Genomic DNA, 111848 nt, shown 5'->3' on the forward strand with positions numbered 1-111848 from the left:
GGAATAAGATGCTCGAGAGAAAAATAGAGACTTCCGCATTTGGCCCAAAAGATTTGTTCTATTCCATATTGTAGAATACTAAACGTGGCGTTGACCAATCGGTCAAAAGAACACTTTGCAACAGTTATAGATCATACCGTGAGGCACCACGTCAGCATGCAGATATGTTATGTGGCACCACGTCAGCATTATAACCCTATAAATTGGGAGCGTAGATTTAGCACGAGCCAGCTTGAATGGGTTTTTTCAATCAAATGTATATGAGTCATATAGGTCATCAGATACGTATGTACATAATATGTTGGCACATATCTAATGATGAGTCTTAATCTAAATCAAGATAGAATCTCAATCAAGAATCTACTTCATTAGAGCTTACAGTGCAAGGAAGTGACCAGTCCAACCACTTTTTCGTGCATGGTAGGAAACCTTGGTTATCATGGATTAATGTCGATTTCACCATAACCACTCCACGACTTCTGATGGTGACAAATTTAGACAATTTGACAATTAATTAATGGATTATTTGCACTTGCAATCACTTAAGTTGATCTAATCTGAGTCAATCTACTAGACCTGGCTCAAGCCACTTGAACTTATACCAACTGCTGCAAAAAACGACAGCCCAAATATTAAAAAGAAGATACCCTTGCCCTGAAAGATTTGTAACATCTATGATTGGAGTTTACTTTGTTGACTTGGTTATGTCTCAAATAAATATTGAATCCATCAATTTCTCTGATTAGGAGTCTACCTGAATCAGTAAAACAAATGTTTTAGAGCTGACTCATTTCATAGTCATTTCAATTTTCAAATCGTTAAACCTTATAGTGATCTCTCTCTTCTCTCTCTCTCTCTCTTTCTCTCAGGCCAAAGAAGCATAGTTCTAGCAAAGTACTACAGAGGTAAACCTTTTGTCCTTCTTTTTCATGAAAATATTTGATACTTCACATTAAACAGCAATGTCTATCTATTTTCATCAGAGATGAGAACACTTGAAATGAATAGGGGTGGTAGAGAACTTCTTCTTTCTTGATTTCATGATTGAATGCAATTTTTCAGAAATGGGCAAATGTGATATTGAATAACTATTGAGGATTGTTTCTTACTTTTGTTCTTGTTGTTGAGATTTACTTAGAATTCTTGCTGTACTGTAACCACTCTGCTACTACTAACAGTTCGCTGGAATTTTGGTCTTTCTTTTTAACCTTATGATTGATCAATTACATGAGCCATTTTGGTGTTTCTTTGGATATAAGTTGATGGAGCAAACTGTTGCAGGTTAAACTATGGAGTGGTCAAGGAATTTTAGACCATATCCTTATGATCCTTCAAAGATAAGAAGTGAAGGCTTTGGCTCACCAAGCCAGATGTTTTCGCAAGGTCTTCCATCAAGTTTCACCAGCAGCAATCCAAGAGCTCCATTGTTCTTTGTTACAAGTGGTGTTAGGCAAATACTGAACTACTCCTTTCAGACTGGTGAGGAGTTTGCTCTTGAGTTTATGAAAGATAAAGCTGAATCCAGAAAGCCTTCTGCTCCGAATGGTAATCAAAGGGGAATGCGAGTTATGTCTCATCTCGGACTGACAAGCCAATCAGATATGCCAACGCTTACATATGAAGAAGAAGTCGAAAACAAGGAAACGCAGAAGATGAAGTTTCTTTGCAGTTTCGGTGGCAGATTTTTACCGCGACCGAGTGATGGAAAAACGAGATATGTTGGAGGTGAAACTCACATTCTTCAAGTGAGCAATATTATGTCATGGCAAGAACTTGTGGTCAAGTCAAAGAAGTTATACAATCAAGTTAACACAATTAAATACCGACTGCCTGATGAGGATCTTAATGTTCTAATATCAGTATCCTGTGATGAAGACTTGCGTCACATGTTTGAAGAATGCAGTGTTCTACAAGATTGTGAACAGAAGCCCCGGATGTTCCTATTTTCCGTAGAAGATGACAGAGACGTGCATTTCAGTCTAAAAAGCACAGATGCTGATTTGGAGAGACAATACTTGATTGCAGTCAACGGCATGGAGCGATCAGGTGAAGGTTCCAGTCACCATGGCTTCCCAAGTGCATCTGGCAGTGAATTTGATTCATTAATTTTCGAAATTGACTGCGTCAAGGTGAGCAAGGATGCTACCAGTTCAGCTTCAGCATATGACGGGCAGTCTACTGGTGGTCTAATCATTCCTTCAAAGAATTCCTCTAAAGACATACATGAGAATATATCTGCTAGTGGCACTCATTTGAACAATCAAGACCATTTAGCACTCGACGACAATGGCGACAAGTACTCATATTCCACCACCCATCATCAAGATCATCTCTACAACAAAGTCAGGAAATTTCAGCTTCCTGCATCAGTGCCATCTGAATTCCAGTATACTACTAAGCGAGAACCAGGTAGAAATACTGCGTCGAAGCCACTCCACGAGCCATCATTTGGTCCTAAATATGTGGCTGAAGGGATGCAAGGTGTCACAAGAACTCAGGATCAAGAAGTATCAAGAGGGGAGGTCAAATCAATAGATAATGTTGCGTTCCGTCAGGAGAGTGAACCTGACAAAACTCGATATTCTGATCGCAAGATGTTCATGCCAACAATGCAGTTTAAACCTTCAGTCTCCAACTACCTGCAAGCTGAAGTCACTAATGCCACTTATGCCCCCCCACATTTTGTAACTTCTTTAAATTACTCTATGAAACATCAAGAGCTTGAACAGGTTTCGTCACCAATTGATGTTAACACTGCTAAGAATTCTCAATCCAATGAGCACTCCAAATTTGAGGTTAATTTATGTGGTCCTCCACGGGTCTTTCATACCGAATCGCTCATTCACTTATCAAAGTCTGATGGTTCAATTGGTTCACAACAACTTGTACCCAACAATGATCACCTTTCAGCTCAGCAATCAATTGGTGAACCTGTTGATCCTTTGCCTCATGTTGAGAAATCTGATCCAGAGCATTCGATATTGGTTTTTCCTGACGACAGAAGTAATACTAAAAGCATGAAGTGGATCTGGGATGATCCTGAATGGAGCAAACTTTTAGGCAGTTCTGCATCTACTTGCGACACAGACATGAGAGTTCAAGCTACTGGTGATGAGATAACCACCAAGTCCATTCATTCAAGTGAACCAATGGAAGATCCTCCAACTCATACTTGTGCTGAGAGCTACAAGGGAGGTGTGTCCCAAGAAGTATCTTCTGCATTTACTATGGCAAGCAATGATACTCTTAGTGATACCAATAATAAACTTGTTCCAGATGTCCCTCAACTTTCCTCAAAGGCTCGAAGGTCTAATGAATTGTCAACCGTAAAAATGCTGCACAAAGATGATACATGTGTTAGCTTGAACTCAAAGAACCATGACCGCCGATCAGTTAACGACACGATGGTTACGAATGATGATCATAATGATAACTCTTCTCTAAGCAATAGAGTTGAGGAAGGTGTCTCTACTCCATGTCCTTCTACATCTTCGAGAAACAAAGTAGCTGATCCATTAGTTGGTTATGCTGAACAAACGCGAGAAGAATATTCTAGCACACTGAAGCAAGACGCAGACATGACGCAACAAAGCCATAATCTATCGAAAGCTATGTGGCCTCATTGGCTGGAATTGGATGATGTCAGTATTGGTATGTCGACTGTAAACCAACCACAAGTAGTTACAAAGGATGCTATGGCACATACTTTGGGGATTGAGGTAGATTTCTTCTTCTTGAGCTTTGTGTTTATATCCATAGTTGGAGCTTTACATATTCTGATATGTTTTACCTATAGGATAAAGAACCTGACAGTGGTGATGAAATGAGTCCAGAAGCGATTGATGCTCTCGAAAGAGAACTTGATCTAAGTGACCTACAAGTATGTTTCTAGGATCATATATGCTGTATTTGCATGAATCAGAGCACTTTGCATTGATGAACATGCATATCAGCTTACATAGTAAATTGCCTGGTATCACGTTCTAGTATACAATGTACTTAAAATGCTTCAAGATCGGGAGCATGGAAGAGTAGATAATAATTATGTACATCTAGAATGGATCAAATTTTCTAGGCATTTGACTAATTGGTGATGGCATCCTACAACTCTAACCAACATCGAGTACATTGAACTTTAGAACGTCACATTTCTTGAACTGTGTATTATTTGAGAATTAGCAGATTATAAAGAACGAGGATCTTGAAGATCTGCGAGAGCTAGGTTCTGGTGCATTTGGAACTGTCTATCATGGGAAATGGAGGGGCACAGATGTGGCTATTAAGCGGATAAAGGACATTTGCTTTTCATATCAATCATCTCAGACAGATAAGTTGGTAAGATTCTCATGGTCTCAAATCATTTTTTTCTCCTATAAGAAGTTAGAGAAAAAGCAGACAAACTAATATACTCTATGACAAATTGCTCCTGCTCCAGACTTCAGAATTTTTGCGCGAAGCAGACATTCTTTCAAGGCTTCACCACCCAAATGTCGTCGCCTTGTATGGAGTCGTGAAAGATGGGCCTGGCGGAAAATTGGCAACTGTGACAGAATTTATGGTCAGTGGGTCTCTTAAGAAAGTTCTACTACGCAAAGACAGGTACATCCTCCTTCATAACTCCTTCAATTCTCTGTCCTTCAATCAGCATTTAATACTTCTATTGTTTATTACAGATATCTTGATCGCCGTAAGCGGTTAATGCTTGCAATGGATGCAGCTATTGGAATGGAATACTTGCACTCTAAGGATGTCATTCATTTCGATCTGAAATGTGATAATTTGCTTGTGAACTTGAAGGATCAGTCACGTCCAATTTGTAAGGTAAGTTGCATCTTCATATAAGTCTTCAATCTGTAATCAATTCGATGCTTTTATGACGATGCTCTGTGATACTAAGTAAAATCATGATAAATATAGTCCTAATGAATGTTAATCCAGGTAGCTGATTTTGGCCTGTCGAGAATGAAATTAACCACCATGGTTTCTGGTGGTATGAGGGGAACACTTCCATGGATGGCTCCAGAACTGTTGACTATCAATAGAAGCAAGGTGTCTGAAAAGGTATTATCAGAACTCTTCTAACCATGAACTAGATTCCTACATGCTATAGTAATGAATTCTTCGCAACCGTTAGCATGAAGCATTCTCTATTGACTGTTTCATTTTCTACAAACAATAAGTTTCATATTTTTATTGGTGTGCAATTTGTATGAACAAATAAAACCTTATAGAGGGTTTTGCTAAATTTAGGTGCTCTTCTTTCACAATTACCTACAGGTTGACGTATATTCTTTTGGCATTGTCATGTGGGAAATTCTCACTGGTGATGAGCCATATGATGATATGCACACTGGGGCAGTCCTAGGTAAGCTCAAGAAATTGTAATCGTTTATCTTAAAACGTTTGGCGAATTCATACTTAAGAAATATAAACATTAGCTTCTCTTTCCACTCTCAGATATCTATGACTCTATAAACAACTGATTGAAATGTGTATTGAGAAAGTTGTAATACAGAAAAGAATTTGCCATGCTTAAAATTCATATCAGAATAGCTCCTCTTTCTCCTAGGTGAGTATTCATATGCTCATCAAAGTACTTATCTTACACATATTATCTTCTTATACCCCTGCATGAACAGACAACCAATCATATAATCGAATTTGATATCATCTTGGTAGTTGCTAATGAATCTGAACATCATGAACAGGAGGTATTCTGAGTAACACACTGAGGCCACTTGTGCCCACTTCCTGTGATGTGGAATGGAGGAAATTAATGGAGAATTGCTGGTCAGACGATCCGGAGCAACGACCTTCGTTCACGGAGATCGTGATCCATCTGCGATCTATGTTGGAAGTTTGTCAAGCCAGATCTGTCAATTAATGCAAACTACACATCCTTGTATCAACTGCACTATTTCAACTCTGATACCTGTTTGATTGAACTGTTTCATGGCTTAATTTCCTTCTTGATTGGTGTTGTTGTCCTTGTATTAGGCTTGGCCTCCTGTTCATATATATATATATATATTTAAATTTCCAGACAAGTTTGCAGAAAGAAATGACACTCTTATTGAATTGCTGCAATTATTTTCTTCTTGTACTTGTACTTGGGAGTTGGCTCAAAATAGTTGTTAGTTTGTATGGTAGTTGATATTTTTCACGGTTGCATTTAATACTGTCACAGGATAACTATTTTTTCGTTTTTCTTGAGTGATAAAAATAGATCATGTAAGAACAAAGCCAAATTATTATTATTATTATTATTATTATTATTATTATTATTATTATTATTATTTTCTTTTCTTGATGAGAGAATATGATCTTTGATTGGGTAAAACTATAGATTTCCCAAGTAATAGTTTATAGTTTGACACGTGTTACCCAAACTTCTGCACGTGCGCCTTAGGATTCCAGCATCCTACGAACATCTTTTTCTTTTCTTTTTTCCTCTCAAAAACAAACAAACAAATAAATAAATAAATAAATAAATAAAAGAGATCCAAATCTCAAATCAAGACAACAGATCAGAACCATCCGAGAAAATAAAAAGAGCTAATGAGAAAGGAAATATTAAAGAATGATGATCTATTGCAAACTGGGAGTAGTACCAATCATGAGTCGAATCGAGGCACCAAAGAAAAAGGAAAAGGGGCGGAGAAATTATCCGAAACCCAACCTCCAATTCCTTGGAAAAAAACAAACTTATTTCGATTTTAATAAGAATTCTCTCTCGCCACCTATCAAAATCCCACCTTTCCTTTTGCTCCTCTCTTATTTCTCCTTAATTCTATTCGTCGTAGTACAGAACCGTAGTTGAATAGTATATCGTTGTATTGAAACGAGTAATTGTCACGGATCTTCGAATCTTCGCATCAGTCCCCACCCTTCTAATCCTGCTCTTTATCTGGATTTTCCCATTAAATTTTATTATATTTTCTGGGTGATGGATTCTTTAATAACTCTCTTCCTTTGTTCCTTTAGGATTCGGATTTGTTTGCCGGTTTCGGCAACCGATAGATTTCTGCGCTGTTCTTTGACTCCGCGTGCGCAAGTTAGTCTTTTGGGTTGGTTTGGGTGGTGGGTTTATAACTCTTGATAGAGATAAATTTATGGTTTTGATTTGTTTTTATGTGTGTGATTGTAAGGAGAAGTCGTCCTGCTAGGGTTTGTTTCCCCTTTTGTGATTACTTTACTCTTTGTCTCTCCTCTCCGCCTTCTTCTTTGTTTCCTGCTCTTCTTCTTCTCGATAGACGTTTTTCTGGGTCAAATCCGATAGATTTCTCTATTGGGTCGGTGAGTTTTCGTCGATTTATCAAGTGGGTAGTCTTTATTTTCGACTATAGGGGGAATTCTTGGGGCTGTTAATGGTGGAGATTTTGATTTGGTACAAGAAAAAAATGAGAAGGTGAAGTATACGATTTATCTCTTTTTTTGTTATGCAAGCATGATGCTCCAAACTCAAGGTTTTGCGAGGCAAAATTGTAGACTCCTCGCAGTATTGTGTGGGAAGTTTGTAGATAGAAGAAGGCAGGAACTGAAACAATGCCCTTCATATCCTTTCCCGGAGCTTGTTTCCTCCGGGCGCCTTGAGGTTCGTGTTTCAAAATCACAGGTACTTGAAATTGATTTCTGTAGTCGGTTGTCCAATAATGTTTGCGGTCATGATTGACTTTTTGTAGGTTCATGTGCTTGTTAATCCAACAATTGATAAGTTCAAGGATGCTCAGGCATCGGTAGAGCCAAATTTATTGTATGTTCAGGGAGAACAATTGGAGTGCGAAGAAGAAATTGGTTCCCTTGTTTGGGGATCGGTTGATGTCTCGGAGCCTGAAATGTTTTGCTCTCTTATTAGTCCTTCATTACCTACAATAGTAAGAACTTCTGCAATCTGTAGTAGTTATATTCTTTTTTGTAGCTTGTTAGACAGTTCTTAATTAACTTTTTGACCATTTGAATCTAATAGTTGTCAGCAGAGGGATGTACAGATTGTTAGATAATTTTTCTAAGATTCTCTTGAAGTTATTTTAACATCCTATTATCAGATAAGTGATTTTGTGTGTTGTGTGACTTGCAATCCTACAAATTGCATCTCGATGGAGAAAATGAAAATGTTCTGTTACATACATGGTTTTTCTTCTTCTTCTTCTTTATTAGACGTACAAAGTTAGGATGATGAAAATATACTCAGATAGTTATATTCAATATGCGTGATTTTATTTTATTGCAAGTTTGGAAAGATGCAATTTCAATATACCTTTTTCTTGTTGCTTCAACTGTGCTGGTCTGTTCTTCACCTTTGCTGACAGTAGAGTTGAAAATGCTTGCACACCACTCTTTTTTTTTTCTCTGTATTATTGCAATTTCATTGCACATCAAGGAATTGGCATATACTCCTTGTAGGTGTTCTTAGCATGAAATTTCACATAGATATTCTGGGAAATAATTTGACATTTGGCCCTCTATAATATGGTTGCAGGTTTATTTGGAGGTCCCGAACGGAGATAAAATTGCACAGGCTCTTCACTCAAAGGTGAACAAATAGTCTTATGCTTCTCCCTCTATTATGTGTTAGATTTTTCTCAATTTTGATATTAAGAGCTGGATCAGTTTGGACCCTTTCATAGGATTCTCTTGTGCAATTCTGTGATAGCATGTCATACCTCTAATGCACGACACTTTCCCTGTTCTTGTGAAATTTTGTAGTAACAAGTGTACTAGAATCTGCTGTAACTTTGCTCAAAAATTTTATTGGACATCATCAATGACTATTTTTTTGAGGACTGATTTTTTTTTTTTTTGGTTCACATTCAATGCATGATATTACCAGGCTACGTTGTCAAGATTTAAATAGGATTTTTAAGAATGCATCAGATCAGGTTCGATCATGGATAATGGTGATTCTTTGCAATATGTTTATAAGATGAAGTAATGACATCTATTTTAAGAAGAATTGATGAATATTGTTTCCCTTAGAAAATTGTCAAATATCTTACTTTTCCATAAATCAGTTTACTCTTGATCATAAATGTGAACATGCTGAAGTAATTTCCAAGCTCTGACATTTACAAACTGTAGAAGGGAAGTATCAACTTTATGAAATTCATTTCCACTTGCATATCTGTATGCATTTGGTAGTGCTGGGGTGGGTGGTGTACACCTCCATGTATTTGGTTTCAATGTAATCGTTTTATTTTCTCTTTGACAGTGGATATGTTATCTTTAGGAAATATCTTGTGGAGAGTGGCACCACATTATTAAATAATCAAAATCCTAATACAACTTATTCTTCCTAATCAGGGTGTCCCGTATGTCATATATTGGAAGAATGCATTTTCATCTTACTCAGCTTCTCAGTTTTGCCAAGCATTGAATTCTGTTGTACAGAGGTATCACGTTTTGCTTCTGCTACCATTTTGTTCTGAAATTTTCTACAATCTGATTTTTGGCTAATTGTTTTTGTAGTTCATGTAGCCATACATGGGATGCATTTCAACTAGCGCATGCATCTTTCCGGCTATTTTGTGTACGAAACAACCATGTGTTGCCAGTTAATAGCCAGAAAGCTAGTGGAAAAGTTGGGCCGCATCTGCTGGGGGATGCTCCTAAAATTAATATTGCTCTTCCAGAAAAGTCTTTAGAGGAACAAGAAAAAGATTCATCTGATGCCCTTCCTGCAATAAAAATATACAATGATGATGTGGATGTGAGATTTCTTGTTTGTGGGGTGCCCTGCACATTGGTATGCTGAAGTTTCTATTTTCCTGTACAACATTCAAGTTTATTTAGCTGCTTTCTTATATTCATATGATGACATGCAAAGCGTTATCCTCCTTTTCCAGGATGCCTGTCTGTTGGGCTCTTTGGAAGATGGCCTTGGCGCACTTCTAAACATTGAAGTAAGTGCCCTGAATCTTGTGTTAGTACGTATTCTGCTGGGCAAAAGATTCATTAGGTGTACCATTCTTTGTATTTTGGATTTGTTACATAGTTCCATCTCGCAGTTTTTCTTGGATGCTGTCCTTGTTTTCTTTCTTGTTTTGTCTGCGGCGAAAGTGGAGAGAACACACAATAACACACATATATACATAGATGCTCATTACAAACTGAATACACTGTTTGTTAGATGATGACAATTACAATGCATAATTGTAGTCTGATACAATCTGTAATAGTCATCTCTACTTTTACTGCAGGAGAAGCTCTAGATTATTATCTTTGTGCATCAATATGTTTACTAATTAATTCCTTAAGTTGAGACGTGTCAGTTTCTAAAGAATAGAGATAATTCACTATTTTATTGTCACACCAGATACACTTTTGTCTTCTTTTATTTTTCCATCTTTTATTCATTAAAAACTTGAAATTGTTTGTTGTTCTTTACATAGTTTCATATGTCTCTTTTTCTTGCTTCAGATTCGTGGGAGCAAACTTCAAAATCGAGTAAGGTATGCTTAACAAAATTTTGCTTCCACTGATTTCAACTTTTCACCTGTATATGCTCAATGGCTTATTTAAGTGTGGTACTTGCAGAAGAGTGTCATATATTCACGTGCTCAATTCAGTGAAATTCTTTTAAAAAATTTTATCTTTCGCTAATTATTGGTCTGTGTTTGAATTTTACTATCATTGCCGCATCAGTTGATCGATTGTAACTAATATTTGATAGTGCTGCACCTCCTCCTCTTCATGCTGGGGCATTATCTCATGGAGTGGTGACAATGCGGTGTGACCTCACTACTACTAGTTCTGCCCACATCTCACTCTTGGTGTCTGGCAGTGCACAGATTTGTTTTGATGATCAGGTAAAAGGTCAAATGTTATTATACTTGTTTACTTGTTAACCTTTTAAGTTTTAGCCCCCATTTGGTTCCTGGTTAGGGAATTCCTATTCTAGTTTAAGCAATTCTATAATAGATTGTAATCGAACATCAAATTATTAAATACTATTTAAATTATTCCACACATAAGCTCAATTATAATTTTACCCTATTTGACTAAATTTATTTCACATGGCATGTCAAAGATTCTTTCACCTCTCTCCTATCACTCATCTATTTCATTTCTTACTCAAGTATGTATTTCATAACTACACAAAATAAGAACACTCTAATTTAAATTTATATATTAAATCAAGGGGTTTTGAGTTTATTTTCATTTCTTATTTTTGCTTTTATCTCAATTTTATATCACATCAAAAGTAATTATTGCACCACTTTTGTAGTTTACAATTAAATACCATATTTTCTTATTCTAGATTAGAGATACAATTTTAAAAGTAAAAAAATTAAATAGCTACTCTAGATTTTTCCTAACTTGAAAAACAGGGCCATACTGAATATTACCTACTTTTCTGATTGCACAGCTTTTGGAGTGCCACATAAAAAATGAACTCATTGAGAACAGTCAGCTAGTTCATGCTTTCCCGGGCTGCAATGATAGCAAGTCAGATTTGTCCGAACCTCTTCGTTCTGTTTCTATAGCTTGTGGGGCATCTGCATTTGAAGTTTGGATGACAGTTCCTTCTTGGGCTGCTCAGGTTGATTTATTGCTTTCTTGAATTTTATATTTCTATTATTGTGCGTAAATTTAGTAGATATATCTATTGTTTTAAATGATGAACCTTAATGAGTTCTACATGTTACCATCACCAATAATTGAACATATTAGGAGATCCATTGGTGAGAAAGAAAAATATGGCTGCTCTTTTCATGTGTTTATGGTATCATTTAGCTGCTTACTATATTGTCTCACAGGGTGGCATAATTAGTGTTAGCTTCAACTTTCAATGATGATATGGTACAGGTCTTGAAACATCTTGCACGTGAAGTTACTTACCGTAGCTTGGTTACGCTAGGCATTGCAAGTATTGAAGGTATTTCTGTTGCTTCCTTCGAGAAAGAAGATGCGGAATGCCTTCTTTTCTTTTGTTCCAGGCAAGAGAAGGACTTGTGCTTGCAAGATGCTGTGCTTTCTCATCTGCCTTCTTGGTCTTCCTCTTTTGTGAGAAAAAGGTTGAGATCAATGTCACAAACAAAACTCCTAATGGGTAGTAATAATGTAAGTGAAAGCGAGGTGACTCTTCGAAAAGATGATCAAGCTTTTAAGAAGGAAGTGATGTTGGTGGAAGGGACTCGTATGCCTTCCAAACCAGTTACTCGGAGATTGAAGGTTGCTGCATTGAAGCCCATTCGTCACTCTCGGCAGCAGAAAATGCTGCCCTTTTCAGGAGTTCCTGAAACTTATGCATATGATGAATTTCATGCAAAGCCTGACATGCCAATTGTACCTTCCACGAAGCATAATACACCTCCCTTAAAGCCTAAAATCTTTCGCACTGCTCCAGCAATACAGAGAAAATCCATCTCAAGTTCTCCACAAACGAAGCAAATAATTTCCTTAAATACTCTGCCAATGAAGAAGCATGAGTGTGACAGATGCCCTATTCGAGTTTGCTCTGAAGTAAGTCTCTGTTTGTCCTTGTACTGTGCTAATGAGAATGCAAATTTGTTTAACTGTCTTCTTTTCTATGTCCACCAGGATGAATTCATGAAAGATGTCATGCAGTTTCTTACTCTTAGGGGTCATAGACGTCTTGTTCCACAAGGAGGATTAGCAGAATTTCCTGACGTTATACTCAATGCAATGCGCCTTGACCTGTTCAATTTGTATAAAGAGGTCTGCTTTTGCTGTCAATCACAAATAAAGAATAACTTGGATTTCTTGGTTTTGGCAATCTTCCTATTAAAGAGAATGTGAACTAATTAGTCAGATTCAATCTTCCGTGTAGGTGGTTTCAAGAGGAGGGTTTTATGTTGGGAACGGGATAAATTGGAAAGGCCAGGTTTTTCCAAAGATGCGCAACCATACTGCTTCAAACAGAATGACTGTGAGTATTTTGTAAAGATCCCTAGTTTATGTTGCTATTTCATCCATTAAGCAGTTTACTTAAGAGAGATGGAAATAGAAGTTTGCAACACGGTGATATGAAGACTATCATATCTCCTAGATAGAGCTGAAAAGTGAAAAAAGACTAATGTACTCAACCAACCAGTCAGGACTTGGAATTTGTTAGTATGATCATGGAAAGGAAAAGGAAACCGATTCTGGCATAGTGAACAACTGTTGTACTGAGCAGCTTGTCTCTTTATAAAGCCCTGCACCTCTAATCTGGCGTATCACCTGGATCATAGGATGCTAATTTAAACTTTCAATTTGTACGCTGGAGATGAACTGCACGCATGATTGAAGCTTCGTTTACCTTATTCTCTTTTACCAATCTCAGGGTGTCGGCAATACATTAAAACGGCATTATGAAACTTACCTCTTGGAGTATGAACTAGCACATGATGATGTGGATGGAGAGTGTTGCTTACTATGTCACAGGTTAGTACTTTGTGGTTCATGATTTCCTGTATATGTTCATGTTTGCTTATGTACACTCTCTTCATGGTGACCCTTGCATATTCTTACAGTAGCGCTCCTGGAGACTGGGTGAACTGTGGCTTATGTGGTGAATGGGCACACTTTGGTTGTGACAGACGGCAGGGTCTTGGCGCTTTTAAGGTTCAAATTTGCAGAAGCCCAAATTTGATTTACAATTCATTCCTTTGCTCTTCTTTGCCTCCTTCATATTATAGATTTAGAAAACTTTTAGATCTTTTAACTTCCATGCTTCGCACATCAACACTTTAGCCATTATTTTTTCGTGTTAAGAATTTGTAGTAGTCGAAATAATATTTTCGACAATTTAACAAACAGTTTCACATTACAACAGGACTATGCGAAGACTGACGGTTTGGAATATATATGCCCACAGTGCGGCCTAACGGATTCTAAGAAGAAATCAAGGAAGGCAGTGAATGGATTTTCCAACACATTGATACTTCCTCAGCATGCTTAGTTTCTTTCTTTTTTCCCCCCATTTCCCTGTAATCTCTTCTTTTGCCTAATTTCTTTCTTCTTTCAGAGAAAGCTCCAATTTGTTAGGGCTTATAATATAGACATCATTCGTTTCTATTAATGCTAGGCTGATCCCTTTTTTGTAACTCTTCATCAACAATGCAGAAGCAAAGTACAAGAAAATGTTTACTTACAACTCTTCTTTTTGGGGAAACAAAAAAAGGTTACTCTAATCTGCCCTATATGATTGCATAGGAGGATCCATATGGTGGTGCTATCTATATCCTTATTTTGGAGTTTGGTTAGAAAATAAAAATGAAGTGTAAGAAGAACTCAATCGTTTTTATCTTCTTTTTTTTCTTGTTCCATATGGAGTTAAAGATTTTATCCTTTTATACAACTTCACAAAACAGCTTAAATGCAGCACAGTAAATAATAAAAAGGTATCAAGTACTCATGGGTTTATTAATGCATTAAAGATTTAAAGTGCAAGTTGCAAGTGATAGGATTGCATAAGCAGTGATGTCAACAAATATTAAAAGAGAAACTTGATTCGATCTTGTGACATCATTGCATATGCAATCCTATCAATTAACATAATATAAAGTATATCTTTTTTCTTAACAAAGTTGCCCAAGTTAGTATTGAGTTATGACCAAGTGAGACATGTCTCACTTAACTTATTATCCCCATCCAAATCCTAAATTAAATCTAACCTGAATCTCTGCGAATTAGAGCAAATGAAATGGAGACGTATCATCATGGCAAGCATGATATATGAACTTATTCCAGTCTGTCTATTTTATGGCTAAAATTTTGTGAAATATTATGCATTTGAATAATTTGAAGTGGGTAGGGATGCATTTATTTTGTGAGATGATACTTATGAAGTAGTTACATGACTAGCAATTAGGCCCATTAATTAGCTAAGTCTCTAGAACTTAGTTTTTAATCTTCCATTGATACAAACAAAGTCAACCCCATAAGCCCCGTTAACATTGGACCACTTCCTAATCCAACTCTAACCTCTTCTTGTTAAGTATGTATTTGACCAAATAAATAATAATAAAACTAATCTAATATCAATGCTATTTGCCATCACCCACCACCACCTATAACAAAAACCCACTATCCAATTATTTTAACTTTAATTTTCAATTCTATATTCGATCATTATTAACAATTTGAGATTCCTCCAAAATATCTATTATTTGTATAAATATCCCTCACCCACCACCCTCAATTTCCCTTATAGAAAGAAGTCTCTCCTTTTCCTTGCCTCGTTCTTCGTATCTAAGAAGTAGAGAGAAGAAAGGAGGGACCTTTGGAAATCTCGGTGGAGTAGAGATGTGTGGAGGTGCAATTATCTCGGACTTTATACCGACGCCGGCGTCGAGGCGGGTGACGGCGGAGTGCTTGTGGCCAGGTCGCAAGAATAAGAAGAATAATAAGGGGAGGCGTAGTAGGATTGAGGAAGACTTCGAGGCCGACTTCAGAGAATTCAACGATGAATCCGGGGAGGAGGACGAGTCGGAGGAGGAAGAGCAGCTCGATGTCAAGCCCTTCGCTTCTGCCCCAAAAGTTCCCTTCTCTCGAGGTAAATTGAGGACTTTTATTAGTTAACATTTTCAGTTTTGTTTGTTTGGAGATGTTATTATTTCTTGGGCTCGTTATTGATTTGATGTATGATCAATTATGAGAAGTGGGTTCTTGATCTTTTTGAATTTCTTGTAGAGTATGAATTGTAACAGGTAGCAATCGAAGAAAAGATGATAACTTTTTTTCTCTTTGATGGCAATAGGTATTTCTTTGCAAACCATGATTTTTTTTTATTCTCTTTAATATGGGCATATTGGTACAGAAAAAATACACAATTTTTGTTATTTGCAATATATTAATTGAAGTTTATTGGCCTTTTTGAATTTCACATAGTCATAATTGTATTTGTGGATTTGGAATAGGACGTTTCTTCTATATACGTATCTTGTTTATGATTTAGGAGATAATTAATCCCCTCAGATAGTTCTAAAACTATTGTCAGATTGTTCAGGATAACGATGAGAGTAATGGTTGATACATTTATATTTGGTCTGTGGTCAGAAACATTAGCATGCCTTCTGAGAGAGAAGCAAATACATAAATTGCTGTGATCCTATGATATATCATTTGATTGTTATCCCTTATGTGCTGATTCTGATGATTGTCTTTCTCATGCCTTAACAATGTGACGGGAACATGATAATTTGTTATTAGGAGATAACCCATTCTCGAGGAACATTCACAAAGGGAAGGTTCTGTATTCTTCCTCAACCTACTTAGTTAATATGATATTCAGGTTGTTCTTCTTCTGTAAAACCGTGTTCTTAGGGTGACTGTGATTGAGATCTTTCAGATGAGTATCATTTCTTTGAAGTGGCAAATGGTCTACGATTGTCTATGTATGAGTTTTATTATTTTGGTGTGTCTTCTTTGCAAATATCCTCCAATCCTTTTTTTGATTATGGGGGAAATCATCATCCTAAGAAGAATCCTCTACTCAGTTATTCAATTGGTAGTCATTTTTGATAAGAGAAAGTTCTGAAATTACTTCTGATAAGTTAGTATGGTCCAGTACATGTAGTTTTCCCGGTCTATAAATATGGCTGCTGAAAGACGATAGGCTATAACGTGGAATATTTGCCAAAATATTGAATATTTTGAACTGTTACAAGCTTTTGTTTTTGTGTGTGTAATCATGTTTTCTCTTTCGATCTCTGTCTTGTAGAGGGCTCAACTACTTCAAGTTCTGTGGATTTCAATGGACATGCGGCTAAATTAGCCAGTAAGAAGAGGAAGAATCAGTACAGGGGAATTCGCCAGCGACCATGGGGCAAATGGGCAGCTGAAATCAGAGATCCTAGCAAAGGTGTCCGTGTCTGGCTTGGTACATTCAATACTGCTGAAGAGGCTGCTAGGGCTTATGATGTGGAAGCCCATCGTATCCGGGGTAAGAAAGCCAAGGTGAACTTTCCTGAAACAGGATCAAGTACCCAAAAGTGCCATCCAAGGCCAAGTGCTCCACACGCACCCAAGGCAAACATAGCAAAATCAAACTTCACCCAGTTCAGTCCTCTAAGTTACTCAGATGACAAGTTGTATTCCAATCCTGGGTTTGTCAAAGAACAGGAGCTCATATTGCCTGAAGTCCTAAACTGCCTTCCAACAGCAAAACCTTCTGCATCTTCAGAGGGAGATGGAGCACATAACTTCTCCGATCAGGGGAGTAACTCATATGGTTCAGATTTCACATGGGAACCTGAGGTCAAGACCCCAGAAATGATATCAGTTCTTGCTCCCTCCGTAACTAAGATCAATGAATTCAAGTTCATGGAACATGGCAACCCTCCGAAGAAACTGAAAAGTAATGCCGGGGAGGCAGTTGCAACAGAGAACATGGAAGAAAAACTTGCTGATGAGCTAGAGTTTGAACCGTATTTGAAATTCTTGCAGTTCCCATATGTTGATGGGAGCTTATATGAGTCTATTGACAGCCTTTTTAACAATGAAGTGGCACAGGAGGGAGTGAGCCTTGTGGATCTTTGGAGCTTCGATGACCTGCCCATGGAGGGCAGCGTCTACTGAGGGATTTTTGTCCTGGACATTTGCTTTCTGTAAATAAAGGAACAACGTATGTATTACCATTTTTTATTTCTTATGGGTCGTTCAAGTTTTATGCGTTTCTCTTATTCCTTCTTGGGAGAGCATTTTACATCTAGTTGTTTCTTCTCTCAGGAATTGGTATTGATGGAACATTTGGAGGGCCAGGGATGTTTAACTGATCCAGCTAATTTGATGGAGTTTGTCTATGAAAAGTATTTATAAGGCACAACAACTTAAGTTATATATTGTGCCATTGTTAGCTTAGCTGTTCCAATTATTCTTGTTGGATTTGAATCTCTCATGTATTGATGAACAATCATCAGAAACCGATCAGACGCTGGTTTTGCTATACTTCCATGGCCTTTTTGGTTATAAGAGATGCTTATCAACTTCAAATTCTTGTGCTTTTGTCATTTTCATTTCTCCTTGCCGTTCTTTTCGTCGACTGGAGTTTGAGTAATGGAGATTTCAGAGTTCAGATTGAAGCAGAGCTGCAACTGTTTGAACGGGGTCGGTTGTACCGGCACTATTTGCCTTTTCTGTTCGCTTGCTTTCGATGCAAATAAAATTCTTTGTTTTGGTTGCTTGTGGTTGATTCTCTTCTCGAGATGCTCTTAATGCACCATACTGCAACTTATTCTGTGGAATTCCGTATAAGTTGTTTTGTTTGATTGTTATCTGCTTTTATTGAAAGATACTGAGAAGTGAGAGGTCTTGGCAGTATATGAGCTTGCAAATTGCAGTCTTTGCATTCATTTGAGGCCATTGTTTTGTTCACGGTGAGGAAAATACAACATGGTGTGGACCACTCTTCTGTTCTGAATCAAAGAAGCAGATCTGAGTCCCCACATATTTGGCTTGTCACATGCATAGAGAAAAGATCTTTTGTTCTTGGTACACGCTTCATGTGTCAAATTATACTCTGTTTCCAGATGAAATGTCTTTTAAAAAAAAAAAAGTTCGCAGTTTTATCCAATTTCATGTGATTCAACGTTGGCTAAGTTTGAATTAATTGTTTAGTTCGTTTAGTATATTATATTGCCTTCAAAATGGTTTGTATGGGTCTAAGTCATCAAGAATGAAAGTCTCTGCTTTTGATCTACTTCCTTTGATCTTATCAACACGTATTTGAATGAGACATAGTCCTAACTTTTGACCAGATTTCTGCCACCTCAGCATGTGAATTGATCCATTAAAATACCTGAACTACTTTCCAGATCAGTTTAGGACTCCACTTCAAGACAAGAAGAAAAAAAGGCTACTGAAGAAAAGATTTTATATTATCAATTCACTAATTACTCTAAAATTTTAAGCCATAAACAACAGGGAGTTTTATTTTTTTATAATATTATGACACTTTCTCTTGTTTTGATGTATGAGATATTTTGAAGGACTTAAAAGAAGTACATTTAACTTATACGGATGACTCTCTCTTTATGATATACTTCTACATAACACCACCAGAAGTATAGTTTCAGTCAACCGGATAGAATAAATTAAAAGAACACAAAAAAAAAAAAAAAGAAGAGAAAACCTTCTTATGAGTGAAAAAGGATGAGCTAACTTGCAAAGGTCAACTGAGGATTTCCACAAGAAGACTAAACTGTAGTTAGTTATTGAGTTAATTTTATATGATCACCTCTTTCTTTCTTTCTTTCTTGCCATCCTTTCTCTTCTGCAGCAACATTTACTATTCTGAATTGTCTCTTGTTGGTTTGATAACTTTTGAATCAATAGTGTTATCAGAGTGCAGTATTTTCAGCTACTTCAGCAGTAATAAGCTTTATTGATGCATTCCAGATCATTCAGAAGAGACAACTATAATAATCACCTATGGTGTGTGTCCAAAGTAGGGGTACATGCAAATAAACAAGACAGTAAGTGGGCCTCCTACCTATATTTGCCGTTCCTTTCTTCTTCTTCTTCTTCAATATTCTCATATGTTTGTCCTTTTACTTGATTCTTCCTCTATGCCATGTCGGCCACCAAATTTCTTGGCCTGAGAACTTTAGTTTACAAAATTTCTATAAACCAATCATACTCAGTCCACTCTGGAAAGCATCCAAAGCATGACAAAGATGGAATCTTGATATACTTGGCATACAGAAATACAAATTCAGAAAAGAATTACCATTGTCTAACATGGCAGATCCTATTTAGTTTCTTGTAAATTGATGCTTTTTAAAATGGTCAGTATTGCTCACAAGAACAGTACGTCAGTACCTGATTCAAGCAAGCATACATCCTGTCCACTGGTTTCAGGTACTATTGCAGAAATATTGAGGTTAAAATTATCAATGGATAACTGAGTCATTTACACTGTTCTTTGGGAACGAAAATATGCTACTTTTATTGCAAATATGGCACTGACGTCCTTAGCATTCAAATGGAAAGCATCACACAAGAACCCTTAAATTTGCTACACCACTACCTTCATGACCCTAACAACCCAGAAAGCAAAAGCATTCTCCTTCAAACCTCTCATCTCAAAATCAAAATAAGCACAACCGCTTTCACTTCTAGTTAATAGATCACTTGCTGCCGTTAACCGCAGCCTCTCCTTCGACGGCCAAAGGAACAGATTTCGCCTGCACTCAGACATTGTGGTAAATCGTAAGTAAGAGGAGATCGCCTTGAGTTAGTGAAAGCATCAAACAGATCAAAATGTTGCCACTTACCAAATTGCGATACTTGAGGGCATAGAACATCTCAAGGTAGCGGCGTGTCTCGCGCCTATCCAGGTTAGAGACATACTTCCAGAATCCATAAACACCAGCAAGAGTCATCAACCTCTCAGAGTAGAGCTTCCAAGTGTACCTGAGTCAGTCCAGATCAAAACAATAAGCGAATGTATAAGTTACTAATGCTGATCCATAATATAGCCACCCAGAAGATAACTATGTACTCACTTCTCTTCAATGCGTTGAAGTCCTCCTTCTGAAATTTTGTTCCAGTGGGTCGGATCTTCCTTGCACTTCTCAAAGAAATCTACTAGAAGCGCAGAGGCCTTGTCACCTTGATAAGGATCAATGTGGAAGCCAGAAACTCCATGTACTATGATCTCAGCAGGACCACCGTAAGCAGTCGCGAACGTTGGAAGACCACATGTCATGGATTCAACCACGGTAAGCCCAAAGGCTTCATAGAAAGCAGGCTGAAGCAGAAGTAAAACACAGAAGAGATTGTAAGACTTCTACTTAGTGAGTAATTGGTGTCCCAAAAGTTCAGGGACAATATTTACCTGCACAAAAGCCCCTCTAGTATCACAAATGTAGCGATAGAGCTCTGCATTGCGGACACGGTTCATCTGTGCAGAGATCCATCGGATGTGGCCATTCAATTGATACTGTTCAATGAAACTGTACATCTTCTTAAACTCTGCTTGCTCCTCAAGATCCTTTGACTCCTTTCCATGGTCTCCACAGACCACCACAAGGTTAACAAGCTCCTTCAGACGGGGATTCTTACCATAAAACTCGACCAAACCAGTTAAGTTCTTCACTCTATCAAGCCTTGCCATGGAGAAAATGATGGGCTTGTTCCTGTCCTTCAACACAAACCTGCAAAGGCCCTCAGGTTAGATATCAGTAAACTACATTGCATTAGAGACAAGATAATGGTGAAAGAGTAGATTCTAACTTGTGCTCATTGTTCTCGATGTTACTGTAGAGCAGCTCCTCAATCTCGGGGTGGAGGGAGGTGAGTCTTTTATGCGACTCAGAGTATGGGAAATAGATAGACATATCAGCTCCAGGGGAGACGATGTTGAATTTTGGATCAAAGACATCAATTCCATGAACAACTCGGTAGAGTCCAGGAAGTGTGAATCCAGTATGAGACTCGTATTGTCCCACAGTATCCTTGCTGAAATGATTGAAATAAGAAAAATGTCAGATCCACAACTATGTCTGCTAGTTTTACAAGATGAGATTTTGTGCACTAAAATTTTCTTGGCATGGAGAATACCTTCCGGCAATCTCCTGGAAGGTACTAGTGATGATAAAGTCTGCATGGTTCATTGCAATTAAATCTGCCGTAAATTGGCATGAGAAGTGGTACTGCTTCTCAAACTTCTTCCAGTAGATGTCCGAGTTAGGATACTTTGTCTTCTCAAGTGCATGGGCAATGGTGCACTGCATTTGAAAAGATTAATGAGTATTAATAAAATACGAAGGTAGCAGTTGTAGAACAAGTGCTTTTTAACACTAGTAAAGGATGCAAACCTGAGTGACTCCCAATTTATGGGCAAGCAACGATGCCACAAGGTTTCCATCACTGTAGTTTCCAATGATCAGATCAGGAGTAGCCTGCAGCTCTCCAGCTAACTCATGTGCAACATCCTATCAAGAAATGAAGGAGAATTCATAAATCTCTGGATGTCAAAAGAGAAATCATGATAGAAAAAGAAAATTAGTTATTAGATGATAGATTTACCTCAGCATAAGTCTCTAGGTAAGGCCATACTTCAAAGCGTGAGATCCATTTGCGGACAATTCCTTGCTCCGTTCTGAATGGAACACGAAGGATGTGTGTGTGATCAGTTCCAAGGACCTTCTCAAGACGCTGACCGCAAGTTGTGCCAACTGCATCAGGAAGTAACCTAGTGACCTGTGTTAAATCCACAAGACAGTTTCAGATTAGCCTAATTACCAGAAACATTTCCTTCGCAATTTCTGTTTGTACAGAAAATGATTATCACAAGAAATTGAGCAGACATCACACTCACAATGAGAATTTTAGGGGTGATATCAAGACCTTGCTGCTTGATTCTAAGCAGCATCTCATGCTCCAAAGCGCGAACTTGATCCAAAATATAAACCACCTGCAAAGGAGTTTGTTTAAGCAGAAAGAAATGGAAACATGGTATCATGTAAGAAATAACCAACTCATTATGGAGCCATACCTGGCCGCCAGTGTCGGGATACCCCAACACATTAGCTTGGGCAAAGTAGCCGTGAGGAGAAAGGATGACAACATTAAACACCATAGGGATTGTACTAAGGAACTTCTCCAATGTAGACGGATCAGGTGCCTCAAGAAGATCCAGGAGAAGATGAATAGTCTCGTGTACACGCTGCGCCGTGTCACCCCAACCCTTCTCCAGACCAAGTTCTTGAAATCTAACATCATTCAAGCGAACAGAGTACAGTCAGGAATCCTAAAAAATTAATTGCAGAAAAAAGGAAAAGAAAAAGAATAGTGTGCATTAGACTACCTGTAAGTAAATTCTGAGTATGGAGTGTCTGATGGGATGCTCAACAGATATTCCTCTGCCTTCCTCAGTGCAGATTGGAGAGCACTAAGGCTGCGGATTCTATCGTTCAGCATCATAGTCTGCATGAATTGTAAACAAATTATAAACAAACTTCAATGACTACTTAAAAATAAAATCTAGATCATTCTACATGGGTCATGGATCCAATAGCTTACCATGCCCTTGTAGTTATGGGCGCGAAGAAAGTTGAGCAAGGGGTACAAGCTTTCTTTGTCCTGGAACAACTTTGACGAAAGATGACGATTAAGGAATTGCACTCCATTGCCGATGGATTTCGACATCGAAGGCTTAGGGAAAGAAGCATTGAAAGGCTCAAAATCCAATTCAAGGACAAAATTGTTTTCAAAGCTGAAAAGGAAAAAAAATCACAGTCAGAAAATAGATAAATGACAAAATTAGATGCAATAATGGCAAAGAAATTCGATTGCTGGATATCAAAAGACTTGCCTTCCATCAGCAAGCTGTTCCTTGAACTGCAAGTACTCAGGCACATTCAATTCCTCAACAGCAAGCTCACTAAAGTTCACCCTTACATACTCCCAAACTCCAGGCCTTGGGCGAATGGCTAGAGCGACCCAGGGCGGTATCACAATCGCTTCCTGCATCAAAAGACGGCAGTTTTATTCTGTAAACTAACTTAATATCATACTATAACAGCAACAATTTCTAATAGATACTGACTCACCTGTGCAGCTTTCATAACATCCTCAAATGCTCCATCCTTCAGCTTCTCCTTGTCGGCTTCCGGAATCACGGCGTTATACTCTGCCAGTATTTGATGGGGCAGCAGCATACCCTTTCCTTGGTTAACAAACCTGAAAGAGTTCATAGCAATCAGAAGGATTTCAACAACTTTTGGCACTACAAATGGATTTACGTTTGGATCTCAACATCATTTTAAGCACGCATGCACGCATTCAAGCATACCTTGAAAACAACGCCACCAATTCATTCGGATGAGCGGAGAGCGAATCGCCAATGCGCTCCCTGACGCTGTGGAGGCGGCTCAACACGCGCTGGTCGGTGACGGCGGCTTCCCCCATGTTACCCTTCTTCAAGCCTCAGGAAGACCTTAAGACTGCGAAATAAAAGCTAAAATAGTTCAGAGTATAGATCAAAGACAACAACTTTGAGAAGGAAAAATAAAAAGAAGGAACTTTTCCAACTTAGAATGGTCAAGAGCAGGAGCCTAGCAGAAGGAAAGCGGATGAGATCTTAAGACAAGAGCAAGGAATATATAATAATCAAATCAACAAAATTTGTTCTTCTTTTTCTTGCAGTAGTGCCAAGTGTTCACTAGAAGTTACGAGTGAGCTAAGAGCTCTCCCTCACACTTGCAACGTGTAATAACGCATCCGGAATCGATGAAACTTGCAGGAAGAAATTAAAAAAAAAAAAAAGCTGGAACTTTTGTCAGCATTCTTCGAGGCGTTTCATAACAAGAAACATAATTTTATGAGGTGGATCTTTACGCACCAACTAAGTTCAAATTCTTCCCAGTATATCGTCCTAAAACCGGAATTTAATTTCTTGCCGAGTACCGCCAAGATGCAGCTTTTTTTTCTTTTCTTTTCTTTTTCCTCACCCAGAGTTCTTTACCTTCTTTTTCATTCATTGAAAAAAAAAAAAGGAGCAACCTTTACCTTTGCAGAGCGACCCAAATGGAGATCCGAGCTCGAAATGCGAGCAGACCCCGAAAGAGAGGAAACAAAAGAAACGCAACGCAAGAGAAAGGAATCAAGAAAACGAAGTGAACGGAGTTGGGAATGGATTGGATGAAGGAGATGATCCCTCCCACCCCTTTTTATACCCAAAATTCTACCTTCGCCTTTTGGTGGGCCCACTCTCTCTCTCTCTCCCTCTCTCCCTCTCTCTCTCTCTGCGCCAAACCGCTTTCTTCCTGTGGGGTGGGGTTCCAGTTTTGCCGTCGGTGGAAGGAGGAAATATATATACATATATATATTTTTTAATTTACCATCTTTGGGTTTTTTAATATATATGTTTCCTCGTCACCTATGGATGATAAGGGAAAGTGTATGATTATCAAGTAATCTTGTCCTCAGATGGAAATTTGTCACAGATTTCTTGGCAAATTATAAACAAATCACCAGAAAAAAGAAAAGAAAAAGAAAAAAAGATCACGATTGTAGGAGATTACTGCGACCAGAAGATCCCCACTATATTATCTTATGTCCCTCATGACACTATCCATTTGCAATTTAGATATTTCTCTACTGAAATGTATTCAGAAAAAGAAAAGCTTAACTTTTATGAGCAGAGTCGGATGTACAGGCTATAAACATTGCAACATGTGATCCCAACACCATCATCGCACGTGCTGAATACATCTAAGATTTTGTAACAATCTTATCCAAAAATATTGTTCTATTTTCCGTTAAAATCTGCAAACATTTATTAATGACATACATTGTTAGTTTGCTACCTTAATAACTTAGTAATCTTTATCATAATGTCTCTGGATGGAGAGGCATAATGTGAATGTGGACTTGGAACCACTGAGATAAATGCATTTACCTACCAACTGTGGGAATTGTTACTGCAGGAGCTTTGTTCTTATCCAAAATCTACCTAACAATGTGGCCCACTTTATAGATTTCTTTCATCTTTTGATGGGAGAAGGGAAGAAAAAGAAAAAGAAGTTGGATCAATTGGTAAAGCATTTAGATCTACACTTGTGGAGGCCACCTCTAATTATTCTTAGGTTCGTACAAAGCTCACCAAACTCAAACGTCCTATGAATGACAAGGATTCACCAACCGAGATTGTAGCCTTTCTCCTTTACAACATTTTTGCAGACAAAGACGCACCAAGTTCATGCATTCTAATCCCTTTATTTATTTTTTTACTATTCTTTAACTTTGCGTAATTAATTAATTCAAATCTAGTTATAGAGTAAGTAAGCAAATTTTGAGGTTCCAGGATGGATTAGTTTGGAGCTCACAGTCAACTTGGAGAGACCTCAGGGCTATGGGCAGTCAGCATGCATGCCTTTTATCTATCTAGGGTTTCTTATCTCAGAAGGTCGAGTTAAAGGTGAAGGAGCACAAATGCTTGCTAGATCGAATTGGAAGCAAGCTATCGGGATGGAAGAAATGCATGTTGTCTATGCTTACATCCATACAGACGTACCGGCTTAGTAGCACTTGAGTTCCTGATTCATTGTTTGAGCGCTCGAAAGATCACGAATCAGTTCAATTTTAATATCTTGATTTTGAGTGGTAATGCATCAGACCCCCTAATACTAGATAGAGTATGTCTCTAGAGAAAGCAATGTGACAACAGATTGAACTACTGGCCATGGTAGGAAAATCTCTTGGGGCTGGGTGGTGGGGTCAGGTAATCTGGTTCCCTAATTTTTGTAGCCTTATATCTTTGGACTCTTATATAGCAAGTTAGGTAGATGTAATTCTAGCTTATCTAACTCTATTTTCTAAAAGGAAAAAAGTTATACAGTAATATACTATCGGATTATTATTCACAAAATCTATTAACATCTTAAGTGGAGGTGGAGCTTGAGTAGTTGTTTAAAGTTTATTATTTTTTATTTTTTAGAGGTGTTCGAAATAAAGATATTTTCTTGATATAAGTAGGGTTTCTGTAGGGATTTCCTGCACTCGGGGTTGTAGATAATCCGACCGTTCTTGAGGCTCCATTTCCGCGGGCCGGGTAATCGGCGATCGCGGATAACTGCAGCCGCGTTTTTGGACCGCCGGTTAGTAGATACGTATCCGGATTCCGGGATCTAGGATACTGCTGAGCTGGCGCGCACGAGGGCCTCATCCAATGAGTTCGTTTCCCGCGGGCCTAGCAGCAAATCCATTGGCGGATGCTGGTGGGCCCCACAGGTCCCTCCCAAAGCACGTGCTCACCTTAACACCCGAACAAACATTATGTTGGAGCTTGGCTGGATACTGTCTAAAATTCTAAAAAAATCCAAATATTAATTTATTTTCCAGCCTGGCTCACCTCTGGAGTACATCCCAAGCAATGGAATGATCGTCACAAATTAATAAATGAGCTCTTAATCGCAAATTATATCATCAAATATTCCACTACCAAAGAAATTATTATTTTTAGTTTTACTAAGGTTGTTGAGTTTTCTACCATTTTAATCTGTCACCAAAAACTGCTAAATTGAATTACAATTTCCAACCAGAAGTTGTTGTGTTTTTATTTTCTGATTTATATTAAAAATTATTCAGTAAATTACTAAGTTTTAGGGGCATAAATTTTTACATAAATCATTTAATAGGACAACAACTTTTAAATATAAATTACTTACAAGTGTCATGACCATCATGCATGGACCACTCATTCTGCTATTATGAGCATCATATATTAGAACTGGAATATACTCCAGAATTATATGCCTTTTACTTTTCATATATATATATATATAATAGTGAGAGTGAACTCAACTTGTATGTGCATGACAGTAATAGGTCAGGTTCATGAAGATAGTAACAAGTATCTATGGCGACACCACTGCAACAAGACAAATGCACATGGGAATTATATCAACATCTTCTTGAAGAAAATATAAAAGCAAACCTAGCTATCAATGCATGGAAAACAAATATTATGTGATGTTTGTTTCCTTTCTACGATTCAGCAGGATAAAAAATATATATATAAAGTATTAATTGTGAGTTAATTAGTATGAATTAACGGGAGTGTTAGGTTGATGGTTGCCATGTCATGTCAAGTCACTCGCTTATCATCTATTTCAACGGTAGATAGCTGATCTTAGTCACAACAATAAAGAGTTAGAGAACAACTAGCTAATAAAATATTGCACCAAATCCAAAAATATCTATCTGTCTTCTCTAATGAACTCGTCCTTACCTAAAAATATGAGTACAAAATATCAACTTAGCAAACTGCATGCAGACTGAATATATGTTCCCTACTTTTTCCCTTTATGCTTTAAATTTTTCTTAAAAACTTTAGCTTGATATCCAAGCAACAATATATATATATATACATATAATTAAGTAGAAGCATGATAATTAGGTTAACTGCTCTCCACCAACCAAGGAGGAGTTAGCTGAAGACTTTTATAAGAGGATCAAAGGGAGGGAGAGGTCCCAAAATCGTTTGATTAATTACTGGCCGTACGTACAAAGAGTTTGGACCCACCATGTTACTGGAACTACACGAAAAAAGCCTTGCAATAATATTCTGAGTCTGAGAGGAAGTCAGATGTCAGCAAAGGCAAAGCAATCACAGTATCCACTAACATATGTACATGTTCACCTGGACCCGCTCCAGTCTATTACTTAATCTTATCCACTTTTATCTAGATATATATATGTATATATATATAAGAGAGAGATACATGAGCTGTTCTTAGATCTGCAGTTCTGACTGTAAGAATTTCATACAGCAATCTGTGATAGGTTATATTAAAAATATAAAGATAAAAATCACTGTACTTTAATCACTTAAGCTTTTAAAAGCATCGATTTTTTTTTTAATCTTTGAAATTGACTGCGATCAATAAGAGAATTCCAAGCAGTAATTGTCGAAGATGGATGTCAATTGTCAAGTCATTAAAGAGAGGCATTAATTAAAAGGAAGAAAAGGTAAGCTTCAGAACTTACTAGTGATAATGATATAGATGAGCCTGTATTCTTAGCTTGTGGAAAAGTATCCTACTAGTTGATAGTTCTGAATAGTACTCTTCAGTTCCTTTTCATCTACTTGTGATCCTTAATCCTTCTTTTAATTGCTTTAACTTTTTAGAGCTCAATTAATTTTCCTAGGTAATTAAGGATTAACCAAAACCCCATCTATAGCTGGAATCTAGCTCCACAGATTTGAAAGAATTTTGACAGTGTCATACAGTAGTAGCAAGCTTCATGTAGCAGCCATACATGACATACATCTGCCAACTCTCTGCAAAATTTTGTTTAGATGGAACCCTGCATATCAGACAAACTATATGATGCGTCAACATCAAATAGGTCATCAGCAAGCAATGGCGTAATTATCAACCTGTAACATTAGCATTTACACCAACTTTGCAGACGGTGGCATGGGTTATGCCATGATTATTGTTTCCTCCTAGTGGGGCCTTCTTCTTGCTTCACATCTCAGTTCTAAAGAGTACGTCTTTAATATCTTGAAAGAACCTATGGAGTATTATACCATTTCAACCGTTAGAATAGAATAGAGAAATTAATGATAATATTCGTATTGACTTATAACGTACATCGAATACCATGCATAGACAACTTTGACACTAACAGGAGAAAACAAAATGGGTGGAAAGGATAGATATGATATTAACGATCACAAACGAGTTAGAATAAACTATTGTGATTGAATAACTATTGATTGCTTGCAGTGAGTGCATTTGGCCTTTCTATATTTATGATAGTTTTTTAGTTCCCACTGAGAAATATCTTCTGCCCTAAATTTACGACGGTCCATCATAATAACCAATAGTTTTGGCTTCTATTCAACAATTAGAGGTCCAATCTAACCTTTTCTTCTTCTTCTTCTTCTTTATTGTTTCTGTTTTTATTTTTTATTTTTTATTTTGGTTTAAAAAAAGATTCATCTCAACCTCATCTTTCACTTCACATATTGGCTGGCATTCATGTACTGCATCGGCACTTGTACCATTCATCAACTTTTTATTATGTGCATCTCTATTTTTAATTTATCCAAAGCTATGATGTGCATGACCATGGCTTATGACCACATAAATAAGCACGCATGCCTTCACGTTGCAGCCAATCAAATCGTCTGCTTGCATGCATGCATGGTAATGCCCCTCCTGTCACACCAACATCTAGGACTAGTATTATTATTCTTATTCACTTCAAAACAAAGAATACTAACACACCTCGGAAATTACAAAAAAAGAAAAGAAATTCTTGTTGATACGTTAAAAGAGACGAGGAGTAATGGTTTCTGATCACCAACCTTTCCTTGGTCTTACCAAATTAATATATTTAATTGCAATTTGGTGCATTATTATATACTAGTTTAGTAGAGAGGAGATCCATGGGCAATTCTGGTTGTTTTGAGGACTATGTTGGTAATATAATCTATATATCTTAAGTACACTTCGTTGCACGATCCTAGAAGGTAACTTGGAAAGTTGCATGGTTATAGGGTTGCAGGAAATTAATAAAGCTGATGGATTAGAATATAGCATGACTTTATCTGACCATATGAGCTGCATTGGATCTACATATTATCAATAGAAGCTTATGAATTAATTGTGAAGAAATATAGGTTGCAGTACAGAAGAACCTACTACTACTTTTGAGAATTATCTGATTATTTTCCTTTAAAATATCATCTGCAAGATTTCTTATATTTTCTAATTAGAACATACATACCACCTCCTTACATATAACGCTTTTACCCTTGCCTAGCTACTTTTTGCAAGGTTGAACTATTGTAATTAGTCTTTTCTAAAAAAAAAAAACTGAATAAAAAAAACTATTGTAATTGGTTATGTATATTTAGTAGGGGTGAAAACGGGTAGGATTAACTATCCGACTCGGATCGAATTCGGATAAAAAATTTCTATCCGATTTGGATATGGATAGAATTTTTGAAAAAAATTCGGATAAGGATTCGGATACTGGTCAGATATATTTTTCGGATTCGGATACGGATATCAGATATCCGTATTTCCGTATATTTTTTTAAATGATTTATAGTTTTTAGTTTGCTTATTTAAATATGAAATATTAATATTGTTACTAATAATACGTTATATATTATTTATAGAGATTAATTTCTCTAATTTTATATATTTAACATACAAAACAATTATTTATTATAAAACTCTTAATAATTTTGTGTTAATTATACCTAAATAAAATATTATAATTATTTTAAATTCAATCAATATCCATTTAAGATCCGATTATTTATCCAAAAATTATCCATATCCGTTTAGTTAGGATATGGTTTTAAATTTTGCTATCAGTCTAATATCCGTATCCGAATCTATATCCGCACTAAAAATATGGATCCGAATATGAGTTAAGCACTATTCGATCATTTTTCACCCCTAAGTATAATTGATCAGCTAACTATAACTTCATGAGGATGCAAATAAATAAAGAGAATACAACTAAGCAAAATGAAGGACCTAATAGCCATCAAAACCATCTTCGACATCTTATGATCGTAGGAGAGGGAGGAACGGCAAAATGAAGGACCCAATGGCCATCAAAACTATCTTTGACATCTTACCGCTAGAGGATAGGGAGGAAGGCTCACCGTCGGAGGAGAGGGAGGAAGTCTCACTAATATTTTTTAAAAAAATTTCTAATATCAAATAATTTGTTGATTTAACCTTAGCCCAAATTTAACCCAAGAGATTTCTATAAGCATTTCCTTTGTAGGAAGATCATGGGCCAAATATTAGGCCCATTAGGCCCAAAGAAGCCTTGGCCCTGCCATTAAAAAGGACTATTTGGTCATTTGAGCTAGTCGCGCTAGGGTTTTCAAAAACCTCATAAGAAGTAAAAAGACCCTCCTTTGTTATATCCTGCTTTCTTCCTCTGTCGTCGACCCTCTCCTCCCTAAAACCCTAACCCCGACCTAATAGTCCTCGTTCTACGTCCGTGTGCTAAGAAGCCATGGCGGCGACGCGGGTGCTCTCCCAGAAGGAGCAGGATATCCAGATGATGCTCGCGGCCGACGTCCATCTCGGCACCAAGAACTGCGACTTCCAGATGGAGCGTTACGTCTTCAAGCGGAGATCGGATGGTATAATGCCGAACCCCTAAACCTTAAATCCTGTTATTGATGGCGAATCTGTAGTCTTAGTTGTTATTACTTCCTTCCAACTTGAGATTGAATGAGTTCGCTAGCAATGTGATATAATTATTATTTTTGTTTGCCTTTTCAACCTACAGTAAAAGGAGCTTTTTTGTTTATTTCTGTGGGAGAGTTTACATGAATTATTGCTTTCCTTCCTTTCTGCTGGTCTTAGCTAAGGAAATATAAATGTATAGTTAGCATTACTTAAAGCTAAGTTGTTATGGAGGTTAATTCAACGTTTTGCTAATAAGTTGGACCGTGATGATCTATAGTTAAATTTAAACATTTATTGGAAGGTAGAATTGTCAGAAAAGAAAGGTATGAAAATGTCACTGGATTTTTCTTTGATAGGATGAGTTGAGTTGAGGGTGGATATTTGGATGTTTGAATATTGCAAACTGCAAATATAGGATGTTAGATTTATTTCAGGGAATGAAAACTCTTTCTGCATTGGCAGTACCTTTTCATTTTTTTACTAGTTTAGAAGTTACACTATTTAAATTACCAGGGTTTCTGTTAATTTGCTATTAATTTGGTTCTGCAGTACAAGTAGCTATAAAATGCTACTTGAGAGAAGCAATATTTTAGTTGCTTAGAAATTTACTGGATCCTTTGACTTACCATGAACTAGACTCCCTAAGTTATTTCTATTTACTACAGGTATTTATGTCATTAACCTCGGTAAAACTTGGGAGAAACTTATGCTGGCAGCTAGGGTAATTGTTGCCATTGAGAACCCTCAGGATATCATTGTCCAATCTGCAAGGCCATATGGTCAGAGAGCTGTCTTGAAGTTTGCACAGTACACCGGTGCTCATCCTATTGCAGGGAGGCACACACCTGGAACCTTCACTAATCAGCTCCAAACATCCTTTAGCGAGCCTCGTCTTCTTATCCTTACTGATCCTAGGACTGACCATCAGGTGAATCCAGTTCTACAATCTTTTACACATCACATTGGCCAACTCTGAATTATTAATTCTATTAAACTGTTGACAGCCTATCAAGGAATCTGCTCTGGGAAATATTCCAAGCATTGCCTTCTGTGATACTGATTCTCCTATGCGATATGTTGATATTGGAATTCCTGCAAATAACAAAGGAAGGCACAGCATTGGCTGCCTCTTCTGGCTACTGGCAAGGATGGTTCTTCAGATGCGGGGTACTATTCCTCGCGGGCACAAATGGGAAATAATGGTAAGATTTAATAAGATATGCCTTTTTATGAACCTTCTTGACTGGTAGGTCAATTTGCTTGTGATAGTAGACTTAAGCATGAGAAAAGGTTGAGATAGTTGAAGATTGCAAGTTACTTCCAACTTTTTAAGAAATTTGGATATGGTGTGGTTGTGGCAGGTCGATCTCTTCTTCTACAGAGATCCTGAGGAAGCAAAGGAACAGGAAGAGGAGGCTCCTGTGGCCCCTGATTATGGTGCTGTTGCTGAATACACGGGTATGGCAACTGATCAATGGGTTGATGTTGGGGCTACACCTTCTGCCATTCCTGCAGTGGCTGGTGCTGATTGGGCTGCCAGTCAAGGTGAATTTCTAAGTATTTATTTTCCTATCTTCCCTTCTTTTTCTTTCAGATGGGTTATTTAATTGTAATAGTAGATGGCCCACTGGGCTGAAAATTAACCCGTACAATCTATCTACCCTTTCAACAGTCTCTATAGTGCAATCACCTGTGGTATCTTCTGTTTCTTCTTTGACCTTTTTGCGTTAACTTTTTTATTTATGGATTATAACGATCTCTGGCCTCAATGGAAATATATTGATGCATTGAAAATTTTTGTTCTTTTGATGACAGCTCCAGTAGCCGGTGATGGATGGGATTTGGCTGCAGCCCCACCTATGGCTGCTCCTGAAGTTGCTCCAGCTGTTCCCTCTGGTTGGGAAGCTGCTGCACCTGCTGCCACAGGCTGGGAGTAGCAAGTCATGTAACACCTATTTGCTACGAATAGGATAGTGATAGATTATTTCTGAAGAGTTGTTTTTAGATGCTGTCAAGTAACCTTTGTTTACCACGAAGTTATGACCATCCAGCTATGAACTCTGCTGGTAACCATGCCATTTTTCCTGTCTGTTGAACCTGGATGCCAGTAAATTTTGGTGCATTTTGAAATAGAATTATGTTCCTATGCTTAATGTTTATATTTGCTAGCTTGCCCTTGATTTGCATTACTACAAAATATGTTGATTTACGGGACCAACATTTGGATAGGCATATCTACGTTACAGAGAATACAATTGTATCTTCTGAAATTTACAAATTACTACATGTCTGGATAGAAGAAAATATCTGCGCCACCTTCAGAATGGCCTACAAATATCAGATCAATTTATCGATCAGGAACACTAAACGGAGAAACAAACATCATTGAAAGGGGATGTAGCTCAAACGGTAGAGCGCTCGCTTTGCATGCGAGAGGTACGGGGTTCGATACCCCGCATCTCCATTTTTCATATAGTTTTCAACTTTATCAGCCAATCAATCATAGCAGACGAGGCATAAATAAAGATGTCGAATCTGAGTTCTGAAAAGTGTTCTGCATTCTTTTGGATTATACACCAAAGTTTCTATCACCAATTGTTACAATTTTCATTCTTGTGATTGCATTGTGAAAGTTGATAGCAATTTACACAGAAAAGATCTAAATATAGTACAAGTTCCTGAATGAACTCAATGGAATATAGGTAGTTACTCAGAAATACTGCAAGGTATACTCAACTTCAGAGTATCAGATAAAAGATCTAGTGGTAATTTGATTACATTCTTTATTTCGATAGGCAGGCAACATCAGCTAACTACATACCAAACCACAACAAACGAGAACTTTGGCTGCATATCTTGTGTTTCAACTGAGCATAATGCTATTGAAGAGAATAGGTTGGCATGGATGTGCCTTTATTCTAAGCTGCATTGATTACATTAGAGATCTCAGTCTGTCCCCTTCAGTCAGCGCATGTTTCCTGGTGATATCCTTTATGCTTGGACAACCAGAGAGAGCCATGGTTAGCTCCAGCTCATCTCGAAGCATTTCGATGATCCGTTTTGCGCCATATTCTCCCTTTGCTGCCAGGCCGTAGATAATAGGTCGACCAATCTGCAACATAAGAGAGTTAACCTAAAACCAGCTTAGAGCATCTTTAGCCTCCAAATATGGAGCCAAAAATGGAGCAAGAATCCTGTGCACTTCAATTCATTAGGCTACATATTTATTAAAATAATAATATAATATATATTATTATATTAGTTATTTTAAATTATTTAATAGGTTATCTTAATGTTATTACTTTAATAAAAAATATATGGTTTGAAAACTTTCATCGAGATCTTTAAAATAAGACTAATATTTAATAGTTTCAAAAATAATTTTAAATTACTAATTTTTTAATTAAATACATCGAAATTATATTACACGAAATAAACATCGAAATAAGCATTATATGTTATTAACTAAAAATATCAAAATTACATTACATAAAAATAAGAAGAAATTAACCAAACATAATAAAAATAAATAAATTTTTAATTTTGAGTAATTATATTTTAGGACACATAATTTATTAGATTCATTTTTATAAATAATAAAAATTTAAAATTTAAATTAACTTAAAAATAATTTAATATTAGACTCAGTTTAAAGCTCTTGATGAAACCTTTCCAATGGTATTATTTTTATTAAAAATTAATTAGTAAAACTAATTATATACTCAGTTTAACTAACTAAATTGTGTAATAAAAGATACAGATGAAATTAAAATTATTGAATGTAATAAATATTGGATAATTTTAGTATTTTTAAAAAGTTAAAAAGACAAATGGCGCCGGGCTCCATTTTTATGGTGGGGCTCTAAATTTAGAGATAGCTTTGGAGTCCGGTTGGAATTGCTCTTAGAGCAAACCATTTCATATTTTTAAGGATGAACAGGGCCAACTCTTTGGTGGTCAATATTATGTCAGAAATGAAGAGTGGATAATGGAAAGTATCACAGGCGTTACTCTCTTTTACTTGTTCTGTACAAAGATTCATTATGAAAACCTGCAAATGTACTTCTTAGAAGCATACCATGACAGCTTTGGCACCAAGAGCCAATGCCTTGAATACATCTGTTCCACGCCTGACTCCCCCATCCAGTAAAACAGGCACGGCTCCTGCTACAGCTTTAACCACCTGTTGCTCAACAATAATGAAAGATCTGGGAGTCATATGTTGTTTAATTTTAGCTGAGACAGAAAATATTTCGATCATCTTTGCTTTCAACTGGCCACCTTAATTATAGCACACATTTCATTCTGAATTTACGGAATATGAGATAGCAACCATTTGCAGAAGATTTATCAAAAAGTATTCCCTATTTCACAGGTAGAACTATAGAAGCATTACCTCTTCAAGAGCAGATATTGTTGCTGGTGCATAATCAAGCTGGCGTGCACCATGGTTGGATACAACTATGCCAGATACTCCAATTTCAACTGCCTTTATGGCTGTTCATGTTTGTCAAATAGGAAAACTTAATCAACCAAAATTAGTCGTGTTAACACTTAACAGAAGATGAAGAACCAAGGGTAGGATGAAATATTAGTTACCATCTTCTGCAGTGATGATACCCTTTACTAGAATTGGCAAACTTGTTATAGATCTGAGCCATTGTATGTCCTGGAAATGTCAGATGCTAGATAAAATCAAAATCATAAAGCACACTAATCAGTTTTAAGATAGTATAATATATAAACAGTTTCCTAGATGATTTCTAAGCATTTATGTATAATTAGAAAAATAACGAATACTACAAGAAGTACGAGTCATAAAAGCGATCAATAACTGGGACCCCTATAGTCTTAATTTTCTACATTTAGAATTTCCACAGAAACAGCCCCATGACTAAAATTTAAAAATAAACAGAGAGTTAAGATTTCAAGATATACAAAGCTTAATTCTCTTATTTCATCTGTACCTTCCAATTCAAAGAAGGATCTAATGTCACAGATGCAAATGCTTCAAGGTCAGAACCTCCTTTCTGCAATGAAGAAATTGATTCATAAATATTGAAGGAGTTATGAACAATATAAAAAGTACCAAACAAACTCTCTTTATGCAACAGTACAATTGCATGCATCTTCTGTTGTACAACCTTCTTTCTGTATAGATAGCAATGTCTTTCATGAGTTACTGGATGTAAAAAAAGCTACCAGGCCTTCTGTATAGGCCATGATCTGTTTCACAGAAAACCTTCTAATTACACAATTACTATCCATTCCCACTGCAAACAATGATACCAATATTGCCATTTCACAACCACTGATACAAATATTTTTTAATACTAGTACAAACTTGAGCATGTACTAGCAGCCATAGAAAAATCTAGAGCCACATAGTTTTGTTCCTTTTTCACTACCCGAAAGGGTTCACACATCCTGATATATTCCCAATAGACATAATTGGGATGCTTCATCCAAGATAGCTATTTTAAACTACAGATATTTTAACAACCAAAAGTAGCAATCTAATGCATTTCACTCACAGCATCAACATCCACTGATAATAAACCCTCAAGATTCAACATCTTTGGAATTGTCATCCTGCAGAATGGAACAACTCAGTCAACAGAAATGAAATATCATAGATGTGACCAATGAGTACAGAATTTCTTGCAACATAGATCGAATGGTAGTATTCTTGGAAAAGAGTAAAGAATAATCACTTTCAAACATATAAGCTTCATGACATGCACACTGTGTAAGTGATGAAAACCAGAATTTATATTCTAGCAATCAGTAGGTTTATGAAAAATCGAAATACATCCAATGATCAGCATAGAAGGAGTATATTTTAATCTTCAAATTGCTAGAAAAACATCCGATCTCACAGGTTACGTATAACCTTACAAACACACAAATTTAGAACTTCTTTGGAAAATTTAGGTGTTACTGGTGTAATATAAGGATGCAAAAAACAATATATTGTCACACTGAAGATTTACAAGGAAAAGGAGAGAACAATCACTTGTTTCTAATATCTGCCTCTCGTCGACCCAGCCTAGGGGTGTCAACTGTCAGCACGATAGCCTTGTATCCATTACTCTCAGCTCTTCGTACTAAAGTTGCTGAAACATCTCGTTGCTTATATACCTGTCGGTATGCATGAACAAACAATAAACTAATAAAGTAAAATAAATATTACACTAGACAAGAGAAGAAAGGCTTGTAAAGCTTATATAAACCATACATATAATTGAAAGAAGCGAATGGCATGACAACTGGAAGCAACCTCCTCTATGGTATAGTTCGATGAAAAGGACAACACCTGGAAAAACACAGGGCCTTCTAAAATTTATATAAAAGAAATTGGAGTAACATTCCGTTTCTAGATTTACCATTATTGTGTTACATGCTGCTGCAGCTCTTGCTGTTGCTAATTCTCCTGCAGACATTTAAATCTGACAATTAGATATGAGGGACATTCTTATAGCTAATTTGTCATATTAGAATGAGTTTGTAACCTTCTGGATGTGCTAATTTCTGCATTCCTGTAGGGGCAACCATTATAGGCGAGGCCATACGATACCCCAGTAAGGTTGTCGACATATCTATTTTGCTCACATCTACTAGAACTCTTGGCCGTAACCTGTGAATTTCTTGCTAATTAAATATCAAACTGGTAATATTCTCTTACAAGGAATGAAATGAAAGTGCTGAAACAAGAGGAATTACATAATCCTACTAAATGCTTTGATGTTCTCCCTCAAGGTATACTCATCCTCAGCTCCACCATTAAAATAATCATAGTACATCTTCGGAAGAGCTTGTCTAGCTAGTTCTTGAAACTCGCTAACATTAACTGGGCCATCCGCCATGTTTTCCTGCATGAATTAACCACCAGAATGGTATCGGGAGATATGTGCAGAATCCGTATTGATAAACAGCTTAGTATTGAATCGACTTGATGAACAGAGCATCAAATTCCTTATGGAATCATTCATGTTTAAGAGTGAAGCTCAAATCTTTCCCTTCCTCTTGCAGAGTTATTGAAACTCCTAATCCTAATTCCATCCTAGTAGAGGTAGAAGCATCAAATCAAACCAAAAATCTGTTAGGCCAAGATACAAATCTAAGTGATCCACAAACTTCTCCACGCCCTAGTCAGATTCTGCATTGATGTTATATCTGATTTAATAATTAAAATTTTTTTTTAAAAAAAAACAGGATACTATTTCTTCAATCACGCCATCAACTTCTCATTATTAAAATCCCCCCACAAAGGGATTGGCCTTCTGATAAAGCACAGCATAAATTGAGCAAATAAGCTGCAACCAAAAGGGCATCACAACCAAGTTATTTAACAACAGTAACCGCCCATTCTTCAGAGCAATTAATGTCCATCACCTCTCAATCACTTACAGGACGGCTAACAAAACTAACTAAAACATTACGGTACTACTCTGCAAGATGGTCCTACAAAGAACCCATCAAATTCTCATCTTTCAAAACAATAAAGAAGAAGAAGAAGAAGAAGAAGAAGAAGAAGCGGATCAGGATCATACCTTGGAATAAAGCAAAGATAAGATTAAAAATGTCGAAGGCTCGATTGACTGAGTGAGAGAAAAAGAGAGAGATATAAGGGAACCAACCAATGATCCGAAGCCAGCAAGTGTAACTTCGCATTTATTTATCATAGTTAGCGCATAAGAGATTCATATGCGGATACATCATCATGTCCGCGCATAAGGGCCCACATCATGACCGGCCCAATAGACGGCCCATTAAGTATATACGAATTGGGATATATACATGTATGTCCCCATCATGTATACATGTATGTCCCCATCATGACCCATGACTCCATAAGCAACGCACATAGAGTAGCAGTAGACAATTACTACTCTTATTAATTATAGATAGATAATTAAAGAGTGTCTCTGTCGTGCATTACTATGTGTGCAATACCAGTAGATTATTATTAATACTCTTTATTAGAGTGGGCAAGAGAGAGAGATATATATTATTGAAGTATCCAATACACCTACCCATAAGCAGGAAGACAAATAAAGCTGAAACTTGAGAGCTTGAAAACATCATAAGGCCTATGTCATTCTTTTCTCTATATATGACATTTACATTAGAATTTGACCTGAACTAAGATGACTTAGAACTTATAAAGCCTAGTCTACATTAAAATGTTAAATGGTCCCCACTCCCCAGGTCCAAGGGTCATGGTGAGCCTCTACTATGGCTGGCTGATGAGGGCTACCAAAATTATGACTGTTCACCATGTGGGTTAAAATGGACTCCACTGCTGCTGTTTGTTGACATGCTGAATAGCCTCACTCATCCTAGATATTTTTCTTTTAATCACATTCATCTTCTTCTCTTAAATACAAATATTATAAGATCTTATACTCAAAGTTGTTGATTAGCTAGTAAACTCATAAAGTAATCAGAAATATATGTGTACTTGGGAAGGGTTTTTTTCGGTATTTTGCATCGACTTCAGTGGAGTTTTTCTTTTTGTATCTTAATACAATTTCTTTTTGAAAAAAATATGTGGTCGGTGATGTATTATAACTTAGTTTTTATTTGATTGTATGTACTATAAAGTTGATATTTATATATACATTTGTATAGATATCATCTCGATTCATTTTTAAATTAAGTTTCAACAATTTGATTGAAGAAAAATATATATATAAGTTAACTGAGAGAAACTATGTACAAACTAGAATACAAATGTTTTTTATTTTTTTTATTTATTTTAATGGTTATTTAAATTCGGAGGTATTCATATAAATCGTATGTTTTGAATTGTATTAAAAAATATTAATTTTATAGGGGCATATAAGTAAATAAAATTGTTTTTGAAGGATATATATAATCTAATAATTTTGGTTTTTTATGCTGGTAATATAAATAAAATATTAATTAGTTTTGTCGAAAGTGGGTCCAGTCACAATGCAAATTTGTCAAAATGGGTGTCAACATAAAAACTCCTATCGACGGCTAAGCATACCTGACGGTTTCGAACAAGCATGTGCAACATTCGGTTTTGAACAAGCATGTGCAACATTTGATTCAGAACAATTACTTCACGGCACATATGGTTTAAAGCTTAGACTAGATAATTTATTATAGTAACGAAAAATTTGGCAGGGACTAAATTATCTATGTATCTAGAAAGAATTGACTTTTTATCTAGTCCTTATCAAATCTGGGGGCTCATGAACCATAAAATATATACATACGCTGCAATGAAAATGGGACGCGGTTATAGTGTGTGGTCGCCAGGAACACTATGTATAGCGTAGTCCGGTGAAGGGGGCGTTATTATCCTCGAACTAGTTATATTTTTCCATCATAAAAAATGTATCATTGTATGTATTAGACCAAGGGTCGAAAAATAAATTATTTGTGGAGTAGGGACCATTTTGGAAAGAAATATCAGCATCTTGCGAAAATGGACGAGTTCGGGGGGACCTAAGGTTGTTTCGAAAGCCGCCAATTCATAGCTACTGTGCATCGTGATTCACGAACCTTAATAATTTTGCAGGTCACTCCTATTTCCCATATATAATTCCATTCCAGCCCCTAAATAATTCGACGGTCCTTAAACTCTCGTTTCGTTGTCTCTCTAGGTTGTCGTATTAGTGTTATATTATCACCACTTTCTCTCTCCTTCTCGAGCGAGCACTTGGCAATGGCCATCGCCAGTTTCCTCTCAGATTCGTGAAACCTCAGAGCTTTAACCCCGAGATCGAAGACCGAGCTCCCATTCATTTCGTGGGTTTTGCTTTGCTCTCGACACTCACCTCGAATCCCTCGTCGCCTCTTCGAATTCCTTTTCTTGCGTCTTTCCCATCTAAATCGAATCCTTCCGACCCGTCTCGGGTTTTGGACTCCTCGTCGCCAATGGCGACCTCCTCCGTGGCGTCCCCGCTCGCCACGTGGCTCGTGGCGGCGTGCATGTCGGTCGCGTGCGACAGCGAGCGGCCGCGGAGTAAGCGAGCGAGTCAGTGGCCGGGGAGGAGGAGGGGGAGGAGGATGGGTGGGGGTGATCCGCCGAGGAGGTTGATCTCGGGAATCCAGGGGCTGATGAGCTCCTGCCTCGCCTTCGAGCCCTGCCGCGAGTTCTATAGCGCGAGGAACGAGTTCTATGGTGGCTTCTCGCTCTTTGGGGCGTGGAAGGAGGAGGGGAGTCGAAGGCAGCGAAGGGCTGGTATTAACTTCAAGAACATTTCTTTATTCTCCGTTAGGTTCTTGTTTCTATTGGTTAGATTATCTCAATTAATAATATGGGGATTAGGCAGGGTTTAGTAAAATTGGGTTTACATGGTGCTTGCTTTGTTTTCGATTTATGGATTAAATTAACTTGTTCTGAATATTGGATTACCGAGGGTTAATCGGGAATACTTTGGGTTTAAACGGGGTATCACATCGTTTGCATGTTTTGTTAGATTTCCCTACAGGTTGCGGAGGATGAAAACAACTGCAGGATATGCACGGGAATTATTCCCTATTTTATAATATTTTGTCTTGGAACTGGTGTATGAGTTAGTAATTTGAAGCTTTCACAGTTGATTTCTTCTTCTTGTCTGTAATGGAAGATTTTACTTTCATTAGCGTTTCAAATATATATATATTTTTTTTTGGTATCTTGGCTGGCTCGTTGTTTGGACTTGGGTTGTGAGGTGCCAAAGATTGGAATTTTGGGTCACTGCCTTCATGAAATTTGCATCGTCCATGTGTCATAACAGATAATAGAAATTTACATCTATCCTTGATCACTTTCAAGAAGCTAAAACCTAGTGAAAGGGCATCCTTGGAATGATGTGCTATGTTTCTTGATACTCTTAAATCAGCAAGAAAGAATAAGTTTACAAGTAATTGATCAAGGGCGGCCTGATTATTCTCACCTACAGTTCAAATTTCATCATTTGATTACCCTTGTACTGATGGTGATATGTTTGGGGTTGTATGTGAGAGTGGTAGAAATTGGTTATTTTATTGACGTGCTATTAATTGCAGGAAAAGTTATGGCCGTTGCATTGCAGCCTGAAAAGGAAATTGGAGAGAAGAAGAGAATTGACACTGAGAAGAGGAGGGTTGTGGTTACTGGCATGGGTGTTGTGTCTCCACTAGGTCATGACCCAGATGTCTTTTACAATAATCTCCTTAATGGTGTCAGTGGCATAAGTGAGATAGAGACATTTGACTGTTCCAGCTTCCCAACTGTAAGATTTCTGCTGAGGAAAAATAATAATAACTTTTTATGGATCATTTACAACAAGCATTATTTTCACCATTTGGATTTACCAGACCCCTTCTAAGCTCTAATACAAGACATGCCTATAGAGAATTGCAGGAGAAATCAAATCTTTTTCATCTGATGGGTGGGTTGCACCAAAACTATCCAAGCGGATGGACAAATTTATGCTATACTTACTTACGGCAGGAAAGAAAGCACTGGAAAATGGAGGAATTACAGAGGACTTCATGAGTCAGTTAGACAAAACAAGGTGTGGAGTTCTCATTGGTTCTGGAATGGGTGGTATGAAGGTAGAGTTTGTTAACTAACCATACATCTGAGTGCAATGTTCCAATGAAAGAACCACTACTCTGTGTATTCAATCAAAATTACGTCTTTCGGTGGCATATAGCTATACATTACCTAGCTCTTTACCTTTTGAGATCCTTTACATGTGCCCATGACCTTGCCTTTCCTAGATGGTGCTGTCTTCCTGTGAATTTCATGGTGTTTCTGCTGCTATTTGAGCAGGTGTTCAATGATGCGATTGAAGCATTGAGGGTCTCTTACAAGAAAATGAATCCCTTTTGTGTACCTTTTGCTACTACAAACATGGGCTCTGCAATTCTTGCAATTGATCTGGTGGGCCTTCTTGGAAAATATATATGCATTCTATTCTGCAAGTTTCTAAATCCTTAACTGTGTATTTCACCTATTCTGTGGGTATTAGGGTTGGATGGGTCCCAACTATTCTATCTCAACTGCATGTGCTACTAGCAACTTCTGTATTCTGAATGCAGCAAATCATATTAGAAGAGGTGAAGCAGTAAGTACACCACCTTATCCCCTGGTCGGTGTTTAGTGAAGACAGGAAAAAAAACAAATTTATTTCTCTTACTTAATCATGCAGGATGTTATGCTTTGTGGTGGTTCTGATGCAGCAATTATACCCATTGGTAATCATCCCACTGAAGCAAATCTTTTAATCATCATATGACTATTTATCACTCCTCAAATTTAGTTGCAGGTTATCTGAAGCATGTTATTGATTATCTCAACTTGCACATTTGCAGGATTGGGAGGTTTTGTGGCTTGCAGAGCACTTTCACAAAGAAACAATGATCCAACCAAAGCTTCACGACCCTGGGATGTTGTAAGTAGAATTCAACATAGAAACATACTGTAGCTCAGTTTTTATTAGCAGGACTGTGCTCTGCAAGTGTAATGATTTAAAATTTTAAATTGTGGTGAAGATAGTAAATAGTAATCTTACTAATATACTTGCCTATATGCAGCCCTGCCTACATATCAGTAAGCAGTGAATTTTTTTAGAAGATGTTAGTGAGTTCCTGATGCTGGGATCACTGTCCTGTTGTTTTGGGTGTTGGAGATCTATGAAGATTTTTTTTAATCCAAATTGAATCTTACTTACTTTGTTATCTCCCACTATATGATAGGACCGCGATGGATTTGTCATGGGAGAAGGAGCTGGTGTGCTTCTGTTAGAAGAACTAGAGCATGCTAAGGTTTTTCTATTTACACACATATACTTATTAATAGCTTTCCATGATCATACTGCGTCACTAGGTTTTTCTTTTTCTTTTTTTCAGTATGTTAGTTCAAGCTTTCAGAGCATCTATTTTTCTTATCACATTTACAGCAAAGAGGAGCGCAAATCTATGCCGAATTTCTAGGAGGAAGTTTCACCTGTGATGCATACCACATGACCGAGCCACATCCAGAAGGTAACAAATATAACTACTGTTCATGGCATACTTAACTCTGTTCTCTTTAAAATTTATGTTTCTTTCATGCCCTTGATAATGACAATGTGCTCACTCGATTATATTGATATCAGGGACAGGTGTTATCCTTTGCATTGAGAAGGCAATGGAAGAATCAGGAGTAGCCAGAGAAGATATTAACTATGTAAATGCGCATGCAACTTCTACACAATCTGGTGACCTGAAAGAATATCAGGCTCTGGTTCGTTGTTTTGGCAAGAACCCTGAGGTATGGAAGTGGATTTTTAAAATGCTATAAAGCTTTCCTATGATAAGCTAATAAACGAAATTCTGTAGCTTCGAGTGAACTCAACAAAATCCATGACGGGTCATCTACTAGGAGCTTCTGGTGCAGTGGAAGCTGTTGCTGCAGTACAGGTAGGAATCCCTACTTTATTCTGTCATTTCTTCCTTTTCTTCCTTGTATATCAGATTGCTAACTTTTTTCTTTAATATAAGACTAATTAATAGCTAACTATCTGCCAATGACTTCTGAAGTTCATCACTAATTTGCGGAATCACCCCCCATTTATTTGATTAAGGAACTAATCATATACTATAGTCATCTCATTATCTGGGAAGTGACTCTTATGGCATATGTTTGTCCAGTAATCTGATCTACAGACCATGAACAACTTAATTAGCAAGCTCAATAACATTTTGGAACAAGGATTAGATTTGGGGGTGTTGCCCTCAAGTATAAAAGGAGCATTCTAGCATTCTATATGACAATGACATGGCATTAAACTTGGATTGATATACTTGGCCATTCTAAGATGAAAGTTACATAGCTTAGATGGGGTAAGGAATGGTGGTGATAGCCAGAAGAGATTATTTGGCTGTTTATCTCCATCACATGCAATCTTCAATTTACTTGGATTACAATTTTAGAGGTTTAGAAGACTTATTTTATAAGCACAGTATGATGGAAAAGAGCCAAAAGAGGGGGGTTCTTATGCAACCACACATGTCAGTGTTATGATGGAAGATTTTTGAAATCCTGTTTGAGGTTTTTAATGCAAAAAAACAATTGTCAAGCTATTTTAAACTGAGATTGTGGTTATCTTCCAGACAATTTACATTTTCTCAATTAACCACTTTTAAGACAACAATATCACTTTAGATATGAGCAAAATTGTATTATTTATGTAATTCTAGATTCACTTTTTCACTTGAAGGCAGTGACATGATAATGCAGCTATAATGATTCTGATTGGTCTTTTAAAAGTCACAAAACTCGAATACTTTTCTGATGACTCCTTTCTTCTTCTGTTTTTCATCCTTTCCTCTCTTCTTTTTCCACAGTGTCTCTTACCTAGATCCTTTAGTTTAACCCAACTTAACCTATAATCAACACAACTTTGCATGTTTTACAATATGAGTGTATGACAGTTGCATGGGCAGTCATTAGTAGGAAATTTTAGAGCATGATGTTGATGTTGTGTGATGGAAGTATTTTGCTCTCGTAGGTTGCAGATCCCCTTCGATGAACTCTTTTGATATTTTGATGTAATGACGACATATAAGAAAGTACATATATGCAAGAAATTTTTTAGCTTATAGATAGCATTGATCTGCTCTGATTTGTTGAGTGACTGCTAAGCTGTATTTAGAAGTACTTACTCCCCTTGGTTCCTTATAGTTCTCTTATCGGTGAACTGAAATGGATCGGGTGATCGAATCGGTGAACCAACCACCGAATCGGCCCAGTTTTGGTATCATACCAGATAAGCTACTGACCTACTGGCAACGTGTGCAATCCAATTGGTTTTTGATGAACCAGCTATGTTTCTTACTTTTACAAACTTACTTAATTATCTTTACTATTTAGTTATTTTATATTTTTATTGTTTATCCTAAGTCCCTTTTAGTCCTAAATTAATAAAAATGTTTAGTTAGTAACATTTGTCTTTTAAAATTTTGCAATTCTTAATTTATCAAATGGATTAATTTTTATAATTCTACTTAATTTCATGTTTCTTGCTAATAAACTGTAATTATGTGTTGAAATGTTTAGCTACTAAAATACTGTTTTGTTACTATTTAGGAATTGATGAATATGTTGTTAGCTGTGATATACAAAGCCATAAGTTTTGAAAATTTGATGTTGTTAAACATAAAGTTTAGTTAGAAATAGCTAATAGAAAACAGAACTATACTGCTTTCCTTTTTTTTGTTTTCAAAATTATTTTGAACTATCTATATATATTTTAGATATGTTAAAAATATTTTAAAAAATTAGATATCCGACCAGGTGAACCTTCAGTTGAACCAATAATTTAGTGATCTGACCTCTGACCGGGCCAACTTCTGCTCCAATTTTGAGGACTATAGTGCTATGTACATTACTAATCAAGACTGAATTTAGGTGCCAATGCAAATGCAATTGTTTTATTACTTTTTTCTCCCATTACATTCAAGGTATCTCTCTTGATGTTCCGTCTCTGTTCTGATGATTTTGGTCATCACATTGCAGGCAATAAGGACAGGATGGATTCATCCAAATATAAATCTAGACAACCCAGAGAAAATTGTGGTATATTCTTGTTGTTCTTTGAACTTCCAGCAGTTTTGTTCTTACAATTGTCCTTTGGTGCAAGGGAGCATGTACTATTTTCATCTCATGGTGTTACATCTACATCTACATATATGTATCAAATTCGGAGCTTGTTGATGTTATCTGACTGTAATTTTTTGGACATAGGATGTCGGCTTGCTAGTGGGGTCAAGTAAGGAAAGGCTGGATGTGAAGGTGGCACTATCTAATTCCTTTGGGTTTGGTGGACACAACTCGTCAATTCTGTTTGCACCTTTTAAGTGACCAAGGTGTGATATTTGAAAACTTGGTCTGAAGGCATGATAAACGATAATTAGGCCTTGTGCCCTTGGATTTTTGTTTTTTTTCTTTTGTTTTGTTTTGTTTTTTGTTTTTTTTTTTTTGCTTCACTGTTGGAATCTGAAAAGGGAAGAAAAACAAGAAGAAAAATGCAAGCTGAGGGAAGTGTACAACAGAGCCCGCATAGCTTGGAGTTCATCTCTGTGCTTTCTAAGTATATCTGCTTCACAAGTCACACATTATTCAGCAAACACCTACCTAAATTTTCTACAGAGTATGTAGGAAGCATTACTAATCTTTCAGTTGCTGTTAAATTGCTCTTTGGAGCCATGACTGAAGCTTTTGAATTCTCTGAGCTGACATTATGCAAAACGAGGTCGTGTTAATCTTTCAGCATTCTAGTTTTCATCAGTAGTGCGTGGTCGTGTTAATCTTGCAATCTTGTAGGCTTAACTGCTCATCTTCTTGGAGTTGGTGCTCAATTGTTGTCATATGAATGAAACCTTTATTCGTAATATCAAATCAAACTGCACAGGAACAGCCAAGCTTTGTTGATCATATCTATGCAAGAAGTCACTACCACGGTTGGGTACATGCGTGCCATTTCATTTCCATTACTTGTAACCTTCCCTCCTTTCTTGGGTGTATTTGTTGGGCTTATTATCATCTTGTCCAATTTTTCTATTCCTTGGATTTAATTATTCTCTGCAGCAACAAGTAAGTTTTTTTATTTATAAAATTATAGAATGATGTAAAATGCATAGACTGCGAGCTCAAAGTGATAATTATAATACCTGCTTACTTATTCTTCTTCAATTGTTTTGGTTTTGCTCATTGGTCGCCAAGCTCGTATGATGGACTAATCATATGTTTGGTATCGTTACGAAAGTACCATTGATGTTTATATCATATAAAGTGGATGACCGTCCAATCATATGTTTGGTATCGTTAGGAAACTACCATTGATTTATATATCATATAAAGTGGATATCATGAACAGACACTGGCACCAGCAAATTAGTATAATCTTATTGTTTAAGTAGTGTGGGGCTACTTAGGGTTGTTAGCTAATAATCTCATATATATATATATATATATATATGATCGATCACGAGATGTACTTTGTCTGAAAAATCCAAGAATATTTCAATATCCAAAACAAATCTTGCAATTTCCAAAGCACAGAAGCAATCATTTACATAAGAAAACAGAGGAAGAGCAAAACCATGAATCTATGCAAGTTTAAACAATACATTCCCATCATGCACCTACATCCGCCGTCTCGCGCGGCTGACCCTCGGTGACGTCGGCGTCATCCCGCCGTCACCCCATAATCTAACCACTCTACCGGTTAGAGCTGTCATATCCTGGTAATGATACCATCCCAAGTCCCTCGTTTTCCTAACCGCCGTCCATTCCCATTCTAACGGCGACTCGTCGTCGACGTCACTGACGTCGTCGCCCTCCTCGTCCTCCTCCCGTTCCTCTACGTTAGCCTCCACGTTGAAGTACGCCGTGAAGCGACCCTTGGGAGTCCCCTCTCCCTCCACGTGGCTCCTTAGCGGCCACTCTACGTGGGAGGGAGTCGCCGCCGGGGCCAGCTCGGCAATCCTGGAGACCACTAATTGGGAAGTGGAGGGAGGAGAAGGGGGAGAAGGAGTGTCGGATTTGGAAGCCACGGCTCTAACGCGCCAGATCCCGAGTGCAGCGGCGAGTAGGGCGATCCATGCCCAGACGTACCCGCTGAGGCTAGCGCCGTAGCGGAACACCAAGGCTTCGACCAGCGCCATCTCCGGAAGAGCTAACAAAAGAAAAGAAAAAAAAGAAAATTGAGACTACAGAGAGGAAGAGGAAGAAGAAGCGAAGCAAAGAGGGAACCGAGAGATCTATCTATATATATATATATAACAGAGAGGAAGATGCTGGGAATCGAGAGCGGGGAGTTTCGTCCGACTGGACGAGGATTTGACACGTGCACTAGTTTTGGGCTAGGCGGGCCCCGCACGGAGGGAGTTGTTGTGATGCCTAGTTGCCAGGACGATTCTGCTGGGCCCCACTGTGGTGGTACGAATGGTTGGTTACGTTGGATCCACGTCAGGTGGGGCTCGATCCAATTATATCCAGCTTTTGCATCGTCTGAGATGGCGTGGATAAGGGATCGCACGAAAAGTTGTAAATTGGGCTTAAGGCCCAGTTACAAGGTACGTCATTTGTTTGGGTCCATTGGGCTTACAATTCCTGACAACAGTTAGTGGTCTTTTTAAAAGAAGACCACCAAAACTAATTAATGTATTTCCGCTAATAGATATATGTCATGAATGATTAATCAATGTTAGTCATTCAAGCTTATAAAAGATGATGATGAACTTACCTGGGAGTTAATAACCTATCATGGTATCTGAGTCAATTTATCTCAGCTAGCTCCAGCCTCAGCTCATGTAGTGTTTGAACTAATTACAGTCCATAGGTAAAATATAAGGGAAATAATTAAATAATTTTTTCTCAAAGAAATTAAGTACTCTTTTCATGGTTGTTTCGTCCAAGAGTCTTTAAGATTAACCACCGGCCTTTCGATCAAAGACAGTTCAGTTGGCTACCTAGATAGCTACTTGCATGCTTTAAAATTCGGAATCTTTTCTAATTATTTAAAGCACCCATGCATGCGATGCACGTAGCTAGGGCTTCTACGATTACGTGAAACGTCCATGTATGGCATGTGTATTTTATTTTTTTTTCATGCAAGAGTTATTTGCTTATTTATGGTGAAATAAATCAGTGAAGTTTGAGTTCGTGGTCATGGGGACGTGCCAAAATCCCAAATTTTCCACGTGGCAAGGGAGCAGAGGTATTCCATGGGATGGTGATGCATTCGTTGGATTACTGCAAGCTTGACGATGGCTATCAAGATTGCTCCATGGAAGCTTTGAGCTACCAAGCGTAGAGGAGATGTTCAAGAAGGCGAGCCTCGAGACGGATGCGATGAAGAAGACGACGAGGTTCTATCGGCCGCCATTGCATATCGACGAGATCTGCGAGGAGATCGACTTCTAATTGAGTTACTTGTTAATTAAAGAAGCTTATGATCATAATTACCTTTTTAATTAAATCATCCAAGTCGTCTTGTAGAGTTGTAGTTGATGACGAATTTTAATTTACTTATTTTGTTGTTATGATAATCGTGTTTAAAAGCATTCTAAACTATGCCAAAAGATTCACGAGGAGAGACAAGATTGAGGGTTCTTTATACAAATATACCGAAACGAGAGTAGGGAATTTAAATAGGATAAACAATAGGGGGTTGTATGCAAATACGGAACACACACCGTACGATAAAAAGGAGAGCTTCTCGAATGGATTGGTGGGTTTCTCCAGCTCATCGATGCAACCTCTTCGCAGGACCGGGGGGCGAGGGGATTGGCTGGAGCAGGCGATCGCTCAGAAGTATGGGCATATAGCATTATCCTTCAACATTTTTCGTTTTGATGCAAAAGAACTTTAGTGATGCATGCCTTGTTAGTTGTTACTCTTGTTTTCCTGGATGCTTTTGGCTTTTTGCGACGGATTAATGCTACTATGTTCAGTGTGGTAGAAGGATTTATATGAGCAATATGTATGCTTTTGGGCTGTTTTCATTACTAATTAAGAGAAGAGGATAGGATTTGACGAATGATTGCTCGATACAAACTAACATTTGCGTTCAGAGAAATTCCTCTTTTGAAGATATGTGAGCTCTTGATTAGCCTCTATTAAGGTCAAGAAGGGTTTTTCTTTTCTCAAAAAGAGTTGTTGTTCTTATCTGGATAGAGATTTCTGATTCAATATGCCTACTTAGATATAGTATTAAATCTCTCTCCAAATGGTTTATATGATATTTTGCTCAAGAGGATTTTTATAAATTGAATGGAACTTCTTTGTCTGCACTTGCTTTAAGTATCTAACAATTTATTAGCCTTTGGATCTTTTAGACGAGAACCTTCTGTTTCAGATTGAAAAGTAGTTCCATCTTTCAAATTCTCCTCCCCTATGAAAAAGAATGTGTTGGTAAGTAGTTTGGATAATAAAGTTTTTTCTAACTGATTTTTTTTATTCCAATTGTTGTACATGTGATGCTTAATATTAGTATTTCTTCTTGTAAGACTTTTTATTCTAAAACCTCAAAGACATGTTCATAGTTTATTGCTAGCTTTTTGAAGATGATTATTGAATTTTAATAATGATTTTATAATGGATAAGTGCAGTTATGATATAATCATTCATGGAATCTCATATTGCCATTCTTATGTACTTCCATGCATAACCTTTAAAGTTTTCATTTACCTGGCTATTTTTCTTTATGTATAGCATTCCAGTAAAGAATGAGTAGACTTTTTTACTGTCATCTTAATTGAGGAATGCAGATGGACCATTCAAGTATGTTGGAAAACGTGGTAGCTATCAATTCCTCTCATTCAATAGAGCAGGTACTAGTTTAAAAACTTGCTTCCTCTAACTCAGTTAATGATATTTGTCCATCATTCATGGAACATGTAGATTTAATTCTCTAATAATTAGTCTCCTTAAATGATGTAGTAAAAAAAAAGAAAGAGAACTCAACTGCGTCAGTAGTTATATGATGAGGAAGCATTACAATATCTGAGGAGTAAAGGTAGACAGTTACACTGTACAGCATTACTTAATCTCTCATCTTAATTTGTAGGCATATATTCCCTCATTGGTGTCAGCAATCTCTCTTTCTCTCTTGGAACTTTGACAAAGTCATCTTCTTGATAGTTTTAAGAGAGAGAGAGAGAGAGAGAGAGAGAGAGAGAGAGAGAGAGAGAGAGAGAGAGAGAGAGAGAGAGAGAGAGAGAGAGAGAGAGAGAGAGAGAGAGAGAGAGAGAGAGAGAGAGAGAGAGAGAGAGAGAGAGAGAGAGAGAGAGAGAGAGAGAGAGAGAGAGAGAGAGAGAGAGAGAGAGAGAGAGAGAGAGAGAGAGAGAGAGAGAGAGAGAGGGAGAGAGGGAGAGAGTTGAGTATGGACCACTTCTGTTCACCCACTTTTAGCCTTTTCATTGTGGCATTTTTCTTCCATCCTTATGATTCTTGGCCATCTACCACTTGCACCATTTTTTGTCTGTGACTTGAAAAGTCTAAATACTACAACAGATGGCCTATCTTTCTATGATCAGAAACCGTCAACAAGTTGTCAGTCCATTCAACACCATCATGATCTTAGAAGTTTTAGAAATTTTTGTCATGCTTATAGATAGGGTGTAAGAGCATTATCTTCTCATTCAGATCATAATCAATCATCTGACCTTGCATTGATGCACCAGCCACATCGCCATTCTACAGCCAAAACAATTCAAACCATTGAGTTCGTTGTTTGTGACCCTTAGGTTTTTACTGTCCATCAGTTCTAAGCCTTGTTTGACCGAATTCCATCTATTGACACCAAGGAAATAACAGTATCTGGTCTAAATTCCGTGAAATAATATGAGGTTGTTTATCTTTCCTCATTACATATTGTTCTGATTGCAAGCCTACCATTTACTTATTAGCAAGCTTATTATTTATTGGTAATGAAAAATTAAAATCCAAATAGAAATACTGGAAACAACAATAGGTCTCTAACTTGTGCCTTAGTTACAATAGCCATGCTCCATCCCAACCTTCAATTTCTCCAATGTCCAAACTGCATAGGGAAGATAGAAAAGAAATACAAGTATATTAGTATCATCGCTATTACTACAGCAAATTGATATATATGTCGATGAATGCAATTGGAACCAGCTAGTGCAACGATAGCTGTTGGAATTATTATGGCATAAAAAGAGCATGATTACTTGAATTATGATGCCAATGACTTCCTAAAGTCTTCGCATGCTAAAATCAAATTTCATCACTATAAAAGAAAGTGCGTAGTTCAAACAGTAAATCTCAGGACTTTTATCTTACCATGGCAATGTATCATTTTCCGGGTAGCTCTCGGGGTTATACCTATTCTCTGGCTGCTGTTGAAAGATGTTCTCATTGCTTTCTAGATCAAATCCATCACACAGCCATGATGACGTGTCAAAAACCTCATTAAGTTGACTGAAACCATCTCCTTCGATTCCCTCTTGTCTCTGATCAGATTCCATGTTCTTAAGGAATTTGCTCCAACATACGGATGATACCGAGTTCACAGCATCATTCCATTCCATGTCATGTTGTTCTCCAATTGACTGAATCTCTGCCATCTCTTTGTCATCCATAGCAGGATGCAATATTGTGGACACGGGATCTAATGGTGGGTGAGAAGTCTGGGGTGAAGTATTTGAGGCTGTCGATATCTCACCATTCGACATAAGAGGGGAAGAATAAGAATATGAAGCAGTAGTTGGTGATGACTTGTTCTGGCCACTGCAAAAGGAAGCATCAATGCTGTTGAACCCTTGGACATTGAGATTTAGACCTAAAAGTTGGTTTGGGAGAGGGATGTCTAAGTTTTGCGGAATAGGTGGTGTAATTGATGGATAAGAGTAAGATAAGGGAGAGGTTATGTAGGGTGAGAATTGAGAGTTGAACAAGTAGTTAGAGAAGGAGTACTTAGGAGGAGGAGGAGGAGAAGTTATGTTTCCACCAGAATAGGGCAGAGATGCATGTGAAGCTTGTGTTGGTGTTGAGTTTTGTTGCAGCAACTTTTGTTGTTGCTCATTTGCTTGCTTCATGGATGCTCTATGAATCTTGAGTGCAGTTACTATCTCTCGTCTAGCCTCTGCCATATTTAGTAGCCTTTGTTGGTACGGCCTGCTTGTGTGAAGCCTTCTCCTGACTTGCTTCTTGTGCGGCTGAGGTGGCTGTGGTGGTGAATTTGATTCATGTTGTTGCTGCTTACTTGCTTCGCCATGGCCTTCATTGCTAAGTTTGCCGAGATCTTGAGATGATAATTTAGACCCATGACTCATAGGAGATTTGGACCTTGAGGAACTTAGTTGTTTAACTAGACTACGGATATAAGCACCAGAAAGGTGAGGCTCTTCTTTTAGCTTAGGCCTCTCCACCTCCATGCTCCTGTTTACTTCCTTTGAAGGAGTATTACGAGTTCTCATCTCTCTCATATATCCCTCTCACTCTATAATTCAGAGTTTGTGGTACTAGAATGTGGAGAGAAGGTGGGGTAGGAGAAACATGGGAGTCTGGCTCTGGATGCAAAGTACGCAACAGAGCAGGCTTTGTAGACCCACGGAAGCCCTCATGGGGGTTATAACTACATTCTAGGATTTGTTATTCTTCTATGGTTAGGCATATAGCTAAGGAACATAATGGTGTTGATCTTTTTGGTACTTGAGTAACAATAAATATGGTCCCCATTGTTGGGTAACTTCAAATGCCATGAAGTGTATAAAGTATAAACTCTCTAATAAAGTAATAATAGAAGGAAGATAAATAAATAAATACAATGTTAGAATGAGACAAATATCCCACATAATATAGCTAGCTTGACGTAGAACTTTAGACATTATCCTTCAGTGGTGCCAATGGCAAAGTTGTTGGTCAAAGTAAACATTTCTTTCTTATCCAATTAAGTAAAATTTCTCGTTATGATGTATTATAAATGTTGCTCAAATTGTTGGTCCCATATTCCAAAGTCTCTAATGGGTGTTATTCATTTGCAGGGACAACATCCTACCCCAGTGGATGGGAAGTGCCAGTCTACTTGGCCAGCCAAATTAACTCCTAAATTTGCAAATACTGACGAATTGGCGGTATGAATTTTATATTTTAACTATTTGTAAATCAATTCTTAAATTCTCAATTTGATGGTGTGCCATGCAATCTAGTGTTAAGCTTCATCTAATCAACACAAGTTATCTTTTGCTCACTGCATAAGTCAAATTTCAGGGTGTGAACTACAAATTGCTTAAATATAGGGTGTGTATGGAAACTTTACAGAAAAAAAAAATCAAATCAAATTAAAACTGGCATGGCCAACCGTGTCGCAATTCTGTTCCCACCAATCTCTATATTTCTCTCTCCTCTAAGGAGCTAATGTACCAAGGAAAACAGCTAATAATTCTAAATATCTCTCTCTCTCTCTCTCTCTCTATATATATATATATAATGATTTTAATGATTTGGTCCCCTATCTATGCTCAAGCATGTGGTTCGGTTGGGGTCCACTATAATACACAATGGTGGACCTCATGCATGACATTAGGTAGATGAAACTATGGAATGGTATTTATTTTCTCTTATCTGTGTTTATTTTTGGGTAAAGTTCATTTTCTAATCTTTACTTCCACAAAATTTTATATATTTAACACCTCGTATTTTTAGTTTATTATGATTCATTTCATGCATTTTAATTTTAAATCCGAGAACTTAGATATTTACTTTGTTTTTAGTTTCTTAAAAAGCAAAATACATGTATCAAATATAGAGTCTGAATAAGGAACCATAGATTCAAAAAGAGAAAAAAAAAAGAAAAGAAAAAAGAAAGAGGGTCAAATGCCTGACACTGTCACCGTTCGTTAGGCATTTAAGACAAAAGACCACTACTTTGGGGCCTCACTGTGGGCTTTGTCCCCTACAGGTAGAAATTGGGTAGGCCCACCCTACCACTGCTTCGGGCCCACTTAGGCAATTGTTGCAAGGATCCAGCCCTCCACTTGGATCCTTCTGCCAGGTGGTGCCATGTGAGAGGTCAATGTGAAGGCAGGGCTTGGAATTAAGCTTGCATAAGATGAGCACCACCTCCCTCTTAATGTTCACTTTCTCATTAACTGGGTATGTAAGTGGATAGAGCATAGGCTTCTCAGAAACCCTAGATATTAGCCCAAATGAGCATGGTCCCCTTCACTATTACATAATGGTGGTGGGGATGGACCATTCATCAAAGCACATTTTTACTACCACAACCACCAAATCTCTAATGAGGACTTCTAGATATATATAGTCTAAGATGAGGTCTCAAGGACTACTAGGGTTTTGGCAAGTTGCTACCTTAATCTAGTAGGTTCTATGCATGCATGCATGCATGCATGCAATAACCACTTTGGATAGGAGATGGATGTGAATTGAGAGAAGGGCAGTGCTTGTTTATTTTTATGGTGTCAATGAGCTCGAGATGATCCATAAGGCCATTCGGCGCATCGCTGATTGGATAAAACAGCGGTGGCACGAGTGGTGTAGTACATACATGTATATTGCGTATACTGTTTGAACACTTGCTTGTATGGTCTAGATGGAGGCTAGATGCGTACAAAAACCACCTTGTAGTATAGGTCTGGAGAAAAAAAAAGGAGTCCATCTGGAGTAATTCAAGCCTTATCTCTTGGAGAAGAGAATGAATATTTATGATTTAGAAACATAAAAGAAAAATGATATGTAGGTAAAACAATGTAGTTGTGTTCTCTTTTGACCTTTTTTTTACTTGTTGATAGAAAAGAATAAAAAGTTTGAACAAGGCAGCCCACAGCTTACATAAAGAGAGCTATATATTCTACTTGATTAGATATCTTCTCTCCTTTTGTCTGGATATATCTCTATCATATTTTTCTTCTTCATCCTTTCTCTTTCCCACCAAATCCCTTGTTTCTTCCTCCAATAGATTAAAAGCCTACGGTCCTAGTCCTTCTGTTTAGACTTCTGATAACTAGATGGACAGTCTCTTGTATCCTTCTCTAGTTTTAGTTTCACTTGTAGTCCAGTAGGGTAATTACTGTGATCACTTCCTGTTTCACTGTGCCAATTGGGCTAGTGGGCTCTAGCCCAGCTGTTTTTTTAGGACTAGTCTAGTCTGTTATCTATTCATCAATTAGTAAAGTGATTGGTGCATTAATTTTATTTCCTTTTTTTAAAGAATTAAATGTATGTGGTCGCAATAATGTTTAATTTCATCATGATATTTATCTTTTCACTTTGCAAGATAGATCACTGAGGATGGAGTATCTGCCAGGTGAGTCAACATAAATTGATCACTGAGTACTGGTATAGTCTGTTATCATTTCATGCAATACATAAATAAATAAATAAATATCTCAATTTTTCTTCTCTGAAAAAAGTAAGAAATTGAAGGAGACTTCAAATAGGCTAAGACATATGCATTTCATTGACCTAATAAGTTACTCAAGAATAAGATCTCTATCTCAGTGTTCATGGTAGTGCCAAGGCATGGTCAAGTTGTTTAAGTACACAATGAATGAGCAAAAAGAGAAGTAGGACATAGTACTAATAAGATGAGAAATATTTCAGAGGCTCTGTAGTAACTTCAAGGTCTCCTGTACATGCTTCTCTGGCTGGAATTGATTGTTATAGACTAACTGAACCACTCCTTTTCTATCTATTACATATGTCTGCCTTCCAGGAAGCGTCCCGAAGAGATCAGATGGCACTCCCCAATCTTTCCTGATCCTGTTTCCGTCATCACTGAGTAAGGTGAATGGTAGCCTATACTTTTTGGCAAATGCCTGCATACAAGTTAAGAGATAGAAGCATTAGTCAAGAATTTTATACTTAAGATGATATGTTCTTATCTTAAGATGACAGAGACATACATATGCTGATAAAGAACTAAGGAATACACTCTGCAGAAACCACACTTCAATACTTAATATTGCTACATATCTCATTCAATAATATAAGAAAATTTGGTCTTGCATCTTCAGTAAAAAGGAATTCTAGATAGTGTCATCTTTGATATTTGATGGTCTTAGATCTATTCCTGTTTTTTCTGAAAGGCAGAACAACATAATTTTGTTCTTCAAAAGATTGATGTAGACAAAACTTTGTTTCTTATTAAGTTGATGCAAATTAAACCCTCTGTTCAACTATGAGAAAGAATGTCAAGTATTTCAAATAGTGAGCAAATAGATCTAGCATCAAGTATGTCAGATACTAAATTGCATTTGATACCTTTGCTAACATTATCCACTTTCTGCAATCAAATGTGATGAGAATATTATCTGTGTATCCTGCTTTTTATGGGGAAGGTTCTATGCTGCATCTAAGAGCCTATTCATGTGCAGCCTACTCGGCTTTTCGGAAGTGAGCAAGAATTTTAAGTCAGCATCAAAATTATCAAGAGATCTGCTACACATGCAAGATAGTACACAAAAGTGAAGCAACTATCTCTTGACTGGTACAGAGAGAATAAAGTTAACCAGGACATGTTCATTTTATTGGGACACAAGTAGAAGATTTCTTTATTTATTTTGTAAAGATGCAGTGAAGAATTTTGAAATTTTTTTCAACCAGATTGTAATGAAATTATTAATGAAATAGATACTCGAACAAGCATCATAGTATACCTTGTGAGAGGTAGGATCATCACCACTGATTCCTACAACCTCAGCTCCAGCTTTCTTAAACTTCTCATAGGAGTCTCTGAAGGCACAGGCCTGATGAAAATGCATGTTAAACTCTTAATAGTGACTTTGAAGTATAGCAAAAGTATGGTAAGGGTGACATTGGGCTAGTGTTACATCTACAAATATAACAATGTGGCAGAAAGTTTTTCATAAAATTGAATCTGAATATTTCAATAGTCCAGTATTTGCAGTCATTTTTGAAAAGTTCTGGCCGAGAAATTGTTCATTGGTGTATAAATATTGACAGATGCACACAGAAGTACAATATGGTCTCTGGGATAACATATATTTGTATAAATAACAAATACAGGAGTATGTAGTTCCTCTGGCTCGGGGCTTCTCTTTCTTGCTTATGAACTTAAATTATTTGGCACAAGTAAATACAACAAATTCAGTTCAAATAATGCACTACAACCAGAAGATATGAAATAAAAAGGAAAGAACAAAAAAAAAATAATAATAACTTCGAAGTTTAGCAGGTCCACATTTATAAAAGCTTACATGGGAAATTCATGCAAATTGACCTCTTATAAGAGTGTCAACAAAATTGCCCCAGTTTATCCAATTCACCACCAAGAAGTCATACCTCTTTGGTGCATCCAGGGGTTTCATCTGCTGGATAGAAGTAAACCACCAATGGCTTGCCTTTAAACTTGGAGAGAGACACACTCTTCCCATCCTGATCCTTCAAATTGAAGGAAGGAGGCACATCCCCTTTGTTCACCTACAGCAAGCAGTCAAAACTCATACCATTTTCTCTCTAAATTCACATCTTACAGGGTGCAGAAAGTAGAAGTTTTTGTTTTTCCTCTACCTTAGCACAAATGGGTGCCCTTTGAGGGAAAGAAGAGGATGGTAGTGATGAAGTGGTCACAGAGGAGAGTCTGAGGCCATATAACTGGGAATGTGATGATCTGGGGAGAGCTGTGTGAGTTGGGGAGGGTGGATTCCTGCTAAGTTTTGTCACCTGGAGGATAGGAAGTGGGTGTTTTGTGAAAGAAGTGCATGCCATTGTGGGGATATGGTAGAGAGGTTTTGGATGACCCTTTTCCTTCTAAGGAGAGGATGAGTAGTGGAGAGTTTATTGTTGATTGATTCATATGAGTAGATGGGGAAGGATAGGCTAAGGGTGCCTTTGTCGTGGCCAATTGCTGGCCTGTGCTTAGGATTTCACTTTACCATTTGGGTCAAGCATTAATTTAGTGCTTTCTTAAACCTTCTTTAGGCACCTAACCTTCTATTTTGATTTTGATTTTGATTTTGATGGTAGTTAAGACAGACAAAAATGAGAGGATTACTGAAAATCTCACAGATTGTTTGGAAAATGAAGAAATGAATACCTTTTACAAGAATAATTTGAAGTATGTACATAGATTCATCTTTCTTTGAGCAATCAAATAAATAAACTCTCCTTGCATACAAAAACTCTATAGCATGTTCTTTTTCCCTTTTCTCGTCTGTGGACAGTAAAATGGTAAGAGCAAAAGACAAAAATCCAAGTAGATTGATTCCCAAATGCTCTCCTCATGTTGCCATAGTACCTTCCTGACTCCATACGATATATACTGAAGAATAGTGTGATTCAAAAAATTGTGCAGTCTGATAATTTAGTATGCTGAATGATACTGCACAAGAGTAATTTGAAGATATGATTAACAACAATTTGTTCGGTTTTCAAGTGCTGATGCAGCTGAGTCCACCTGCCCCAGTAAGCAATTATAGACCTTTTCCTTCAACCGATCGATAATTTCAACTAATCCATCTGTTGCGGTGCCTACTTCGCTGCGTAGTTGATCTAACCAATCATGTGCATCCTTCAGCTGTGCTAGTGTAACTGCAATCATCCCATCTGAGTCCTTGGAATTTGATTGCCCTGCAATGCGGTTCTTTGTAATCTTTTTAACTCGAGCCTCAGATTTGGATCCTGTTACAAGGGCACCTTCTAAGAAATTCAGGAACCACGACTGTGATTCTTTCTTGAGAGTAGCCCACAATTCTTGAATATCCTTGAAGCCATCCTCTCTTGCCCACTCAATCTTCTCATTTACAGTAGATTCCTCCGAGTTCTTTTGAGCATTTGAAAGGGTTCTACTGCGAGCTGCTGAAGTATTCTTACTCAACTTTTCCTTGTCTGACAATGGTTGTTTTGGGATCTCGCCAGAGTCATCTTTCACAGTGACAATGTTCTCCTGTTCTATGAGCCGGTGTAGTTGAAAGAACTTGGTGAGAGATTCATGAGGATTTCCCCCAGGTGCAGGTTGGCATAGATCAGCAAATATGCTGGAAAAGGTGAAACATCAGAAGGTGGCTAAAAAAACCAAGCAATCTTTCAGGGAATTGTCTCTTTTATTTGAATCAATAAATTTGGAGACTTAAATTGATTAGTAGGGAGCTATTCTTATCCCCAAATTTGTCCATACATTCTATATTGGCTGAATTTATATTTTTGATATCAATAATACACCCAGATGCTCATTACAAATTAGTAACTATAGAAATAAAAAGTTTGAAGTTTATAGAAAATTATAGTTAAAAGGCATGGCATACTGTAAGCTTTATTGCAGTATTAAGATCACTAATTAGTAAAACAAAAGGAAAGGTGCATCCTTGTTGAAACACACGATCTAAAGTAAAGTATGATGTTTCACATGTTGCAAAATGTCAAGTGTTAATAATGTAAGAATTTCGAACAACATACTCACTTTACGCCTTTAATTAGAGAAGCAGCTGCAGTTGCTTCTTTGTGAGCCTCAGCTGCCACAGTAAGAGCTATGTTCTTCCTTCTTACAACCGCCTATTTTTATACCAAGAAAATAATGAGTAATTAAACAATGGATGTAGAGGGAAATACTTTTCCGCTAAGGTAATGCCTTACAATCAAATGCAAAATCAAAATTGAGCTCCATTATGAGCAAAAAGTTAGAAGGAGCAAGTGTTTATATGAGAGAGATGACTGTAATTTGAGCTTTCCAGGTCCAATATACAATCAAAATGCAAATCAAATCAATTAAGTACCTGATATGCCAAGACTAACAGTGTCATAAATAAATCATACGGGAAGGATATATGATTGATAACGTACAATTCCAGGTTTCACTAGGCTAGCAGGAAGAGATTCCCAAGAGATGGTATCGATAACTCGTCTTCTACTACTGCATTGGGAGGAAACTGTGTTGGAGATAGCTTTCTTTTTTGCAGTCAAAACAGGCTTCTTAGATGAGTTCTTTCTGGTCAATACAGCTGCTTTTCTGCTATCCTTAGGACCTTCCTGCTTGACAGAAAGTGATCTATTCTGAATAGGGGATGTAGTATTAGACCGTTCCTGTAATATAAACAGAAATGTGATCGCAAATCATCTTGGCGAACAATCACATGAAACAAATAAAATTACTTCATTTCCTTTGATTGTTTAGCCCATTCGATGCTTAATGTCATGACCAGGAAAATACATATAGCTATACACTTCAGGTGAAACAGACTTCTGTGCAGATAATGCAATAGACAGTTCATATAAGTATTAGTGGCACTTACTTTTTTGCTTTTGGAAGGGGCAACCCTCTTCTTCGGTTCAGGAACTTTCCCTGTTCCATTAACTCTATCTCCATCAGCATTAGACTCCATGGTAACACCTTTCTCTCCATTGTTTGATATACCTTGCATGTATCGAGAAGCAACCACAGCCTTCTCCTCTTTAATAACTACCTTCTGCTGCTGTTGGTTTTCTTTCCCATCCTCAGACGAATCGCTTGACTTAGAAGATCTCCTTTCAGGATCAACTATTTCTGAAATATCATAAGATACTGACATCTGCATTAGATCCTTTGGGTTTCCAATACATGGATTCCTTCCAGGCACAGGCCGCACGCCGACAAGAACAGGAACTGGAATCCTGGCCTCAACCTTGTCGACATAGATGAACTGTCCCAGTTGTAGTTTATTTGATAAGATCAGATCATTATCATCTTTGGATAAGGAAACATATGTCGAATGTGAAGAATCTGACACCTTTATGAAGAAACCATTTCCCGGCCAAAGCTCAGACCCAGTCAAAGCAGGCACAATGCTGATAACCTGTAGAAGAACAGATCTGTATTCCCCACACACCTTCACATCTGTGTTTATGTTCCTCAGAAGCTTAATTAAAATTCCTGGAGTAAGGGATGCCATTTTTCCTCCTCCTGATTATATCTAGAAGTACAAATATGGCAATTGTGACATCCAAAATAAGGTTATACAAATGATTTTATATTGCATAAAGTTAACATGGTACAGGAGAATCAGATAATCACCAAGAAATCTGAAAACTAACAGGAGTCGTTTACTTGAACATCATATTCTGGTTAATTAGGGATAGCCACACCACAAAACACAGTTGAGAAGCTCTATGAGCATATTTGACACCTTATATATTCGAATACAAAAGAACCATTAAATCGAAACTATGGTGACCAGGATGATGATGCAAAGGAAATGGAACAATTAAGCTGAATCAAAGAACAGAGCTCTTACAAAACCTAGATCAAAAAGGAACCCAAGTGCCAAAAATTGTTTCTTTGACACATATATAGGAAGAAATCCTCATGGTTTGCATTAATCTTCATGAAGGTTGAGCACTATAACATCCACACGAGAAGGAGATTCGTGGCAATACTTGCTGTTTACGTACATTCTATCAGAAAAGAAGAAGAAGAAGACGAAGAGCCATAAAGCTAAGCAACGTACCTCTTAGAATAACTCAAAGAGAAGAAACTTTACGATGCTTCGGAGAATTCCTGGAAGAGTCCATTAAACTCCTCGGCTCGAAACGTGGAGAGCTAGCATACCGTGCCCGTTAAGCGAGAATTCCCAAACTACCCTTGCGCCCGGTCCGACGTAGAGCGGCAAGATGGAGGGCACGGTGGTCAATATGGTGAGTTAGGCGGTCTCTTTCGGCTTGAGCTCGACTCGCTAGATGGATACAACGGAAGCCGGTGTGGCGTCGTGCTCGCATTCGATTCGATCTGGTCCGTCCAATTGGGTCCAAAAATGGGATTTGGACGGTCTCGGAGGTTTTGTTGGACCAACCAATATATTAACTGAATCAACGATACCAAATATTGTTATCATTTATGGCACTCTTTAACTTAGTCGTGGTGGCCATTTACTTATGGGATGTTGATAGCCTAAACGTCATTAAACCACCGTTGTTGTAAAGTCTAATATAAAGAAAAAGTCTTCCTAGTTTTTAAAATACAAAAGAAAATAAAAGGAGCAATTAAAAAGCACCAAAAAATAGTTTATGCTGTTGGATATCTAATATAGTGTTCCTAAAATGGGAAAGATATATCCATTATATAATGAAAAGATTAATATCCACTATCATAAAAAATAAGCGTACTCAATCGTGGCGTAGACTTCCTTAAGATGATACGTAAACAGAACGTAATGGCTACCAACTTGCAACTTGTAATATCGAAATTTATACGGTTTTGCTGAAAAATTTATTGGTTGAAGAGCAAATCACATCAATAAAATGAGATGATGTTTGATAAGAAGAGGAATAGAAATTTGAAATGGTCAACAAACTAGAATTTTGGACTTGACCACCTGCCTCAAGATTGACAAAAAAAAAAACGTTCCAACAGCGGAAGTATAGCAGATGCACCAGAATAAAGACTTTAATGGTCAACCAATGTTTATGATTGACATGCTCAAATTTTTGAATCCATTGAAGAAGATACATTAGCCTCAATAAGAGCTCAAGCCAAAAATTATACCATCTGTTCTGTTTCTTCAGAGATGATGATGGCCGCTGATTGATAATTGTTGATCAATAAATTAGCCATTTGGTGTTTGACACCACCTTGTTATGAAGGAAGAATAGCCATTACATCTGATACTCTTAAGGCAATGTAATCGGACCCATCGGTGCCCTTGAATTCACTACCTGCGTACTTCGAGTACATAACGGTGCTCCCAGGGCTTACCTCCAATGCTTTCCGGTTGCCCTCTTCATCCAGTGGACCAGGCCCAACTGCAATCACCTGTTACGTGCCACAAGCACCGTGGTAAGTGAATGGCATGCCAAGGAGAATATAGTAATACAGGAAAATGAAAGAACATTGGCGGAAGAAATGTAAATCATAGATTACTTATTTCAGCTAAATCGTGTTTGTAGCTGCCTATGAATACGATGCATTGCATTATTAGTTATTAACCAAGGCCCTTAAAACTTAAGAAAACCACGGAGCAAAGTTTCCAGCACCAGATGCCACTGATTATGCAGCTCAGCAGTCAGCACATCTTACACTGCCAAGGTGCCCAGCATAAGAGCTGCTTCATACATTTACACTGCCACTGTCCATCGTTTCTCCATCCAATCTCTATTCTCCAAATCCCTTCTCACCAAGTGCTTATTAATACAGGAAGTGTAGAGTGCAGCATCAAACAACGTGCAAGTGCTTCCTACTGTCTATAAAATTGGCTTAGAAAAATTTATTAAGCAATTTATTTTCAAGCAATGAGAGTGAATGAGAAACATGCGACATAACAAAATTCTAAAATTACCTGATAAACTTTCATTTCCATTCTACAAGTCTACTTTCTAGCTATGCAAGAAGTCTTAAAGCGGCAGACCAAACTTACAGTTCCAACAGAAGGCTTTTCCTTGGCTGCTTCAGTCAGGAGAAGACCACCAGCAGTCTTCATTTCAGCTTCTGCAACCTGAGGTTGACATAAGAAGGTGAATACTACCCAAAACTTCCTTCTAAACAAATAATAGAGAACCACAAATTGCTCTAACAACAAAATGTTATTTTCATAGCTCAAGAGTTTAGGATTTTCACTCAAAGGTAAATTGCTTAAGTCAACAAAATTATCAGGTTATTAGATGATATTAGCAAATGAGTATCACCTGGGATGAAAATAAAAGTGTAATATGTAAAGATCAATAAGTCCTGAAGACTGACCTTAATAAGAATCCGGTCCCCAAGAGGCTTAAGATCCTTAATATCATCAGACTCAAGTATACCCACAATATCATCTTCCTTCAACAGGAGATGGTTAGTTCCATTGAACTCAAGTTCTGTTCCAGCATATTTCGAGTAGACAACCTTGCTACCAGACTACATTCAAATAAAATATACAGATCAGATAACACTGTCCAGTTAAACAATGGAATCAGGACTATACTGCTACAAGAGCTAATTTATGTTAGGAGGTGCCAGATCCATGCAACTGTGTTGTGACTCCTATCACAAATAGTCTGAAACTTTAGGCTAATCACGCCAACTAAGTTTAAGACTTAAGAGAAGATGCAACCAGAATTTAACATAGCACCTATGATGAAGCTACTATAATTTCAATAATTTAGAACTGGGGGGGGGGGGGGGGGGGGGGGGGAATACACCATTCAGGTCAAACATACGAGTATATCTATCAGGCAAATTTGAGCATAATACCTGCACGCTAATTTCTATTTTGTTCTTGCCAATGGTTCTACCCTCTCCAACAGCAACAACCTCACCCCCTTGAGGTTTTGACTGGGCAGATGTGGGAAGCAAGATTCCTCCGCTGGTCTTATCTTCTGAAGACTTGATTTTAACTAGCACTCTGTCACTCAATGGCTTGATGGATGTATACTGTAAAATTCAATAATTTACATCTCAGAATTCTAAGAGATGAACTGCGCTATATATTTCTTATGCCATATACTCATGCTGATAAATTGTTAAGAGAAAAGGAAAGCAAAAATAATCAAAATTGCACATAGAAAGCGAGCGAAGCTGTCAAATTAACCTCAAAAACTGAGACAGTAAACAAGTTGGGCCAAACCCAAATGAGCGCAAATCTAACAATACCTTCGGGGCCACCACAGTAGCAGCCTTCACAACGAGTGGTTGAAAGCTCCTTCTATTATAGCCAATTCCACAGGCCCCGACCGAAGAAGATGACCTAAATGTGATTGGCGAGAGATGAAGCCCCTCGAACGAAGGAAAAGTCCTCCTCCCAGCCGCCATTGCAGATGCGGAGAACTGTATGGTCGCCATTTGAATGCTAATTGATGGATTCCTAAGAGCAATAATTGGCCAATAACCGAGAAAAAAAAATCAAATTTTTAAGCAGAAAACTCGGCAAGAAAAGGACCAGCGAGGACCAGAAAGAAGATCGAATTTGAGAGAATTTAGGAAATTTTAAGGTAAACGTACGAATTGGAAGAAGCCGGAAGAAAGAACAATGGAACCCTACCGAGCTCTAGTAGAGAAGAGTAGAGTTTTATCCGTTAGCTTAAAGAGAATGTCCTTAGGAACCACTTACCTAACTAGCTTCCGCCCAAAAGTACGAGATAATTCCTTTCTTCTTCGAGAGTCTTTCATCTTTATTGGTTAATTTTTTAAGTACTAATGTTCCGCAGGAGGATCTTATTGCAAGGGCTAGAGGAGAAGGTTCTGGACACGGGCCTTAAGGCCTTATGGGCTTTTGGAGCCTTAATGGTTGAGTCTATCTTTGATCGAGTAATTTATGTACCATGCGAAGCCAATTAATCCACAAGATTAAAGAGAAATTATAACTTGACATGCTTCATTAGCAGGTTTCAACAACATAGCTATAAGGACTCAATTGGAAAATAGCAATTTCCAGACTAACTTGACAATTTTACAATTAACACCTCCAAACAACTTGTACGTAACGACATCAAAGTGACCATCTATTATTGCCCATGATCTCTTTATACCATGGGCTCATGCTTGCATGTATTCTTGCACTCTAAGATGTAACAACGAACCCTTCTATCTTACTCTACCCAAGGGTTTCGGCTCGGCTGCCGGACACTTCTAACGGCGCGCCACACCGCGCTGTTGCACTTGAACCCGGAGCCGAACGCGAGCTGCCAGACACGGTTGCCGCGCCGGACTCGGCCCTTGGCCTCGGCGTAGGCTAGCTCGTACCAAATGCTGCTGCTGGACGTGTTACCGAAGCGGCGAAGGGCGGCACGAGAGGCCTCCAAGTGGTCGTCGGTGAGGCCGAGGCTGTGTTGGAGCTCGTCGAGCACGCTTTTGCTCGCGGCGTGGACGCAGAAGTGCTCGAAGGCGAGGTTGTAGTTGGGGATGTAGGGCTTGTCGGCGGTGGTGGTCTTGGAGCGGCGGAGGAGGAGAGAGGCGAAGAAGAGGAGCTGCTCGGAGAAGGGGAGGACGAGGGGGCCGAGGGTGGTGATGTTGGCCTTGATGGCTTTGCTGCCAACTTCGAAGAGGTCACGGTTGATGGAGATGCCTTTGATCCCTTCCTCATCCTCTTCTTGGTATATACACCTGATCGATCATAAATATTTCATACGGTTAAATTACAATAAGAGCAAACTTTCGGGTGTAAATTACAAAAAATTCAGATACACACCTGAAGCTCCGGTCGTCAGCTCCCTTGTGAGTCCTCACAATATGCTCCAGCTTGTACTTCGCTTGCCGGAAGTCGCGCCTCCGGTTCGACAGCAGCACGGCGGAGGAGCCCATCCGGAAGAAGCAATTGGGTATCAGCATCGACTTGTTACGTCCTGTATACCACGTAAAGCTCAGCGCCTCCGTGCTCACCACCACTGCGTAGGTATTAGGGTTAGCCTGCAACATATCTCGCGCTAAGTCAATCGCAATAACACCGGCACTACACCCCATCCCTCCAAGGTTGTAGCTCAGAATGTTTCCTCTCATCTTGTAGTGGTTCACGATCATGGCGGAGATGGAAGGAGTAGGGTTGAAGAGGCTGCAGTTGACGACGAGGATGCCGACGTCTTTTGGTCGGATGCCGGTTTTCTCGAAGAGCTCGTCCAGCGCCGCGAACATGGTCGTCGACGTCTCCGCGCGGCCTTCCTTCATGGTGGCGGAGGGGGAGGGGGAGAAGATGGACTTCGGCAGGTAGGTCTCGTCGCCGATGCCGGAGGATTTGAGGATCTGGGATTGGAAGGAGAGGCTTTCCTCGTCGAATTTGCCGGAGTTTCGAGCTTTCTCTATGAACTCCTCCTTCGATACCTACAAAAAAGAAAAAAGCGGCGGGTGATATTTTTTAATATATTGTTATTTTTATTAGTTTAAGGCTCTGGAACTTTGGGAAGATACGTAATAATTATATCTCATTAATGTTGCCTTATCCGATCACCAACAACGAAGAGATTATGAAAGGCTTAGATGTTCTTCATAAACTAATTAACCTAGATTAATTATAGATATTATAATACTTACGTAGTACCACGTACCTTGAAATCATCGGAAGGGCGATAACAAGCGAAGTCGATGAGATAAATAGGCCTAGGCGTAGACATGAAGTAAACAGAGATAGTGAACACAAGCACGCCAAAGAAGGCGACCACAGTGGCTACGTCATGGCTCTTCTCCTCCCACACCTGCCTCCACAGCTCCTCCCTGCTCAAGCTTCCGATCTCGGCGCCGACAACGACTGCCAGCGCCGGTATCATCACGAGATATAATGCATGGTTGATGAGGTAGTGGTATCCTAGCTTAACGTACTTCATGTTCACTGATGACTGTAAAACGACCGGCAGCCTCCGTCGTACCCGCACCGAGAAGGTCGGCGAGCCGGCGTCGGGGCCCGACGGCTCGACGCCGCGGTTCACTATCTCGGTCGATAGGTGAGCGTCCTCTCCGGCCATAAGAAATTTCTCTTCTTCCATGTCTAAGAAGCCAGAAGAGGAGATTTATAGATCAGGAAGAGAGAAACAGAGAGAGTGGGGTGGGTGAGGGGGAATTTAATGTTTGCACCGAACAAGGAGTTGTTGTAACTGGAATGATGCTACTCTTTGTGCCATATATTAAACTTGATCTACATTTAATAGGAAGCGAACTCTTGACATATATCTCAAAGTCAAGCCCATTTGTGTCCCTATTAATTGATTCACTCACACATTGACGTAAATATTTTAGCCATATATATTATTATTATTATTATTCACGCCCTAAGTCCATATATGGCATTTAGATCCACAATCTCTAATAGTTAGATTGGACAACCAAACAAAGAGCTGGTAGTTTACACTGCTTACAAGATTCAACCAGATTTTAGAGTTTCCAGTCTAACAAAGTTGGCTAGGTGACTGGTGAGCTTCCTAACCACTTTTTTACATTGATGATAATGAAATTAATTAAGGAGACACTTGGGGGAGTAGCAATCTTGGTCTGCAATATTGGGGTTTGTTGGCAGCTGAGAGAAATCTGTGGAAATAAATATGAACATGACAAGGTGCAATCAAAGCTTCTAGCTCCCAACTAATTAGAGTGCGATACCAGAGGTGGCTCTTTATTGAAAATTATAAACGTCCTTGGCATGATTTAACTTTCTGAAAATGTTGTATTATTCTCTCCTTTGTTGATGATTTTAAAATTATTTTTTTTTCTCACTATAAGTGACTAAATTACCATCCAATATTAATGGTACTGAAACAAAAGTTTGACAATAGTATGGGTAAAAATCAGAACCAAAATTTACATATATTTTATTAACTTAAATACAACATTACACATAATCTAATGAGCAGTTTAAAGGTGCTATAATAATTAAATAATAGTTTTAGAAGATAGGTTACGAAATAATCGAATAATTAAATAACTAGGTCCAAGATGGAGATATGCACATTAGTGGGCTTGGACCGGGCCGGGCCGGGCCGGTTTGAGCACCGGTTCTTGCTATAACGCGCGCAAAGGAGCTCCGTCGTCTTCTTAAAACTTGAAAGGAGAGAGTATCGTCGAGATCGGTGAAGAGAGGAAAAAACGAGAAAGATGAGCACCATGAAATTTTGCCGAGAATGGTGGAGATCTCCATCTCAAATTCTAGTTTTCTTTCATCTCTTTTGTAGCATTTAGCCTTTGGTTGAACTAATGAAGGGTTTCTTCCGTTCTAATTTTTTGATAGCAACAACATACTCTACCCAAAGGAGGACAAAGAGAACCAAACCCTCCTCTACGCTTGCCGCAATTGCGATCACCAGGTTCTTCTTCTTCTTCCTCTTCTTTCATCCTTGTTAGATGTTGGGTAATCTATTGGCGTTCGAGTTAGTAGATGGGGTATGTTAACTAGGGTTTAGGGTTTAGGGTTTAGGGTATTGTGGTAGTTATAATCGATTCTGTAAATGAATCAGATATCTGCATTATGCTTTGCACTTGTTCGTGAAAGGGAATGTTTACTTCAAAATTAAAATTTATAGGTTGTGAGAAATTTTTGTATCATTCCAGTTGCACTTCAAGTCCCTGGTCTTTTGATCACTAATTGGTATATGCTTCTATCTTCATCTTTGGAGCTAAAGATTAATTAGCTTTAAAGTTGATTTTATAGTTCATTATCTTTGATCTGTGAGATTTTATCATGGTTAACATCAAAACCCAAGTTTGATGTATACTTCTTCTTACTCTTTATATCTGTAACTTAGTGAATGCATATCTAGTGAGAAACAGTGTGACTATATAGCCTAAGCTTGATTCTCCTCTAGCTGATGTTGGAGCATCGTATTTCCTTCATTAAAATTTTACTTTATTGGCTTCATTTGAGTTTTAGTTATCATTATGGTGATGTTCATATTAAAGATAATATTATTTCAGATTTCTTGTTCTTCATATTAATGAGATTCATTGTACATGTAGGAGGTTGCTGATGACAAATGTGTCTACAAAATGGAAATACATCACCCTACTGGTGAGGGCACTGATGGCCTAAAAGATGCAGCTTCTGATGCCAGTCTTCCTCGTACTAGGAGTGTTAAATGTTGCAACTGCAACCATCCAGAAGCTGTCTTTTTCCAGGTCAGTTACATGCACCTATCTGCTTTGTTCATTTCAGGATTATTTTGTGCAACCAATTTCTTTTCTCTGGATGTGAATTTCCATAAATAGAAAAATGAGGCAAATTATGCAAACTTATTGGCTGCAGTAAAGAATTCAGTTTTCTAGTTCATGGTGTTGATTTCAGTAGGGTTCACTTGGTTGGTTCTTCTTCTGCATGTCTTCATCACTATTGGAAAAGTTGCATCTGGTAGTCTGACTTGGGGCTTCCAAAACAGGATTAATAAAATTTAAAAAGAAAAATTGAAAGGATAATCAATTAGAAGATTTTACTGTTATTTTGTAAGTTCTTATCATGAGCTTCTAGTAAGTTATTTCTACTGTTCTTCCTTTTGAAGCTTGTTCATTTAAGTATTCCTGTTCCCCTGTTCCCCTGTTCCAGAAAGTAGAATTTAAAATTTGTTAGCAGGTTTGGGCCAGCTTCAGCCAAACTTGCCTTAAAAGTTTCTTGAAAATCTTGTGACATGTGGCAAAACAAACCACAAATTTGGTGTGGTAGAAAAAAAAAACTATAAAGATAAACCGTGGCAAAATAATCCACAAATTTGGTGTGACAGCAAATGCTTGAGCTAATATTCTATATCTCATTCCAAAACGCTCTTTGTGGTCTATATTCTTCAGCTTTGGCTTCACAGTTCTTAGAATATCCTTAATTATTAGAAAAAGGAGCAAGTAAAATAAGCCAATTCTTGGACAAATATATCAAGAATTAAAATGGTGAAGAGGTGGAATAGGTGTTTGCAGGTTGTAGCCACTCAGTCACCACCTCTCTGCCTAGCCACTTAAGCACCATCTGTTGTCACTTAATGGTTTAAGAAGCATATATACTTGTAGTTGCCTACTTACAAGCTTTTCCAGTTTGCCAAAGCAAAGTGATCAAATAAACCGCCAAAATGTTTATTTTGCTTAGATTATGTGGAAGTTAGACAAGGCATGCTGAAGTATAAGCATTATGACTGAAGGGATCAGCTTGTCAGTTGCCTCTTAGATATGGATAATAGGACTTCTACAAATGGTGCATTGTTTCTCCACACAGGTAGAATTGATGCATTTAGGCCCGAATTTGTGTTTATAGTAAGTTTCAAGTTTCTTGTTTTACTTAGTTCCTGTACTAGTTACTAGGACGTGGTTTCTACTTTCTAATTTATGTAGCTGACACCTAAATCCATGACACATTATAGGCACCCTCCAAGGGAGAAGAAGGCATGGTGCTACTTTTCATCTGTTGCAACCCAAACTGTGGCCACAGATGGAGAGATTGACGGAGGTCATCTTGACTGAAAGTGTCTCTGGTGATTATATTGGCTTTTCTTTTTTCTTTTTTTCAATAAATCAGCTCAAACTATTTGAACTATTTGTTGTCACAAGCAGTAAAACGTTACACAGATTCAATGCTCAATTTTCAGTCTTATAGTCCCTAGCCGGCAGTCATCTTACCCTTCGTCTTTGAATCGTGTGTATTTTCTTTCTTCATCGATGTTTGATTAAGATCCAAATGCACTTGTTTCCTAACACTGATGTTGGATGTCTTGATGATCATTGTCTGTATTAATCTTGGATTACATGCAAATTGTATATTTAGAGACAATGCAAATCTTCCTGTTAAACATCACATAAGCTATGCTCTTTTTTTTATGTTTTGCAATTCCATATTCTCATGCGGGCCCCACTCCTGAATTGGATTCGTCGTATGTATCTTTCTATACTTGTCTCCATACATACACAAGTGGGAACAACTTGATACTCCCAAACTATTGGTACGTTGTATGAATACTTATTGCTCCATGTACATTTTCTTTTAAAATCACTCCTTTTACATCAACCACTAGAAATGTTTTATTTAGTACTTATTTTACTGTCAGCATGCCATTAATTATTGTTTTCTCCCACGTACCACTAAAACCATTGAGTTGCTTAGAACAATTCAAAGCCGAGGAGACCTTATTATTATTGTTATTATTATTATTATTATTTGGACTAAGTCACTACTTGATCTCTTGGCAGTACTCGGAAGTCTCTTTTTCCAGTGGAATTGGACACAGTGCAGATGGGAACAATACCTACCAAATTGCCCTCCCACCATCGAACCAAGTGGTAGCATCTTAATTAAAGAAGCTATCCATCAATACCTTCTTCCACTATACAAAAAAAAAAGGCTCAGGGATTTTAAAGAAAGGTAAAGGTCACCTTCCCCAAAGATAGCATCAAAGATTTACCTCCATGAAGCTACTCCATTAACAAATCCAAATGGATGGTCTCTAGATCAAGGGCATTATTCTCAACCGTGTTATTTAAGTCTCAACTACTCCAAAAGTTGTTGCATTTTTATATACTCTGTTTACAATAATTACTCTAATACAAGTGGGTAGGCATCACATAACGTGTTCTATTATTAATTTTTTTTTTATATAGTCATGTAGGTATGGAGCTGACTCAGACTTGGAAATCTCGAGTCACATACTTGGATTTTATTCTCAAATCCAAACCCATTTGCTGGATTCAGTCAGCAATTGAGTTAATAAAATTTGGGCAAAATCCAACACAACCCATAGTATTAGTTTTACTCACCCCTATTGCTAATTGTACTGTGATCAGACTTAATAAATAGATTACTTTCGCATCTGATAAAGACGGGGAATCTTTTTAATATCTTGGAATCAACATTACGAACAATATAGTAATGAAAGAAAAAGAGGGAGAGAGACAGAGCACCATTGTGGGTCCAAAAAGGAAGAGGAAGGCCCATAGAAATGTCCAATATGTGGGTCATCGAGTAGGTCATAGAGAATGACGAAAGTACCCTTATAAAGAGAGTGAGAGCCCAATGCAATCAGGTACCTTGGAGGTAAAATTGTCATTCAAATGGAAACGACTAATTAGTTTGCCGGGTTACGAATATAAGTTTTCCTCAAGTTGTCCATACTTGCCTAGTTGAAAGCGAACTAAAAGCGTAACACCCATGTCTAGATCACTTTTCGTCCTTGTGGTGGGCCTCACACCGAGTAAATGGGTGGGCCCGGCTCAAGTCCGGGGACCGGAGAGAGTAAGAACGTACAGTGAGTGTGGGAGCCGGTGTCCACGTCGCGGAGTGGCGTCCGACGTGGGGAAGTTTGTCGCCTACTGCGGCACGCTGGCCCACCCGTGTAAATGCGCCCCTGTGGGACCCAGCCGAGTTATACTTAGACACGTGTAAAGGCTCACGTGAACCGGTGTGGTGTCGAGGACTTCCGGGTCTCGAGGACGTCACCATCGGGGAAGGGTGGAGCGGACAAATCGAAGGCGTACTCGAATGACGCAAATGCCCTCCCACTTCTTAACATTATTATTATACTTAAAAATTTTTAATCTTTTTCTTTTTACACTTTCCTTACTTATTTTCTCTAAAAATATCCGGTACATTTGCAATTCTCCCACAGAGAGATTAATATTATTAAATTTTATATTTCAGGACTATATATATGTATAGTTTGTTTAACCTTAGTTTCATCGAGTTTACCAAGATTAATTTGAATAGAATTGAAACCGCTCTGTTGTAAAAATATATGTATATTTCGACGATTATATGGAGTGAGGTTATATATTAGGATAAAAATATAATGCTTTAACGAGAAAAGGGCATTTTGGGCATTACGCGAAGGTTCAGCTCCGGTCACCAGCATCCACCATCAACGTAACTATCTCACCGACGCGTGTCCAAAAAGTCCCGGTCACCGGTCACAAATCATTGGAGTTAGGCACATCCCCCCCAGGACTAGTCCTCGGTTTATATTTCATTTCAAATCCGTATCATGTGATTCTAGCACAGAATCACATATCCCGTATAGTCGACTACAAATGGCCTATTATCTATGTGCACAAAACCAGTTCCCTCAAAAGCCTCCGTGTATTAGACTCACACCGTAGCAGCCCACCATTTCTAAAGTCCCTGGTATTCCGCACCCAATCATGATCCAATAATTCAACCGTTATGTGCAGCGAATATCTTCCAAATAAATAAATAATTAATTAAAATGATATTAAAAGCCATAGCCATAGGGTTGGAGATTTATATCTCCCCTACCTCCTCTACGCATTACACTCTCTCCAAGTCTTAGGACTAACTCCAGCCGATGGTGGTCCGGCTATCTCGACCGTCGATCCGGAAGCTAACGGAGGCGATGGCGACCCCCGGCGATCGGTGGTCGATAGCAGATGACCTCCCGAGCCCGACGAGCCCGTTGGAGCGCAATTCGCAGTCCCCGAAAGGGTGGAAGAACCGCGAATCGTACGGTATCGGGCTAGGCATCGTAGCGGCCCTAGAAAAATCCGGCGGTGGCCGGGACGGCCTATCGAAGCTCGTCGTGGGGGCGCCCAATTTTCATGCGACGGCACCGATTGCGATAATTTCTCCGCGGACAGCCGGGCAAAGGAGGAGGTTTGAGGTGTCTGATTTAGGGTGTAGTGGTAGGTGCGCTTCAAGTATGTGTTACGGAGGTGATGGGAGTAGTAAAATTGGTGGCCGATTGAGGTTAAAGGAGGTCCCCGGAGATCAGGATTTTCCGGTGGCTGATTTCCTTAGCTGTTGCTACTTGTGTGGGAAGAGGCTCCATGGCAAGGACATCTACATGTATAGGTAATTTGCATGACATAAATTTCTCATACATAAAGATATAACTAGTAGATATTAGCTATATGTATATGTGAATCAAACTATAGATGATAACGAAAACAATTATGATTGTTGTTGCAAATCAAAGTACTTCCATTTCATGGAGCTAACTTAGATGCAATTGATCTTGTGGTTAAATTCAGAGGGGAGAAGGCATTTTGCAGCGCCGAGTGCCGGTACCGGCAGATCACCAGCGACGAGTACCAAGAAAAATGCAGGTCGGAAATTCCAAAGAAATCGGCGGCGTCGACGGAGATCTCGAGCTCGCCGTGCTCCTCCGGTGGGCGCCTCTTCTTTACCGGCATAGTTGCTGTCTGACAGTAGCAAAGGACTGTTGGGAGAAACTAATTTTGGATGTTAGATATATTGTATACATGAATAGGACACAAATAAGTGTGAGTAAGTAGTAAGAGGATGGTGGTAGTGAAAATTTTGGCACCGTTAAGTTTTGAGCTTTGCTTTGTTTTGAATGAAGAAAGCAATGATCAAGGTTTCAGATCTTTCCTTCAATTTCTGGGGGAGAATTTTCGGCTCAAATGAACATTCCACTTGCATAATATTTTGTTCCACTTCAATTACTCCCAGATTGTGTTACAGAATCTTCCTCAGATTCATAGTTCAAGCCAAGTTCGATTTGATTAACCTATGTGGATTTCAAGACTACAATCTTACTTCCTGGAAACTAGAAATTATTCTTGTAGTCCAGCTTGTTGTGAATTCTCCTGTTTGATTACACCAAATTAGGTTTGAAATCTTCGCAAATCAAAATATTGCAAGTTGTTAGGATTTAAATAAATCCATTCAATCCTACAGATAGAAAACAACTCCACCTTTTTTTTTAATCCGGCATAGAAAAGAATTGAAGCCTAAAGTCATATTAGAATCCAAATATAAGTAGGCTAGTTGCACTGTCATTAGATAAGACCCAATTTGATAACACCAAACTGTCCATCTGCTCCATATAATAAAGTGGACTTCTTCCTTTCACCACCGTATTCATCACGCATACTAATAAAATATACAGCACCTGAGTTCTTGACCGAAAATGTAATGCTTTTAAGTAAATTAAAATCAAACTTGATCACATTAATCATGTAGTTACTTCTCCAACCCTGTTTTGTTAAAAAACAATATACACCATTGCTTTTCGGCACAAGATATAGAGAAGGGAATTCTAGTAATACAATACCAACTTCCATTGAACAAAATTCAACTATATACCCTAATAACCTTTTAACTTTTGAAGCACAGAACCACAATAAACAGATTTCCATTTAGAGCATCATCCGCACAATCCAAAGCTACAAAGATGCAGAAAACTCAAATGTTTGAACATCAAAATTTAAGTTATCTGATTAAACTCATATGTGATTTGAGATTAATAATACCATAACATCTGATGAACAGTCCACTAGAAGAAAATAATAATAATAAGAAGAAGAAACGATTAATGAAAAGGTAACAGATTTGCCATTCCTACGAACACTCACGTCCATAGTAATACAGCAATACATTCTTAAGCAAGCAGGGGTAGCACCACCTTTAAATTACTTATTATAGATATGAAGTATAGAAGAAAAAAAGTAAAACAAGAAAGTCTCTCATGCAAGACACAAGTAGGAGATGGCACAACTCCAATAACTAATAGTACATAAGCTGCTGAGAGGCGCCAACATTCGGGAAACCACCATCATAAATAGCTTGACTTGTTCCGGCACCCATTCCCATCGCAGCCTGCTTAAGTGCGTGCTGACCCTGGGCATGCATCAATGACTGGCCAGAACCTATTTTGCTTAATGCCAAAAAGCGTTCATAAGCCAAGAGGTCAGTTGCTGCAATTCCAGGAAAGGGAGCAACAGCAGCAGTCCCGGCAGCAGGAGGGGGAAGTGGTGTGGAGACTGTCCCAGGTGGAGTTGGCTTGCTTCCCCATGAACACTATAAAAGGCAAATAAATTACCATGAGAAAAGAAGCAAAAAAATCTGAAGATGTCATCTGCACTACCGTTTCATATAAGCTGGCATGAAAAGTTCAGAAGAACAAAAAATACTGATCCTAATCTCAATCACCAATTACAGCTCTCTTAAATCAGAAAGAATCATGATAGTCCTCGTGATAAAAATTAGCTACAATTAGACTCCAGAAAAAGAAGAGGTTCCAAAGCAGGAAATATGTTTTCTCATGAATAAGTAACCTAGAATTCAAGATCAATATAAGCCCAAGTAAGGTGTATAAAGTGATATCTTTTTGCATTTGTGATGCTAAGATAGACCCAAAAAAAGGAGTACCTTAATTGGCTTTCCGCCAAGAATGCAACCGTTTGCCATCTGAATTGCCAAGGCAGCTTCTGAATGGTTGCTGTATCTCACGAAACCAAACCCTTTATCGCGTTGAATACGGACCTCCTCAATTACCCCAGCACCAAGGGCATGGAAATGCCGATGGAGATCAAGTTGTGTGACCTAACATCATTGAGGCTTGTCAGAAAAGGCAAAGGATCCTGCAAATAAATCTAACTCACTTGATCTTAGCATCTAAGAAGATTGAACCAAATCAATGAACCCCGACAAAATTATCAGAAGTTTGAACTCCTAATACATGCAGTAGGCACAATCAGTGCATCATCAAAAGCCCAACTACTTGGATATAATATAAATTTAATCTTGTATAAATTTCAGCATGCGACTACTTGAGTGGATCATTTCAAAGATTTATAGGCGTATATATGAAGATAACAACTCAAATAAATTTTACAGAAAGAGACCAAGTATTATAGTTCTGCAGATATGTTATATGCAAAAGAGATGGAACTCACCTCCTGAGGAAGGTTCCCCACATAAACAGTTGTGTACTGTGGGTTATTCTCTGGGCCATCATCATTTGCATTCTCTTGTCCATCTTCTGTCAATAAAGAATATCACACCAAATATTAGTGTTAATTGAAGAATAAAGCTAAAAGCAATTAAAAACTGCACCAATGCTTTCCGAGCAGAATTTTGCTGAATTATCAAGAAGAACTTCAAAATAAAAAGTTGATCCATTAGTTGACAAAGATATCTACCTGTCGAAACATTTGTCAGTTCCACCACACTCTTGGAATCTGAATTCTGTTTGTCTTCACCAGAATTAGAACTCTTGGTCGCCCAGTTGCAACGGATCTGCCGGCTGCCAAGCCATTTACCTGCAAATCATCAACAAACACTTAGGTAAAGTCAGGTTTCCACTTAACACAATAGAAAGATGGTAAAGTTATAATCAAGTCAAGCTCTTCAATCCTTCTATACTTTGCAAGTCAATTAAAAAAAGAAGGAAAATGAACGTGCCCGATCTCCCACACCAAAGTGAGTCAAAGATATAAAACAGAAGTACAAAGACCCTCACAATTAATCTTTTACTTCAAAGGTCCAAACATCTACGTCAATATTCTTAAGGTATGAGTGCAGAGCATACCAGTTAAATCATTTATAGCACTTTGGGCTTCCTGCCAAAAGAGTTCCATAAATTCTATGTTAATGAATGGTCCCAAATTACAAAAACACCAAGATAGCAATATATTACAAGAATGACCTGTTGATTCCTGAAGGAAACAAAACCAAACCCTCTTGAGCGTCCTGTCTTCTGATCCCACATTACCCGAGCATCACTATAAAGACAACAATTTCAACTAATCAACACTATAGACAAGTTAGACTTCTAAAGAAAAATAAAAAACCATGAAATTCAATTATGAACAAATTAGATGCACTTAATCTCCATAATTTGGCCAATAACTTGCTGAAATAGCTTGACGGATAATAAAATAGATAGAAATGTCATTAAAAGCTTACGAGCAGCTGGGATATACAGAGAAGCATGCAAACAAAGTAGCATCTGTGACCTCTGGGCTAAGATCACCAACAAAAATGTTGAAATGCCCTGCAAAAGTTAATGAAGAATTTGAAAATGCAGATACAGCAAAACTAAGTTGCACTGAGAACATTGTATGTTGAGAATCTTAAAATGAACCTGATGTGTCCTCTCGCTGTCCGCTGGCATATGCCCAATTAACTCTAATAGGCTGACCAAATCTGCAATTTTACATGTAGCATACTTAAGAAGATTGTTGTAAAGCAAGCAGTAAAAACCAATAGGAAACTTTATCTAGCTTACAGCTGCCTCCCATTGAGGGTTACAATTGCAAATGCAGCTGATCTACGATCATAGTAATCAACAAAACCAAAGGATGACTGCAAAAATAAGAGAACCATGAACAACAATATCAGAGAAAAATATAATTAAAACTAAAATCTGGTAGCAGACAGCTACAATAGCAAGTTATGAAGTTTCAATTGTAAGTATCAGAACCAAAAATATACTATAGTAGTATGCATCAACCATTGTCTCAGCAATGCAACATAGGTGATCACTTTCTGTAGAGTTACAAGATTATTCAACTACAACAGGTAAAAACACATACACCGGGATTGGATTCAGATTAACTCAATATGATATCTGTGTAATAGATGTATCTATGTATGTCTCAATGCACACATAAAAGCCAGTGCACAAGGAGAAATGTGATACATCGATCTCAATACAAGATGAAAAGCATTAGCACAACACCAGAAATGCCTAATCTGTGATTGCCATGATATGATTTTTGGATCCAATTTTAATCCAACAATATAAAAAGGGACAACTTTAATCCAACAATATAGCAAGTGCCAATTTTAATCCAACAATATAGCAAGTGCAATTTTACTGAGAATTAGTGCTTAAAAGATCCTAAATTCTCAAAGTAAAATACATCTTAAAAGAGTATAACAAACCTTCTCTTTTCTAATGAGTTTGCATCCTTCCACCATACCAATACTCTGGAAGACCTCCTGAAGTAGTGCTTCAGTAACTTGAATATGAACATTGCCCACATATCTACATGTTCTCAGAAAGCATAATGCAAGAAAAGAGTCATCAACTTATAATTGTTCCATTATATTTGGTGCTCGACAAAAGAATAAGAAGTTAAAACAATGTACAGAAAAAAGCAAAGACAGTTAATTCCCCTTCTACAACATGCAAACTTGTTTACAATATGCCTGGTAGTTACACTAGGATAAAAGAAAATTGATAAATGTTTTCAGAAAAAGAACCCATCTTAGTCTTAAAGAAAAAGTATTTTCTCATGCCAATAAAAGATTCATGGACTAGCTAATTGCCCCAGTATACAAGTCCAGCCAACAACTTAAAAAGCACAAATCAAAAGATACAATAGAACAACTTCTCCCCCAAAAAATGAACTGCATACAACTACATAAACCAACAAAGAAAATGACAAAAAAAATAATAAAGAATGAAATAAAGATTTCCTAACGACACTCACACACTGCGGCATGTACTTGGATCAAACCCAGGAGGCAGATTCCCACTTAGAATTGGCTCTATCTGCAAAATAAAAGTATAAAAAACTAAGGAAAAGAACAAAAAGGGTCCTAAAAGTAAAAAACCTAACCTCATAAAGATTAGAAGAAAAAAAAACTAGCAAGCTAAAAAAACACAAAATGAGCATAAAGTCCTACAATGGGCCAAATAAAACTACCACTCAGACTTCTTGTGCCTAAAATCCTACCATATCATTTCCTGGGAAGAAGATCATACCAGACCTATAGTAGAAAACCATTGCCTAATAGTAAAAATTGAACAAAGATGACAAGAAAATGCACGAATGGCAAGTTAATTTAACAAATTCGACCAGAAACGATTAAAAAATATCCTGTAAAACTGTGAAGTCCGGGCATTCCCAATTACAACAGAATTAATGCCTTGCCATCAATATACCGCACACATGCACACAACAATTTAGTTTAAGAAGTATGCTTAGCTTATTTAGCAGCAAAGTCCCCCTTCACCCAAGAATTTGAAAGAAAAAACTTTAACTTATTAAAAGTGACGTCCAGATACGCTTCATAAACCACTAGTAAATGCCTCAGCAAAATTTACAACCACCAGAAAGCAGAATTTCTAAAAGCAGAACCATAAGATACAAAATGTAACAAACCGTAATTTTTAACTCGAATAAACAAGACAGATGCAACTTCAAACACCCTCATTACCCAATAATTGCAATAAGACACCAAAACAAGAGTCCAATCCCAATAGAAATCAAGCAAAGTTATCATCTTTAACAAGTCAAAGACAAAACAAGCGGGAAAAACACCCCGATTTCGAACCTGGGGAGGGGCCACGAGGCTCGGATGGTGGTAAAGCGACTGCTGTTGCTGCTGCTGCTGCTGCTGGAGGAGAGCAGCTTGCTGCATCAACGCCTGCTGCTGCTTGATCCGCTGCTGCTGCTGCTGCATCATGGCCTCGCCCTAGGGTTCCTCTCTTCTCCAATAAGACGACGTCGATACGAAGCCGATCGAATCGAATCGAATCGAATCGAGAGTTGGGGGTTTTAGGGAAACGGAAAAAATAAAGAAAAAAAAAGGCGGCAAAATGGAAAGATAAGACCCTCGAAATGGAGGGGGGGAAAGAGGTGATTAAAGAGAAGAAACCCGAAGAGCGAGGGATCGAAAAAGAAAAGAGGGGAGTCGAAGGGTCTCGAAGACGGGTACTTCAACGACACCAAAGACGGGAGTATAAGGGCTATTTTGTAATTTTCCCTTCATTCATGGGCCTAATCTGGACTTTTTAATTAACCCACAATTGGGCTTAATTATGTTTAGGATTATTATTATTATTATTCCCAACTTAAAAGCCCAAGAATAAAAGGCCCAACCCAACTCCCCCAGCATATTCCTCTGTGGGCTTCTTCTTAGTCAAAACAAGTTAGTAAAATTAATAAAAAACACCACAATGTTTTCGTTTATTATTATCTACTCCCTACTATATTCTTACCAAAAGAGAATACTCTATTATTTTCAAAATAACAATTAAAAAAGAAATCCGATATTATAGTTAATGAAGCAGGTATACTTACATAAAGGTATTACGGTCGTCGTACTATTTTATTAGAGAGAGAGAGAGAGAGAGAGAGAGGAAAAACTAATATACTTGCCAGTGAGGAGAGTACACGTTGCATCTTAGTTCCTCGGTAGGTATGAAAAAAAGATGAAACAATGGATTTAATGGAGTGGATCCAAGATATTTAATTCCCAGCAGTGATAAGTACAAGCAATCTATATATTCTTCAACTTGTATTACCTCAAATTATGTAGTATAGAAAACACCGTTGACTGTCCTTAAGTTGGTGGTCAAACTCAGTAGGATGTATTAAAAACTCATTCGAAAGGAATATTACGAATTATATGCTGTTAGAAATTTCTTCCCCAAGTGGCCTTAATCTCGATCCTTCTGGGCGACAAAGAAATCCTGTCTCAGGTCTCCACGCAAATTATTGACAATTATGGGGGTTTAAGTGCTTAATTGATGTTCTAAAGCAGCTCTTTTATAATAAATAATAAAGGAAAAGGGGCTAATTTTGTAAAAATGACTATAACGTTTGACATATATTTTAAAAGCGAAAATGAAAAGTAATCAAAATTATTAAATGCACCTCCTCTTAAATTAATTTCATATTCCACCCATAGCTGTCAAATATCTCTCACTCTTCCCACCATAATTTGTCACATGTGTGCACTACTTTGTTCCCCAGTGGACTTAAATTAAGAAAACGTGAGAAGGTCATCAATGCGGTCCTCTGTCCTCATCCTTCTTTATTTTATCTTTATCCCCCCCTCACCTTCAAATAATTTATGCTCTCATACCTACTATTATTATTATTATTATTATTATCATTATTTAAACATTAAAACAGTGTGTTCCAGGAACATGCCTTTTGGGACCACCAGAGTTGGTCCTCTCTGCTTCCAGATGAAGCCTCATTCTAAACATGCTTTGCTTGTCTTCCAATGAAATCATTTACTTATATATATATATATTTACTATACTTTAATGCGATATTTTATCCTGCAATTATGAATGTGACAGATTGGTTGTATGAAAAAGAAAGCAATGGCATTGATCCGATTCACAGGTAATTTTGATAAAAAAAAGACACCCTGAGGATTTTTTTTGTTTTTTGAGTAGTGAAGAAGGAATGTAGGAAGAGCTCACATGAAAGTTCTTCAAACTGTCTCCTAAAGTGAGCACTTCTGAAAATTCCTCCACTTTATTTATTTATTTTTCTTCCTTTTTATTTGGTTGACTGAGAAAAGTGAAAGGGGAAGGAAATTCCCCACACTTTTCTGAGAACCAACTTGATTTCATCACATTCTTAATCTAATATCCCTATCCTTTATAAGGAAAGGAGAGTGGAGAGATCTTCATCTTCGCAAGATCTATTATCCCATTCCCAAATTATCTTACTCCCTACTGATGGAATTGGATTCTGTGTCACGAGGCCAGCCAGGAAAGTTGCACTTTTCCTATCTCTACTTTCCTCCACTAGATAGTAAAAGAAGGTGAAACCTTGCAGTATTATATAGACCCACAAACAAACACAAAGCAATAAGTCTTAACCACTGCTTGATGACATTAAGAAACTTACTTCTCAAACCATTTACTTTTCCTAAATCCCTCCATTCTCAACAACCAAACGCACGTTAAGAAGTACATTAACGACTTAAAAATGACTAACCATATATCAATGCCATGAAAGTTAAGTGTATGCTAATGGAATAAGACACACAAGTATCTTTGCAGTTCTACCTAACAATTGCTTGGCCACCAACTATAGTTTGTTGCACACTTTAAAAGACAAAGATCCAATCAAGCAATATGATCCATCATTCTTTTGGATTACCAGCATGTGAACAACTAGAATTAGAAAGATACAAGATCAGTACATCCATTGAAGCTACCACAAGCGAAAAAGAAAAGAAGAATTACAACAATTACATATACCGCGTATCCTACTATGCATTATCGTTATTACTCTCTACATTGCAGCTAAAAGCTGCTATATGTTAGCATCGAACCAACTTTCTGAACAATTAATTTACTTCAAGAAAGGAGATACAGACCTAAAAGAGTAAAATCCAGGCACCCATGGTCTTAATAAGATCACAAGGTTTATTCTGATCTGCAGACAGCAAGAGCATCTGATCTTGTGAAAGATACAGGAATTTCAGATAGGTAATAATATTAGCATGGCACTGCTCGCTGCATCCTATTGGTTACACTCTGAATTTAAGCTCAGACTGGGCTTTAAGGGCTGTGGACCACCCAATCCAAGCCAAGATTGATTCTCCTCTGGTTTGGTGGAAGCAGCTGTTGCTGGTGAAGCCGATACTTGGTACGGAGCTTTGGCATTGAGCCTATAAGACCAGAATTTGGTCGTTTAGTACAAGTGCACACAAGTAACAATTTTTAAGTCCATCATCCAGACAAAACAACATACCGATCCTTTCTCTTCTCAAGAAATCGATGAAGGGATGCCTTTCTTGCTATGGGCATGTCTGGAATCCAAAAAGAGTAACAGCATTCAGTACTGTAAAATCTTGCTAGAGTATATCACATACTATTAACCAAGCGACAGATTTTTTTTTGACAAAAGGCCAAGCAAAACAGATTAATTACCAGAAATATTGGGCTGCCCTGGCTTTTGGGTATGGACCTGATCACCAAGTAATGGACTAGCAGGAGCCGGCACTGGTGTTGAACCTTGAACAGAGGAAGCATTCTTGAAGTCTACAACTGCAGCAGCTGCAGGAGCAGGAACATAAGCAAAATTCTGAGTGGTGGAGATCCCCTTGCTAGCTAGCTGCATCAGATCGTTGGCCTTCTCCGCTGGAAAATTGTCAAATACAAGCACTTTGCCGCCATAAAAGATTGTCAATGGACCCTTTTCTTGATTGCTGAGAAGAAAAACGAAATCATTAAGAGGGATCAATAACACATATAAACTCCCTTAAATATTTCATATGAAAAAAGATTCTATAGCGGACTCCACAATACTTAATTGCATGTTTACATGTCATTTATGTGTATTTTGCACTTGGACAAAAAAAATCGTGTTTGTTATACTCAAGTTTTGGTTTTTATTCATGAGATGCAACGAAGGGTTTGTTCCATTCTTTTCAATCAAACTTCTCAGTTCAAAATAAGAATAATTCTTCTACCACACTCAAAAGTAAAACTATAAAATTTCAAGGTGCTTGATGTCAAAAGAGCAAGTTTAAAAAGAAAAAAAAAATCAAGAAGGCATTTCCATTATATAAACAGACCTGACATCCGAGGCTTTGGGCTGGGGGAAGAGCTCCATCGCCTTTCCCGGGGAAACGCCTCCCTCCTTCGTTTCCCCCTTTCCGACTCCTAATACTTCAACCCCCGGCAACAAGCTCATCGTCGTCGGCGTCCGATATCTCTCCTCCTTCACTGAAACGATTCATAATTTGAATTTTAGAACAAGATCCAATCACCGTATAAACCTAAATTATATCTATTTTTTTTTCATTACAAATATTGGTCTAATATACCATAGATCTACTGAGCCAAGACATCGTAGGAGTAAGATCTAAAAAAAAAAAATACAAAAATCACAAGAACTTTGAAGAAATGATTAAACTTCGACCAAAAACTCAGCAGCGACGTCTCAAAATCACCCGAGCAATGGGGATTTTGGGGGGAAAAAAATCAAAAGAAAACCGAACAAAGGCGGGGGCACCTTTCGTGGGCTGCTCATGGCGAGAAGCCAGCCCTAGACCGAGATCCGCGATGCTACCCTTCTCCTTGATGTATTGACTCAATAAGCTACAAGTAACCGCGAAATTTGACCTCTCCCCGGATCTCCCAAGCCTCCTCCCCATCTCCGCCATCGTCGAAAGCACCCGATCCAATTCGATCTCCCCCTCCGAATCCAATTCCTCCTCTCTCCTCTTCTCTCTCTCTCTCTCTCTCTCCGGTTGCGTGCGAACTTTTCTTTTCTTAGGACGCGCCTTTGTAGCTGTTGTCCCCGTTCCCCATGGATTCAAGCACGTGATTCTCGAGGAGAGGAAAAGTCGAAGGACCGAAATGAATAAAGTATTAATTGAGGTGGTCTGGGATAAATTTTAGTAAATTTAATGAGGGAATCACGCGCGAGCAAAGACCAATTCACATATGAAACCAAAACTTTTCACTTACCCTCCCATCTTGTTCCTTTATTCTAACTCACTCCTTAGTTAAAAAAATATATATACTCTCAATAAAGTTTCTACATACCCTCATAAAAATCTTTAGAGAATATATAAATAATTAATTCTAGAATTAACTTGAATTCAACTTTGTTGAAACCAAATGAAATAGATGCGAGTTGATTATAGATTCCAAGAGTTGGAACCCCGGAGAAACGGAAACAAAGTTGAGATGGTTTCTGTTCCTCAAAACGAATCAGGATTTCGTTTGTTTGATTTATTTTTATTTATTTATTTATTTTATTTTTTTAAAAAAAAAAAAAAGCAACGGTTGCTTGGAGTCTGCGGAACACTTTCTGTGCCAAGAAAAAAGAAAATATCTGGCACCGTATAATTCGATTTTGTGGCTGCTAAGAGATAGCAACATTGGCCATGAAGATGAAGGGGGACAAAGACAAACCGAAAATAACGTGAAAGGGAGACTCCCACCGAAGAAATAGTCAGTCGCAATTTGCACTCGTGGCCCAAAATGCCGAACAACTTGTGCTTATCCAAACAACAAAAATATTCCCCTTGAAGCCTTATGATCCCTTCACATTGAGCAATCCAATGTTACGTAGGAAAGGTAATTGATAAAAAGCTTTTTCCGATTATTTAGAATTCTCGTTTTTGTCATATGAACATTTAATTTTAATCTAAGATGCAATAGAACTATGTCGGTACTTTAGGAAAAAAATATGCTCTTTATTTGACTTTTGAGATTCTCCATTTGTATTCAATATTAAATGAGAAAGAAAATCTAAGAACTATGGCAAATAAAAGAAGAGAAAAAAAAAAAAGGATCAGCTAGAACTAATAAAGAATTTGAAATATGATTTTCAGAAACTATAATCTGCGTAAGTAACATTTTCGGGTACTGCATGCTTTACCAGCTTCCCATACTCATTGTAAAGGTTGAAGCTCTTGCATGGCTCAGGGTAGATGGGCAAGATAACTTCTCCCTCAACGTAAGCGCACTGGAAGACTCGCTTCCTGTTGTACTTCAAACTGACGTTCATGTTGCGAATGTTAACTCCCCTCACAGGGATCTCTTTGCTGCCTTGTATTCTTACAGGGATGCGGACATCTCGGCCATAGATACCGTCAAATGTTATGTTCTCAATTATGGGGATGGCCTGTGGGTCAAAGCCTTCAGGGTGCTCATTGTAGTCGGTCTTGACAACAAAGCCAGCAAGGACATTGTTGAATGTTATGTTGCGGCATGTGATGCCCCTAATGTAGCCTCCCCTCCCTGGAGCAGTTTTTATCCTAATACCACGCTTTGAGCCCCAGACATGGATGTTCTCGATTGTGATGTTTGAGACTCCACCAGACATTTCACTGCCTATTGAGATTCCAGCACTGTTGGATAGTGAGATTAAGAGTTATAACATGAATCAGATGAAATGGCACATGATAAGCAGAAGGCAGTGAACATCTCTTTAGGATGAAACATTATGAGCCAATTATGTCAATGATAGTAAGTGCATCTACATCTGATTAGTTCATCAGGCAGATTATACATGTATGAATGTGCATAACAAAGTGAAGATAGTTCTCACCTTACAGTAGTTCGAAGAGTAACATTGCGAACTGAGATGTTAGCAGATGGTTTCCCATACGACATCCCATATTGATCCCAACCACTCTTTATAGCTATTGCATCATCGCCAACGCTTATATAATTGTTCTCTATCGCCACATTCGTGCAAGAGTCTACAGTGAAACCAAGAAAATTACATGTGAAGAGAAAACCAGAAGGTAAATCAATTCAAAATGCTGTGGCCATCAGATAGACTATCAAATGGCAGATTCATTAGGTAATAAGAGAGGAAAAGCTTGAGGTAACTAAATAGAAACAGGAAACAGGAATCTCAACTAAAGGAAGCTGACTCCCTGTATGTTGGAATTCCTTACACTTGTCTGAAATAGACAAAAAAGACTTTGATGTAAGAATGTAAGATAATATATGATGCCTAGGCAATTGGATTGACTCAACCATACTAGGCTATCAACAACTAATCCTAACCCCCGTCACCAACAACTACAACTTCTCTGAAGCAAACAGCTGAAGTTGGTGATATGCTTTCTATGAATAACCAAACAAACATTAAGAGCCTAAATTCATCAGATAATATGTCATGAAGATTAGTTCCAACACTTCATGTTCCCAGATTCCCATTAAACAAGTGAACCAAAGTAAGAGGAGATGCATTCTCACCGGGATCAATTCCATCTGTATTTGGCGCTCCAAGTAGGGGGGCCAAGATGGTATTATGGGAAACAGTAACATTATCGCAGACATAAAGATGGACTGTCCAGAAAGGAGAATCACGCATAGTTATATTGGATATAATAATGTCTTTGGACCACATGATTTCCACAAGGGGCCCTCTTGTGTGCTCGAGACGTTTCTTTTGAAACTTCACCCACCATGCATTACCCTGTCCATCTATGGTGCCATTTTGTCCTGCAGACACAGAAGAAGAGCATTACCTAATGAAATCAATGTGACTCATGTAACAAGGCTTTATCATCCTTACCAACTATTTCATGTAATTTACAGAAAGGATGTAAGCAGTCCAAAGAATTAGTGAATTACAATGCTACAAAGGTCCATCTGAAATTGAATGCTTAACTTGAAGTAAAAAATAAAGAAACTAAAATCCAATTATAAGAAAAAAGGAGAGATGATTAAAAATGCATTAGTTGACTGACTAACCTGTTATGACCACATCCTCGAGATACTGGCCCTGAATTAGACTTCCATATCTAGCCCCTTTGTGTTCCCTTCCGTGTCCATAGGAAGGCAACGGAGGCATCAAAGGCCACTTACTCTCATCCTGATACACAAGACAAAAATATAAAACATTAACCATGTTAGTAAGTGTAGCTCCAATTCATAAGGTAAAACCATGGCATGCACTTAAAACAATCATTGCTGGATAATTAATATATAAAATGATAAGTATTTAATCTAATGAAATCCTAGTGCGTCAAAGTCAAAGTTGTCCACTATTGCACCATTTGCTTTTTATGGAAGCTGAATCATAAGCAAAATAACATTGCTACTCAACAATACCAATGGAATCTCTTTCTGTACTTTTCAAACTTTCAATGTATACATGAACAGTGCATCCACCTTCATTCCAAAATTCTTTTACTACAACTGCAATCTACAATTTGTACCAAGGAAAGGTTATCATAAAGGTCTAAAAGTCAATCATTCAACAGAGCATCTATCTTCAATTCAGATTATTTTAACTTTTATTCAATTCAGCATACATCAATAATAACTGAACAAAGTAATCCTAGAACACTATATAAAAGCAAAAAAAGGTATAAATACTGAAAACCTAAATACCACTGCCTGATATACATTTATATGAGTTACCATTAGAAAATGAGTCTAAGATCAGCATTTCTCCCCTTGCCATATACTTTTGGACTCTTAGAGGTGTATATTATACCCAACACTGAATAAGTGTACTAATGCTCAGAAAACCATGCCACCCAGTATTAGACTCACCAAGATGTAGATCATTACAACACTTGTGACTGGCGACCTATTCAATTATACTGGATTACTGGCACATACTTCTTACCTATGATGACTTATTGAGTTATTTCTTTAGATAGGCGGTGAGCCAAAACATAACACATGCTGTTTTATTCAAGGACAGGCTTGCGGTGGTGCAAGTCTTCCTGCACAGGAACTAACAGTGTTCATCAAACAAAAACACATGTTTTGTAAATCACGAAACTGAAATTTTGAAACAACAATCATATGTGTCTTTGTCTACTCGAGACTAAATTATATCGATATATTACTACCAACCCCCAAAACTTTCATCTAAATACAACTTTATATGCAATATAACTTTTGTATAGGATAAAAACACACCCTGGACACATTTGCTGGCCTTCTAAGTCCACATGGACTTGCGTACCTCAACTAATCTAACAAGAACAAATAAAAAAAGTCAAACTTTCCGCAAATGTTACCATGACTTTGATAACGTACAACTAATGTCACATCTGATAAAACAAAAAAGAATAACAAAGAACACCAGTTATTTAAAAGGATAAATTGCTCCAAATGCAGATCCAAAGAATATAATTTGAAGCGAACGGAAACATTCCCAACTTTATAGAATCGCTCACCTCAACTGCAAGAATCGTCGCACCTTTCATGAGGAATAGGGTCATATGACTAGTGAGATTAAATGGCGCGGTAAGCCACAACCCCGGCTCCACATTCAACTGCCCGCCGCCTCTCTCCGCAATCACCCTCACCGCTTCTTCAAATGCCTTTGTGTTCAAGGTGACCCCATCTCCAACCCCTCCGAACTCTGACAAGTTGAATGCCGAGCGATAAGACCTCCAATCCTGTGTAAAGACGTTTCCCCCTTCCCCGCCATGCAACCACCTCAAGGAGACATTAGCAAATAGCATCCAGATCACAATCATCAAGGCAATGAAACCCGTAATATTCCACCAACTTCGCCGTCTGCTATTGCGGAAGTGGAATTTGGAGCCAAAAGTACGGCTTCCCGCCATGGACTCGATCAAAAAGCAACGATACAGAAAGGGGGATCGATTTGATGGTAGATTTCTCTAGGGCAGGCGATACTTCGATGAATGGAGAGGTCTATTTGAGGGCAATCGGTTCGGCATTAGCGAGAGAGAGGAGATTTGGGGGAACGTTTAGGGTTTTGATCGCTAGGGTTTCCTCCTACATACGGAAGAGCCGAAGAGCCGTTTAAAAAGCGCGGGAGCTGGGAGTGCAGTCGGAAAGGGTGGTTGCATTATATAGGTGGAAGGATGGCGAGAGGAAGATTCTGTGCATAACTGACTGCACGAAATAAATTGAGCTTTTATTTTAGAGATAATTTTGGTTGCAAAAAGTAAAAACAAAATAAAATAATATATGGAAACTACAATATTCTCATATATTCCCGTTACATTTCCACATTATCTCTCAATATTTAAATTATAAGAAAATTAAAAAAAAACATATATACAATATTTTAAAAAAATACAAAATGAAAATATTTCGACATGAAAATTCCAGATTTCTGCAATTAAGGTTTTGACATTCACTAATAATTAGCCAAAAAATTACTTGAACTTAAATTTTTTGCTTACTAATCTTTCTCATTTGACTGTCAAATATGGATAATATGCAACAAATATATGAAACGCTTTGAAGGCACATTTGATTGCAACAAAAGTCCTGCACCATAGATTGTAGAGGATCCACAACCTCATCAACACCAACAAAGACGGTTAGTATAAAGCACCTTGGGCGGCGCGTAGCAGTATATATCACCGTCCGTATTTGTGTCGCACAGAAATGAATGTGCGGGTCGTCAGATGGGAAATATAAGCTTCGCGGCTCAGGTCTGTTTAGTCGAACGCGCCGCCGAAGGTTTTGTTTCTATCATTCAAATAAATGGCCATCTCTTTTAGATATAAAAGTATTTAAGTTTAACTAAGCTTTTAAGTAATATTATAAACAACCGTGCTTCATAGATAGATTCTATGATCAAAGAGGTCATGAGTTTAATTTTAATCATAAATAATATTATGGAAAAAATTATTTGATGGTTTAGTTATTTGGCTCAACTACTCCACTCGATTGATGGCTCGATAACGCGATGACTTAGAGTAGATTCGTCCATAGTATTTGGTTCGGAACAATTATTCGATGATGCATATGATTTAGAGTCTAGACTAAATAAGTTATTATATTAACTAAAAATTTAAGTGCTTCTAGAGAGGATTAGCCGGCTTCCGTACTCATGAATATTAAAAAAAAAAACACATGGGGTTCTACTGAACAATAGGGGTGTAAACGAGCCGAGCCTGAGCGAGCCGACTCTAGCTCAGGCTCGGCTCAAAATTAATTTCGAGCCTCAAATTTAGGCTCAAGCTCGGCTCTATTCAACTCGAGCCGAGCTCGAGCCGAGCCAGACCGAGCTCGGATCAAGCTTGAGCCGAGCCCGAGCTTTATTAGAGGAGGAGGCAAGGGTAGTGGTGAAATGGATGGTGGTGAAGAAGTCCGACGCTAGGATCTTCTTCAGCTTCTCCCTCAAAACTGCATCTCGAATCAATCAAACCAAAATACCAAATACTCTAAATCCACCATGACCAAAGAGATCAACAAATCACAAGTCCAAATAGCAGATCCTCCACGGAACCCTCAGCTCTCTTCTCCTCATATTTCGGTGGTGGCAACGACGACAGTGGTGGGGGGAGACCTCCTAGGGGCACAGCGAGGGGGAGGCGAAGCTTCTCGAGCTCGTCGATGAGGGCAGTGACGAAGGAGAAGACTACTTTCTACTCCCCTCCGGCGAGGCTCTCCTCCATCGGGATGATGCGCGGCTTGCCAATGGAGGACGAGGCGGCGACGACTGGATGAGGAGGACGAGGCGGCGACGGCTCGATGAGGAGGACGAGGCGGCGACGGCTTGAGGAGGAGGACGAGGCGGCGACCGATTAATGAGGAGGACGAGGCGGCGACCGAAGGAGAAGGACGAGGCGGCGATGGCTTGAGGAGGAAGACGATGAGGCGCAACTGAGTGAGGGTAAGATTTGGGAAATTTAAGCTGTGTGACTGTGAATACTAATTTTTTTATATAAATCGAGCATATCGAGCCGAGCCTGAGCGAGCCGACTCAAGCTCAGGCTCAGCTCGAAATTAATTTCGAGCCTCAAATTTAGGCTCAGGCTCGGCTCGGCTCGTTCAGACGAGCCGAGCCCGAGCCGAGCCCGAGCTTCTCGTTTATTTTGACAGCCCTACTGAACAGACTCGAACCGCGAAACTTTTATTTCCCATCTGACGACCCGCACATTCATTTCTGTGCGACACCAATACGGACGGTCGATCTTACTCCTCGCACCTTACTGCCGTGCGTATTAGTCGGTTTCCATAAGTAGCCTCCTCCTTCGTTTGGGTATTTCGTCGAGCAATCGGAGATCACTCCCCAGAGCTAAGAGACAATGATGGGATCCGTGGCTACTCGTCGCCTTCTCGTCCGCATCGTCGCCCCACGGCGTTTCCCATCGTTTCGCGTCCTCTCCACTGATGTCAATCCACTTCCTCCTCCGCCTCCGATTCCTTCCGAGGTGCCGCAACCAGGAGGGCAGGAGACGCCACCAAAGGCGTCTTCTTCTTCTTCTTCGAGGTCGGAGCAAGAGAGGGCAAGAAGTAGAGTTGGGGGAGACTACGAAGAAGAGCAGGCACGTGTGCTCCGTGCGGCCCTTCCCCATGTTGTAAGGGTCGATTCCGGATAAATTTTGGGAGTTTGTTTTTGGGAATTAAGTGGTTACATGAGAGGTTTTGTGTTAAAAATGGTAGGTGAGGTTGGGATGGAGTGAGTCGGCGATGATTGCTGGAGCGAGAGACGTGGGCGTGTCTCCATCGATCGTTGGGGCTTTTCCTCGTAAGGAAGCGGCGCTTGTGGAGGTCAACGTTTTCTCCTTTTCATATGCTCTACTGAACTCTGTTAGACGAATTAATTTTGTTAAACTGAAAAAGTGATGAAATCTTTAAAATTTTGTGTTAGATCATAGCCATCGAAGAAATTATAGAGTGGTTAAAATGTTGAGGTGGAAATGATGATAATTGTGGTTGTTATGTGAGAATTATAAAGGGAATCTCAGAGATGAAACTAGTATTTGGTAAAGGAGATATTTGGAGTGAGATGGTTTAATCATTTTCATGGAGCATTATTAGATGTATTGTATTACTCCATACTCTTAATATTACTGGAAAGGACTTGGAGGAGTTGAAAATGTGATGAACTGGGCTACTATTCTCATTCTGGTATGTGGTTATCAGTTTGACCAAGTTGAATAACTTACTTGGATTGTCCACATGTCCACTTTTATTTCCCTGTACCTGTTGCTATTCATCCTGTGGCATTTACTACATCAAGATGATAGAGGGGCTCAGCCATGAATGTATTCACTGAAGGTATTTGCTAGATTGGGCTGCATGTGCATGTCAACAGATTCTATGTGCCACATTAGATCATCAACTGTGTCTATTAGGTTGTGATTCTCTTCTAGAAATTAGTGGTCGGTGCACTTAAAAGTACAATTATGTTGATTTATTTCATCATGTAATTTAGAATATTTTCTTGTATTTGATGATGTTCCGTAATTTCCATTTGTATTCAGAAGTATTTTCCAAACTCTTCTGGTTTTCCAACTCCTTTGGAAATTAAGGTACTTTTGTAATTTCAGTGTCCCAGATTTTAATGAAGAGAAAATGGAGAAAGTGTTTAATATGTGTTGTGTAGTCATCACGTTCCCCTGAGGCCGAGGAGGATATTTTTATAGGATATCCGTATGAACAGTTGTTCTACTTGGTCAGGATGTGGAGAGGTTTTCTAGAGAAAGAGGTGTGTCGAGGTGAGGGTAGCTTTCTGCTTCGCTTGTCCGATTCCTCTCTGTTAGTGGAGGATCAATACTTAGGATAAGAGTGGCAGATCAAGGGATGGGTCTGTTTGCTGGAGATCAAAAGGAATTATTTGAACCAGACAGTAAGAAGGTTGAAGGAATTTCATTAAATAGGGGATGTGAAAGAATCCTTTCCTTTGTGGGCAAGGGAATCATGAACCTCATAAATGGAAAGGCGGGGTTGCTTAAAGTACATAGTGATATGTAAACACAGTAAGAAGAATTGGGCTTTCATCAAGTCGTGAAGTGCGCAAAGTTAAGGATGAGATTATAAATAAGGCATTTCCTACGCGCTGCATGGAAAGAATATGTTTCAACTCTTTATTTACATTAAAATTTAAAAACACAGCATCTGATGACTTAGTATGAACCTGTGAGGGTGCTTCTGAAATTTCTAATGTCTATCATGTTATTGTTTATGCTAACTTATTCTCTGACTAATTTGTTCATTCTCCTGTTAGTTTTTCATGGATGACTGCCTTCAAAGACTTATAGATCGCATTGATGCTGGAGAGGGAGAGAAATTAAAGAACTTAATACTTAGTGAGCGACTCTCAAATCTTATTCGTATGAGGTTGGAGATGCAAACACCTTATATATCCAAGTGGCCTCAGGCACTGAGCATCCAGGTGATACATTTTCTCCTTGTCTCTCATCTGACAACAAGATCTAGATGTAATCAGTTTTCATTAGCTCAACTTGCCACTTGACAGGCACAACCGATGAACTTCCCAACAAGTTTTAAGCAGCGAGCCATATTAGTGGATGAGATTTGGCATGCTGCTGGAGATACAGGATCAGATGTTGACTGGTATGTGAAAAGAACCTTACTTGGTGGTATATACTCAACATCTGAGGTGTACATGGTGACTGATAATTCTCCAGGTTTGTTCTCTTTTCCCTTGCTTTACTAGCCTGCCCTCTGATATTTGTGTTATGACTTCAATCTTTTTCCTTTTTTGACTCTTTTCGTGCTTACCTCATCACATTAATCTCTGTCTAACTCAGATATATCTGTTAGATGGCCATGACAGCTGTAATTTCTATGGTGCATTGTGTTTTTTTCACTTGGCTTTATTTCTTTACTCTTATTTTCACTCTCTTCCTAGATTGGTCATGCTTTTATGGAAATGCACGAAAAAAAGTTCTCTTCATATCTTCCACTGTGTGGGCTTTTATATATCAGTAAAAATGTGTTGTATTGACAGAGTTCCGTGATACGTGGGTATTTGTGGACCACCGTGTCAAAGATGCCATTGATCTCCAGAAAACTGTTCAGGAGGTATCAATTTGTACATGTTGCCAAGCAATCCTGCTCTATTCTCTTTACTCTTGTTTTCAACACTTCCTAGCACATTGCGTAGTTACTAATTTGTGATTCCTCTGTAGGCTGGATATCTAGCCGAGGCAGTTGGAGTGGGAATGGGTAGCTCTATGCAGGGATTCCTGAAGAGAGTCTTTCAAGGATGAACACAATTAGAGGACACGTGGTACTGCTCTAGTATTTCTTCAGTTTGTCTCTTCGGATATTTCATTGATGTAACTCATTGTAAAAGGTCAATAAGTGTGTTTAGATATTTCGATAGAATTTTGATGGCAATATAGAAAGCAACTTCGTATTTGTTATCAGAGGCCAAACCATTGGTAGTATGCTTGCAGTTGTGCCACTGTAATCCTTGCAGAATTGGTATCCATGCTATCTTCTGATGGCTGAGTTTGGTGAGTAACAAATATATTGATTGCTTCGCAAGAGAAGTGGTTGTCATTAGTGCTAGAAGTAATTTAGACATCACTTGCTCCACAACTGGTACAGGGTGAAGATATACGATCAGCAAATATGTTCCACTAGTTTTCGAGAAAATTTGCATTGCTGAAATGTCAAAATTAGCAGCTCAGAAATCTAAATTTGTTTGGTTTCTCTTCACTTTGTACAGAACTTTGCAAAAGGTTTTATTGCATCTGAAAACAACTGGATTGCCACTGGATGTTTCTTGATGAAGCAGCCTTACTCCTGCATCTTATAGAACATAAATACTGATGAAGTTCGTGTCAAATGGAAGAGGCTTGGTAGCTAGGAAATCAGCAGAAAATTGTCTGCATCACTAATTGCAGAAATTTCCTGCATTACTAATAATTTTGGACATTTTGGACATTTGTGCTTATTATCCCTCCTTATTTGGCCCTTTTATGCACTAACAGTACATAATAAATCTTGGATAACTTTGATTTATGGAGGAATATTCCATGGAGAGTGCTTTATGTTCTGTGATATAAATCTACCTAAACTATGTTGATGGCCTATATATGGGTTAGATGACCGGACTAATCCTTCTGTAAATTTCTTAATCAAAGTAATTTGATTGAAATTTCTGTATAATTCCTTAATATATATCAAAGGACAAAACGAATTACTAGATGCTCACTCTTTGTACTGGTATTTCTTCTTGTGACAAGTCAGGAAACCTTACATATTCCTTGTCAAATATCAAGCAATTATCCATGAACAACTGTGACTTGATATAGAATTATGCTATAGGAAAACATTTGCCTTCATCTCGGTGCTCTGTTTTGCCAACCTTTTTCTACTCTCTCTTGTCTTCCTCATTATCGCCATCATTATGCACAGTTGCATCAGTCCTCAGAACAATCTTTGCATCTGGCGACATAGAATACCTCCAGTTGTCTTTATAGGCAAGTGGTCCAGGTTTTATAAGCGGATGAGAATCCTCTTGATCAAAGTCCTCACTCTCGTCACCAGAGTAGGCAAACCTGGTTGCAAAAACTTATAAATTTTCGTTAACTTGTATACACACTACTCAATCCAAAGCATGCTTCGATTTGCAGCGCGGTATGTTTTTGTTGTCATCTCTTGAAGAGAGTTGTATATCAAGGAAAATGCTTAGGTGATCTGAGGTAGTAAATGCAGTTGCTAGGATAGCAATGAGACTCTATAAGGTAGCAGTTTTAATACTAGAGTACTAGTCTTCTAAGTGTCTTACCTCATTGAGTTCTGAGATGGTGACCACAAAATACAGATGACACAAAGAACTGCAAAGGAGAGGAGTTGCCACAAGGCATGAATGGCCCAGGCGGTCTGCCAGCGTTGGCTATATACATCAGTTGACTTGAAATATATCTGCATGAAAACATTCACTCCATTAATTCCATCTGAACACAAGTAATGAAAGGAGAAACCTTGATGATCACAACTTATTGAACAGGATAAACCAGAAGTATAAGCAAGTGATTATTTTCTGTTCGTAGGTCGTTAGTAATTAAAGAATTTACATAAATTTTTGTTGAGAATTCGAAGAATGTAGACAGGCACTGTGAGGCTTGATGAAGGAAATGATGGAATTCATGGCATAGTTTGAAGTGAATTCTTGAAAGTATTTCAGTAACAGAGATTTCAGCTGTTAGGTAAGAGACAAAGTTGTCAAGTAAAAGGACATAGGAAACAATTAAAAGCAAGCAAAGAACAACCATAAAAATCATGTGAATTCACTAAGGAAGCTTCATATCTCACCTCAAATCCAATCCAACCGACGGATATGATAACCACTACGATCAATGCATTTGTGAATTTTCTGTATATTTCTAACTTGGCTGTCATTTTTCTCACCTGTTAGAGATAAAGAAAGATGAGCCCAACATACAGTTTTCAGTGAATTTAATTTATTATTGTCTCTTTGTCACTGGCAATATGTGAATATTAGTGCAAAGAAGGGAGTAGTATCTACCTCGAGTTTGTTCAAAGTTCTTGCAAGTGAAGTGAATATCCAAATTATGAAGAACGCGTCCAAGAGTGCCACGGGAATAACAAAGAACAGTTTTGCCTTTCCTGATTGATCACTTACAATGCTGACATTCTCAACCACCTCTAGAACTTCAGATGCCAGAAAGAAGGTTCCTCCAAGAAGAACAACCTTAGAAGTTAGCCCACCAAGTGTAGGCTTCACAACACCAAATCCCATAGACACAAGAAGGATTAGAACACGCGAAACTGTTCTTTTAACTGTGCCAAATGTAGCTGCCCAGAAAGTAGTCCCGACCGGTCTGATGCCGGTTTCGTTGAATTCAGCAAAATCGAAGTACCATAATGTCGTTTCCAACATTCCAAGTGCGATGACTAGCGTTATACAGTTCTGAAGTGGCATCACCTCTCTCCAAAATCTAGCATACTGGTAGAACCAGAATACTCCTAGGATGACAAAGGTAAGAGACATGAAACCATAGAACTTCATCAGAGGGGCCATCCTTCCTGGTAGATAGCCATTTGGATTCTTCCATATAGTCTTTCCTTCTATCAGAAGTCCATCAAGTGCTTGATCACAGTAAATGAAGTAGAGGTTGTACATTCCAGTTTGTTTGATTTGGATGGTTTTTGATGGTAGAGTTGCCTCAACATCATCTCCTTTGAAGGTGGCCGCATATACTCGAGGCCAACTCAGGGTGCGGTTCGAACGGCGATAAATCACCGTCCCTTTTTGACAAGCACCTATTTTTGCCAAGTCAGATGTGCAGCAGATCTCTCTTAGGCCACCGTACGGTGAGCCGCCTATCGTCTCGCGATCTTCCAGCTCGAAGATGATGACTGTAACTGTTGCAGTGCTGTTTTCCTTCTTCGATATGGCTGCAGCTTCCTTTGCCCTCTTGAAAGTGATCTTCTCAAAACTGATTTCATTCAGAAAAAGTAATACACGAAATGAATATATGAACTGGTGTGTGTAAATCAACTGCATTGATCTCTTTCAGGTTCATTATTCAAAATAAAATAGAGAACATCGCCTGATGTCAATGCAGAGTAATCAACAAGCAGTCACATGAATAGGAACAATAAATCAATAACAGAGTAATATTATCTTCCATAATACAAACGAAGAATCAAATATAATTCTCTAAGAACAACTGAAAGTCTGAAACAATCATCTTCTCCACGAGCTAGAAAGAAAGCTTTACTAGGAAAAACAACTACCCATTTCATATTTGCCATTGACCAACAATTCTAGATAATAAAAAGCTATGAAAGGAAGAGGCATCCATCAATACCGAATAAAGGAGTCATCACTGGCATAGAGGCCTTCACTGCCACCATGAAGGATAAAAGCATTGCTTGTGCCCACAAACTTCTCTCCTTTATAGTCATGTACCGAAGCCTTGACACCTAAGAGGCCAAAGAAGACAACCACCACGAAAGAGAGAAGCTTCATGGAGGAAGACTCGTCTCTCTTTCTTGAAACGGAGAGCTGGATCTATCTTGAGAACTTAGAGGACGAAGACGAAGACGACGGAGACTTTTTTCTGTAGCTTAGATTTGGAGATTGGTCATGAGGGGTTTTGACTAAGATTTGTCTAAGATTTTTTTTTTTTTTTTTTTAAGCATGTAAATACGTGCAACCGTGGGCGAACGATCTAATACGTCGGAATTAAGGAAGGGGGGACGTGGGAAGGCGTGACGTGGACTTCTGCAAGTGGCGTCACACTACTCCCAAAACTCTCACGACGACTTAACCCAGAAAAGAAATAAATAAATTAAATTAAAAAAGAAGAAGCAATTTGTAGGTGAATTTGCAGTTTAGACCCTCAACTTTTACTATTTCCTAATCGCATGATCTTTTCTGAAAGGGCGGAATTGTTTCGGAATTTTTTTTTTTAAAAAAAAAAACCATCGGAAAGAAAGCCCAAGCAATCGGCTCATTACACTCTAAAAATTGGGAAAAAGACCGCGCCATCTAATTCCTTGGATCGTCGTCGTCTAGGGTTCGAGATTGGGATTGGATCCGATGGAGAAGAGAAGACGGGTCGCGGTGGTGGTTCTCGGCGACATCGGCCGCAGCCCTCGGATGCAGTACCACGCGCTTTCTCTTGCCCAACAGGTACGGAAAAGGATTTGTAAGTCTCGTTCAAACACTATAATTCGATCCGAAACCGATGTTTCCAGTGCTCTTTCTTGCGGTATATGGATTACTCTATTTACAATGTTTTCAGTAAGTTGTTTTAGATATTGTTCGAGGATCTTCTGACTATATCCATTATCTGACTTGACAACTTAGGCATGAGTAATTGAATTGAGTGGAGCTGTATATTGGATCGAGAAGGTTTCTTTTTCAATGTTTGAAACGGATTTGTGCATTATATGCCTCAAGAGTTAAAGAATTCCTTCTATATATGTAGCCGAGGCAATGTCAGCAAGGGAAGGGCTTGTGGATAAAATAATTGCTAACAAAATTTCAGTACGAAGCGAGCCTTGATATTTTGATGGGCCAGAAAGAGTTGAAGGATCAAAAGAAATGACGAGCTTTTTTTTTATAGGGAAAGAGCTATTTTTGTCTATATAAGGCAAAAAGAAGTGAAAGAATTTAACGAGACTGTCTTCACACATTATAAGTGTTGTTTATAGTATCAATAAAGTAGTACAATATCACTTGTTAGTTGTTCTTGTTTCCTTATCAGATGGATTCAATTCTGTGTATTAGTTATAGTAGATTTGGATCTTTAACATTGCTACATTGTGACGAGTGCCTAATATTTTCTTTTCCTTGTATGTCTAATAGTCTTTCTATTAGCCAATCCTCATAAAGTTTTGGAAGTTGTCTTTCTCACTGAACCCCTCTTATTTTTGTAGGCCAACTTAGAGGTGGATATCGTTGCAAATGGAGGTACTATATTTTGCAAAACACGCCTTACATATCAATGTTCACATTGTTATTCTGGTTTCTAGTTAGTCTGGAAAATTGCATGCCCTATATCATGCTAGGAAACTGAGATCTGCTTGTTATGTACTTAGTAAACTAGAGATAGCTCAGTGAAATTTCTTACAAGTAAGCCCCTAATTGCGTGTTGTACATCTTGCTAGCATTGATGAGAGCCTTGTGCATGAGGATGTCCTCTCTTCCTGTTCTTTAACATGTTGATTCGAGGATCTGTTTTATTTGCTGTTGAATTCACGAGGTGATGACACACTTGGGTAGTAGTCTAGTAGAGTTGTCGTACCAATATAGTTTAATGATGTGATACCACTTGTTTTTTATAAGCTAGTGATTTTCTTTTCTTGAGAAATGGACTTTGGATCAGTTAATTTCTTAAATGTTGGATATAGAAAGAAATTTTATTTAGTTGTTTTACCAAATAAATGTTTGGTGGCCTTGTTTGTCAATTGATTTAACATTATTGTCTGCTATAGTAATGTTGAATGTATGAACAGGTACGGAGCCTCATATTGCAATAAAGGAGAACCCATCTATTCATCTTCACAAAATGGTAAAGTCATATTTAGAATTCTTTCCATATTATACTCCTTATGTCACATCCTTTGCTATTAAACTCGTGAAACACATGCTTTTCAGAAGCCAGTGAATCTTGCGGGAGTATCAAAGATATCAAGTGCATTGGCTCTTGTACTTAAAGCTGCAATCCAATTTGTTATATTGGTTCAATTTCTCTGTTTCAAGATTCCTCATCCAGATATTATTATTGTGCAGGTTAGTCTAATCTTAATGCATTATTTCTATGCATTTTTCTCATAAAGTAGTTCTTTTGTAGTATAATAACAAGATATAAGCCTTTGGGTCCTCTCATCATGCATGAAAACTCTTTTATCCATGTCAGGTAGTTAATAATTCTATATCTTGCTCTTTTAGTTCATTGGCAGTTGAAGTTCACAGTATCTGATTTGGTGCATGTAATATCTAATTCTGGTGTGAGTATGAGTTATCTAAATGAAAACTTCTCACTGGTCTTCTTTTAGAGAAAAGATGTGATTCTTTTTCCCATTTAGCATTCTAGATTAATTATTTACAAAATTAAAAGGTTCCGTATCCATTGGAGGTTAGAGCACCTCTGTAGTAGCAGCGTCCTGTTATATGTATGGATAATGATACATAGTGACAACTTCTTGGAAGTGACGTGCTGATTCTCATGATTTTGACAGCCATACCTGTGTTTTGGATATATCTCAAAAGTATTTCTGGCTCTTGTTAGTTCCTTAGTTCAATCCATTTTGTTCACTTAATCTCCCTTGATTATATTGAAAGAATTAAATAGTAGTTCAAATGCAGGAATTTGCATAAAGGTTTCCATTTGTAGTAACTGTCTTCCTGGGCCTGTATGACGTTCAGACAAGTGATTTTACTAACACTGATCTCCATGCCCATGTAGTTTGGCAGTTTTGACCAAGGTCAATAATTACTGAATGGTAATGTGGTGGGGGGACTTGTCTCTTGCTCATTTTACTTCTCACCTTGGGGGGGCTCCTTGGCCATCTGCATATTGCAGCCACCTATTGAAATTATGAGTTTTGATTGTTAGTGCTTACTTTATAAGTAAAAAGTATGGCTTTGCCATGTTCCAAACTTATCAATTGGGTAAAATTTTAGGGTTAATTTCATTTGGACCCTCTAAATTATCACCGTTTTTCACATTCTACTTGAACTTTTTTTTATTTACAAAGACCTCCTGAGCTAATAAGATTCTTAGTTCAACGACTCCATTTTGTTAAGACTTTTCTTAGCTCAAAAGGTTTATGTGGATAAAAAAAAATTTAAGGGGATATGTGGAAAGAAGTGATAATATATAGGGTTTAAGTAGCATTATCTCAAAATTTTATTTTGTAGATGGTGGTATGTAGTGATATAATCCTTTCTGAATTCTCACTTCCCAATTGTGGAAGCAAATGTTCTTCGGAGAATGGATGGTGGGTTATAGGGGCCTGAAGTTATAAAGTTTCTTCTTGGGGAACTTAGAAGTTATAAGTTTAGAACTGCCTAGTAGATAAATGATAGCATTGGTTGCAAGAGCAAAGTGCCATTGCTGTAGGATACTTTGAACATGCAACGGGCTAACATATGTCAGTATGTATTGTCTTTTGCTGTTTAAATTTTCTATGATCAAATGTATTTTAGGTATTCAGAGAATTCCCATTTTGAAGGGGAGGTAGAATTGATCCAGAACTATTTTAAGCTATACCAATTGAGAGGGTATGGTTTATCTGTAAGGAAAAAATAATGTGCTTTTTAGTAGGCATCATCGAGTAAGCAGCTAGATCAACTCTCTTGTCATGATCATTAAAAACCTGGTTACTTGAAAAGTGAAAATAAAACTCCATGTCCATGTCACCGAAGAGTCAGAGTATGATATAGTAGATTCCTATGTTTTTCTTTTTTTGCTTTGACTGGCTATACTGTATATGATTATTCCAGATGTCAGGAGTGATTTGCATACATCTAACCTTTTGATGACTGTATATTTTATTTATGTTCAGGTGAAATTACCTTCCCAGCATCTTCGAGAATCTTGATGTTCTACTATTTTTGTATCTTCAGAATCCACCATCTGTTCCCACATTGGCTGCAGTAAAACTTTCTAGCTGGCTAAGAAGTTCTAAATTTATCATTGACTGGCACAATTTTGGATACACACTGCTTGCATTGTCCCATGGGAGAGGCCATATAATAGTTAAAATATATCTTTGGTAATATGGATCTAATTTACTCTCTGAAGATATTTATTCTTGTAATTTAGGCTATTTAGCAATTCTAACCAGATAAGATCTTTATGCATTTGCACTTTGTAGGTTTGAAAAGTATTTTGGGAGGACGGCGAACGGGTCCTTTTGTGTTACAAAGGCAATGCAACATGAACTTGCTCAAAATTGGGGTATCAAGTAAGATTAAGTTTTGGTGATCTGTACTATTCATGCATGGAAATTCCTAATGTTTGTAGTAGAAGTCAAACTGAAACCCATTGGACATTGGTACATTGATAGGGCAACAGTTCTTTATGATCAGCCTCCTGAGTTCTTTCATCCTGCTTCACTCAGGGAGAAGCATGAGGTGAATCATTGTTTTCTTTCTCTGCAGCTTCTCTTATTTATTATTTCACAGCATGACCTTCCGACATGTCATAGTTGTTTGGTAGGTTGGAGAATAATATCTGTCACCCTGATGGCATTCATGACTGCATCAGTACCGGTAATATTGTAATTTCAGTAAACTACTATCTTTTTTTAGCCGTACTAGATATTAGCATGTCATCATTCTTCTAAGTGGCTTTTTTTATGCTTGCTACAGTGCATAAGGTTGAAGAGAATCAAGCTTCCTGTTATCAAATTGATCATTTGAGCAGCACATTGTTTAGCACGATGACAGACAATGATATATTCTTGAAACCAAACAGGCCTGCCCTTGTTGTGAGCAGCACAAGTTGGTAAGCTATATCCGATTCAGATTTAATAGTTAAGTTGTATGGGCATGGCACGATACAATTACAATAAAATGGAAAATCCTGATTACTATGGCCTGCCTTTAATAATATTCTTTTTAGATATATGGGCATTTTGACCCCCATCAGATTGAACCTAGGCTGCTCTTGCAAAAACATAGAAAATCTCTTCATATTCAGTAACCTGTCGTGCTGTTTTCCCAAACCCTTAAGATAGTAAGTTATTGTGTAAGATGATAATTATTTGTGGTGTCTGTAAATTGGACTCTTAGCTTGCACATTCCTTGGTCTATTTCAGGACTCCAGATGAAGATTTCAGTATACTTCTAGAAGCTGCTGTCATGTACGATAGGCGTGTTGCTGCAGCCTTAAATGAGGATGATTCTATCGAGGAGGAAAAGCTCTGGATGGATATCAATGATGGGAAGCAATATCTGTACCCAAGGTTGTTGTTCATTATTACTGGTATGACTACTGTTGCTTTAGAGTATGGGTATTTGACTAACATAGAATAATATCATTTATTAATCAAATTTTGATCTCATATTAACTTGTTAAGGTAAAGGGCCTGAAAGGAGAAAATATGAAGAACATATAAAAAGGTTGAATTTGCGACGTGTAGCCTTCCGAACAATGTGGCTCACAGCAGAGGATTATCCAGTATTACTTGGTAGGCCTGCACTTTTTACTTTGGCAATAGGTAAACATCTTTCTAGTTGCATATCTTAAATCCTTAAATATTGAAACTACTTCAGGGTCAGCAGATTTAGGTGTATCCTTGCACACATCCTCATCTGGCCTGGACCTTCCCATGAAGGTAGCTCATTTGTGAATCCTTTTTAACCCCTATCAAGTACACTGGGTATAATTCAAATTGCTTTTCCCATGGAAAACTGATCAAGAGACTTCTTACAGGTTGTTGATATGTTTGGATGTGGGTTGCCAGTTTGTGCTGTTTCTTTCTCCTGGTAAGTCATTTCTTGAGTTTCTCTCTTTGGTGTTGGTATTCATTTTTCTATTTAGAAAAAAAAAATCAATTTGATATTCTATTCATGTCCTGTTAGCATCAAGGAGCTCGTGAAAGTTGAGAAAAATGGACTCCTTTTCTCCTCATCATCTGAGCTTGCTGATGAACTTCTGGTAAGAATTATAGCTAGTTATATATTTCATATTCTTCTGTCATTGAAAAGAAAAATATTGACATCGATGATGGTAAGCTGATTGCCATGTTGACCTTGTATTCTCTAGTTAGTACCTTCACAGTTTCAAACCTAATTTCTTTCATTGCTGAAATGTTGAGAAGTACAATTTATTTAGTTCATTACATTTTTTTCTTTTTGTTATTTACTGGCGAATTCAATGCAGATGCTTTTCAAAGGGTTTCCTGAAGATTGTCTGGCATTGAAATCTTTAAGGGATGGTGCATTGGCTACAGGGTCCTCTTCAAGATGGTCTACCGAGTGGGAATCACATGCATTGCCACTTATAAACCAGGCAAATTTTCTGAATTGTTGTTTTTTACTGTGATGCTACCTAAAATCCATGGCTGTACAAATTTTATAGATATTATCTTATGGGTGGTGTTGAAACTGCATGGAGGGTGTGGCTATATGTTATATAGTGGTGTCTTATGCAAAAATGCTCTTGAATGATTATGCGAACTGGAGTAGTTAATGGCATCTTAAACATTGTTTCCATCTTGTTTTCCTGAAAAGGTCTTCTTTGATTCTTTGCATCTTTCCTAGTTGCTTCTGTCACTTAAGGTGCTCTAAATCATTTTCTCTAATGATTCCCGTTACACTTCTTGCAATGCTACAAATGATCTGCACACTAATTTCTATATGCATGTTTTCTCATATTCAAGGGCTTGGATTAAATGCAGGTTATTGAAGGGAAGCATAGAGACTGATGATGATCGAGAACAACAATCTGGAGAACTGATACATCATACGAGGGAGAACCGGACCTAAGTTACACGGGAGTCCACATGGTGAGGAGATATAGTAATTGTAGTCAATGCTGATTGACTAATAAATAACACCTCGAAGGGTCTCGTGAGTTCAAGACTGCAAGCCCGTTCATATGCACAAATAACCACTAGACTCTGATTATAACTTTTGGTGATGTTTGATTAGCTGGGGCTGGACGTACTAACAGGGTTGATGGTGCCACACTGGGATAATGTGACGTTGGATTATCTTAATCATTAGTATGGTTCACGTTTTATCCGATCATTTCAGTGCGACGTTAAAAGTAGCCTACTTTTTTGTTTTTCCTTTTAATCTGCATGAGTTGATTTATGAATGCTGATATGGTGAACGATCCTTAGCCAGAGAAACCAGGAGCTAATCTCTGATTAGAGAAATTTCTAGTGTAGGCCTGGATATCAAATGGAACATGGAAGGCAATTACTTTGTTGGATTATCATATTTGCTTTCGCCATGGTAGAACATTATGGTCAGGGACAACATTACGGAGGACATTATGTAGGGCCCCAAATATATTCGTTCATATTTAGACCAACTAATCATGACTGGTGGCAGCATTCTCAAATTTCTAAAAGAAATGGAGTTTATGAAATCTTGTTATCATTGTGAAGATTCTCTCCACGTAGGTAGTGGAGCCAGAAGATGTCCTTCAGAAGAAATGTACTGAAGATTTTGTTGAGAAATTTATGGGAAGTTTTTATCTTTTTTAAATATAGAACAAACGAGTGTAAATGTAGTTTGGTGGTTTAATCAAATTAAATTATTTCTCCAAAAAAGAAAAAAAGAGTCAATAGAATCTTGCCCGTTTATTCACTCTTGCCAGTAATAAAGCTCCGTCTTAGATTATCATCATCAACTTGATTGAATAAAGGCGTATATACCTAGGAAAAGGTTAAAAGACGTAATAAGAGGGATGCCATCATATCTTTGTTATGACACACTGTAAGCTTGGGAGAAAAGGAATCAACTGTCACCTCTTTGCAGAGTACAGTAGGATATACAACAACTGAAACTTATTCCACTGATAATATTTCTCAAAAAATGACTAATTTCACTGGGCAACCCTTAGGATGAATCTAAAGAGGCCTTTTTTTAAGTTAATAGCTATGAAGGGACATTTAAGCAGATGCATGGTCTTTCGTTGAATTTGGCCGAGTTCTTGATCAACCAGCTTACAAGGTCCCCATTCAAGGGACATCGGCATTTGCCAAAGGTGTACAATTTTGCTTCATGTACACTCCTCCTCCTATTCCTCCTCCTCCTCCTCCTCCTCCTCCTCCTTCCAAATGGCACAAGCCCACAAAAAGTGTAAAACTTGGGCGGCAGCTTCTCAAATCTCACCCAAGTTTTTTACTGGCATTCCACCTGATGCTCAACTTGCATTACCTATTTAGGCAAGGAGGGATGCATCTAAATTCTCAACCCGGAGTAGTCCTTTTAAGTGGCACATAAGCAACTCCTTGTAAATGGTGAATCCTTTGTTTCATGAAGACTGGAATCAACAAGAATCTCTAATCCCTATATATATATTAGTAAATTTATTCTCACCTAATTTGATATAGGAGATTACTTTTTCGAAAACAAATATTTTCCAGAAGATCTCTATAAACATTCAAAGCTCAAATAGTTGAAGACACATCATCTTCCAACGGCGGCGTCGAGCCTTCTCATAAATGCACGTGCAATCGACTGCAGGGGCGAGGTCCTTTATGCTGCGAATGCGCAAAGGCTATATTTGTCTTGGTGAACATCTTGGATAGCTGATGCATTCTATATGCTATGCAACCATTGCTGTGCTTTTCCTTCCAATATAATGGTCTGAGCTCCTTGAGGGATTTAATGAAGGAAAAAGAAAAAGAAAAAGAAAAAGAAACGCATGAACTATAAGTGCTCTTTTACCTGCAAAGTATGCCACATATTAATTTTAGCATTTTTATCATGAGTTGAAAGAATAATCAAATCTGAAGAAGGGGGAGTTCTGTCTAGATTCTCACCGATAATGTCTTAGATCCAGTGTTGCTTATATTTCTAGAACAATATCTGGATATAAAGGAAGAAGAAGAAGAAGAAGAAGAAGAAGAAGAAGAAAAAGAAAAGAATCCATCAGTATATTAAAGCATGTGTGGTGTTATTGTTAGTATTAAAGTGAAGAATAGCTCACACTCTGAATCAGTCTTGACCCATCTATAAGACCCATCTCCTTTGTCGTCCTTTTCATCTTCCAGAGCTCTTTCTATAGGTTTGTTTTCTAAATACTTCTTTGTCGACGTCGAAGGCGAGCTTTGATGGAAGAATTTCTTGTGAAGTAGTGTCCTCATAATCTTTCATTCAGCAACATGACGAAATGAGCAATGTGGGCGATCACAATTGCGTAAAAAGATCAAAATGAAGATGGTCACATGAAATCATACCTTCTCCATCGTTGACTCTGTTGGATCCTTCAAGGTCGGAGACGGTGCGAAGCCACCGCTACACACAAACATCTTCTTGAGGAGAAACTTGAGAGATTTCTGCTTGATTGCACCCCTGTTACTGGCTATCAGATCTCTTGCCTTGCATAATATGATCTTTGTGTTGGGCGAGAATTCGCCGCCATTATCATCGGTATCCACATCGCCGGAGCATTTGGGCCCTGCGGTCCTATCAACCTCCAAGCTGGATGGACAGTTGAGAAATCTATCCAGTGGTAGACTAGCTTTCTCTTCACCTCCTCCTGTCTCTGATTTATGAGAGCTAGACTTGGACTTGCGTCTTAAAAGCTTTGTCAGCTCTTCTTGTAACTTTCTGACTTCTTCTAACGTAAAATCCGGTAAATCTTCTGAAGACTCGTGTCTCTGTGGCTCTTCCTTCAAGTTTTTGTTACCAAATGTTCCAATGGACAACAAAGGATGGGGCAAATTGTTGAGCTCTTCTTTGCCAACATCTGGGATGGGAACACCTAAAAGAACAAGTGCCAGGGATTAGAATCCCATTCTTATGCAAATTAACGTTACAACCGGAAATCCAGTAGATGAGATGAGGAAAGAAATTAAGTTGGCAAAAGAACAACAGATGAATAAACTACAAAGCTATCTTATTGAGAAAGTGATCAATCAGAACATGGAGAATTGGATCACACTGATCATATTATCAGAAACAACTAACTACTCAGAGCGAATAACTTACGACCACTTGAGCTCGAACCGAAGTCAGATCTTTTCTTCTCTTGTCCTCCATTGAACTTATTTTGCATCCAATTCAGGATCTACACTCACAAAAAGAAAAAGAAAAAGGTTGGGCATCAGATGGTGATGGTATGAGAATTGACATCTCTGTCATTGCCAATAGCAAAGCTTAAGCTAGTGAGCAGTCCTTACTCTCATATCTCCTACTAATCTTGAGACCTTTTATGAGAGAGAATAGAGAGAGAGATTATTGAGTGGCTTTCATCATCCTCTTTGCCAAGGGTGCAAGAAAAGTAGCTACCAGAATTCCAGGGAAAGGAAGAACACGAGAAACTTTAGCAAATGCATCTCCAAAGCTCTGACCATATCCAGACTTTTCTTTGGAGTGACCACCAAAATAGACCCCACTGTTAAGAGGTATGAGTGAAAAGGGACTGTGAACTAAAAAGAATGAAAGCAAGTTAGCTCTTGAGAGCTAGCTCCTTGTTAAATAGATAGATAGGGATAAGTGCTACAGAAACCCATGGCTAAGCTCTACTACGCCAATGGTACTTCTTATGGCCCAAGTTCCAAAAATACTGCCTTTTACCTCG

The 111848-nt window shown here is 38.0% G+C and overlaps 22 protein-coding genes, 1 long non-coding RNA gene and 1 other non-coding gene across 35 annotated transcripts; 11 read left to right on the forward strand and 13 right to left on the reverse strand.

The window, feature by feature from the left end:
- The first annotated feature begins 834 nt into the window (after positions 1 to 834).
- On the forward strand, positions 835 to 6078 carry LOC140774046 (uncharacterized). 4 transcript variants are annotated; one of them, XM_073116878.1, is made up of 10 exons: positions 835 to 905; positions 1282 to 3195; positions 3277 to 3719; positions 3797 to 3880; positions 4183 to 4335; positions 4436 to 4599; positions 4674 to 4821; positions 4939 to 5061; positions 5278 to 5365; positions 5709 to 6078. In XM_073116878.1, exons 2-10 carry the CDS (start codon positions 1290 to 1292, stop codon positions 5882 to 5884), a joined length of 3285 nt encoding a protein of 1094 aa, XP_072972979.1. In that variant the 5' UTR covers positions 835 to 905; positions 1282 to 1289; the 3' UTR covers positions 5885 to 6078. The 4 variants fall into 4 exon arrangements, with proteins under 4 accessions (XP_072972979.1, XP_072972978.1, XP_072972980.1 ...); XM_073116877.1 differs by having other exon boundaries at positions 1282 to 3719; XM_073116879.1 differs by lacking the exon at positions 3797 to 3880 and having other exon boundaries at positions 1282 to 3719.
- A 533-nt stretch (positions 6079 to 6611) lies between these two features.
- On the forward strand, positions 6612 to 14098 carry LOC140773705 (AT-rich interactive domain-containing protein 4-like). Of its 2 annotated transcripts, none has more exons than XM_073116402.1 (15): positions 6612 to 7594; positions 7683 to 7874; positions 8480 to 8533; positions 9301 to 9389; positions 9475 to 9742; positions 9843 to 9899; positions 10417 to 10448; positions 10670 to 10805; positions 11366 to 11539; positions 11806 to 12462; positions 12541 to 12678; positions 12791 to 12889; positions 13286 to 13386; positions 13476 to 13566; positions 13778 to 14098. In XM_073116402.1, the coding sequence occupies exons 1-15, from the start codon at positions 7448 to 7450 to the stop codon at positions 13901 to 13903; spliced, it is 2361 nt and encodes a 786-aa protein (XP_072972503.1). In that variant the 5' UTR covers positions 6612 to 7447; the 3' UTR covers positions 13904 to 14098. The 2 variants fall into 2 exon arrangements, with proteins under 2 accessions (XP_072972503.1, XP_072972502.1); XM_073116401.1 differs by having other exon boundaries at positions 6613 to 7594; positions 9466 to 9742.
- Positions 14099 to 15148: 1050 nt separating this feature from the next.
- LOC140774551 (ethylene-responsive transcription factor 1-like) lies at positions 15149 to 17889 on the forward strand. Its single transcript, XM_073117590.1, has 3 exons — positions 15149 to 15499; positions 16667 to 17569; positions 17674 to 17889. Exons 1-2 carry the CDS (start codon positions 15250 to 15252, stop codon positions 17521 to 17523), a joined length of 1107 nt encoding a protein of 368 aa, XP_072973691.1. The 5' UTR covers positions 15149 to 15249; the 3' UTR covers positions 17524 to 17569; positions 17674 to 17889.
- Positions 17890 to 19809: 1920 nt separating this feature from the next.
- Positions 19810 to 24619, reverse strand: LOC140773553 (sucrose synthase 1). The gene is made up of 16 exons (XM_073116168.1): positions 24460 to 24619; positions 23744 to 23894; positions 23502 to 23631; positions 23264 to 23415; positions 22972 to 23164; positions 22757 to 22875; positions 22445 to 22661; positions 22268 to 22363; positions 21976 to 22149; positions 21765 to 21881; positions 21508 to 21674; positions 21181 to 21405; positions 20783 to 21101; positions 20451 to 20695; positions 20220 to 20358; positions 19810 to 20129 (listed from the first exon to the last, which is right to left on the reverse strand). Exons 2-16 carry the CDS (start codon positions 23857 to 23859, stop codon positions 20073 to 20075), a joined length of 2466 nt encoding a protein of 821 aa, XP_072972269.1. The 5' UTR covers positions 23860 to 23894; positions 24460 to 24619; the 3' UTR covers positions 19810 to 20072.
- Positions 24620 to 31337: 6718 nt separating this feature from the next.
- Positions 31338 to 33781, forward strand: LOC140773879 (small ribosomal subunit protein uS2-like). The gene is made up of 5 exons (XM_073116656.1): positions 31338 to 31579; positions 32294 to 32556; positions 32633 to 32830; positions 32990 to 33173; positions 33444 to 33781. Exons 1-5 carry the CDS (start codon positions 31450 to 31452, stop codon positions 33563 to 33565), a joined length of 897 nt encoding a protein of 298 aa, XP_072972757.1. The 5' UTR covers positions 31338 to 31449; the 3' UTR covers positions 33566 to 33781.
- Positions 33782 to 34019: 238 nt separating this feature from the next.
- TRNAA-UGC (transfer RNA alanine (anticodon UGC)) lies at positions 34020 to 34092 on the forward strand. The gene has a single exon. It is a non-coding gene; the product is annotated as a tRNA-Ala (tRNA).
- Positions 34093 to 34357: 265 nt separating this feature from the next.
- On the reverse strand, positions 34358 to 39293 carry LOC140774108 (peroxisomal (S)-2-hydroxy-acid oxidase GLO4-like). The gene is made up of 12 exons (XM_073116966.1): positions 39182 to 39293; positions 38352 to 38500; positions 38141 to 38265; positions 38015 to 38061; positions 37867 to 37944; positions 37645 to 37769; positions 37163 to 37220; positions 36596 to 36658; positions 36228 to 36297; positions 36025 to 36125; positions 35707 to 35811; positions 34358 to 34740 (listed from the first exon to the last, which is right to left on the reverse strand). The coding sequence occupies exons 2-12, from the start codon at positions 38492 to 38494 to the stop codon at positions 34561 to 34563; spliced, it is 1095 nt and encodes a 364-aa protein (XP_072973067.1). The 5' UTR covers positions 38495 to 38500; positions 39182 to 39293; the 3' UTR covers positions 34358 to 34560.
- A 1942-nt stretch (positions 39294 to 41235) lies between these two features.
- Positions 41236 to 47904, forward strand: LOC140773389 (3-oxoacyl-[acyl-carrier-protein] synthase II, chloroplastic-like). 2 transcript variants are annotated; one of them, XM_073115911.1, is made up of 13 exons: positions 41238 to 41847; positions 42657 to 42862; positions 42984 to 43187; positions 43408 to 43518; positions 43607 to 43702; positions 43787 to 43832; positions 43950 to 44029; positions 44334 to 44402; positions 44537 to 44621; positions 44735 to 44889; positions 44958 to 45038; positions 47137 to 47196; positions 47365 to 47904. In XM_073115911.1, exons 1-13 carry the CDS (start codon positions 41541 to 41543, stop codon positions 47479 to 47481), a joined length of 1617 nt encoding a protein of 538 aa, XP_072972012.1. In that variant the 5' UTR covers positions 41238 to 41540; the 3' UTR covers positions 47482 to 47904. The 2 variants fall into 2 exon arrangements, with proteins under 2 accessions (XP_072972013.1, XP_072972012.1); XM_073115912.1 differs by lacking the exons at positions 47137 to 47196; positions 47365 to 47904 and adding an exon at positions 46303 to 47130 and having other exon boundaries at positions 41236 to 41847.
- Positions 47905 to 48764: 860 nt separating this feature from the next.
- LOC140774982 (uncharacterized) lies at positions 48765 to 49286 on the reverse strand. The gene has a single exon (XM_073118190.1). The coding sequence runs from the start codon at positions 49284 to 49286 to the stop codon at positions 48765 to 48767; it is 522 nt and encodes a 173-aa protein (XP_072974291.1).
- A 1570-nt stretch (positions 49287 to 50856) lies between these two features.
- On the forward strand, positions 50857 to 57408 carry LOC140774130 (uncharacterized). The gene is made up of 3 exons (XR_012106558.1): positions 50857 to 50937; positions 51894 to 51956; positions 55134 to 57408. It is a non-coding gene; the product is annotated as an uncharacterized lncRNA (long non-coding RNA).
- Positions 52411 to 54484, reverse strand: LOC140774127 (uncharacterized). The gene is made up of 2 exons (XM_073116993.1): positions 53431 to 54484; positions 52411 to 53167 (listed from the first exon to the last, which is right to left on the reverse strand). Exons 1-2 carry the CDS (start codon positions 54420 to 54422, stop codon positions 53119 to 53121), a joined length of 1041 nt encoding a protein of 346 aa, XP_072973094.1. The 5' UTR covers positions 54423 to 54484; the 3' UTR covers positions 52411 to 53118.
- A 137-nt stretch (positions 57409 to 57545) lies between the features above and the next one.
- Positions 57546 to 59904, reverse strand: LOC140774129 (peroxiredoxin Q, chloroplastic). The gene is made up of 4 exons (XM_073116995.1): positions 59641 to 59904; positions 59413 to 59550; positions 58767 to 58856; positions 57546 to 57926 (listed from the first exon to the last, which is right to left on the reverse strand). Exons 1-4 carry the CDS (start codon positions 59836 to 59838, stop codon positions 57708 to 57710), a joined length of 645 nt encoding a protein of 214 aa, XP_072973096.1. The 5' UTR covers positions 59839 to 59904; the 3' UTR covers positions 57546 to 57707.
- A 244-nt stretch (positions 59905 to 60148) lies between these two features.
- LOC140774124 (uncharacterized) lies at positions 60149 to 64306 on the reverse strand. Of its 5 annotated transcripts, none has more exons than XM_073116988.1 (5): positions 63549 to 64306; positions 62358 to 63014; positions 61909 to 62148; positions 61529 to 61620; positions 60149 to 61106 (listed from the first exon to the last, which is right to left on the reverse strand). In XM_073116988.1, the coding sequence occupies exons 2-5, from the start codon at positions 62991 to 62993 to the stop codon at positions 60479 to 60481; spliced, it is 1596 nt and encodes a 531-aa protein (XP_072973089.1). In that variant the 5' UTR covers positions 62994 to 63014; positions 63549 to 64306; the 3' UTR covers positions 60149 to 60478. The 5 variants fall into 5 exon arrangements, with proteins under 5 accessions (XP_072973089.1, XP_072973090.1, XP_072973088.1 ...); XM_073116989.1 differs by lacking the exon at positions 63549 to 64306 and adding an exon at positions 63336 to 63537; XM_073116987.1 differs by lacking the exon at positions 63549 to 64306 and adding an exon at positions 63116 to 63537.
- A 152-nt stretch (positions 64307 to 64458) lies between these two features.
- Positions 64459 to 67122, reverse strand: LOC140774128 (20 kDa chaperonin, chloroplastic-like). Its single transcript, XM_073116994.1, has 6 exons — positions 67013 to 67122; positions 66665 to 66875; positions 66266 to 66445; positions 65774 to 65929; positions 65451 to 65528; positions 64459 to 64849 (listed from the first exon to the last, which is right to left on the reverse strand). Exons 2-6 carry the CDS (start codon positions 66851 to 66853, stop codon positions 64673 to 64675), a joined length of 780 nt encoding a protein of 259 aa, XP_072973095.1. The 5' UTR covers positions 66854 to 66875; positions 67013 to 67122; the 3' UTR covers positions 64459 to 64672.
- A 235-nt stretch (positions 67123 to 67357) lies between these two features.
- Positions 67358 to 69546, reverse strand: LOC140774126 (3-ketoacyl-CoA synthase 10-like). Its single transcript, XM_073116992.1, has 3 exons — positions 69049 to 69546; positions 68199 to 68824; positions 67358 to 68113 (listed from the first exon to the last, which is right to left on the reverse strand). The coding sequence occupies exons 1-3, from the start codon at positions 69481 to 69483 to the stop codon at positions 67600 to 67602; spliced, it is 1575 nt and encodes a 524-aa protein (XP_072973093.1). The 5' UTR covers positions 69484 to 69546; the 3' UTR covers positions 67358 to 67599.
- Positions 69547 to 70537: 991 nt separating this feature from the next.
- Positions 70538 to 74017, forward strand: LOC140774284 (DNA-directed RNA polymerases II, IV and V subunit 9A-like). 2 transcript variants are annotated; one of them, XM_073117210.1, is made up of 5 exons: positions 70538 to 70614; positions 70719 to 70794; positions 71444 to 71602; positions 72823 to 72933; positions 73646 to 74017. In XM_073117210.1, the coding sequence occupies exons 1-4, from the start codon at positions 70586 to 70588 to the stop codon at positions 72901 to 72903; spliced, it is 345 nt and encodes a 114-aa protein (XP_072973311.1). In that variant the 5' UTR covers positions 70538 to 70585; the 3' UTR covers positions 72904 to 72933; positions 73646 to 74017. The 2 variants fall into 2 exon arrangements, with proteins under 2 accessions (XP_072973311.1, XP_072973310.1); XM_073117209.1 differs by lacking the exon at positions 73646 to 74017 and having other exon boundaries at positions 72823 to 73589.
- A 1673-nt stretch (positions 74018 to 75690) lies between these two features.
- LOC140773618 (FCS-Like Zinc finger 13-like) lies at positions 75691 to 76846 on the forward strand. Its single transcript, XM_073116270.1, has 2 exons — positions 75691 to 76253; positions 76433 to 76846. The coding sequence occupies exons 1-2, from the start codon at positions 75751 to 75753 to the stop codon at positions 76605 to 76607; spliced, it is 678 nt and encodes a 225-aa protein (XP_072972371.1). The 5' UTR covers positions 75691 to 75750; the 3' UTR covers positions 76608 to 76846.
- An 890-nt stretch (positions 76847 to 77736) lies between these two features.
- On the reverse strand, positions 77737 to 82850 carry LOC140774652 (oligouridylate-binding protein 1-like). Of its 2 annotated transcripts, none has more exons than XM_073117728.1 (12): positions 82494 to 82850; positions 81647 to 81708; positions 81096 to 81198; positions 80437 to 80513; positions 80293 to 80354; positions 80115 to 80202; positions 79855 to 79930; positions 79738 to 79768; positions 79349 to 79468; positions 79103 to 79185; positions 78576 to 78749; positions 77737 to 78224 (listed from the first exon to the last, which is right to left on the reverse strand). In XM_073117728.1, the coding sequence occupies exons 1-12, from the start codon at positions 82623 to 82625 to the stop codon at positions 77931 to 77933; spliced, it is 1302 nt and encodes a 433-aa protein (XP_072973829.1). In that variant the 5' UTR covers positions 82626 to 82850; the 3' UTR covers positions 77737 to 77930. The 2 variants fall into 2 exon arrangements, with proteins under 2 accessions (XP_072973829.1, XP_072973828.1); XM_073117727.1 differs by having other exon boundaries at positions 79103 to 79188.
- Positions 82851 to 85032: 2182 nt separating this feature from the next.
- Positions 85033 to 87182, reverse strand: LOC140774521 (protein TIFY 10a-like). Its single transcript, XM_073117546.1, has 5 exons — positions 86930 to 87182; positions 86490 to 86640; positions 85843 to 86120; positions 85664 to 85721; positions 85033 to 85580 (listed from the first exon to the last, which is right to left on the reverse strand). Exons 1-5 carry the CDS (start codon positions 87078 to 87080, stop codon positions 85433 to 85435), a joined length of 786 nt encoding a protein of 261 aa, XP_072973647.1. The 5' UTR covers positions 87081 to 87182; the 3' UTR covers positions 85033 to 85432.
- A 1033-nt stretch (positions 87183 to 88215) lies between these two features.
- LOC140774477 (probable polygalacturonase) lies at positions 88216 to 92170 on the reverse strand. The gene is made up of 5 exons (XM_073117486.1): positions 91581 to 92170; positions 90139 to 90259; positions 89638 to 89886; positions 88979 to 89132; positions 88216 to 88778 (listed from the first exon to the last, which is right to left on the reverse strand). The coding sequence occupies exons 1-5, from the start codon at positions 91974 to 91976 to the stop codon at positions 88256 to 88258; spliced, it is 1443 nt and encodes a 480-aa protein (XP_072973587.1). The 5' UTR covers positions 91977 to 92170; the 3' UTR covers positions 88216 to 88255.
- Positions 92171 to 94293: 2123 nt separating this feature from the next.
- On the forward strand, positions 94294 to 97535 carry LOC140774470 (uncharacterized). Its single transcript, XM_073117477.1, has 6 exons — positions 94294 to 94694; positions 94780 to 94887; positions 96347 to 96514; positions 96599 to 96770; positions 97094 to 97167; positions 97275 to 97535. The coding sequence occupies exons 1-6, from the start codon at positions 94422 to 94424 to the stop codon at positions 97353 to 97355; spliced, it is 876 nt and encodes a 291-aa protein (XP_072973578.1). The 5' UTR covers positions 94294 to 94421; the 3' UTR covers positions 97356 to 97535.
- A 124-nt stretch (positions 97536 to 97659) lies between these two features.
- Positions 97660 to 101167, reverse strand: LOC140774469 (uncharacterized). Its single transcript, XM_073117476.1, has 5 exons — positions 100935 to 101167; positions 99626 to 100559; positions 99412 to 99507; positions 98885 to 99021; positions 97660 to 98654 (listed from the first exon to the last, which is right to left on the reverse strand). Exons 1-5 carry the CDS (start codon positions 101093 to 101095, stop codon positions 98468 to 98470), a joined length of 1515 nt encoding a protein of 504 aa, XP_072973577.1. The 5' UTR covers positions 101096 to 101167; the 3' UTR covers positions 97660 to 98467.
- Positions 101168 to 101569: 402 nt separating this feature from the next.
- LOC140775195 (UDP-glycosyltransferase TURAN) lies at positions 101570 to 108331 on the forward strand. The gene is made up of 16 exons (XM_073118473.1): positions 101570 to 101761; positions 102511 to 102544; positions 103090 to 103145; positions 103232 to 103366; positions 105206 to 105354; positions 105457 to 105546; positions 105649 to 105715; positions 105790 to 105853; positions 105953 to 106088; positions 106402 to 106568; positions 106663 to 106773; positions 106859 to 106920; positions 107019 to 107071; positions 107168 to 107243; positions 107469 to 107597; positions 107986 to 108331. The coding sequence occupies exons 1-16, from the start codon at positions 101669 to 101671 to the stop codon at positions 108010 to 108012; spliced, it is 1449 nt and encodes a 482-aa protein (XP_072974574.1). The 5' UTR covers positions 101570 to 101668; the 3' UTR covers positions 108013 to 108331.
- A 722-nt stretch (positions 108332 to 109053) lies between these two features.
- Positions 109054 to 111639, reverse strand: LOC140774607 (protein NEGATIVE GRAVITROPIC RESPONSE OF ROOTS-like). The gene is made up of 6 exons (XM_073117672.1): positions 111448 to 111639; positions 111257 to 111335; positions 110503 to 111029; positions 110253 to 110412; positions 110086 to 110131; positions 109054 to 109990 (listed from the first exon to the last, which is right to left on the reverse strand). Exons 1-5 carry the CDS (start codon positions 111451 to 111453, stop codon positions 110112 to 110114), a joined length of 792 nt encoding a protein of 263 aa, XP_072973773.1. The 5' UTR covers positions 111454 to 111639; the 3' UTR covers positions 109054 to 109990; positions 110086 to 110111.
- Positions 111640 to 111848: the final 209 nt, after the last annotated feature.

This window comes from Typha angustifolia, chromosome 13 (genome assembly GCF_048772165.1).
Source record: "Typha angustifolia cultivar Huaian chromosome 13, ASM4877216v1, whole genome shotgun sequence".
Lineage (NCBI taxonomy): Eukaryota > Viridiplantae > Streptophyta > Magnoliopsida > Poales > Typhaceae > Typha > Typha angustifolia.

Excerpts from the sequence above, each read along its gene's own strand:
- LOC140774046 (XM_073116877.1), top strand. The coding sequence starts at position 1,290 with ATGGAGTGGTCAAGGAATTTTAGACCATATCCTTATGATCCTTCAAAG. Across the intron at positions 3,720-3,796 it reads CACATACTTTGGGGATTGAG|GATAAAGAACCTGACAGTGG; the intron begins GTAGATTTCTTC and ends TTTTACCTATAG. Across the intron at positions 3,881-4,182 it reads TTGATCTAAGTGACCTACAA|ATTATAAAGAACGAGGATCT; the intron begins GTATGTTTCTAG and ends GAGAATTAGCAG.
- LOC140774477 (XM_073117486.1), bottom strand. The coding sequence starts at position 91,976 with ATGGCGGGAAGCCGTACTTTTGGCTCCAAATTCCACTTCCGCAATAGC. Across the intron at positions 89,887-90,138 it reads CGAGGATGTGGTCATAACAG|GACAAAATGGCACCATAGAT; the intron begins GTTAGTCAGTCA and ends CTGTGTCTGCAG. Across the intron at positions 88,779-88,978 it reads ACTCTTCGAACTACTGTAAG|TGCTGGAATCTCAATAGGCA; the intron begins GTGAGAACTATC and ends ACTATCCAACAG.
- LOC140774126 (XM_073116992.1), bottom strand. The coding sequence starts at position 69,483 with ATGGAAGAAGAGAAATTTCTTATGGCCGGAGAGGACGCTCACCTATCG. Across the intron at positions 68,825-69,048 it reads GCCCTTCCGATGATTTCAAG|GTATCGAAGGAGGAGTTCAT; the intron begins GTACGTGGTACT and ends TCTTTTTTGTAG. Across the intron at positions 68,114-68,198 it reads GCTGACGACCGGAGCTTCAG|GTGTATATACCAAGAAGAGG; the intron begins GTGTGTATCTGA and ends ATGATCGATCAG.
- LOC140774128 (XM_073116994.1), bottom strand. The coding sequence starts at position 66,853 with ATGGCGACCATACAGTTCTCCGCATCTGCAATGGCGGCTGGGAGGAGG. Across the intron at positions 66,446-66,664 it reads CTACTGTGGTGGCCCCGAAG|TATACATCCATCAAGCCATT; the intron begins GTATTGTTAGAT and ends TGAATTTTACAG. Across the intron at positions 65,529-65,773 it reads GGGACCGGATTCTTATTAAG|GTTGCAGAAGCTGAAATGAA; the intron begins GTCAGTCTTCAG and ends TGTCAACCTCAG.
- LOC140774108 (XM_073116966.1), bottom strand. The coding sequence starts at position 38,494 with ATGGCGGATGGCCCAGTTAATGTTAGCGAGTTTCAAGAACTAGCTAGA. Across the intron at positions 38,062-38,140 it reads GAAATTAGCACATCCAGAAG|GAGAATTAGCAACAGCAAGA; the intron begins GTTACAAACTCA and ends AAATGTCTGCAG. Across the intron at positions 34,741-35,706 it reads TTGGTGCCAAAGCTGTCATG|ATTGGTCGACCTATTATCTA; the intron begins GTATGCTTCTAA and ends CTTATGTTGCAG.
- LOC140774127 (XM_073116993.1), bottom strand. The coding sequence starts at position 54,422 with ATGAGTCATGGGTCTAAATTATCATCTCAAGATCTCGGCAAACTTAGC. Across the intron at positions 53,168-53,430 it reads GAAAATGATACATTGCCATG|TTTGGACATTGGAGAAATTG; the intron begins GTAAGATAAAAG and ends TTCCCTATGCAG.
- LOC140774982 (XM_073118190.1), bottom strand. The coding sequence starts at position 49,286 with ATGGCGCTGGTCGAAGCCTTGGTGTTCCGCTACGGCGCTAGCCTCAGC.
- LOC140774521 (XM_073117546.1), bottom strand. The coding sequence starts at position 87,080 with ATGGCGGAGATGGGGAGGAGGCTTGGGAGATCCGGGGAGAGGTCAAAT. Across the intron at positions 86,121-86,489 it reads CCCAAAGCCTCGGATGTCAG|CAATCAAGAAAAGGGTCCAT; the intron begins GTCTGTTTATAT and ends TTTTCTTCTCAG. Across the intron at positions 85,722-85,842 it reads AGGGCAGCCCAATATTTCTG|ACATGCCCATAGCAAGAAAG; the intron begins GTAATTAATCTG and ends TTTGGATTCCAG.
- LOC140774129 (XM_073116995.1), bottom strand. The coding sequence starts at position 59,838 with ATGGCATGCACTTCTTTCACAAAACACCCACTTCCTATCCTCCAGGTG. Across the intron at positions 59,551-59,640 it reads GGGCACCCATTTGTGCTAAG|GTGAACAAAGGGGATGTGCC; the intron begins GTAGAGGAAAAA and ends TGCTTGCTGTAG. Across the intron at positions 58,857-59,412 it reads CCCCTGGATGCACCAAAGAG|GCCTGTGCCTTCAGAGACTC; the intron begins GTATGACTTCTT and ends CATTTTCATCAG.
- LOC140774551 (XM_073117590.1), top strand. The coding sequence starts at position 15,250 with ATGTGTGGAGGTGCAATTATCTCGGACTTTATACCGACGCCGGCGTCG. Across the intron at positions 15,500-16,666 it reads AAAAGTTCCCTTCTCTCGAG|AGGGCTCAACTACTTCAAGT; the intron begins GTAAATTGAGGA and ends TCTGTCTTGTAG.
- LOC140774284 (XM_073117210.1), top strand. The coding sequence starts at position 70,586 with ATGAGCACCATGAAATTTTGCCGAGAATG. Across the intron at positions 70,615-70,718 it reads ATGAAATTTTGCCGAGAATG|CAACAACATACTCTACCCAA; the intron begins GTGGAGATCTCC and ends ATTTTTTGATAG. Across the intron at positions 71,603-72,822 it reads CAGAAGCTGTCTTTTTCCAG|GCACCCTCCAAGGGAGAAGA; the intron begins GTCAGTTACATG and ends GACACATTATAG.
- LOC140774469 (XM_073117476.1), bottom strand. The coding sequence starts at position 101,095 with ATGAAGCTTCTCTCTTTCGTGGTGGTTGTCTTCTTTGGCCTCTTAGGT. Across the intron at positions 100,560-100,934 it reads AGTGATGACTCCTTTATTCG|TTTTGAGAAGATCACTTTCA; the intron begins GTATTGATGGAT and ends GAATGAAATCAG. Across the intron at positions 99,508-99,625 it reads GAACTTTGAACAAACTCGAG|GTGAGAAAAATGACAGCCAA; the intron begins GTAGATACTACT and ends TATCTCTAACAG.
- LOC140773879 (XM_073116656.1), top strand. The coding sequence starts at position 31,450 with ATGGCGGCGACGCGGGTGCTCTCCCAGAAGGAGCAGGATATCCAGATG. Across the intron at positions 32,557-32,632 it reads ATCCTAGGACTGACCATCAG|CCTATCAAGGAATCTGCTCT; the intron begins GTGAATCCAGTT and ends AACTGTTGACAG. Across the intron at positions 32,831-32,989 it reads GGCACAAATGGGAAATAATG|GTCGATCTCTTCTTCTACAG; the intron begins GTAAGATTTAAT and ends TGGTTGTGGCAG.
- LOC140774652 (XM_073117727.1), bottom strand. The coding sequence starts at position 82,625 with ATGATGCAGCAGCAGCAGCAGCGGATCAAGCAGCAGCAGGCGTTGATG. Across the intron at positions 80,514-81,095 it reads AACTCATTAGAAAAGAGAAG|TCATCCTTTGGTTTTGTTGA; the intron begins GTTTGTTATACT and ends TTATTTTTGCAG. Across the intron at positions 80,355-80,436 it reads ACCCTCAATGGGAGGCAGCT|ATTTGGTCAGCCTATTAGAG; the intron begins GTAAGCTAGATA and ends GTAAAATTGCAG.
- LOC140775195 (XM_073118473.1), top strand. The coding sequence starts at position 101,669 with ATGGAGAAGAGAAGACGGGTCGCGGTGGTGGTTCTCGGCGACATCGGC. Across the intron at positions 105,355-105,456 it reads ATAGTTAAAATATATCTTTG|GTTTGAAAAGTATTTTGGGA; the intron begins GTAATATGGATC and ends TGCACTTTGTAG. Across the intron at positions 106,569-106,662 it reads GTTGTTGTTCATTATTACTG|GTAAAGGGCCTGAAAGGAGA; the intron begins GTATGACTACTG and ends TAACTTGTTAAG.
- LOC140773389 (XM_073115911.1), top strand. The coding sequence starts at position 41,541 with ATGGCGACCTCCTCCGTGGCGTCCCCGCTCGCCACGTGGCTCGTGGCG. Across the intron at positions 41,848-42,656 it reads TCGAAGGCAGCGAAGGGCTG|GAAAAGTTATGGCCGTTGCA; the intron begins GTATTAACTTCA and ends TATTAATTGCAG. Across the intron at positions 44,403-44,536 it reads AAGAACTAGAGCATGCTAAG|CAAAGAGGAGCGCAAATCTA; the intron begins GTTTTTCTATTT and ends TCACATTTACAG.
- LOC140773618 (XM_073116270.1), top strand. The coding sequence starts at position 75,751 with ATGGTGGTCCGGCTATCTCGACCGTCGATCCGGAAGCTAACGGAGGCG. Across the intron at positions 76,254-76,432 it reads AAGGACATCTACATGTATAG|AGGGGAGAAGGCATTTTGCA; the intron begins GTAATTTGCATG and ends GGTTAAATTCAG.
- LOC140774124 (XM_073116988.1), bottom strand. The coding sequence starts at position 62,993 with ATGGCATCCCTTACTCCAGGAATTTTAATTAAGCTTCTGAGGAACATA. Across the intron at positions 62,149-62,357 it reads CCCCTTCCAAAAGCAAAAAA|GAACGGTCTAATACTACATC; the intron begins GTAAGTGCCACT and ends TTTATATTACAG. Across the intron at positions 61,107-61,528 it reads TCTCTAATTAAAGGCGTAAA|CATATTTGCTGATCTATGCC; the intron begins GTGAGTATGTTG and ends CACCTTTTCCAG.
- LOC140774607 (XM_073117672.1), bottom strand. Across the intron at positions 111,030-111,256 it reads CGGTTCGAGCTCAAGTGGTC|GTGTTCCCATCCCAGATGTT; the intron begins GTAAGTTATTCG and ends TTGTTCTTTTAG. Across the intron at positions 110,132-110,252 it reads GGTCAAGACTGATTCAGAGT|ATATTGTTCTAGAAATATAA; the intron begins GTGAGCTATTCT and ends CTTTATATCCAG.
- LOC140774470 (XM_073117477.1), top strand. The coding sequence starts at position 94,422 with ATGATGGGATCCGTGGCTACTCGTCGCCTTCTCGTCCGCATCGTCGCC. Across the intron at positions 96,515-96,598 it reads CTCAGGCACTGAGCATCCAG|GCACAACCGATGAACTTCCC; the intron begins GTGATACATTTT and ends GCCACTTGACAG. Across the intron at positions 96,771-97,093 it reads GGTGACTGATAATTCTCCAG|AGTTCCGTGATACGTGGGTA; the intron begins GTTTGTTCTCTT and ends TTGTATTGACAG.
- LOC140773705 (XM_073116401.1), top strand. The coding sequence starts at position 7,448 with ATGATGCTCCAAACTCAAGGTTTTGCGAGGCAAAATTGTAGACTCCTC. Across the intron at positions 10,806-11,365 it reads AGATTTGTTTTGATGATCAG|CTTTTGGAGTGCCACATAAA; the intron begins GTAAAAGGTCAA and ends CTGATTGCACAG. Across the intron at positions 12,679-12,790 it reads TGTTCAATTTGTATAAAGAG|GTGGTTTCAAGAGGAGGGTT; the intron begins GTCTGCTTTTGC and ends TCTTCCGTGTAG.
- LOC140773553 (XM_073116168.1), bottom strand. The coding sequence starts at position 23,859 with ATGGGGGAAGCCGCCGTCACCGACCAGCGCGTGTTGAGCCGCCTCCAC. Across the intron at positions 22,876-22,971 it reads CCCATAACTACAAGGGCATG|ACTATGATGCTGAACGATAG; the intron begins GTAAGCTATTGG and ends CAATTCATGCAG. Across the intron at positions 21,882-21,975 it reads ACCTAGAGACTTATGCTGAG|GATGTTGCACATGAGTTAGC; the intron begins GTAAATCTATCA and ends ATTTCTTGATAG.